General features: G+C 46.1%; 4 protein-coding genes across 7 annotated transcripts; 2 read left to right on the forward strand and 2 right to left on the reverse strand.

The window, feature by feature from the left end:
- Nucleotides 1-4,683: 4,683 nt before the first annotated feature.
- CENPX (centromere protein X) lies at nucleotides 4,684-18,375 on the reverse strand. The gene is made up of 5 exons (XM_066585827.1): nucleotides 18,308-18,375; nucleotides 9,406-9,457; nucleotides 8,022-8,075; nucleotides 5,081-5,169; nucleotides 4,684-5,006 (listed from the first exon to the last, which is right to left on the reverse strand). Exons 1-5 carry the CDS (start codon nucleotides 18,341-18,343, stop codon nucleotides 4,992-4,994), a joined length of 246 nt encoding a protein of 81 aa, XP_066441924.1. The 5' UTR covers nucleotides 18,344-18,375; the 3' UTR covers nucleotides 4,684-4,991.
- Nucleotides 18,376-18,639: 264 nt separating this feature from the next.
- Nucleotides 18,640-43,361, forward strand: LRRC45 (leucine rich repeat containing 45). Its single transcript, XM_066587959.1, has 18 exons — nucleotides 18,640-18,725; nucleotides 20,681-20,985; nucleotides 21,070-21,131; nucleotides 21,490-21,560; nucleotides 22,053-22,231; nucleotides 23,006-23,134; nucleotides 28,478-28,590; nucleotides 28,663-28,721; nucleotides 28,820-28,897; nucleotides 33,135-33,270; nucleotides 33,477-33,554; nucleotides 34,448-34,559; nucleotides 34,647-34,717; nucleotides 34,793-34,885; nucleotides 36,746-36,838; nucleotides 38,238-38,411; nucleotides 39,381-39,528; nucleotides 42,513-43,361. The coding sequence occupies exons 2-18, from the start codon at nucleotides 20,754-20,756 to the stop codon at nucleotides 42,704-42,706; spliced, it is 2,022 nt and encodes a 673-aa protein (XP_066444056.1). The 5' UTR covers nucleotides 18,640-18,725; nucleotides 20,681-20,753; the 3' UTR covers nucleotides 42,707-43,361.
- Nucleotides 43,362-59,276: 15,915 nt separating this feature from the next.
- RAC3 (Rac family small GTPase 3) lies at nucleotides 59,277-111,352 on the forward strand. Of its 4 annotated transcripts, XM_066587962.1 has the most exons (8): nucleotides 59,277-59,394; nucleotides 71,237-71,372; nucleotides 75,416-75,508; nucleotides 103,242-103,313; nucleotides 107,271-107,388; nucleotides 108,823-108,885; nucleotides 109,829-109,988; nucleotides 110,687-111,352. In XM_066587962.1, exons 3-8 carry the CDS (start codon nucleotides 75,447-75,449, stop codon nucleotides 110,815-110,817), a joined length of 606 nt encoding a protein of 201 aa, XP_066444059.1. In that variant the 5' UTR covers nucleotides 59,277-59,394; nucleotides 71,237-71,372; nucleotides 75,416-75,446; the 3' UTR covers nucleotides 110,818-111,352. The 4 variants fall into 4 exon arrangements, with proteins under 4 accessions (XP_066444059.1, XP_066444057.1, XP_066444058.1 ...); XM_066587960.1 differs by lacking the exon at nucleotides 59,277-59,394 and having other exon boundaries at nucleotides 71,358-71,419; XM_066587961.1 differs by lacking the exons at nucleotides 59,277-59,394; nucleotides 71,237-71,372 and adding an exon at nucleotides 73,892-73,952.
- Nucleotides 111,353-119,082: 7,730 nt separating this feature from the next.
- On the reverse strand, nucleotides 119,083-129,694 carry DCXR (dicarbonyl and L-xylulose reductase). The gene is made up of 9 exons (XM_066586540.1): nucleotides 129,638-129,694; nucleotides 127,076-127,193; nucleotides 126,911-127,008; nucleotides 125,927-126,081; nucleotides 125,763-125,805; nucleotides 125,590-125,689; nucleotides 121,542-121,606; nucleotides 120,312-120,429; nucleotides 119,083-119,468 (listed from the first exon to the last, which is right to left on the reverse strand). The coding sequence occupies exons 2-9, from the start codon at nucleotides 127,125-127,127 to the stop codon at nucleotides 119,365-119,367; spliced, it is 735 nt and encodes a 244-aa protein (XP_066442637.1). The 5' UTR covers nucleotides 127,128-127,193; nucleotides 129,638-129,694; the 3' UTR covers nucleotides 119,083-119,364.
- Nucleotides 129,695-136,242: the final 6,548 nt, after the last annotated feature.

Here is a 136,242-nt window from a genome sequence, read left to right on the forward strand (position 1 = left end):
CTTCACATGGACGTATCTGCGGTCACAATACAGACAGAATAGATCCCATTGATTTTAATAGGTTCATTATCATTACTCTTTTTCGTACGCATGAAAAAAAAACACATAGAAGTCTATGTATTATCCGCACTCAATACCCACGCAATACGCTGTGCAATACCAGGGGAAAACACATCTGGAATTCGTTAAGCTAAATAGCCGTTAGAATCTCAGTGGGGGGTCCTGTGCCCATTTTAAATGGCCCTGCAGGTACAAAAAGTACAGTAATATGCATGAAAAACACGAGCAAAGCGTTTTTGCGCGTATGCTCGTGTTAAGGGGCCCTTAGTCTCTGTGAGTCCGATTAAACAGACTACACGAACAACGTATAGACACATGTTATCCTGTATGGCTACATATGCCATATGCACTATTCTGGTCCGTTTTTATGGATGAAGGGAAGCAGAAGGGACTTGTTAGTTGTATAGCGACAACGTATTCCGCAGCACTTTTAGCTAATTTTGTTTATTACCCCCCACCAAGCTGGGCACTCATTTTACCGACCTCGGAAAGATAGAAGACTGAGTCAATCTTGAGCCGGATACCTGAACCAAGCGGGGATTGAACATGCATCCTCCAGGTTCAATCCCCACATGCAAAACACTACATTCTGCTGCCGTAACACTATGTGCCACACGAGGTCCTGGATGAGAATCATCCATTCAAATCAATGGGACTAGGAAAAAAAACTGCCTTCAGGTGCCATCCGTGTGCAGGCCGTTTTTCTTGAGATGCAGAAAAAAAAGTGGGTCTGTTTCAGTTTTCTTAATGTAAGTGTGTGCCTAGCCTTAAAAGTACTTTGAATCGGCCATTGTGAGTCCTATTACTAAAGCTCCATTTACACTGGACGAATGTCAGGCAAACGATGCTGCACGGGAGTTAGTATCGCTGGCTGACAGCGGGGTGGCAGGAGGAGCTTTCACTCATTGCTCTCCCCCACCCCTCTCCATTGACATAATATAACGGCCGTTCAGTACTGAACAGCCGCTATGTTAAGTCAATGGAGAGGGGCGGGGGAGCGAGAGCAGTAAAATCAAGGGGCTGTACAACTGGAATTGAAATCCCGCTGTTAGAATGCACAGCAACATTTAAAAGCTTAACAGCTCCGATGAACGGCACGGCTTATCGGAGCTGTTGCCACCGGCGATCTCTCTTCAAACATAACCAGGGAATACATGATAGGCTGGTCACTATCATGTAAGGGGTTAATTCAGTAGTAGAAAATCACTTAGTCGCTTGCATTAGTAAATAAACTCCAGACTTTGGAAGTGATCTAACTTGGAGCATTGTTACCCATCACTATAGGCTGTAATTACATGTTCCTAGAAAGTGTCACTAGATTTAACACTTGCATCAGGGGATGTAACGACCCTGATCTCACAACACAACCCATACTATATGCATCTTGCAGATTTCTTCCCTGCTATATTAAGGGTGAACACCCACTTGCGTTTTTCTTGCGCGTTTTTTTAAACGCGATTGTCAATGGGACTTTCTAATGCTAGAAACGCATCGCACAAAAATTGCAAAGCACCAACTTGTGATGCGTTTTTAACATTAGAAAGTCCCATTGACAATCGCGTGAAAAAAACGGAGCGATATCACATTAAAAAAAAACGCGCAGGTGGGTGTGAGCCCTAAAAGTGATGAAAATTGATGACAAATCCAAAATAAATTAGAAATTGAATGGGGTTTTTAAAGGGCCACTCCAGTATAAGTTGGCTAATGTTACCTTGGTTAACGAGTGCTTACTAGAGATGAGCGAGCATACTCGCTAAGGACAATTACTCGATTGAGCATTGTCCTTAGCAAGTATCTCCCCAATCGGAAGAAAAGGTTCGGCTGCCGGCGCGGGTGACAGGTGAGTTGCGGCAAAGATTCGGGGGGGGCGGCGTGGTGGAGCGCGGGGTAGCAGTGGGGAACAGGGGGGAGCTCTCTCTCCCCCACTCCCCTCTGCAACCCCCCGCTCACCCCCGGCGCCCCCCGAATCTTTTCGTCCGAGTAGTCAGTTACTCGGAAAAAGCGGTGCTCGAGTGCAAAAACACCCGAACCGAGTACGCTCGCTCATCTCTACTTATCATCCATTTCATGCAAGTACGGAAATCAATGTTTGCTCATTCGCTAATCGTTCCGTTTAAACACTGGTCGTCCAGTTGTTGTCATCCACTGGTACAGCGAACTGAACAATTCTGTTACAAAAAAAGATCTATGTGTTTAAACTGACCGCCCGAACAAACATATTTTGCTCAGGTGAACGATTATCGCTACTTGTAAAAGTGCTGTTAGGCTGGCTTCACACAGACGTCAGAATCGCGTGAGATTTGTGCGTTGCAAGACGCACAATTCTCGCACAAATATGAACCCCACTCTTTTGAATGGGGTCAAACACATGAGCAAAGTTTTACTGCATGGTGATGCGGGAGACAAATCGCGGCATGTTTTATCGTGCTGCATGCTCTCGCATTGCAGTGCCCATTGCTTTCAATGGCGCCAGAACTGCTGCCTCCGCTGGCTCCATTGGAGGCAATGGGAGAAACTTTGTGATCCTCAGGTGCAGCTGTGACAACTGCGCAGGAGGATCTCTGCATCTCCAAAGTGACGCAAAGCTGTTTGGCCATGAAAAGCCTTGCATCCATTGGGAATTCACATGGATGACGGGCACACGATGGGCCCCATATTGCGCTCACCCGTGTGAAGTTAGCCTTAGTTATTCCTTGTGTGATGCTAGTATAGCTGAATCCTACTAGAGAATCTCCTATCACAGTTGCTGACTATGATCACACAGTTATAATAGAGATCATCACAGCTCATCCTCCTGACTTACACTAATTGGTTGTAGCTTATTTATGTTAATATAGAAATTAATGATAATTAAACTGTCCCCCAGCAGACAGAATGGGGGTGGATTTGAAAGTGAAAGTAAAAAAAAAAAAGACTCACCACCAAGATGGTGCCTGAAAAGCATCAGACAGGTGGCTGCACTGCATGGAAGTGGGTGCAATACACAGAGGAGACCTCCAGGGTGTGACAGACAATCAGATGAGGGGGGGGGGGCAGGATAGAAAAATGTGTTTCCTCCAGAGTGGTCATTTAAAAAGAGTTCATGAAAAACAGAAAAAAAATCTGCAATGGATTCTTCACTGTTTCTACAACAGAATCCCCAGCAGTCATATGTGGGTTTTATTGTGGACTTTGGTGTGACAATTTAGTGAGGATTGACCATATAATTTTACAGGGTGCGAGAAAGTAGCCAAAGGCTCCCTTCATGTATGTTTGCCAACCCGATTGTTTCCCTGATCTCATGCCTATCCCGGGGAGCGGTTGTGACATCCAATGCATCAGTAGTGACACCAGACCTCTCTGTACATCTATCAGAAAATTGCTGCATTAAGGCCGGTTTCACACGGCTGAGATTCTCGCACGAGATTTGTGAGTGGCAAGATGCACAGATCTCACACGAATATGAACCCTATTCTTATGAATGGAGTTAAAACATGAGCAATTTTTTGGTTTGTTTTTCCCCGCATCGCACCACGATACAGGGAAAAAAAAGTTGCGGTGTGTCCTATCTTTCGGTGTGCCCTGACATTGCATCGCCCATTGTTTTCAATGGGGCCGGGACAGCAGCACACCACGTGATGGGTGCACACAAGTGCGCTGCGATGTTTACCCATTTATAACAATGGAAGACTGTCTGCGAACCTCTGCCGCGGCTGATCGCTACTTCCCCAAAGTGATGCCCGGCGGTTTTGATACAAGAACGCTTCGCATCCATAGGACAAAAAAAAAATTTAATTGCACGCTATGTGGCTGTCATTTATATTGGTCTCGGCCATGTGAAATTCGCCTTGGTGTGTTTCTGCACAGCTAAGACCATCAGACGACTGAAAAGGGGCATGAAAATGGGTAGAGCTCAGCCATTAAAGGGGTTTTCTGGGACTTATCCTTAGGATAGGTTATCAATATATTTGATCATTGGGGGTGCGCCACTCAGGACCCCCGCCAATCAGCTCTTTGAAGAGTCCACAGTGATCGGGCCAGCATACTGGACACAGCGCCATATATTTTGCAGTAGCAGTGCCTAATAGGGCAGCTCAATCTCCTTCACTTCAATGGGGCTGAGCTGATCTCAGGCGACGTGACGAATGAATGTAGTGTCACTGACCCAAGAGAAGACACCGGGATCCCAGAAACCAACGAACTTGACTCAACTGCCATATGTGAACACAGCCTAAGTGAGCAACAGGTACATCCCATGACATTGGCACATAGTAGGTATCTATACATGCTGTACAGAAAGTCCAGAACAAAGATATAGCAATTAGAAAGAATAAATAACACTTGTTTCATTTTGGGTGGATTTCCACATTTATTGTTAAATGTGCATTAATAATCTGTTTCCTGGCAAGATATTACTATAATAGAATATCGCCATCTAGTGGTGGAAAGATAACAGCACACACAATAGCACGAACCTAGCAAGATAAGATTCTGCGTCCCAGTATATGCGTCCACACAAGTTACCAACCAGCGCACGCTCCGGCAGCCCGGTGCTAATGAGGTAGCCACACGGGTGACAACCACACTTCTCCAGGGATGTTGGTTTTGGCAGCAGCGGAGATGAGCTGACGGAAAAGGCACAGACATAGTAATGGTGTGTTTATTACTAGATCCAGGGTGGTGTTGGTGAGGAGCTGGGAAAACTTATGACAAGTCATTAGCTCTTGGCTGACAGGTTTAATAAATGAATATGAAAAGTTTGCGGTTTCCAGAAAATTGGAACAACTCTTAAAAGAGGGCTTTTTCTTGAAAAGTTACATCAAAACGCACCTCTGTTCATGCAATGGTATTAACGGAATATCCCGACGTCCCGGAGAAGATCAAGCGTGCTTGTATTTTCAGCGGCATGTTGGATTAAGGAGAAAAGTCTGGTGATGGCACAGAGGTCCAAGCTAGAAGTCCAGGAGCTGTAAGGAGGGAGAAAGTACTATGAAGAAGTAGTACCAAACCTGCTGCTATGTACACAAGATGTGGGACTTACCAGCTGAGGCAGGATCTTCTCTACATGCTCGATGTCCACTACCGACACGTCTTCAGTCAGGGCCTGACGGGCCGCCCGAGCCGCTGCCTCTGAAACCAATGCACAACCAGGAAGAAATCATTACACCACATCGCCACTACATTCATACCAATCTGTGCAGAATGGCCAAAAGCGTCTGCTCTTGCCACATTAAAGGGGTGTGTAGTGATGAAAAAGCTAGAACTGGGATGGGGTACAAGCTTCCAATAAGCTCTTGTTCTTTCGGAGCAGAAGGCAGTTTCGGTGGTGGTACATACTCCCTTATGTTCTGTCCAGCTGCGGTTACTCCATAACATGGGACATTTTTGGCTACCTCGATGGGAGGTAAGAGCACTTGGTACACCGCTCCCCGGCAACAACTGCTGTCTGCCTACAGCAGCGTCTCCCAACCAGGATGCCTTGAGCCCCGATCAGGAGTTTCCCAGAACAAGGCAACAACAGGCTGTCACTTTAGCAACAGGGAAGGCAAACTTATAGGAATTTTTTCCCTTAAATTGGCTTCTACCTCAATGGTTGTTTTTTTTTTTTTGCCTTCCTCTGGATCAACATTGGGGGGTAATAGGCTGAACGTATGTCTTTTTTTAATTAAAAAATCTAAATCATAAATTAAAAATATATATTTGGTATTGCCACGTCCGTAAAAGTCCGATCTATCAAAGTAGCGCATTATTTTCCTCGCACGGTGAACGTCGTCCGAAAAAAGAAAAAAAAGAACGCCAGAAATGCACTTTTTCAGTCACCCTGTCTCCCAGAAAAAAACGCAATAAAAAGAGATCAAAAAGTCGCATGTATTCCGAATTAGTACTAACGGAAACTACAGGACATCCCGCAAAAAATCAGCCCTCGCTAAACTACGTCGACGGAAAAATAAAAAAGTTATCGCGTGTAGCAGATGACCGCAGAAAATTATTTGAAAAAAATTAAATGTCTTTGAAAAAAAAAGTAATACAGTAAAAAAAAAAAAAAACACTATACGAGTTTGGTATCGTAGTAATCGTACTGATCTAGAGAATAAACTTATCATGTTGTTGTTGCAGTTTGTGCGCCGTAGAAACAAGACGCACTGCAAGATGGCGAAATGTCGGTTTTTTTTTCATTTTACTCCACTTAGAATTTTTTAAAGTTTTTCAGTACATTATATGGCACTATTAAAAACTACAACTCGTCCTGCAAAAAACAAGCCCTCATACAGCGACGGCGATGGATAAAGGAGTTATGATTTTTTTTAAAGGTGGGAGAAAAAATACGAAAATGGGGAAAAAAAAGGGCCGCGTCATGAAGGGGTTAAAGGGGCTGTAAGAGATTAGCAAAAGGTGTTTGCTTTCCCCAGAAACAGCACCACTCTTCATCAGGGGTTGTGTCTGAGCTCGGCTCTATTCAAGGGAAAAGTCCTATTATAAAAAGGGACTATTCAGTTGGACAGTCACTTTCCATACAATGCAGCCCTGATGTACTTAACCCTTTCCAATCCACTGTCTGACATCTGAAGACATTATGATTTAAGGCTGTACAGCTCCAATGTTGGAAGACGTGCATCGGGGTTCTCTTACTGTGTATTGCCAGCCTCTCTGCTGTCGGAGCCTATCCAACGTGTCACCTCATGCAGTACTGGCTTTAGCCAGCAGATAGCGCCGTTGTATAACGGCAGATAAAGAGTAAATCCCCTAGGAAAACCAGGATACAAATTGGATTGGAAAGGGTTAATAGGGTTGCAAATTTTAGCTATTACACCAATTTCATCTTTAGTTATGTTGCCAGTGACTTCAGAATAGTTGTAGTGCGGTGGCAGCGGTAGTCTGGGACACGCCCTACATGGTGCCGATGCTTGTAATTGGACATAAGTGAAGAAGCAGGCAGATGCCAATGGACCAGCGTCTCCCTGCTGAAGCCAGGAGAGGAGCCGCCATTCATACATCCCAAGGAGGGCAGAAAACGGTGTAGTGGCTTTACTAACATCTGTCAGTGTTCCTGACATTTTCGGACATCTATAAGATGCCTCGTCTTGCATCGGATGAGGTCACACAAGCGCTCTCATTGATTCTTCCTGTCCGATAGGGTTCTCTCCTGGCTGCTCCGACATGTGACCCCTTCAGCCGCTGAGAAGCTCACTTATTAGCATGTGGTATCCCTTTAATACAGAGTGCGGTCAGGGGTCTTTAATTCCTGCTACCAACACATCGACTTAAAGGGGTTGTCCCGCGCCGAAACGGGTTTTTTTTTTTCCAACCCCCCCCCGTTTGGCGCGAGACAACCCCGATGCAGGGGTTAAACAAGAACACCGGACAGCGCTTACCTGAATCCCCGCACTCCGGTGACTTCTTACTTACCGGCTGAAGATGGCCGCCGGGATCTTCTCCCTCGGTGGACCGCAGGGCTTCTGTGCGGTCCATTGCCGATTCCAGCCTCCTGATTGGCTGGAATCGGCACGTGACGGGGCGGAGCTACACCGAGCTACACGGAGCCCCATTGAGAAGACAAGAAGACCCGGACTGCGCAAGCGCGTCTAATTTGGCCATTAGACGCCGAAAATTAGGCGGCTCCATGGAAACGAGGACGCCAGCAACGGAGCAGGTAAGTGAATAACTTTTTATAACTTCTGTATGGCTCATAATTAATGCACAACGTACATTACAAAGTGCATTATTATGGCCATACAGAAGTGTATAGACCCACTTGCTGCCGCGGGACAACCCCTTTAACAGAATAGCTGACCGCCTGCTGCCTGACAGAGGCCATCGTCATAAGACAAGCGATATTACTTCATCTTCAGTCTGGTTAGTGTATATTACTATGTCTGCATGCCAGGTTCTTTAACTGTGACAACATGCTGCCCCCTGCTGGAAGGTGCATGTTATGAGTGACACATTGACGATCATGTGGGAGGAGTGACTACTGTACTTACCGTGAACAAATACTTTCAGCAGCTCTGCTAGAAGTAGTACGGCGGGACCGCTGACTGGAATACAAGACAGACAATCTGAGTGAAGCGTGAGACGGCGCCGCTTGTCTCGTCCACACAGACAATCACAGAGTGAAGCGTGAGACGGCGCCGCTTGTCTCGTCCACACAGACAATCACAGAGTGAAGCGTGAGACGGCGCCGCTTGTCTCGTCCACACAGACAATCACAGAGTGAAGCGTGAGACGGCGCCGCTTGTCTCGTCCACACAGACAATCACAGAGTGAAGCGTGAGACGGCGCCGCTTGTCTCGTCCACACAGACAATCACAGAGTGAAGCGTCAGACGGCGCCGCTTGTCTCGTCCACACAGACAATCACAGAGTGAAGCGTCAGACGGCGCCGCTTGTCTCGTCCACACAGACAATCACAGAGTGAAGCGTCAGACGGCGCCGCTTGTCTCGTCCACACAGACAATCACAGAGTGAAGCGTGAGACGGCGCCGCTTGTCTCGTCCACACAGACAATCACAGAGTGAAGCGTGAGACGGCGCCGCTTGTCTCGTCCACACAGACAATCACAGAGTGAAGCGTGAGACGGCGCCGCTTGTCTCGTCCACACAGACAATCACAGAGTGAAGCGTGAGACGGCGCCGCTTGTCTCGTCCACACAGACAATCACAGAGTGAAGCGTGAGACGGCGCCGCTTGTCTCGTCCACACATACAATCACAGAGTGAAGCGTGAGACGGCGCCGCTTGTCTCGTCCACACAGACAATCACAGAGTGAAGCGTGAGACGGCGCCGCTTGTCTCGTCCACACAGACAATCACAGAGTGAAGCGTGAGACGGCGCCGCTTGTCTCGTCCACACAGACAATCACAGAGTGAAGCGTGAGACGGCGCCGCTTGTCTCGTCCACACAGACAATCACAGAGTGAAGCGTGAGACGGCGCCGCTTGTCTCGTCCACACAGACAATCACAGAGTGAAGCGTGAGACGGCGCCGCTTGTCTCGTCCACACAGACAATCACAGACTGAAGCGCGAGACGGCGCCGCTTGTCTCGTCCACACATACAATCATAGAGTGAAGCGTGAGACGGCGCCGCTTGTCTCGTCCACACAGACAATCACAGACTGAAGCGCGAGACGGCGCCGCTTGTCTCGTCCACACATACAATCATAGAGTGAAGCGTGAGACGGCGCCGCTTGTCTCGTCCACGCAGACAATCATAGAGTGAAGCGTGAGACGGCGCCGCTTGTCTCGTCCACACAGACAATCACAGACTGAAGCGCGAGACGGCGCCGCTTGTCTCGTCCACACATACAATCATAGAGTGAAGCGTGAGACGGCGCCGCTTGTCTCGTCCACGCGGAGTAGCTGCTGCTTACCTTTAGTCTTATCTTCTTCCAGGTGCATCTGCAGCAGTTTGGAGACCAGGATCTGGAAGATAAAGGGTGACAGTTAAAGGGGGTCCCAACATATGTGTTGGGCCGCATTTACATGGCCGATAGGGAGTTATGCCCGAGATTCTCAGGCACAAGACGCCCCGTCGGAGCGATGTGCAGGAGACGACACATCGCAGGTCCTATTCTTGTGCAACTCACATGGAAATAACTCTTGTTGCGACTTTCTCGTCTCTCAGCATCGCTGCAAGACAAGAATCGCCCGTCTAAATAGACCCGCTGCAAATAATGGCTTCTATTTTAGTGTGAGTCTCGCAACACACATCTGTTAAGCGGATACAGTTATGGCCTACGGGTGATAGACGCCATTGTTGGGTATCCCTTTAACAGATCTATCATGAAAAGCTCATGATATATCCACCAAATAGACGCCGCTCAGTGGCATCCACTATCCACAGACTATTATATTATGAGTTTTTTTTTTAACCCTTTCCAATCCACTCTACAGCTCCGATGTCGGAAGACGTCCGGCAGGGTATTCTTCCTGTAGATTACTGGCCGCTCTGTTGTCGGGGGCCTCTCCAGTATGTCACATACCGCAGTACTGGCTCTAGCCAGCAGATGGCGCCATTGTATAATGGCAGAAAGAGAAAGCCCCCTAGGAAATCCTGAATCCAAAATTGGATTGCAAAGGGTTAAAGGTCTCCACAGGATGAAATCACAGTCTATTACACTGATCCATCGAGAATAGGAAAGACGTTAATCCCCAATGGAGAGTGACCAGGCGGAGGCACAAAGGACACACTGATAGGTGCAGGTCTCACCTCTTGAGTTATGGACCCCCGGGCCAGACTGAATGCGGTGGTCCAGTGGATGGAAATAGCCGAGCGGAGCTTCGCTGAGCTGTTTCTGTAACTCCAGTACAAGTTAATGGGAATTAGAGAAACTATGTAGCTCATCCGCTCTCGGCCGTTTCCATCCTCCCAGCTGCCTCGTACAGTGCGGACTTCTCAGTGTGGCCACATTTGGACAAGTTGGGGATGCCCCTTTAAAGGAGTATTCCAGGACTTCTTAGGTTAATGGTTAAAAGCAGGATTAGGATAGAGGATATAAATGCTTAGAACCATTTTTGCCTCCATGCGCCTGACGAGCCGCCATCACTTGACCCTGTGGTGGGCTGGATATAGATGTATTGGGTGAGAGGACAAGATCAGAATCTAAGGGCGATGTGGAACATCCGAAGTCCGCATGCCCCACCGCCACCATGATGGCTGTCAGTCACCGCACCTTACAAGATGCTTTCATTCCAACTACTTAAAAGGCGCTGTTGTATTCCCAGAAAACTGGCTTCATTTACCGGAGCCATTTCATCACATATTCATCAGAATCCCCATAATTGTCAGTTGACGCTCACGTGACCGGTCCTCCCTCCTTAGCATCTGAGTGGTTGATGCTTTAGCAGTTGTCTATACAGTTATTTAAGTAGTTATTACACTTCTGTGCATTTCACAAGCATTGAGCCATTGCTTTTTTTAGATGTAAACTCTTATTATGGCTACTTAGATTGTTGCTAATGCTACGGCAAATGCTCAACTGGCAACTCTGTGGGAAATGCAACTATTATAGTCAATGGGGTCTGCCCGCTGCTGTTCGGTTCCGTCCACAAATGGAACTGTTCGGCCGCAGGGATTCCCCTTTCCTGCTCCCTGAACGGAGCAGACAAGCGGAATCCCGAGGGCAGATGTCACACCAGCCTTTTACGTCAGATAATGCTTTGGGAGGGCTGAGTGGTTTGTCCTAAAATTAAAATATTAACATCCCCCCCCCCCCCAACATTTTCTCAATTCTCGGTTTTAGGCCCAATGTCCACTTACACACACGGATTCCACTGCTGAATTCGGTGCCCGCGGACATTGGGAGAAAAAAAGGTTTTCTTACCTCTCCAGCGCGGATCTCCTCTGTACCGTCTGGATCTTCTTTCTTCAACATGGCGGATGCATCTGGACGTGCTGGCGATGTGCCGAACGCATGCACAGTGACATTTTTTTGTTAAAGTCCCGCTTTCCCGCAGATTCGCAGCACAGCGATAATGACAGCTGTGGCTGTGCCACGGATAGGACGGCTTCCATTGACTTCAATGGAAACCGTGCTGCAGGATCCGCAGACCAAAATAGAGCAGGCTGCGAAAAAAATTCCCACCCGCATGCTTTAAATTGCCCTGCGAATGATCATCCATCCCTATGGGCTTCTAGGGCTGTGGATCTCCTCCCGCACGGGAGACACGCACAGATATTATAATTAAAATCCACATGTGGACATCGGGCCTTAATCTCCATTTTCATGTTTATTTACTAAACAAGCTGAAAGAATTCCAAAAACACATTTTTTGTACATGCATGGCAATTCCTTAATATATTGATTATCTGAGCTGTATGGGATGGGTAAGGAGTACATGCTAAAGGGAACCTGTCACATTTTGGGGCCACTAATCCACCAACCCACCGTTATATAGCGGGGTTTAGCTTTCTACAGATGTCCATGTAATAAGTGGCTTTCTTGGTGTTATCTAGATAGGGGGTAATAACTTACTGGGGATAGTCTAGGACTCTTCTCCCCCGGCATGCACAGTGACGCACCTTCACATGCGCACGCACCCCATGCCAGTGCAGAAGAGTCCTGGACTTATCTCCAGTGAGTTATAACCCCCTCTTCTTGATAACGCTGAGACGGCCACTTATTACATGGACATCTTTACAAAGTTAAACCCTGCTACATAACAGCAGGATGGTGGTTTAGTGGCCCTAAAAATGTGTCAGGTTCTCTTTAAGAAACTGCTGTGCAAGCACATGACTTACTGAATGTGAAAGCATGGGGTTCAAAGTAATTAACACATAAAGGATTGGGTCCCCCTAGTGATCACAGCTGCCCATGTATTACTCCCCCCCAGTGATCACAGCTGCCCATGTATTACCCCCCCATTGATCACAGCTGCCCATGTATTACCCCCCCAGTAATCACAGCTGCCCATGTATTACCACCCCCAGTAATCACAGCTGCCCATGTATTACCACCCCCAGTGATCATAGCTGCCCATGTATTACCACCCCCAGTGATCATAGCTGCCCATGTATTACCCCCCCAGTGATCACAGCTGCCCATGTATTACCCCCCCAGTGATCACAGCTGCCCATGTATTACCCCCCCAGTGATCACAGCTGCCCATGTATTACCCCCCCAGTGATCACAGCTGCCCATGTATTACCCCCCCAGTGATCACAGCTGCCCATGTATTACCCCCCCCATTGATCACAGCTGCCCATGTATTACCCCCCCAGTAATCACAGCTGCCCATGTATTACCACCCCCAGTGATCACAGCTGCCCATGTATTACCCCCCCCCCAGTGATCACAGCTGTGCATGTATTACCCCCCCCCCCCGTGATCACAGCTCCCCATGTAATATCCCCCCCAGTGATCACAGCTGTGCATGTATTACCCCCCCCAGTGATCACAGCTGCCCATGTATTACCCCCCCCCCCAGTGATCACAGCTCCCCATGTAATACCCCCCCCAGTGATCACAGCTGTGCATGCATTACCACCCCCAGTGATCACAGCTGTGCATGTATTACCCCCCCCCCAGTGATCACAGCTCCCCATGTAATTCCCCCCCCCCCAGTGATCACAGCTGTGCATGCATTACCCTCCCAGCGATCACAGCTGCCCATATATTACCCCCCAGTGATCATAGCTGCCCATGTAATACCCCCCCCCACAGTGATCACAGCTCCCCATGTAATACCCCCCCAATGATCACAGCTGTGCATGCATTACCCCCCAGTGATCACAGCTGCCCATGTAATACCACCCCGTGATCACAGCTGCCCATGTATTACTCCCCCCCAGTGATCACAGCTGCCCATGTATTACCCCCCAGTGATCACAGCTGCCCATGTATTACCCCTCCATTGATCACAGCTGCCCATGTATTACCCCTCCATTGATCACAGCTGCCCATGTATTACCCCGCCCAGTAATCACAGCTGCCCATGTATTACCACCCCCAGTAATCACAGCTGCCCATGTATTACCACCCCCAGTAATCACAGCTGCCCATGTATTACCACCCCCAGTGATCACAGCTGCCCATGTATTACCACCCCCAGTAATCACAGCTGCCCATGTATTACCACCCCCAGTAATCACAGCTGCCCATGTATTACCACCCCCAGTGATCACAGCTGCCCATGTATTACCACCCCCAGTAATCACAGCTGCCCATGTATTACCACCCCCAGTGATCACAGCTGCCCATGTATTACCCCCCCCCCAGTGATCACAGCTGTGCATGTATTACCCCCCCCCCAGTGATCACAGCTGCCCATGTATTACCCCCCCCCCCAGTGATCACAGCTCCCCATGTATTACCCCCCCCCCCCAGTGATCACAGCTCCCCATGTATTACCCCCCCCCCAGTGATCACAGCTCCCCATGTATTACCCCCCCCCCAGTGATCACAGCTCCCCATGTAATACCCCCCCCCCCAGTGATCACAGCTGTGCATGCATTACCACCCCCAGTGATCACAGCTGTGCATGTATTACCCCCCCCTAGTGATCACAGCTGCCCATGTATTACCCCCCCCCAGTGATCACAGCTCCCCATGCAATACCCCCCCCCCAGTGATCACAGCTGTGCATGCATTACCCTCCCAGCGATCACAGCTGCCCATATATCACCCCTCCCCTAGTGATCACAGCTGCTCATGTATTACCCCCCAATGATCACAGCTGTGCATGCATTACCCCCCAGTGATCACAGCTGCCCATGTAATACCACCCCCAGTGATCACAGCTGCCCATGTATTACTCCCCCCCAGTTATCACAGCTGCCCATGTATTACCCCCCCAGTGATCACAGCTGCCCATGTATTACCCCCCCAGTGATCACAGCTGCCCATGTATTACCCCCCCCATTGATCACAGCTGCCCATGTATTACCACCCCCAGTGATCACAGCTGCCCATGTATTACCACCCCCAGTGATCACAGCTGCCCATGTATTACCACCCCCAGTGATCACAGCTGCCCATGTATTACCACCCCCAGTGATCACAGCTGCCCATGTATTACCACCCCCAGTGATCACAGCTGCCCATGTATTACCACCCCCAGTGATCACAGCTGCCCATGTATTACCACCCCCAGTGATCACAGCTGTGCATGTATTACCCCCCCCCCAGTGATCACAGCTCCCCATGTATTACCCCCCCCCCCCAGTGATCACAGCTCCCCATGTATTACCCCCCCCCCAGTGATCACAGCTCCCCATGTATTACCCCCCCCCCCAGTGATCACAGCTCCCCATGTATTACCCCCCCCCCAGTGATCACAGCTCCCCATGTATTACCCCCCCCCCCAGTGATCACAGCTCCCCATGTAATACCCCCCCCCCCAGTGATCACAGCTGTGCATGCATTACCACCCCCAGTGATCACAGCTGTGCATGTATTACCCCCCCCCTAGTGATCACAGCTGCCCATGTATTACCCCCCCCCCCCAGTGATCACAGCTCCCCATGCAATACTCCCCCCCCCCCCAGTGATCACAGCTGTGCATGCATTACCCTCCCAGCGATCACAGCTGCCCATATATTACCCCCCAGTGATCACAGCTGCCCATGTAATACCCCCCCCCCACAGTGATCACAGCTCCCCATGTAATACCCCCCCAATGATCACAGCTGTGCATGCATTACCCCCCAGTGATCACAGCTGCCCATGTAATACCACCCCCAGTGATCACAGCTGCCCATGTATTACCCCCCCCCCCAGTGATCACAGCTGCCCATGTATTACCCCCCCCCCCCAGTGATCACAGCTGCCCATGTAATACCCCCCCAGTGATCACAGTTGTGCATGTATTACCCTTCCAGAGATCACAGCTGCCCATATATTACCCCCAGTGATCACAGCTGCCCATGTATTAGCCCCCCACTAACACTCAGGGTTGCCTCTTTTTGGGCTTATGGCCTCCAAATGAACTCGAGCATGTAGTCTTAGAAACCCTTGGACAGATGGGGAGGAGCGCCTGGCATTTTGTCGCACCACTTATGTTTGCTTTCAGCCCTTTTAACCCCTTAGTGACGAAGCCTATTTGCACCTTAATGGCCAACTCATTTTTCGTTTTTTCTCAGTCGTATGAGGGCCCGTTTAGTGCGGCACGCTGCACCTTTAAGGTGTTATTTTGGGGTACATATAATGTATTATATAACTTTTAGTAATTTTTTTTTTATTTTGAAGTTTTGGGGCAAAAATTCCACCACTGTTTTTCTTTTTATTTCATGTTTTCAGCGTTCAGCATGCAGAATAAATAAGGTGGTAACATTGTTCTCGGGGTCAGCGCCATCCCAGCCATACCAAGTTTGGCCCAATGTCCACAGGCGGATCTGAACTGCGGAATCTGTGCCGGTCACCTGCGCAGAAGATCCGCAAATCAAGCCGCCCATAGGGAAGCATGAAGGTCCGCAAATGAAATAAAGCGTGTTGGATTTGTTTTGCAGACCTTTTGCAGCATGCTCCATTTCAATGCAGTTCCATGAGGTCAATGGAAGCCGTCCGATCCGCGGCCCGTCCGCAACTGAACTGCAGACGGGCCGCCGATTCCGTGGGAAAGCAGTTTAAATTTTTTTTTTTTTAAACTCCACTGCATGTGTGCGCCGGCCGGCGTTCCCGCACAGATCCACAGCGAAGAAAAGCTAAGTTCCCCTCCCATTGGAAATAGTGCAGAGGGTTGGAGAGGGGGCAGAAGCTCAGAGCACTGCTCCTGGCTCTTCCAGCCTCCTCCCCCTGCAGAGAGAGACGCCGTATATCGGCCGGCGTGAAAACCCAGCGGATATACGCACGTCGGAATAAGCCCTAAAAGGTAGAATTTGATGATCTGCATGACGTTTTGATCGTTTTCTATTTCATTTTTTTCCAAAGAAATACGCAGTTACCTATTTCTGCCATGTTTTTTATTTTTTTCCCCTACCGTCCGGGTTAAATAATGAACTCGTTAACAATTACAAATTTGTGGTGCTTTTTTGTCTCGTTTTACATGTGAAGGTGGGAAGGGAGGGGTTTGATGTTTTTATTTTTTCTAGGGGACCTGAACATCATTACGTTTGATTGTTCTTATAATACACCGCAATACTTCAGTATATTATGTTGCATATGACACTCAGCTAGAGGCTGAGCCTCATTGGCCACTGTAGCTGGCAGACCCAGGGGCTATCAACAAGCCTCTGAGTGCCACAGGACCCCGTGATCACATTGTGGGGTTCGGATCGATGATAGAGGGAAACCCCCCCCCCCCTCGGTCAGCCTTTTACACACAGGATTAAACAGCAGTGATCGTGGGTCACTGCTGTTTGAGCAGGTACTGGGCAGTCATTAGACAACCAAGCGCCCGCCTCTGCTAGTATGGGAGACCCGTGCCAGGCTTCGAATGCAGCATCATGAAAAGGAGCATGCATCAGACTAAGACCACTTAACCCTTTGCAATCCAATTTTGGATTCAGGGTTTCCTAGGAGGCTTTCTCTTTCTGCCATTATACAATGGCATCATCTGCTGGCTAGAGCCAGTACTGCAGTATGGGACATGCTGGAGAGACCCCCGACAACAAATCGGCCAGTAATATACAGTAAGAATACCCTGCCGGACGTCTTCCGACATTGGAGCTGTACAGCCTTCAATCAGAATGTCTTTAGACGTCAGACAGCGTCAGACAGTGAGTTGGAAAGGGTTAATGAACTTGTTCCCCACTTGTGCAGATCCCCTTTGCGTTGTACCCCTGGGGGTGTGGCTGCTTCCATATTGGATGTGCCCTCCTCCCCAGCTGGCCAAGGCTTATTAATACATGTGTTAGTTCATGTGGAGGCCACAGGCGCTGACAGAGGTGAGTCTGAGCGGCCCAGCATCTGCCGGTACATCGTGCGATAACGGGATGGCGGCATGCAGGAAGCTGAACCCTGTTTTCGGGGCACGGTGGCGGTTCCTGAAGCTTGGCGGTGAGCCCGGTTACACGGGACGATACATTATTCAGATTCCTGCTATCAGCAAGAACCACGATTGCCATTCGGTGTAAAGGCACACCCCGACTGATCAACGAATGATGAGTCATTCCATTCCGTTTCTGCATACGTAAAAGCTGAATGGCGACCAACCCGTATAACCAAGCAGCCACTTATCTATGGATGACTGCCCATTTACGGTGAATGGAGGCGGCGGGTCGGAGCGATCCCCAGCGATGATCCACCTTCTGTAAACACAAAAGAACGATCATCAGTGGAACGACCCATAGGGCACCTGCCCCCGGTGGAACGACCCATAGGGCACCTGCCCCCGGTGGAACGACCCATAGGGCACCTGCCCCCGGTGGAACGACCCATAGGGCACCTGCCCCCGGTGGAACGACCCATAGGGCATCTGCCCCCGGTGGAACGACCCATAGGGCATCTGCCCCCGGTGGATCGCCACAGCTGAAAAAGGGTGCTGCCATGGAGGGCGTAGATGAAGGAGGTAGTAAAGACGTGTCCCGTGTAACCATACTGGTCACGTGGACAGTAAGTGGAGGAGCAGACTCGCCTTGCCTCCCTGTATGAACAGACCGAACAGTGGAGAGGTGAGTGGAACGGCAGCGTCTGGAGTCACTAGATTAATGTAAAAACCAGCATGTGGGCAAGTCACGTGCTGACTCCATGGACTGACCAGTGTAAAGGGGGTTGGGGGAGAACGTGGACGCCATAGGAGTCACTATGGAAGCCAGTCCCAGCTGGCACTGTTCTGGTGGCCTGTTGCTATCACTTCTCTATGGGGGAAGCCGCCTTCATAATGCACACCACTCGCCTTCGAGAACTCCACCGGCTCCTCTTCCCGCTCCATCCTTCCTATCTGCCGCGCCGCTTGGCTCCTCCTCTATAGACCCGCCTCCAACCTGCGCACAGCTGACTGGTGGATGGGACTGTCAATCATGGAATTCTCCGGCTCGCAGACCCTACAGCGCTGTCTAACCAGAGCTGTGAACACTAGAGCGCGAGGTTTGTGGCGGCAGCCTGTCTCCAAGTCCTCCAGTGACATCACCGGGGGCGGCCATGTTTCTGACGACAAAAGGCCAGTCTGTTTTACCATGCGGCGATGCAATCATGGCGTCCATATCGGGACGGTAACTTCCTGGAGCTCTCCTGCGGGTCTGCTGGATATATGGCTGTATATGTCAGTGTCTTCCTGGTTACATGTTGTGTGTACATGGGAGCAGCTGTTGCAGGTGAGTGTGTGGCTGCCGTGTTATGTCTGTCATGTCCTTAGTGCTGTGTGGCCACTTGTATCCTGCATGCTGGAACATGGAGCGAAGAAGTGCAACTTTTAATGGAAGTGAATGGCAGCACTGAGTGCAATTCCCCCGGGTAAAGTCGCGTTGCTTATATCGCCATCGTATGCCCTGTACCCTGTGTTTGGCAACTTGCTGGAATCGTGAGCCTGATATCGCTGCCTGGCGCTGACCGTACGCAGTATGTGCGAGCCGTGCCGCCATGATCCAACACCATAACCCGCGTCATACAGAACACTGAAAAATACCTTATCGCCTCTTAAATGACTGAGTACACCGCTGCGCTATCATAAATACTTGTGTGCCGCCAAATGTCTGAGCTAGCTTCACGCGGACGGATCTGCGTGCGCAAAGAATAGAGCCCATTGATACAATGGGTTCAGTCACATGTCTGTATTCTGCGCATGCACTTTGGTCAAAAAACATAATTTTTCTGCGTATTTGCACATCAAAGGTGCCCATAGAAGTCAAATTGCGCGCAATACACAAGGAGGTGCGGGCAACAGTTATACAAGGGAAAGGAAACCACTTCAGTCGGTGCGTCTTTGCTGCGTGCAAATAAACACGCAGGCGCAAAAAGTACAGTGAAATACACGGATGCGTGTGCGAAAAAACATGGTTTATTCTGCAAAAACTCAGCGCCCAGGTCTGCACAAATACACTGCCCACTGGCTGCCCATCCACTACAGAACCCAATGCAAACTCCTCACCCACAAAGCCCTCCATGGCACCGCGCCACCATACCTCGCTTCCCTCCTGTCCATACACCACTCAGCCTGCACACTCTGCTCCCCTAACACACTCAGACTAAACGCCCCTCTAATACGGACCTCACATGCTCGTGTACAGGATTTCACCAGAGCTGCACCAATCCTCTGGAACGCTCTATCCCAAGACATCCCTCCTCATAGAAGCATACCAAACCTCCTGATCTAGCGCCCCACACTTTCCACTTTGCCTATGGTGTACATTTCCTGCCCTGGTACCTCCTTATCACTCTCACCCCATTTGTTTAAAATAAAATGAATGCCATATGTAACAAGCTCCCCCGTGCCTCATTGTCTGCACCCAGAACCTCCTGTATCGCGCCCCACCCCACCCCCACCCCGTTTTGTTTCCAACTAATTGGATACCGCATGTAATTGTACTGTTTGTGTTCCCTTTGTTTTGTAAGCACTGCGGAATAAGTTGGCGCCATACAAATAAAAATGTTCATTGAGCAAATTTTTCTCCAAAATTGGCATGAGCCCGGTCAAGCTTCCCCGGATGGGCACTATTCGTTCTTTATAAGCGTCTCGCTGCCATATATACTTTCTCCCTGCACCACACAGCATCAGGACTTCGATGACAAAGTATGGGAGCGCTTGTAGTAGGGATATAATGGTAACTACAGGTTGAGGCTAAAGTTCGCTTGGGGGGTCGCTCTTGTCAGGGCAGTAACCCAGCCTTATAGCTGTTTTAGATGGTATCAGATGAACCTATTTTAGGTCCATAAATCTATGTATCTAGTCACATGGCTGTATTTCTCCTGCCTTTTTAAATGCAGCATGACTTTATATTTTATACTGGGCAAAAAAAAAAAATCTACACGAAGGCAAAAACCAGATCAAATACACATGGCTGTAAAGTAATCTGTAATACGGATCCATATTACGGACATGTTACAATACGCTCGTCTGAAGCTGGCCTTGGAGAAGAGTTTGCCAAGTGACTGGTGACTATAGGATGATCGGCACTACTTTATGAATACAGTATATACTGACTTATGTAGGAGGTAATCTGACTGACCCGATACTCCCACCAGAGTCGCTCTTAAGTGAAGCATGTTGGGTAAAGATGTCATAAAGGTAATTTTTGGCGTAGCACCTTTAACCGTATTCCATCTCTTTCAGACTCCACGGACTCGGGGTTCCTGGGGGCGGTAACACGTGAGCACCGAGGAAGCTTTCTATTATCCTGCAAGTGATGGATGAGCTGAAACGGTTGTATATCAAGTTGTGCCAGGAGAAGGGATCCGACCCGCAGGAGGCCGTGCTAAAGGAACTGCAGAGGGGGAAGGAGTCTTCAGGAAAAGGGAGACTGGATTTATCCACCCACAATCTGTCTGTAGAGTCCTGCCAGGTCCTGGGGCTCCTCCTGCAGAATGACATCACTTCCTCACATGTGGCCCTCAGTGACTGCATGCTCAGTGAGGCAGGTACGTGCTGTGGGGCCACTGTTGTACACAGTTGTACTTTGAGTCATAATTTGGAGATCATGAATAGTCCTTTTGTGTTCACAGGTTTGAAACACATCTTGCAAGGCCTCCGCAATAATGCTGTAGTCAAGTACCTGGACCTGAAGGTCAGTGTGGAGCTCTGTGAATGGAACTCCCTAACTGTACGTCATGGAGGTATGGGGTTCGGGAGCCAAACACGCTCCATACAATGTGGGTGCCGGCTGTTTTTCTGCTGACACCCGCCGACAACAGCTGCGATCAGCAATTCCGCTGATCATGGCTATTAACCCTTTAAGTGTGGTAGTCAATTCTAACAGCATTTAAATGCCCCGATCGGAGTTCAAGGGCCTTTAACTTTGCCCCCACAGTGAGATCCTGGGGTGTTGTTTGGTTGCCATATCACTCTAGGGCGTTCTTTGTTTTTGTTTTTTGTTTTTTTTTTCTTTGTGCACTCTTTGAATAAGACGGTCTATATTGTTACAGGGTAATAATCTGCGTGGCGACGGTGCAGAAGCATTGGGGAAGCTCTTGAGACACAACACCTCTATAATCAGGTCTGTGATGTAATGTAGTCCTGATATTATTACTAGAGCATAGATTTACATGAGGATGTAATATACATGACCTTACAAGTAGATGGTTTCTAACTTTTTTTGGGGGGGGGTCTTTTTCCTTTCCTCTGCTGGTTTCAGTAAACGCTCCTTTTCTTTCACCACTTCTGATATAAGAACCGGCAGCTGCATCCCCATCTGCCCCTCCTCTCTGTCCTCTCTTTACTGTATTGCTGTAAAGCTATTTTTTTTTCGGGACTGGTATGGATTTTGAATATTTACAGACAACCTTCAGGCGGGTAACAGGAAACTATAAGCTGCCATAATAAGACAGTTTATACGGAGTCATCCTAGGTTTGCTCTACAAGATTGGTCTACCCCGTAGTGTATAGGAACCAGTAGGAGCAAATTCTCAGCACAACGTTACAGACTATATCATTGTATAGAGAAGGCAGATGTACTGCAGGAAGGGCTCACGTGTGCAATCTGTTGCAGTCTGACTTTGGAGTGGAACAATCTTGGCATGTGGGAAGATGGATTCTCCCTTCTGTGCGACGGACTTGGCTGTAACCAAACGCTTCAAAGACTGGATCTCCGCAACAACCAGATCAACCATAAAGGGGCAGAAGAATTGTCCACAGCGCTAAAACAGAACCTCGCTCTACGAGAATTGGGTATGGATCTAACGTGCCAGTGCTGATCTAAGGGCTCCTGCACACCGGTGAGAGTGATATCTGGCTGTGATTCATGTCCCAATATCGCTCTCACAAAACTCTGAAACTCCCTGGATGTGAGGCATTTTCATCTGCGGGGGTTCCCTTCATTTTCGCACGGCTGTCACAGCTGTGGCAGGAGATTGTGTGTTCTCCCATTGATTTCAATGGCGATCCCCTGCTGCAGATGTGATAGCAGTGGCAGGGGATTCCTTTCTTTTCCGAGGGGGGGAGTCCCCTCATCATTTAACACTGTGACAGCACTGTCACCGTGATCATTGATGAGGGGACTCCCTGCGGTAAGCATCAGCCAATCACAGCCAGCGCTTCTAAGAGGCGGGGAATTTTCAATCCCTGGCCAGAAGATGATGAAGAGAAACTGTGCCGGAGACTGAGAAGAAGATGCAGTGGCACCCCGGACAGCGCAGAAGAGGTGATGTATGCTTATTTATCTTTTTTTCTTCAGCTATGGCTCATTTTCAGGGTAGGGCTTATATTTCAAGTAATCACACACTCTGCACTGCCACCACCGGCCCGGAGCTGCAGGCTGCACGACTGGCGGGCCTTACAAAATGAGGCGGTGGGCTGTATTTTGTCCGCGAGCTTTGTGTTTGACACAAGTGATGTAGATCAACATTGGTGGTATGTTCACATGACTGATACATAAGAATCATCTTGGTACTCTTATATACTCTGCATTGTACAGCCCGGCACTAACGGACCATCTATTCACAGACCTGCGATGGAATAACATCGGTCTGCTCGGAGGGCGAGCCCTTCTTGATTGTCTTCAGAGCAATAAGGCCATAATGAAGATGGAGCTTTCCGGAAACAACATCCCCAGTGACATCTTAAAGGCCATTGGTAAGATGGATGCATCGTGTGGTTGACATAAGCTGTGATCCCGTGTTTTTAGCTTTTTTTTTTCTTCTTTTTTTTTATTAAATGTTTTTATTAAACATTTGCAATTTAAATTTGACATCCAAAAACATACTACACATATAACCCCCCCCCCCATAGTCTCTCTCATATTAATCCTCTCGAGATTTGCATAGTGTGATTCCATGTTTGATCCTGCACCGTTGGCCCCCTGCTGGTGACTCCATGCATGCTATTGCCTATAAATGAGCACTAGCTACATAGAGATAAGCGTGGCCCAGTGATAAAGGGTTAGACTGGAAGCTTTTATGTAATGCATAGTCTATAAGGAGAAGTATGAATAAAACCTAATAGTGCGCACATTGCTTAATCTGGCCTTTTTAGATATCCTTTAATATCCCAACTACTGAGCTGCAGCGACTATCAGCAGAATGAGACACCATAATAGCCTGAGCTTTGTTATAGGGGAACGGGCAGTCTCAGTATACAAGCCGGGACCTATATAATTAGGAAGATCTGTGAAGTCAGCGGCAATGAAGTATTGACGCTCCTGAATCGTTCCTACTTGTGGATGCAGCTCTGGTCTTTGAGGCGGACTGTAAGACTTGTTACACGTGAAGATAAACGCCATAGAAGCGAGCACCGATCACCAGTATACAGTAGTGCGTTTGAATGTTCACGTTCGTTATTAGGCAGCAATAATCGTATGGTTTTTATTTTTTAACCCTTCCCAATCCAATTTCCCTGCCACCCGCATCCTCCGCAGCGCTTATTTATTTTAGAATCGCTCAACTGAAACCCATAAGAATGACCCGTCATGATGATTTTATTAGCAATTTTTTTGAAAATTTTAAACGGGAGTTAATGCCATGTTTCCATGAAAATAAGACAGGGTCTTATATTAATATTTGTCCCAAAGAGGTGGTAGGGCTTATTTTCAGGCAATGTCTTATTTACTTACCTAGCAGGCTTGGTCTAGTTCCTTCCCGCTGCTTCCCGCAGAGCCCCAAATCTGTTCCCGCAGTCATCGGTCGCCCGCACAGGATCACTTCCTGGTCACGGGATTCATAAATCCTACCTTCACTGGATTTTTTTTTTTTGAGGTGGGTCTTATTTTCGGGGAAATACGGTATATTACATATATATGACAGACCGGGTGTCTGACCTCTCTCCTGCATCAAACTACTAACGTGTGTGTGTGTGTGTGTGTGTGTGTGTGTGTGTGTGTGTGTGTGTTTCTCATGCTCCACCCCTGGTGACATCATTGCTCCGCCCTCAGGTGATGTCATCCTAGGTCCTACAACCTATATAAAACAGAGCCTGACTGACAACAAAGTGCTCTTGAAAGGGGAGGACAAAAATAACAAAATGAGAATACAACTAGCCGTTATCTCAGAAGCAACTCTAGCAGTCCTGACAGAAGACACCCACCTACCGCCACCACAGAGATCCGGTGGGCTAAAGAACCTGCAGTGACATCACTGCCACGGGACGATCCATTATGCAGTTTGGTAGAAAGTACTGGATAAGCGGACAGCAGCCACCAAGACCTGTGATGTCACCGTCATGTCATCACCTGTGTGCGTGGAGTCGGGGATCACTTGACCAGGGGCTGATCACTGTATTCAGTAGCTTGCTGAGCTGGTGATGTCTGGAAATCAGTGTGTGTGTGTCTGTGTGTATGTGTCAGGATGCATGTAGTAGAGCTGTGTGTGTGATATGTGGGGATCATAATGGATGTACCATGTAGCACAGCTGTGTAACGCATTGTGCCACCAGAAACACTAATACTATAATTTCCTAATAATTACTAGTATTGTAATACATATGCAGAGGAGCCTTCTGACAACAGATCTCTTTTCTGCATATATCCGACGTGGGAACTATGCAGGGAGATCTCAAACTGATTGGAAAGGGTTAAGATCGCTTGTCTTTTTCCCTGTCTCCTCTGCTAATGACTTGCAGATGACGGTCTACATGAGAGGATAAAACAGCGACAAGATGATTTTTACATCCTCAAAAAAGATTCATTTAACGACAAACGACCAAATCCTCGCTGATCACGTGATCCTCGCACGTTGTTGTTGCTCTCAGTAGGAGGAGCAAAGTCTTGTAAAAGAAATGATGTAACAAGCTGAAGCTTCCCGGTCTACTCGGGCCTCTTCATCAGACTGTATAACAAAGTAGATGAAGGTGTGTGTGTGTGTGTGTGTGTGTGTGTGTGTGTGTGTGTGTGTGTGTGTGTGTGTGTGTGTGTGTGTGTTAGTGTGTGTGTGTTATATATTATTGCACATTCGCAATAGATGATGCCTTGGAACATTGGCTTTATATAATGATATTTTACATACTTACCCCGTGTAAAAGGGCCTTAATTCGGGATCTCCAAGGACCCTTTTACACAGAATGGCCTGTCAGGCACACACACCTTACAGGTTGTCTCGGTGATTAATTGTTCCTGTGCTTTTACACGGGAATGATCATTGCTCAGTGAATAGAGGCGGGTTGGGTTGGGGATCGCTCCGGCCCACCTGCCACTATCCACAACAAATGGCAGTCGTTAAGTTTTCTGCATGCATAAATGGAATGATAACCGTTCAGATTCCCAATGGATGCAGGAAGCCATTATTTATCAGCCCGTGTAGAAAGACCCCAAGTAATACTATTTACAGAGTGTCTCCTGCTGAGACCCTGGAAAATCCGCTGCTATTAAGGAAGTTGTCAGTGCCTACAAACCTACTTTTGTAGCATTGAAAGGGTTAGTCATTGGTAGACCATGTGGTGGGTTGGGATGGGTATCCTCTCTCCTTAAGGAGACACCTAGAAGGTGAGGGAGGAGATTTATAAGGCCATGTTGCTCCTCTGGGAAATATGCAAATGAGAAAGATGGAACAATACCTCTGTAGCGCCACCTATTGGATGGCAGAATTCCGGCAAATCAAGGTCAGTCTTTATACAAGTCTTTTAAACAATGATTGGGAATTAAAAACCAAAAGTCAGAAAACCATGTACAGACAGCTATTTCGCCCCGAAGGTGAGTGAAAGGGAATATTATTGAAACCTTTTATATATGTTAAAGGTATAAATAAGGTTCATAAGGGAAGTGTACCAGTGGTTATGAGGAAGCTAAAGACTAGAACATGGGGGCGTAATCTGAGATTAGATGGGAGGGGGGGGGGGGGGGGGCACTAAAAGCGACATCAGGAAATATTACATTACTGGAACAAACTTCCAGCAAATGGGCTGGAAAATCCGCAATGAATGAACTGGCACATGCCTGGGATGATGTGGAGGGGCGGGGACGCGTATTCACGTGAAACTTCCGCTGTGCTACAGTGGAAGTATAGCATGACGACCAGCTTCCATTGACCACAATGGAAGCCGGCCGCTCGTATTCCCGCAGCAAATAGAGCATGCCGCGGTTTCTTTCATCCTGCGGAATTCTGACGTGGAATAGAACCTAATAGCTGTGCGACAAGGCTGCAAATCTCTGCCACGTAAAACATGGTAGAAATCCGGCCGTGGGCATTAGCCCTAAGAGGGGAATAATATAAGGGCAGACTAGATGGACCTGGACTATGAAGTCCATTCTTTTTAATGGATCCACTTGCACCCAGCATGTTCTGTCTTTTAAGGCTTTCCTTGGAACGCCTCTCCCATTGTTTTCAATGGGACTTTTAAAAGCCATTACATGACACTCGCATTCCGTGTAATGTGGATGCGGGTGCGATGTTTCCCATTGAAGTGAATGGGAACCACTTGCAATCCTAATATGCATTTGAAAATCGCAATTTTAAAGATGCGATTTTGAGATTTTTAAAATCAAAAACATTTTGCATCGCTGTGAAAATCCCATGTTGGTAAGTGCGATAGAAAGTCGGCCATATGGCACTCGCCCATGTGAATGTAGCCTAAAGATAGTAGCCTCATGTAGAATTACAGAAATCTATATCTTTAACATAACATATCAGGGAGATGTAATTTGGGCCTTTCCTTCGTATTTTGTGCATTGTAGCTATAGAAGTGGCGCCAGGGCCAGTTTGCACGGTGTGACTCGAGTGATGACACGCTGAGGATGCCTTACGTAGTGTTTGTCCCCAGAGTCTCTGTGGCTTATCACTTGGTACTGCAGTGTGCCCAATTGTCTACTAATATGTAGAAGATCCCTGGAGCCTACAGGCAAAGAGATCCCACAGGTGACCCTTGTCTATGGGGGATGAGAGGAAAAAACATTGCAATTAGGACTTTAGTATTTGCATGTCTATTTTATTGTCATTAAAGAGGTTGTCCAGCGTTACAAAAACATGGTTGCTTTTTTTTCCCCAAACACAGCGCCTCCCCTGTCCATAAGGTTGTGTGTGCTATTGCAGCTTGGTTCCATTGAGGTGAGTGGGGTTGGGCTGCAATACCAGACACAACCAATGCACAAGAGTGGCGCTGTGTTTGGAAGGCAGCAGCCCTGTTTTTCTAACCCTGGACAGCCCCTTTAACACTGTTACTTGGTATTTTCAATCCTTTAAACCTTCCAGCTGTATAATATCACATGTACGGAAGACCTGACCATACTGATATTAGCTGTGGTGGATCTCGGTTGGGTATTGCATGTCCTCTCGTAGGATCTTGCTGTACATAAGCCGGTAAATGGTGGAAGGCATCAGATGCTCACACTTCTGGGGTTTATGCTGAACGAATTGAACAACTGATGACGTTGCATTGCGCGGTACTCATTTGTTCTTGTTTCTCTATATCATTGGGGTGGAGACTTGGTGATGACCATGCAGGCAGCTGTTGTTGCCGAAATTCTCCAGAACTTCCTCTACTTTCCTCGTTCCCCCAGCCTAATCCTTCTGATAAAGCAGTGCTTCCATGATGTCCTATTCAGACCAGCTGTCCTGTATACACCTACATGTGAGGAGGATCTGGAGCGGTCAGGACTCTCAGAACACTTGGAGATGTCTTCTAATCTCTCACTCTTATTAACAACTTAAGGATGAAGAAATAGGGATGTCTGAATTGCTCCTTTGACTATCTAATGCCGGCTGTGCATTAGTATACATTGGTAGTCTAAGACCCTACATGCTGCTCTTACAGACCAGCAATCCTTATGGACAGCACTGGTTCATCAAACAGGTGTAGCGCCTTAGACTAATGATACATACTAATACACAGTGTGCGTCAGGCAGTCAGAAGCTGGTGTAGCCATCTTTGTTTTTCCAGCCCGGACAGTCACTTTTACAGACCCTCTGGCTTCTTATAACCCACCAGACTGGAGATCTCTGAACCTCGGCTCTCAGACGTTACATGGATATAAATACAATCTCTTTGTTACAGAACAGGCCATAGATCATAACCTGGACAGACAAACGGTAAAGATGGAGACCGCAAGTCGGAGGCAAATCCTGACCAAGGAAGTCCAGAATTTGAAGCAGGAGAAGAATAAGCAGGTAGGTGAGCTTCAGAGGCTTTTGCTGGTTTTCCTTTTCAGGTTCTTGATAACTTTGTGGTTTCTCCGATAGTTCTTGGACTTGATGGGAACCATTGATAAGCAGAGGGAGGAGATGAGCCGCACCACAAGGTTGGTCTGCCTGCAGGGGATCTTCAACTAGAACATTTTTTTTGTTTTGTTTTTTTGTCTAGCTTTTTTTTTAATTCTTCTTTTTCCATCAATACCAGAACTACAAGTTTGCAAGTCAACAAACTTCAAGAGGCGTTGGAGGACAGGAAATCTGTTGTAAACTCCCTGACAGCCAAGTAAGGACTTCTGTGAGTCACTTTATTCTAGGGAAAATCCTCAGATTAAAGTGAAGCTCCAGCTAAGATTTAATTTTGGTTCCTTTTATTCTGCGCAAAATGCTGCTGCTGTACGGACCAAGTCAGCAGGCTGCTGGACCTGTCACTCCTAGTATGTCAGTCAGTCAGTCATGTGGTTCACATTCCAATATATAATGGGACCTGGGTATGATGTTGACTGGCTAACTAGTTAGAATCCGAACCTACAGATGTCCAAGTGGGTGGGAAGTAGACCTTCGCTCGGTATGCGTATATTGGGTTGTGTTGGTCCCATAAATTATCTTTGTGCAGATCGGGGGCTAGCATGGACAAAGCTTAACAGGACAATACTATTGAAGGGAGGAGAGAAAAGGAAAAAGAAACAAGAAGTAATACGGACCCTAACAATGGCCTACTCGGCCATGGTTTTTAGGCAGGAAATTAACATGAGTACCCTGAGAAAAGAAGCCACTTTGCCAAGTAGTTTTCACATTTTCCCAATTGGCCTAATCTGTTTACAATCAGTTGGTCCATTACACATGATTGCAAATAGATGTTGGATGTTGGACTTCTAGAAAGATCTCAGTCAATGTTGGGACCTCAGGGGTTTTCCATTTTTAAGCTATGGAAGATCTAGTCGATGTCAGCACATGTGATATAGTAGAGACAGGTCAGAGGGGGTGCAATTTTCTATACCCAACCATAAAAGGGCCACACCTGGGTTCCAATTAAGGTTAAAGTTCAACATTGAACACAATGCTAAGTGTACTTGATCCCATAGTGGTTTAAGACGTTCACATGACCACCATATATGTAACAGTGAACCAACTTGTTTCTAACATCCTCCAGCAAATATTGGAATTTTGGCCATACGATGGGCAGTCAGGTACCATCTGTACAGCAGCTTACTGTTGGTTTCCAGATGGTTTATACAGGGGGACGTTTTGAGGTTAAGTTGAAATGCCATTGCCCATTGGTCTGCACTGGAAGATTCTTGGAGGTCTTTTACCCAATTTAATTTGGAACTGGAATGTGGATGGGGAGGTTTGTGATATACTAATGCTGTATCTGCTTTGGAAATACCTTAAAGGGGTTGTCCCGCGCCGAAACGGTGAAATTCACAGCGCTTACCTGAATCCCCGCGCTCCGGTGACTTCTATACTTACCGGTTGAAGATGGCCGCTGGTATCCTCTCCCTCCGTGGACCGCAGCTCTTCTGTGCGGTCCATTGCCGATTCCAGCCTCCTGATTGGCTGGAATCGGCACGTGACGGGGCGGAGCTACACGGAGCCCCATTGAGAAGACAAGAAGACCCGGACTGCGCAAGCGCGTCTAATTTGGCCATTTGACCATTTTAGACGGCGAAAATTAGACGGCAACCATGGAGACGAGGACGCCAGCAGCGGAGCAGGTAAGTGAAAAACTTTTTATAACTTCTGTATGGCTCATAATTAATGCACAATGTATATTACAAAGTGCATTATTATGGCCATACAGAAGTGTATAGACCCACTTGCGGCCGCGGGACAACCCCTTTAAGCCTGATTTCCGTGGTTATATAAAAAAATCATATTTTGTGAGCAAGGCTGTAGTTGAGGGAGCTAATGAGAGAAAATGTTGTATCTAGAAAATTCTTTGTGCGGTAATTCTCATGTAGTTGTGTGAAGGATTTCATGATTGGTCCTTCATATAAATCCTCAACCTTGGTGATTCCTTTGGCTCGCCATACATCTAGATGTATATCTGGTATTAACTCTTTCCAATCCAATTTTTGGATTCAGGGTTTCCTAAAAGGCTTTCTTTTCTTTTTGCTGTTATACAACGGTGCCATCTGCTGGCTAAAGCCAGTGTGTGTGCGTCAGAGAGACTCTGACAGCGGAGTGGCTGGCAATAGACGGTAAGAATACCCTGTCGGACGTCTTCTGACATTGGAGCTGTACAAGCTTCAATCAGAATGTAGGAAGACGTCAGACAGTGGATTGGAAGGTGTTAAGAGTTAGATCACCTTTTATGGGTATTTTGAATTTTCGATGGGGGAGACAGCCAGTGAGGTAGGATACTTTTTCCCAGATATACATTGTGGGGGAGATGGATGTGAGGAATTTCTTTGTTAATCTGGAAACCCATAACCGGTTTGAGAGTTTAGAATATTCAGTGATGTTTGGAGGAGTCCTCTATCCACCAGTTTTTCGTGTTTTTTTTTTTTTTTTTTTTTTTTTTTTTTTTAAGGTGGTCGAGCAATACTGAGAGGATGGAAGAGCCAGGAGCAGGAACTGAGCTCCCACCCCCTCTCTGCCTCCTCTCCGCCCCTCTGCACTATTTGCAATGAGAGAAGGCAGGACGGGGGCGGGGCTAAGTGGTGAGAATTAGCCCTGCCCCGCCTCTCTCCATTGCAAATAGTGCAGAGGGGCAGAGAGGGGGCGGGAGCTCTATTCCTGCTCCTGGCTCTTCCATCCTCCCCCCCCCCCCCCCTCCCCCCTCCCCCCTCTGCAGATGAGGACAACATATATCCACTCGGCGTGAAAACCGAGCCGATATACGTTCGTGTGAATCCAGCCTTAGAGAGATTACCAGAGACAAATACTTGTGCTGAGGGGGAGGAGTACAAGGCCATTATCGAGGAAAGTAGCTGGCCCCCAAATCCAAATCTTATGAGTACCTCCCTGAGATAACCCCAGTGTACATGATCGAATGCCTTTTCTGCATCCAGAGTAAGGAGCAGGGAGGGCATTCGTTGGGTTGATGCTGCAGAAGGATGTTAATATATCGACATGCGCTCTCCAAAGTCAGACGACCCCCTAATAAAGCCAACCTGGTCTATTCCAATTAAGCTTTTCATGATTTGAGATAATCTGTTTAATGTCCACATTTAAGAGGGAGATGAGGTCTAAAGTTAGAGGGGGGGTTTGGGCAGGGCAATACGTGCTTTTAGCATCTCTTATGGTGTGCCTTTATTTATGGGAGTTGGACTTGCCTATAGTTACACTGCAACAAACTGTTAGGAGTAACCATTAAGTGATAACATTCTGTCCACCTGCAGCCACCACTAGGTGGAGCTTGCTTCCTTTTGCATCCTGAGGAGCAGATTCTGCAACAACCTGCAGCCATATATAGCAATGCATCACAGAAGGGGAAATATAAAAAAATATTAAAAACAATCTCAAAAAACGGCCATTACTTCCTGAGTAAGGAGTGCATATAGATGAATCCTCTCACCATGCAGGTGACTGACTACCAAATGGGGGAGCGAATTACACCTGTGTTGGGCATATATAGCAATGAGATTATTATTTTCCTGCATTAGCTAATCATGCCGCTTACTGACATTTAGCCCCACACTTGGATATTGTTTGTTTGCATGGAAATAAATCTTTGCCTGAATAATTTACAACACTGGGGCGCATGAAGTGGTTTCTCTGATTTATTGCAGCCTTTAGATCTCCGTGGCGTTCTGCGATGCATTCACAGATTATGGCTGAGTGTAAGATGCCAGCAGAGACGATGAAGATCAATGCTTATATTCCTGTAAATTGTTTACCATGTCATAAACAAAATCATTAGACTTATGACTAATGTTCAGTAATCATGTAATTCATTTTACTCCTGGTGAGCGATGGCAGAGCTTTATTGATTTGCTTTTGGAACGTCTGTTGACTTCATTTATAAAAATTATCTTTACAGAAGCCAGAGCTCCATCTTTATGATACAGAATTTTACATCCCCTGCATAAACCGATGCATAATAACATTCAGTCCACCTGCAGCTGCCACTAGAGGGAGCTCACTGCATACTGTTACTACTGAGCTCATGGAACAACACAGTATGCAGTAAGCTCCCTCTAGTGGTAGCTGCAGGTGGACAATTTGTTTTGCTGCCTTTCCTTCAATCCACTAATTCATCCAGTAAAGGAAACCTGGCACTTGCAGACATGCTTGACCTGTGTCCGTTATAGAAATCCTCAAGCAATACTGAGGTGGTTGCGTTGGGCTGCCGCTATTTATCTAATAGAGTGGAGGACCCTAGTTGCAGACCATCAGCTATGACCTCCATATGCTGTAGCAGGAAATATGGACAGAGCTTTGCCCTAACGGAGCAAACTTCTTGACACGGGTGACTTGCTACAAAGCTGTGTACTACACAGGCATCCCTTGGTAATCCATACCTATACATGCCTATATGTTGTGCAGTCAGTCCTGTTAAACTTGTCATCTCTCTGCAGGTTACACATGACTGACGCGGCCCTGGCTTTATCACAGCAGAAAGTGCAAGACCTGGGGGCGATCCTGACGCAAACAAAGAGGGATGGTTCCAACATGAGAGAACTGCATGTGAAGGAGATCATGAAGGAGAAGGAGGTGAGGATAAGTGTGAGGAGAGGGGTGCACTTCAGGCACAATTGTGCATGAAACGAGGGTGTGCTTTGGATGGGGTAAAATTTTATAAGGGGTGTATTTAAAGGGGTTGTCCAGCTTTAAAAAAAAATAAAAAAAATTAGGTATGTGGCAGCAAAGAGATAGATTGTCTTTAATGATACACATGTATGTACTGTCTTTTTCTTTAGGAATCTGGAATGCGGGAAGCAAAACTCCGACAAGAACTGGGAGCTGCTAATGAGAAAGTTCTGCTTTATCGCAGTAAGGTATTACCAAGGCTGAGAGGAGACTTGATAGCTGCCGACAAATAATCTGAAGGGCTGTCACAGTGCAGAGGGATCAGCCCTATTGTCATTTGCACAAGGAAAGACTAGAAGCAATGGGATGAAGCTGAAAGGAAGGAGACTCAAATCCAATATTGGACAGTGAGGGTAATCAATGAGTGGAACATGTTACCATGGGAGGTGGGGAGTTCTCCTTCAATGGAAGTGTCCAAACAAAGGCTGGACAAATATCTGTCTGGGATGATTTAGTGATCATGCATTGAGCAGGGGGTTAGACCCGATGACCCTTAAGATGGTGCCTGACAAGCATCAGACAGGGGGCTATGCTGCATGGAAATGACTGGGGGTCTCCTCTGTGTATTCCAGAGTGTGACAGGCAATCGGGTGAGAGGAGCAGGCATGGAAAATTGTTTAACTACCACAGCAAGTAATGGTAAACCATGTGTTGAAACAAAATTTGAATTTATCATGTGTTCTGTGCTAACTAGAGGCCAAGCTTCCGGCAGGTGGTCGAGTGTCCTAAGCGCTCAGCTAAAAACCCCGACCTTAGTTCTGGAGTTGTCAAAGTGGAGAAAACTGTGAATAAGTCACAAACTAAAAATTGTGATGCCTTTATAACTACACAGTAAACCGAAAACCCTGTAATAGAACAAGTTGCATTTTATGAAAAGTTGTATAAATGAGGGAGATGAAGCAATACCTCTGCAGCGCCACCTATTGGAAGGCAGCATTCCTGCAAGTCAATGTTAGACTCTCTTTTTAAAACAATGATGTGTAATGCATTGAGCTCTTATCTACTGAAGAACTAATTGCTTGTAAGAACTTGTTAGTACAGATCTTTTTAACTTTATCTTTCCCCATGTTATACCCTGCAGGTAGATGAGCTGGAGAAAAGGTGTAAGATGCAGCAGGAACAACTGTTTGACTTAAAGCAGGAGCTCACAAATACGAGCGCCGATCTGAAGCTGCGGGCTGTACAGGCAGAAGGTAAGGACCGGCCGATATCCTGGCTCGGACTGGATGAGATGCGGATATTCATTTCTTGCATTTGTCCTCATGGTGAATTGTTCTCAGAACGCTTGGAATCCGAGAAGAGGAGATTCCGACAGTCCCAGGATGAAGCCAGCGTGCTGCGTCAGAAAGAAGTAAGGCGATAGACTGATTCCGTTACTACTGTTGGCTCTTGTCACCACCAGCCTTACCTTCTTCTGTAATCGCAGGTAGAGCACATGACGCGTCACATGGAGGACAATGAGAAGGTGATGCAGGAAAGGATGCAACGGCTTGAAGCTACAAAACTGGGACTTGAGGAGGTGAGATGACAACTTTTTGGAACATCTACTCCTTACTGGTTGACTGGCCTGTTAATGTGCACACATGGAGGTTGACCTTGTTCAAGTCCAATACCGTGTGTGAGCATATGTAGTAGCGTTCTACACCAAGTAGTACCACGTTGCAGATCACTAATCAGTGCACAGTTCTTGGACTGTATGTGTTTATGCAGAATGTGCCACCGTCTTTGTATCTTCGCTGTGACTGATGCTCTAGAAACAAATAGATTCCCTATGACAGCGGGGACTTTGAAAGAGGGTGGTCTAGCCAAAACCTTTCACCCTCCTCACACGCTATGATACAAATGTACATGGCTTGGAGTAAGCCTCTAGCTTGTATAAAAGATGTGATGGGAGCGGGCATGAAGGCTCTAGTACCCTGTTGGGGTACCTGGTCCTTTTGATGCTGTTTTCTGTTACAGCAATGACATCCTGACAGAGGGACACATTTACTAGCAGCCACGGCTCTACAGTGGAGTGCCCCCCTTTCATATGAACCTCACTATCTGCTGTTATTGGGGAACCAGGCAACCTCTACCTAGGGTTTATTGGGGTCCTGATTAAATATTGTTGGCTTATGAAGTGAATCAGGAGATTTGGTCTCCAATACCAACTCTATGCTGACGACACCCAGCTATGCACCTCTTCCCGTGACATCTCTGCACCTTTCCTCCAAAACCTCACCGACTGTCTGCTGTCTATAACACTATGTCCTCCCTCTACCTAAAAGTAAACCTCTCTAAAACTGGCCTACTGGTGTTTCCGCCCTCTACTAACCAACCTCCTCCTGACATCTCCATCTCAGTGTGTGGTGCCACCATAACTCCCAGACAGGCTCATCTTCCTGTCCAGCCGCTACTCGGACGCCTCTGCCCTGTGCCAGTCACTGCACTGGCTGCCTGTTAAATACAGAATTCAATTTAAACTCACTACCTTCATCCACAAAGCCCTCCACAGTGCAGCGCCACTCTATATTGCCTCCCTCATCTCAGTCCATAACCCAACCCGGGCTCTCCGCTCTGCTAATGAAACCAGACTGAGTGCTCCTTTAATTCGAACCTCTCATTCCCGCCTCCAACACTTCTCCAGAGCAGCCCCTGTCCTCTGGAACGCGCTACCCAAAACTATCTGCACATTCCCTGATTCACAAAACTTCAGACATGCTCTAAAAATACACCTCTTTAGGGAGGCATACCATATACCCTAAACCAAACCCCTCTATACTCCACCTGGTAACATGCTCCCTGACCTACTGACTGCAATCCTTGCCAGCCACCATCAACTGCTGTCATACCGATTCTGCGGTCACACGGCTAAATGTCTGACCATTGTCTATGTGTATAGCATCCCTCACACTTCGCCATACCGGGCACATCTCCAGCCCCTTTACCCTCTGTATCACCCCATTACTTGTAGTATGTAAGCTCGTTGGAGCAGGACCCGCACCCCTATTGTTTCCATCAACTAATTACTATGTAACCGTGGTTCTGTAATTTTTGTACTTCTGTCTTTCTGTATTCCTCCTGTCTATGTAAGCGCTGCGGAATATGTAGGTGTTATACAAATAAAGATTATTAATATGCTGTAAATGACGTTCATGGAAAACCCTGTTAATAAACTATGCAATAGAATATCCTACTTGCGTGGGGTACAGAATTGGCCTGTAATAGGATGTGTACTTCATATACTCTTTACTGTCTCACATCACCAATCTTCACCAAAATATACTTGGTTGGGTTCTAACAGTAGGAAGCCCTCTACCATAAGACCCACTTAGTCTAATACTGCCCGGGTCAGCTGCTCTCCACTTTCCTCAATGGTGATATTGATCTTTCTGTACAGGAACTGAGCAGGATGAAGGTAACATTGGCCAATGAACGAGCGCATGCAGAAGAGGAGATTCAGAAAGCGAGGAGCGCAGCCCAGCAGGAAGAGGTGAGGATTATCTATATCTCTACCTTCCAGTCCATCGTAACCACATGATCGGCTCACCTTTTGGCTTTCAAGATCTGTCGGGGCTTCAGAAAAAAAAAGCTTGAGATTAATTCAAAGGACAAGTGCACCGTCTGCCTTCTGACGGGACTAATGCAGCAATGGTGATGGGAATAAAAGCGCAGAAATAAGGGCAGAAAGGCCTGATATCACCAAGGAGCGTTAGGAGTCTGTCAGCTCTTCTGCCTCCTAACAATGGCCTCAGGGTTTCCCTTAGGGGAGTGACTGTCAGGCCAGCAATACTATATATCCCACAACATTATGGAAGTCATCAAGAGATGTTAAATGACAGAGAAAAAAAATCTTCTATTGTTGTTTTTTTTATGGAGTAACCCTTTCATTGCCATGACAGTTTTGACACCTTTAACATACTTTACCCCCATATATTTTCGATAGTAAATAGGTAGCGCTCCAAAGGCAGATCTAATTAGATGTCGAGAGAAAATATGTATAGAAATTGGAAACTCGCCCGACGTAACTGGATAAATCCCCAATTAAGGGGTACCATTACGTCAAAATCCAGGAAGGCTTGTAATACTGGTGTCTGTGTTGGTACTAGATAATACACCGGTCGGATGCGACATCCCCTTGGGAGAGCATCATGGTATGGTTCCAGACATGCAGGCATACCGGAAGATGTAAATAAACAGTAGTAGAAAAGGCAACTTTACCTGCGCTCCGGTGTGTAATTGAGGTCAGAATAAGAAAGTACAAGTCAGAAAGTCAGACTTGCTTTGCAGGGGTGCCTTGGTCCTCGGCACCCCTAATCCCAGACTGTGTATAGTATCGCAGAATAGAAGGTCCAACAAGTGGAGATGGCAAATGTATTGATCCAATACTGCGACACGTTTCGGCTTGTAGTACAAAATCTACAGAGAACTGTTTATATAATATATACACACACTAGGAAAAACTTCCTGATTACCTGTCATGATGCCTGATGTCACTTGCAACTTTTCCCTTCCATCCCCTCTCTACACACACTCTTAAGTAAAACTGCTCCCTGATCTCCAACGAGCAACGTGTCCCAAATATTGCAATTACCATTAGGCAGGCATTGCACAAGGCTTTTCCTTTTTTTTGAAAGTCAAGATTCTGGGCTTCATTCCTATCCGGCCTTTAAATGCCTTCTGTGGCTAGAACATAAGGGCTAGAGTTTAGATCTTGGGATCCTTGAAGTGGGCGTCTGGTGTGTTTTGACAGTTTCCAGATCTATAACCTCTAGTGAGCTGTAAGCATTTGCTATTCAGAGTGTGAGTGGAATTATTACTTTCCTAATATATAATCTTATGTGGCTTCAAGGACTTGATGAAATGTGAATGTTCTTTCTCTCTCTGAGCAGCAGCAACATGCCGCCATTCTGCAGGACAAGATACGAACTTTAACCCAGTCCCGGGATCAGGGTCAGACTCAGGTTTTGCAGCAGAAGCAACTAGCTGGAGAGCTGCAAGCTCAAAACAACCAACTATGCCTGGAAATAGAAGGCCTTAAAAGGCGAGTTGATGGCCTACAGCAGGTAGGTATAGCTGGAAAAGCTATATAGAATTAGACAACTGTAAGTGAGTGAAGGAGCTTGTGCTGTAGTTCACTGTTGGCACATGGCAGCAGAGTATCCCTAAAGTGTCTCAAACCCTTAAAGAGGTTGTTCCACCAAAAGAAGATGGCTAGCTGATTGGGTTGGTGCCCAATCACTGGGACCTCTACCGATCCTGAGAACCGTGATCCCGAAGGTCCTTAAATGAGTGAAGCAGCAGTTGAACATGCATGCTGCCGCTCCATTCATTTCAATGCAAATGCAGTAGATGGCTAGTTCAAGTGCTTGGCTATCTTGCTAGTCCTTTTTAATTGATTTGGAGTGAAGATGCACACCATTCATTCAGGGACCTTGATTGGGTATAGAGGTTTGCTTAATAGAAGCTCCAACCATTCTAAAGTGGTGACATTCACTTTAAGGTACAAAGAAGACCATGTTGCCATGTAGCATGGTCCTAGTCTAAAGTAGTTGACCTTTCTTAGCACTTCCTGGCTGAGATGGAAAACCTGCGACTGGTTTCCCAATGATCTCGCCGGGTGTTATGGAAATGGCTGCGAATGGCAGCCTTACCCTGTTTCCGTAACTCCCATCAAAGTAAATGGGTGTTATGGAAATGGCGCGGCACAACACGCTATACTGTTTCTGTAGCATGGGTGTTACATTGTTTGTGTATTGGGCTATGCTGGTTTGGTAACCCCATTGACGTGAGTTGGAGTTGTGTAAACGGGGCCAGGCTGTCGTGTTCACCCGGTGACGTGGTCGGGAGACCAGCCGCAGATTCCTCATCTCGGTTAGGAAGTACTCGGATAGCACCGCTCCTTATAATGTTACAATAGAGTTCATGTATAGCAAGTAAGAAGCACTGGAGACATGGGGAAACGTGTTTTACCATCAAGGGCTGAATGCTTTCACCTTGTAGCTCTGCAATGATGCTCTGTGGTATATCTGCAGGAGTTATCAAAGAAGGACCAAGAGAAGGTGTCTGAAGTAACAAGGGTGCGAGTCGAGCTGCAAGAGCAGATGGGGCACCTTGCAGCTGAGTTGACTGCGCAGGAAGGACTGAAGGAGAAGATTTCTGCATTAGAAAGACAGCAAAAAGGTACTAGAGAACGTACAGGTCTATACATGCTACATATGGTCAGTGCAACTGTAGCCAACTAATACTTCATTAACCCCTTCCCGCTATAGGACGTACAGTTACATCCTGTGGGTCTGGGGATATATTAAAAAAGCTTGCCAGGAGACCTCCCTTCATACAGTGGGGTGCCAGCTGTTCATGACAGCCGACACCTGGCAGCAACAGCTCCACGTAGCTGATCGGAACTGTTAACCAATGTCTTTAAATCCCCCAAATGATGTTCAGGGGTCCCGTACAGCCCCCTGAGGGGATAACGCAGGGAGCCATGCAGGTGTTATGGCAGCTGGGTGCCCTTGGAAAGTCCCCAGGACTTGTCTTGGCGGAATGCCCTGGGATGGCTTGATAGAATGCCTGCCTGTTTGCAGTATTGCATCACATCATACTGCAGGAGCGATCAAAGCATTGCTAGTTGTAAAAGTTCAACCCACCCACACCCCCACCCCCTTTTGTCATATTTATAATAAAATAATCTAATCTAAATTCTAAAACAAGTACATATTTGGTATCGCCGCGTCCGTCAAAGTCCGATCTAGCAAAGTAATGCATTATTTACCCTGCATGGTGAATGTCGTCAGAGGAAAAAAAAAAAAGGGAATGCCATTTATTTATTTATTTAGTTTGGTCACCCTGGCTCCAGGAAAAACATGCAATAAAAAGCAATCAAAGTCGTATGAATTCCAAAATGGAACCAACATAAACTACAGAACGTCTCGCAAAAAATGAGCCCTCGCACAACTATGTCGACAGAAAAATAAAAAAAAGCTATTGCTCACAGAAGATTAAGTCAGAAAATAATTTTAAAAATAAGTCTTTGAAAAAAATAATAGTAGTACAGCAGAAAAAATATATACATGTTTGGTATCGTAGTGAGACATAGAATAACGTTATTTTTGGTGCGCTGTGGAAACAAGACAAAGCAAAAGATGTCAATGTTTTGTCTTTTGGTTGTTTGGGGGGTTTTGTCTTTTTTTTTTTTATTTATTTTTTTTCATTTTACTCCACTTAATTTTTTTTTTTTAAGTTTTTCAGTACATTATATGGTAACTTTAATAGTACCACTGAAAAATACAACTTGGCCCGCAATAAACAAGCCCTCATACAGCGACGTCTATAGATAAATAAAAGTTATGGGAAAAGGAAAAAAACAAAAAGTAAGGGGAGAGGTGAGGGCCACTTCATTAAGGGGTTAAAAGTAGATGCTAAAATTATAAAATGTTAGTTATAAAACTCTGATCAGTGAGCTCCCGCCTGCCACCAGTTTTTATAATGCCCATCTATTTCAGTGGAAAGTTACGTGTATGCGCACGGCCGGCTCTCCACCAGAGCCAGGACTAGAACCAGCACATACTTGGGTTCTACTCAACATTCCATCAGATTATCCCTTGTAGTTGTGACCTGTCATGCTCCTTATTTAAGAAAAAAAAAAATAATAATATATACACACTGTATTTTTTGCTCTCGGAGACGCCCTTTCCCCACTCCACACCCCCAAAAAGTGGAAGCAAAAAGTCACTGTAACTTTTATAAAGTGAAGGTGCCGAAATTCCGACCCGGCTGGCAGCTGTGTGATAAAGATGGCACGTCCTTATTATACAGCTGCCGGCCGGGTCCGCTCCAAAACAGAGGAGGAGAGCAGTTCTTTTCCTCTGCACTGCCGCCCGTACGTACCGCTGAGTGGATGCGGCAGGGGAGCAGCAGCACTTCCCACTGGCGCTCACTGCCAATCAGCTTCCTCCCTCCCGCCTTGCTACTAGCGCCACTGTTTCTAATCTAGAAGACTGGTAACTACAGTATGTGCCTAGACATTTTGCTATCTGTCTAACTTTTCAAGCTGTTTTTCAATCACACTATATTAGATAAATCTCCCCAAATGTCCGTCCCCAGGCACCCCTCAGGTTGCACATAACCTACAATGTTCTTGTTCCTGCACATTCTTCTCTTGTGTTGACTGTTTTGTATTCTGAAGCATCTTGATTTCTTGTATATCCGTATTCTTCTGGTGTCTCTGTATTGGGGGTGGGAGGTTTATAGCACAGTAATATATGCTTGTCTGCCATAGAATTACAATGAAAGGTCCGTCTGACCTTCTGTAGATCTCCACTAGATCCATGTACTCAGGTGCTGCTCACCTAAAAGAGAAAGGGTGACTGAACATTCCCATTCCCAGTCTGTCGGAGTACACTGCGGGAGTAGAATTAACCATACTGTAGAGTTTGCAAATGTATCTGCCATTTTTATAAAAGGAAACAGTTTTGGTTTTTTTCCCTCCTCTAAAACCTAGATGAGTCTTATCAAATGTGTCTTATAGGGCGAAAAATATGGTGTGTATATATTTCTTGGGGTATTTCTGTTTACGGATATATGCATAATTAAACCCTTTCCAATCCACTGCCTGCCGTGTAAAGACATTCTGATTGACGGCTGTACAGCTCCGATATCGGAAGACGTCCGACAGGGTATTCTTCCTGTAGATTACTGGCTGCTCTGTCGGGGGCCTCTCAGCATGTCCCATACTGCATCTAGCCAGCAGATGGCGCCATTGTATAATGGCAGAAAGAGAGAGCCCCCTAGGAAAACCCTGAATCCAAAATTGGATTGCACAGGGTTAAAGCGTGGCGGTGCTTTCTAAAAACTCTTGACCTGTCTTAGGGACATATCAAATGTTGTGATCATTGTGGGTCTGGCTGCTGATCCTCCTGAGGCGCCTTAGCAAGCAGTGACATTGCTCAGGCCAGTGCTTCAGCTGGCTGGTTCTACCAATCGATGGAGGGTTGAGCAGCTGGACCGCCCCCAGTGAGCAAGACTTTTGATGTGCCCCCCCCCCGAAATATCAGACGTTTTTATAAAGTGCAGTTATGCTTTAATAATTGATGTGAGAAGACCTTCCATCACTGTAGGTTGTAATATGCGACTAGTGGTTTGTCATTTTTTTCCTGTTCCTATAGTGCAGGCCAATACCCACCGTGAGATGCTGCTGGATAAAGAAGGTGAAATCTCTTCGCTTTTGGAGAAGCTGAGGCTGAAGGATGCTGAGATTGTAAGGATGCGAGAGGAGGAAACCCAAAGAGCCAGCCTACTACAGAGCGCCATCCTAAACTATATTGGCACCCCCCTCGGCTTCCCTGGTGGAAGGAAATAAGCCGAACTGTCCCTCTTGTTCTGTTCAATAAGCCATAAGTGATGCACAAGTGCCTTACGGTGCGACTAGACTGAATGATAGTTGTTCAGTCTAAACGCCATCCAACAACTGAACGATGAAAGGGAATCGCACAGTTCTCGTTCATCATCCAGTTTCAGTCGGCATAAAACATCCACGCCGGCTCATTCACTTCTCACAAAGGAATGTAAAACGCTCAATAAGTGCACAATTTTCAATGAGACTCATGTAGCCTAAACAGGCCGCCTGAGCACAAATAGCAGGTAATGACGTCACCGGCTTGTTCCGGCGGAGAAACCAGAATCGTTGTGTCTAAAAGGGCCATTATTACATTATTAACTGTGAGTCATCGATGAACCTCAGATGCTGTGTGCACTCCCTGATCAGGAGAGGAATTTATTTTGTATCTTTTGTAATTACACTTCTAGAAAGATGTTTATATATTTTACACTTTTGTAGATTTTTTATTTTTTTTTATATTATGGCTTTTAACTTGTGCTTGTCAAAATTAAAAATATTGGTCGCTTTTATTCTTTCAGTTGCCTTCTGAACCCTGTTTACCATTACAATAAACCCGAACGGGGTCCATTATGTACTTAAAACACATTTTAAATTAAAACAAATTCTTTTTACTCGCTATTTTTGTATTCTTCCACAAGGAAGAGCAGATGAGATTTGGTGGAGGAAGGACCGTGCATGCAGCGTTGTTATACTGCCCAATGTGATTGCTCCCAGCAAGAAAAAAACAAGTCCTCTTGTAGATCTGATACATACATGAGGTTATAGCGAGTTGTCAAACCTACTTGGGGTTCTTTCTCTGGCTGATTTGACTGGGCAGTATTATGCCTTACCGTGGTACTTGAAAGTTTGTGAAACCTTCAGAATGTTCCATATTTCTGGTTATATTCAACCTTTTTTTTTCATCTTCTTTAACCCCTTCCTGCAACAAGGCGTAAACTTACGTCCTGGGGATAGCGCAAGATCACTTATGTTCTCGCGCTATCCCGCAGCGGGAACCGGCTGTCAGTGATAGCCGGCCTCACACTGCAACAGCGGGGGTGCATCGGAGATGCGCTCCCCGCTGTTAAGCCCTTCCCTGCCGCTATCTATGTAGATTGCGGCATGGGAGGTTCACAGAGGGAGCGCGCTCCCTCTGTGACGTCGACGGGCTCTCGCGATATAACTGCAGAGAGCCCGGCTGGTTGCCATGGCAACAGGACGCCAGACACGGGTGTCCTGTATTGCCATAGCCTGTGATTTGCATAAGAGATAAGTCATGGCAGGGCAGTAACCCTGCCATGCCTTATCGCAGCGATCATCAGTGCTGTGCTGTAAGTCCCCCAGAGGGACACAATTTGTGTTTTGTTTTTTTTTGTTTTTGTTTTTAAACTTTTTTTTTTTTAAATGCTTTTTCTCATATTAGCATAAAACATTGTCGCGTCCCTAATGACACGTGCAATAAGTTGCACATGTTTTTGACTGTGCACGGAAAAAAGCGTTAAAAAAACTGTAAAAACTAACACTAAAAACACTTAACACCTAAAAACGCAATAAGTGATCAAAAAAGCCATATCTACCCCAAAAATGGTAACACAAAGTACAGCTCGTCTGACAAAAAATAAGTCCTTTATAGAGCTCCGTACATAAAAATGTAAAAGTTACAGGACTTTGAATGCAGCGATTTAGAAAAAATTCCAAAAAAGGGTTTTTATTGCAGAAAAGTGGAAAAACCTGAAAAAAATATCATTGTAATCGTACCGGCCTGGAGAAAAAATGCATTGTCTCATTTATGCTGCATGATTAACGCTGTAAAAAAAATTCTCTATAGCAGAATTGATGCGGTTTCTCTCTCTGCTGTCATAAAAAAATAAGTTTTACAATATAGTCAATGTACCCAAAAGTGGCACCGATAAAAACTTCAGTTCGCCACGCAAAAACAAGCCCTTAAACCACCGCATCGACGGAAAAATAAAGTTATGACCTTTTGAAAAATGGAGAAGAAAATCGTTGCGTTCTTAAGCCCAAAATAGGGTGTGTCCTTAAGGGGTTAAAATGTGTGAAAATCTAATGTAGTTTAAGAAAACCAAATGAAACAAAACTTAGACTTGGTCATGTTGGTTATTGAGGAAAATTGAATCACACACCCGTCTGAGCAGCAAAAGTATGTGAACCTTTAGGGTACCTTCTCACAGGGTGGAAGAGTTGCAGGCATTCTGTAAGGGAATACCCGCAGCAAATCCACACCTAAAATAGTGCAGGTTTGGCGGTGGTTTTAATTGCGGAACAGCTTCAGAATTTAATGCTTGTATTCTCCATGCGGCTTGTACTGTTAAGGCTGGATTCCCACGAACGTAGATCGGCTGGGTTTTCACACCGAGCCGATATACATCGTCTCTCTCTGCAGGGGGGAGCCTGGAAGAGCCAGGAGCAGTGCTCTGAGCTCCCGCCCCCTCTCTGCCTCCTCTCCGCCCCTCTGCACTATTTGCAATGGGGAGACGTGGGATGGGGGTGGGGCTAATTCTCTGAACTTAGCCCCGCTCCAGCTCTGTTTTTACGCCGAGCCGATATATGTTGCCCTCGTGTGCAGGGGGGGGGGGGGGGGGAGAAGGAAGAGCCAGAAGCAGGAACTGAGCTCCCCCCCCCTCTCTGCCTCCTCTCCACCGCTCTGCACTGTTTGCAATGAAAGGAGGTGGGGTGGGGCTAAGTTCTGAGAATTAGCCCCGCCTCTCCCCATTGCAAATAGTGCAGAGGGGCGGAGAGGAGGCAAGGAGGGGGCGGGAACTCAGTTCTTGCTTCTGGCTCTTCCAGGCTCTCCTCCCTGCACACGAGGACAACGTATATCGGCTCGGCGGGAAAACAGAGCCGATATACGTTCGGGTGAATGTAGCCTTAGGATTTCCAGATAATTGGAAGGTGAAATTAGAATCAGGTGTCTTCAATCAATGACAATCAGGTATGAGTAGGAGAGCAGTTTTATGTAAAGAAGAGGGATCCATCCAAGTCTGATCTTTACAACACACTTGTGGAAGTGCCTAATGGCGGGAACAAAGGAGATTTCTGAGGCCCTCAGTGGAAGAGTTGCTGATGGCCATCAGGCTGGAAAAGGCTACAAGACCATCTCTAAAGCGCTTGGACTCCAACGATCCAAAATCAGACAGATTGTGTACAAATGGGGGAAATTCATGACCTTTGTTGCCCTCCCCAGGAGTGGTTGTCCAACATAATAGAGCTATTGGACTTCAATCAGAAGCATTTTATGTTGGGTAAGATAAAAACCTCATACCCCCTGTGAAACCTGGTTGTGGTAGTATAATGGTTTGGGTCTGTTGGTGTTGCTGCTGGGACAGGACAACTACTGCTCATTGATAGAGAATGAATTCTGAATTATACCAGCAAATTCTAAAGGAAACTGTCAGGATATCAGTCTGAAAGCTGAATCTTAGGCCTCTTTCACACAAGCATGTATTGGCCCGCCGTTTTCATAGTTGGCTGATATACGCTGTGATCTGATGCATTGGCTTCTAATGCATCAGATCACATGGCCGTATTCCTGCAACATAAAAGCGCTCGGCCGGCCCCTATAGCTCCGGGCGTTTTTACGTCAGGCCTAAAAGATAGTCCTGGAACTATCTTTCTTTTGGGCCGGAATACGTTGGACGCTGCATGGGCTCCTGGTCTGGAGCGCTCGGCTGTTTCTGACAAGTGTTCGGAAACGGAGGGCTAGGTTTTCCTCATCCCAGCCATGAAAAACCAAGATAGGAATACCCCTTTAACTCTCCTTCTTATATTGCATCCCCATCAGAGTCCACCGACTCTCCAGCATACATACGCACCCCGTGTTTCCCAAAAAAACTTTAAAGCAAATCTGATGTTTTTAGTAGAACAACATTTTAAAATACAATTTTTCGATATACCTTACAAACTGTACAATGAGACGATGCATGCGTACGTCAGTAACACGTGCTTTTTCTTTACTGATTAATTGGAAAATGTCTAAGAACAGTTTAAAAAGCAGTGAGTTCACACCTGTATCCCGAGTAGTTGGGGCGCTTTGCTTCTACACTACATTTCAGAGGAAGACTGACTTCTAAATGGATCCCGGTGTCTTCAATGGAATCTTTACCAAATCTGATCAAAATAATCTTTTACGCTATAGAAAGCCTTCTTGTGTGTTTTGCCCAACAGTGGACGGCAGCTATTGATTTCTGTAGAGGAAATTGTCTGGGTATGTCGTCAACTGGACAGGCCTGATTACAGCCTGAAAGGTGTGAACTGATCCCGGGAGAGCTCGGATTCAGCCAAATATGTCCCCAAACTACTAAAATAATATGACGTGTTTTAAATCTAAAAAGTGACAAAACCTGTATCATAAAGTTGCTGCTGGTGAGGATGCTCTGATCGGTGTGGAACCGAACAGTGATTAGCCTCTACCATTGTGATAAAGCAGTAGCATGGATGCGGTTGCATTGCTCACAAGGACCTGTGGAACAACTTTTATATTCGGGGACTAGTTTTTCCTCAGGTAGTTGGTGTGTGAAAGTAAAAGTAATCAGTTGTGATGCAGCAACCCAGACGGGTTAGCTGGTGCCGGAGTCGCTGGCAGATCATACACACTTGCTACCAGCACCTTCCCCGCCCGAAGATCGTTGGACAGAGCAACTCGGTATTTGTGTTCAGAGTATCTGCGGCAATGTAGTGCTGAGGATGGCTTGGGCAGTGGGCTATGACAGGGAGTCATCAGCAACAGCCAGGGACTAATCAATTGAGACTACCCAGAGCTACAGACTGAGCATGGGGACATGTCCTCCTTGGCTCTGGGGACCACTATCCCTCTCGGGCTTACTGCATAACTCTTGTACTTGTCACACGGTTCCTCACTGTCATCTGACCAATGTTTGGTGGGAAGCCACCCCCTTTTATACCATACTAGTGCTAACATTAATGTGCGTGGCATGGTTATGCCCTTGTGCTCGCATGTAGCTTATATCACAGTCAAGTTCCCAACTAATATGCCAGCTGAAGCTGTAACTTCCCGATGCCATATTGGTTAGAGCATGACTCAGCCCTGAGAGCCATGGCATTCACATGGCTGAGAAGTTGTGGTTTGTTGAAGCGGTTTTCAAGATGTTGGCTCAATAACTCACCTCCTCCTCAATACTTTCCTCCTATCAGTTGGTTGCTTCCTTCATCCCCACTGTCTCAGAGCCGCAGACTGAAGCTTGGTCACAGTTCCAATGCTCTTCAGCCTCTCCCATTTTCTCAGACCTACTAATGGTCATGTTGGTTCAACGCTCACTCTGACACCAGTTGGACATTTTATCCCATTGCCTGATGACTTTTCAATGGAGAGTTGAACAAGAGGTTAATGCCTGGTAAAAAAAAAAAAAAAAGTTCATGTTAATATTGGCTCTGGCAATCACTTACCCACTCCGACATACTGTGTCGCTTCTGTACTCATCACTTGGCATCTCTCAGTAGAGATTACTATCATCTCTTCATTGTTTCACTGAAGCCACTCGCTTTAATAGCATACCCAAGTTCGTGTGAGTGCATGCAGTGTGGTTATTGCCTTGCGCCCTTACACAGCTAACGGCATGCCATTGAGTTCCGAATCAATATGGGCGCTGAAGATGGCATAACGGCGAAAGTAGTGGTTTGTAGGGATGGAACTAGTGCTGGACAGAATCTAATATGACACATTACGATTGTACAGTTTGGCCGGCACAATAATTGAAGGTAGATGAAGATGGAAGAAAAGAGGGTCGTGAAATCCCAGAAGGTGTCAAAAGCCCAAGTCCTGGGCGTGAGCACAGGGCCCAAAAGCTTAAAGGAAAGTAATTGAAAACCAGTGATGGAGGTGATGCCAACCAGGTGCACCCACCAAATGGTGAGCAGACTAGATATGTGAGAACTGATATATCGCACAACTCTTCATTGAAAAGTCCCCAGGCCCTGGGATAAAATATCCAACTTCTCTTTTTATTTAGTGAATTAAACCCAGCAATAGATGTTTCCGGGTGAACCCCTCCATCGGTCGTGCTGGGGGTAATAACATACAAAGAGGTGAGGTGGTATAACAAACAGTATGTAGCGAAAAAGGGGGAGAAAATAAAACAAAAATACAACAATAAAAATTATACAGGTTACACAGCGGAAACAAAGTGGGAATAAAATCAGATTATTAGGTGAAACAAATAGGCGGCGGTACGGAACGTGCAACGGAGAATGACCCTGCATTGAAGTGAATGGCATATAATCCGGCAAGTCAACAAGTTACATGCGTGGGCAGACAAAATGCATCAGTTAAAATGAACCATAAATTAATAAATAAATAAAATAACCAGAAACCCAATAACTTCAGAGGGGGAGACCAATAAAAAATGAGAGTAAAATCAAGGAACATAAATACAGAATATTCGAGCAGTATATGGTGAGCTAGAAAGTATTTAATACTCTAATAAACTGCTCCAATATTTCGCTGTATTTATGTTCCTTCACATTACACATCACACGGATTTCTATGCTGTGTGTATATATATAGACTAGCTGATATACCCGGCTTCGTCCGAGTTAATTTGGTACTGGTGTTTATCTGGTGTTCACACGGAAAATCTTATGAAGTCGTGGTTACTTTAGAGATACCGGAAAAACATATGTTCACCATTTTGCATAGTTCTCTGCGTTACCCAGGAAACACAGCGGGGAGGTAACCATGCGACGTTTCCTTTATATAAAATGACATCAGGAAGTGAGAGAATTAGATTAGATACGTAAAATTTGGGCGCTAATTCTTTTGCATTTAGAATTGAATAATCGAGTTGGGACCCATTAACTTTTCCTATTTATGACATAATGAATGCTTGTGCCAAATTTCAAGTTTCTTTGACATCGGGAAGTGAGAGAATTAGATTTTGTACGTAAAATGTGGACTCTAATTCTTTTGCACATAGAATTGAATAATCGAGTTGGGACCCATTAGCTTTTCCTATTTATGACATAATCAATGCTTGTGCCAAATTTCACGTTTCTATGACACCGGGAAGTGAGAAAAATACATTCCGTACGTAAAATTTGGACGCTAATTCTTTTGCGCATAGAATTGAACAATCGAGTTGGGACCCATTAGCTTTTCCTATTTATGACATAATCAATGCTCGTGCCAAATTTCACATTTCTATGATATTGGAAAGTGAGAAAATTAGATTATGTACGTTAAATTTCGATGCTAATTCTTTTGCGCTAGAATTGAATAATCAAGTTGGGACCTTTTGGCGAGTCAGTCAGTCAGTCAGTGAGTCAGTGAGGGCTTTCGTCTTTATATATATAGATATATATATATGTGTGTGTAGATCAATACTACCCCATTACAATGTGTGGAATTTAAAAGGATTGTCTGGGACTTTTACTATTGATGACCTATCCTCATGATCAGCTGAGCGCCTGCTGGCAGGCTCTGGTAGCAGATAGCGCCTCTAGAGACAAACCAGGCCACTATAATGCTGATAGTGCTGTCTGTATCCAAGCACTGACAGCCGACCCAGCGATCAGCTGATCAGCAGGCATCTCAAGCGGCAGGCTCCTGCCAATCAACTTTTTCTGACCTACCATAAAGATAGCTCATCAATAGTAAAAGTCCCGGAGTGCCCCTTTAAGTGATTTGTGACCAGGTAAGAATACAATACCTTGGTGACAAGTTCTATGCGTCCTGTTATAAGTGTAGCCTGTTAGACTATATATGGGATAATTATTGATCATACTCTGGATCTGAAACCTGTGACTCCACAGTCCGCGGTTGTCAGGGAACCCAAGTATGGGAAGCCACAGACCTCTGACCTACACTGTCCTTTTAAAAGTAATTGGACACCCAAGTAAGAATCAGAAGTAGTATTGATTTCCATATGTTATTAATTAGCGGGGCTCTTTTGGCCCTAATGACATTGGATGCTCTCTATCACATACTTTCTATTAACATCTGATACACTTCAGCTGGTATTTTCCTCAATTCATCCTGCAAATGTCTGCTGAGTTCTCTCAAAAAAGATGTATCGGCTCGCCTACAATGGTGCAAGGAGCATTGTCATTGGACAGTTGAGCAATGGAAGAATGTTCTATGGAGTGACGAATCCCACTATGCTACTCCATCTTCAAGTCAGATGGACGTACCTGGGTGTGGAGGATACCTGGGGAATGCCTTTTGCCTGAGTGTGTTTAGCCAACTGTTAAGTGCAGTAGAGGTTCTGTTATGGTCCGGGGATGTTTTACGTGGCATGGTCTCAGTCCGTTGGTTGTAGCTGAACCATGAACACAGAGGTATACCATGACATTCTAGAGCAGTGTTTACGAACCTTTTACCGAGGGGCACCCCTACCAAAAAGGGGGGTTTGGTCAGGGGGGCATAGCTCATAATAGCATTATTTCTACCTCTGATATTCCGGGCACCCGGCAGCCTCCAGTGAATGCAGTGCTGCTGGCCACTTCTGCATCACCTGACCAGCGGCGCTGCGTTCCCTAGACACTGACAGTTGCCCGGTGAAGAAGGCGCTGAGCGCACAAAGACTGTGGAGGTCAGAGAGAGCGCGGTATCTTCTGCAATCAGCTGCGTATTTTGACTTTGTGTTGTTTGCAGAAATGCTGGGGATTCTACAGCAGAAATTCCGCAGTATTTCCGCTTCGTGTAAACATAGCCGGCTTCACACAGGCGGATTCCAATTGCAAGCATTGTAAGGCTGGGTTCACACAGGGCGGATTTGCTGCGGCAATTCCGCGTGGAATTTTGCCACAGCAAATCCGCCCGCGGCCGCTACTCTCGGGATTAGCCAGCCATGTGGACGAGATTTCTCAGAAATCTCGTCCGCACGGGACAGCCAATCCGCTGCAGTAAGCCGCGGTTTCAGAATATGCAGCATGTCCATTCTTTTTTTCTTTCCGCCGCGGCCGCGCTCTCCTCTATGGGAGCGCCGGCCACGGCGGAAAAGCGAGCGGCTGGGCCGCTTCAAAGCCGCTGGGGGGTTTTCCGCGGCGGTTCTCCCGTCGGAAATCTCGCGGTTTCGGCTGCGGCCAAACTGCGGGATTTCCGACGGGAATCCAACTACTGGGAACCCAGCCTAAAGCATGTAAAATCGCTTTTTCACTCGCTTTTTCAATCGCTTTTTCATACTTGTGGAAACGAATTGCGTATTCTGCGAGTGGAGGAAAAATCGCAGCATGCTTTTTTTTGCTGCAGACTCCATACAGACGGCCTCCATTGAAGTCAATCGAAGCTGTCCGACCCATAGCTCATATGCAATTAACATTGCGGTTAGCCATGCCTTCGCTAAGTGATGGCGCGGGAATTGTAAACAGTCCAAAAGAAAAAACTGTACTGCGCTTGACCGAAATACTGAAAATTCAGGTACGCAGAGTCGCCGGCCAGGCTCACACCCAGAATCTGCTGCGCGCCTCTGCTATTATTAATTCGGTCCGCCTGTGTAAAGCCGGTCTAAGGCTGGGTCCAAATAGGGCTACTTTATGGAATGTCTGCCTCAAAACCTGCGCCATTTGTTGTGGGTTTTATCGCATATTTTTGTGCAGAATTCACCCCCTTATTGACAAGATGTGAATTCTGTAGCAGAAATGGCGATAAAATTGATATGATGCAGAAATAAATTCTGTACCGCATGTCAACGAGCTTTGTGCAGAGTTTTCCCACGGCGTCTGGATGAGATTTCCAAAATCACATCCACTTTGCTGCTACTGGAAATGCCGTGTAATTTCCATGCAGGGGCTCTACGTGGAAATTCCTCAAGAAATCCACCCCGTGTGGACCCAGCCTAAAAGGGTTTTTCAGCCATTGCCTGCTGGGATATTTGGGGGCTGGGCAGAAGGGGCTGCTCCGATGCCTGGGTAGTAGAAAGCTCTCGGAATTTCAGGCGCAGCTCCCATTGATTTTCTTTCTTATTGAGAGCTGCGCCTGCAACTATAAGCGCTGGTTGCTAAATGGGTCGGAACAGCGCTTCCACTCTGACCCCGGAGTATCCCAGCGGGCACTGCCTGGAAAACCCATTTTACGTCAGCTGAGTAAGCCCCACTTTGGTCATCCATACTTCCAACAAGACAAGGCGCCGTGTCACACATCCAACATGCTTTACATGGGTTTGAGGATAGGGATGTCCCACGATTGGACGTATCTGAAATTTAATGAACGTCTTTGAGACAAACTGGAATGTCGGGTCAGGAAATATGAACAGTGTCCATCTTTGAGAGAACTCGCCAGATGTTTGCAGGATGAATGGAGGGAAATAGCAGCTGAAGTGTATCAGACTTTTGTAGAAAGTATCCTACGGAGAGTATCCGATGTCATTAGGGCCCAAGGAGCCCCACCAGGTATTAACATATGTAAGTAAATACTTTATTCTTGCTCAGGTGTCCAATTCTTTATGATAGGATAGTGTTTGTCCTTCCATACGACAGTGTTACACATTCACGTTCCATTCATGCACATACATAGTCTGAGTAGTTGTTACGTCTATCCCCAGAGAGTAGTGAACCATACGGCCACATTCACACATGATGTAGATGTTAGGTATACTCGATGCTGAGAATCCCGCAGATTTCTGGGTTTCTGCAGACTTCACCCATTACACTGCAGGGGTGGCATCTGTGGTAACATGCATATATGTGCAGAAGAACGTCTCTGCCACGTATGAACGTTACCTAAGGGCTTTATCCTGAGCTGATGGTCTGCTCACATTGTTGGGGAGGTTTGCTGTTAGCACCTGTCGCAAAGCATTATGGTTCCAATTTTTGAGATTATGCCTCTTATTACCATTTTACAGGTAAGATATAGCATTAACCTGCATAAAACGTTGCATTAGGCTGGATGCAGACGGGCTTATACCCCTTTACATGTGCATTTGTGCCACATACTTGCACGTCAGGCGTTGAGTTTATCACTGTACTTTTTGCATGCACAAAGCGTACACATTTGCGCCCGCAGAAAGATACACCCCCACGGCCCCAGCCATTGAAATGGCCCAATACAGTAATTAGTTCCATATGTTCTGTTTCCCTGCGCAAATGCACAGGCAAATAGAACATGCTGCATATCTTTTGTGCAACAGAATTATGCACGCAAAATACGCACTTGTCAACAAACGCCTTGAAATCAATGGAATCAATTCACCGCGTATTGAGATTATTGGGGCTGTGCCCACTCTGGTTTTTTTTTGGTTCCCCGCGTATTGCACGCGCGGATTTTGAGTGTACACACACATTTGTGTGAATCCGGCCTAACTTTGTAAGCATGTTGTATTACTTATCTTCTTATGCTGATCCTGAGATACTGCCAGTATTACACTCCAGAGCTGCATTCATGAACCGGACTGCTTTGCTGACTTCCTAGAAGGCCATTTTCAGGCGAAGGTGTTTTTCATGAGTATTCCATCTATAGACGTATACAGTGGCCTCCGTCACCCTATAGGTCTATATGTTAGAAAATATCAATGCTACGAGGATAAGTCGCTCATATAAATGAATCCATTCAAAAGAGTGGATTTCATATTCATGTGAGACTTGTGCGCATCGCACAAAACGCGCGCAAGAATATAGTTCGTGGGAATGCGCCCATAAAGGGAACCTGTCAGTAGGTACACAGTGCTCAAACCGCAGGCAGACTGAATTTAGGACCGGCTCATAAATTGCAGGCATGTGTGCTTTGTTCCGTAGCACTGTGGCATCTCAGAAAACACATACATTGAAAAATCCGCTTGTAGTAACGGGCGTGGGGCCTCACCGGCTTCTCTGCGCCCAGACCTGGAGACTTACAGGTCTCCCTGTTTGTGTACATGGAGATACTTGTCAGTCTAGGCGATCTGGTCAGGAAGAATCCGTAAAGGCCCCCTGTGACTCCAAGCCCCATTCCGCAGTGTTTCCGAATAAAACATACATGCCTGCAATATATGTGCCTGCCCAACTTCATGCGGCCTGTGGTTCGGTGCTATTTCCATTTACAGTTATCCATAGAATTCTTAAAACACTGGGGATGGGACTGTCCATCCATAGCATGCTATGTAAAAGCGATTCTTCCATGTACATGAGCGAAAAATTACTTGTAATTTCCGATTGCAGAGAAAAAATCGAAGCATGCTCCATTTTGGTGCATTTTCTGCACGGATAGCTCCCATTGAAGTCAATAGAAGCTGTCTGACCTGCAACCTTTCTGGAATATTAATTCCGGAAAGGTCGCCGGACCCGCATCGTTGCCTAGCGGCAGTGCGGGAGAATCTGTACTACACATGTGCACTGCCCGGCCCATCTGCATTGCAGAGAATGAAGAAAAATGCAGGTACGCAGGGGTCACTGGCCACGGTCATGGTCAAATTCCGTGCGGGATTCTACATGCGGAATCCGTGCGTGCCGTGTGCATGAGGCCTTAAACCAGTGTTTCCCAACTCCAGTCCTCATTACTACCCAACAGGTCCGGTTTTCAGGATTTCCCCTGCATAGACAGTGCCACAGGTGTTCTCTCTAAAGGATATCCTTAAATTATGACCTGTTGGCAAGCCGGTCGAGGATTGGAGTTTAGGAAACTGTGTTTTATGGCTCCTTCACACGGGCGATGTGATTTTTGGCTGCCAGCAATGTGGCCGAAAATCGCATGGACGAGATGCAGCTGTGGCTGTATAACCCTTTTTTAGCCCATTCAGACGGCCAGGCTGCTGCGTATGTACGCCGCAGCCCGGAATACCGTCATCCAGGGGGAAAGAGTTCAGCTCTACTAAACTCCATCCCCCCTCTCTGCCTAGTCATGCTATACTTCCTCCCCAACTATGGGATCTGCTGGCAAGGAGAGGAGAAGAGACTTTAGCAACGTGAGCCGCTGCTAAACTCCCTCCCACCTCCCTTTTCTGGCAGCTCCCATAGGAGTCTATGGGAACGACTGGCATATTCCCGCAAAAGATAGGACAAGTCAAGTCCTTTGTTTTCCGACGTCGCATAAGAACGGCCGGCTGGAATCTTTTCTGGCCAGCTGATTTAACACCCTGGAAAATCGCCCATCTAAACTAATGCATATATCAGATGGTCGCGATTTTCGAACGACGTTTTATTGCGGCAAAATAGCCACGATAAAATGCTCATGTGAAAGAAGCCTTAGGGTGGGCACAGATGCACACACTTCAGCTCAACACATTTGCGCCATTAGCGAGGCACTTTTTCACACGCATTGTGGCATTCTACTGTACCTATTTGCGCACAAAGGGCCTGTTTACATGGGCGCGGGACACAACCGCACCCTGATTTAAAAGGCTATTTAGCTTAATGAGGTCCAATTGTGTTCTTTTCCATGCAGTTACGCACAGTATTTTGCGCACCCCATTGTGTATTGTGTGCACATAGACTTCTGTGGGGCTCTTTGGTGCACAAATGCACACAAAATAGAGCATGTCCTATTTTTTTTGCTCATGCAAAAAGGAAATTAAAACAAACCCATTAAAATCAGTAGTTTCTGTTCTCTGCTTTCTGCGTGCCCAAAAACATGTACACGTCCGTCCGTGTGAAGGAGCCCTTAGACCAAGACGGATGAGACAAATATTAGGCTGTACTGTTAAAATCTGATTGATTGCTACTGGCATATATACTCCGGTGATTATATCTGACCATAGATGTAGTGATGTGATGATATTTTGTTAGGAATTGTCATTTCTGCTAAATATACCACTGGACAACCCCTTTAATTAAACTATTAATTATTATCAGGACAAGTCATCAAAAAATAGATCGTCGGGGGTCTGTCATTTAGGACCCCAATTGATCACCTGTTCACCAAACCAGTGCGCTCTTGCACTGAGCCGATATGTGAGTATTCTGATGTGTGCCGGAGGGTTTGATGGACTTGAGGACCAGAACCTAGAATAAGCACCATAGATGTCGTTGGTCGAATGGGTAGGGCTGTGCTCGGGTAATAGGTGTAATGATCTAAAGCCTAATTCTACTCAAATCCCCAAGAATCGGATGCCACTCTAAATAGTGACCCTTATTACACTCATGGGGTCCGGGAAGCTGAGATCTGAGGAGCTACCTACACTGACCCCATAGAGCTTCCCAAACTGACCCTGCCTGTAATATGGAAATGACGCAGCCTTCATATTGTAGACTTCATTTAATTCAACGGTAACAGGATCTGATAATTGGGCTTATTGAAAGGTCACAGTGAAGTATAACAGTAAGGGCAGAGACCCTCCAGGAAGACGCCTCGGGATAAAATGCCAACATGAAGTAGACTTAACCCATTAGATCAGTAGCGAAAAAAAAATCAAAATCTGGCTGTTTAACCCCTTACATGCCGCATTCAATAACAACTGCAGCATGTAAGCAGATGACGTGGGGAGGAGGATCCTTCTGTCACCCATCGGCAGCCCTCATTGCGATCACAAAGTACCAATGGGTTCCCATGGCAGCATATTAGGCCCCGCCTCCTGCAGTCTAATAGGCCGCTGTCATAGGCTTAGAAGAATGCCCTACATAAGTAATATAGTGTACTATTCTAACTATCGAATGATCACATCTTCAATTCACCTTCAGGGCTAAAAAATAGTGTGAAAAATTCAATAAAGTTTACTTTAAAGGGAAAAATCCAGTTTTAAGCAGATATGCCACTTTCCCCACAAAAAAAGTTTTAAATGGATAAAATACCCAAAAAGTTTTATAAAAAGCTGCACATACTGGGTATTACCGGGTTCGAAATGACACACACAATGAAAACATTTTACTATTTATGTCACATGGTGAATGTCATAGAAATAGTTTAAAATAAGGAATGCCACAATCGTTGTTTTTCTTTTGTTTGCCTTCCAAAAAATGCTACAAAAAGCAACCCAAAAGTCACGTGTACCTTATAATGGTAGCAATGAAGACTACAATTCTTCCAGCAAACAATAAGCCCTCACAAAGCTCCATTACCATAAAAATAAAAATGCCGTGGGTCTTAGAATGCAGAGATGCAGATTCTATTGTTTTTATTTAAAAATGCACACAAAATAGAGCATGTCCTATTTTTTTTGCTCATGCAAAAAGGAAATTAAAACAAACCCATTAAAATCAGTAGTTTCTGTTCTCTGCTTTCTGCGTGCCCAAAAACATGTACACGTCCGTCCGTGTGAAGGAGCCCTTAGACCAAAATGGATGAGACAAATATTAGGCTGTACTGTTAAAATCTGATTGATTGCTACTGGCATATATACTCCGGTGATTATATCTGACCATAGATGTAGTGATGTGATGATATTTTGTTAGGAATTGTCATTTCTGCTAAATATACCACTGGACAACCCCTTTAATTAAACTATTAATGCCTTATTATCAGGACAAGTCATCAAAAAATAGATCGTCGGGGGTCTGTCATTTAGGACCCCAATTGATCACCTGTTCACCAAACCAGTGCGCTCTTGCACTAAGCCGATATGTGAGTATTCTGATGTGTGCCGGAGGGTTTGATGGACTTGAGGACCAGAACCTAGAATAAGCACCATAGATGTCGTTGGTCGAATGGGTAGGGCTGTGCTCGGGTAATATAGTGCAAAAGTAGTAAAAAAAATAAAAAAATCCATATAAACTGGGTGCCGCAGAAATCGTGCTGATCCACATAAGCAAATGATCATGTTATTTTTACTGAATGGGGAACATCGTAAAAATAAAACCCAAAACATGTCAACGAGTTCTGGCTCTTGCAATGGGATGATGAAAATCACTTGGTCACAAAACAGGTTGGTTTCTTAGGGGTTAAAATGGCCATACACGTTTCTTCCTCTTCTGATCCAAGCAGCATTGTGCTGCTCTTTTCAGGATCTTGGCTCTGGTACCGTAAAAAGGTACAAATTGCATATTCAAGGTGATTTCCAACCTTTTAGCCATATGAGAATGGGGATCAGGTCCGTAGTTTGACCTCTCTTTCATGATTTAGGGGTCTTTTTAAATTGATTACTAATTGTTCAGATTCTCCCTGGATCGATGGAATCTGAGCGATAATCGTTCAGTGTAAATGCCGGCAGTGACTGAACGGCGAATGGATTATTTTTCAATGTTGAACCACTGCACATGTTTATACTGGACCAGAGGCGTAACTTGAAGCTCATGGGCCCCATGGCAAAAACTGTAACGGGGTCCCCAACTATAATGCTTTATTCATAGTACTGGGCTCTCTATATGGAGAAGAGAGGACTTATGGGCCCCCTGAGGCTCCTGGGCCCGGGTGCAACTGCATCCCCTGCACCCTCTATAGTTACGCCAGTGTACTGGACGACGATTGGGAATGATCCTTCAAACAAGTCATCATTCAGGCAATTATCTCCCCATGTAAAAGGCCTTGAGAGCTGGTGAGTTAATATTTGGGTTGAAAGGTTTGGACATTGCTCAGAGATGTTCTCTTTTTCGAAACCTCCTGCATAGTGTACATAATTATTGCTGTAACCCATAATCTGGCCGCCATCATAATATTTCTTCTATTTTCAAAGCTGGAAACGTTCCTCTTTTTTGACTATAAGTAACAATGGAATGTCTGTCATCTGTTCTCGCACAGATTTGATAACTATTCTGCCAATGTGATGGTAGATGGAAAACCAGTCAATCTTGGTCTTTGGGACACGGCTGGTCAAGAAGATTATGACAGACTCCGGCCTTTGTCCTACCCTCAAACGGTAAGTGAGGCGTCCGATCAAAGACTTACTGCCCGCAAGAATTGTTCGAAGGTTGCCAAAGTGCCGTGTACTGACTGAGCGCACACCCATACCTTCAGTGATGAGTGCCTTCTTCCTGAAGGCCCCTGAGCTGTCGTCTGCTGGAAATCCCTCAGTAGGGTTCAGTGTACCCTTCTTTACAACCCTACTACAGTATCTCCTGTGGTATATGGACTGATTGGCCGACAGGTTGGTGTTTACCTTCGCCAACCAATCAGCCATAATGGAAGTGTGTTTGCTCTGGCCCCGCCTCTACATGGGTGCCGGTTATTATCTTGTCTGATGTGTCCTATGTGACGGTCTTCTGCACCTAAGTACCACTGGTGATACTTTTACTGTGGGGCTGTTATATGTATATAGATTACATTTTTATTCTTCCCTACTCTCCATCTAGGGACAGGCTAGGTCCTCTAGGTTTGACACGTGGGGCCACCACTATTGGGGCAATAGCCCTGCTTTTAGGCAGGGGTCACCATCTCTAAAGTTGGTTAAAGTTAGCATTTCTACACCTTTATTTTAATTGTTTTTTTACCCTTTTGTGTTGCTGCTTAAATATACGTCCATATTTGTCCCTTGTGGATAAAAGTAACATCTTGGTGGGACATGTCCTTGTTGGCCATGAGGGGCAACTTCTCTATGCCCTTCACAAACGGAACAGCCAAAGTGTATATTATGATAACGAGCAATGCTGGATTGGGTTTAACTCAGTTTTGTCTTCAAAGGGTATCTCATAAAGACAACCCATTTTTCAAGAGAGACCAATGCAGAGATCTGCGGATCCCCATGAATCCGGTTTCTGTCATTGTGGGGTATATTTATGATTTTTGAAATGCCATTTCCTGGACTTAGAGGAGTCGCAAATTTTTTTGCAAATGTGTATTTGCACAAAAATTTGCAACTTTTTTCCTTTCTGTGCTGGCCCTGCCTCTTTTTTAAGTGGCCATGACAACACTACATAAACATCCAATGGAAATAAAGACACAGACACAAAGATATAAGGGGGAAAGAACATTTAATTTATAGTTGTAGGAAATGGTAGATTTTACGATGGAGAATTCTGCGGCTGAGTTGATCCAGAGGAAGGCGAAAACCCTTTAAAGGGATTCAGTCAGCAGGTTCATGAAGTTTGATTTAGTGCTGAGTTTCGAGGGATAGAGCTGGGCCACGCCGGCCTCTCCCCGCCCACATCATGTAGACTTGCAGCTCTCTGTCCTTTTCTGTATAGGGAGCTGTCACTCTGCATGCTGCTGGTGGGGAGGGGCCAGCATGGCCCGCCTCCGGGACTCATAGCTAAGCTATAAGTCAAACTTCATGAACCTGGTGACAAAATCCCTTCATGAAGAAGGAGCCAATTATCCTCATGTAAAGGGGGAAAATTCCTTCCTGACCCCAAATATGGCGATCAGAACAAGTCCCAGAATCAAAGCCGACATTTGACCTATTTGATCTGACTTTCCAAAATGTAGTATTATTATTTTCATACATCTAAATATATGAATGTATTATTACTATTTACTGTATGTTTGTGTAAACTATAAAGCATATCAAACTAAACCTATTTATAAACTGTGTTGATCCAGAGGAAGGCGAAAACCCCCTTGAGGAAAGAGCCAATTATCCTGTTTTAAGGGGGAAAAATTCCTTCCCGATCCCAAATATGGCGATCAGAATAAATCCCAGTATCAAACGCCAGCAGCTCACCTCCCTAGTGTATGTGATGTCAGCTGAAGTGTTTGTTTCCCTTTTTAGGTTTATATTATAATATTTATGTGGCTGTTTTTTTTTTCTTATAAATAAAACCTAACCCTATTTAAGGCTGTGAGTTGATCCAGAGGAAGGCAAAAACTTCCTTGAGGTACGAGCCAATTGTCCTCAAGTTGGAAAAATTCCTTCCTGACCCCAAATATGGCGGTCGGAACAAGTCCCAGGATCAAAGCCAACATCTACACCTATCTGTGTGTATACTTGTGTCTATGTATGTGTTAGTGTCTACACTTGTATCTAATGGTCGAAGTCTTATTAGAAACCAGGAGTTCAGGGATAAAAGTCACTCAGGCTATTCTTCCTGAACTCACCAGTTACCAATCAAGCACAGGCCGCTCCTGGGGTGAAGAGTGTCTTCAGGAGAGGATGATGTCTGATGTCAGCCGGAAGAGGTCAAGGTTCAGGAGAAGCTTGGTGGTAATATGCAGCATACAGATGGTGGAGAGAGGATGTTGTTGGTAAGCCGATCTCTTCTGCAGGAGAGTCGTGGGTTCTGGAGGCAGTTGGCACGGGCTAAGCCTACAAGACATTAGAGAGAATTGTCAGTTTTACTAGTTGTGTATATAAACAAGTGAACTAAGTTCCCCAAAGATTTTTGCTATTTTAGAGGAAATGTTTTATATATTAAGCTTTCTACGGTATGTGAAGTTTTGTTACAATATATGGATATAATTGTAGGTGTCCTGTGTGTATATGTACGTATAGGTGTACAGATATGTATGTATAGGTGTGTAAAGAGGGTACTTAGCAGATGGTTGCGGCTTCCTTCACAATCAGATTCTTCTCATCATCCTAAGAGGAAGCAGAGACATAGTAATTACAGGAGCAATAATAATGAAGCTGAGGAGGGAGAAGTCTGCGGATCGGTTATGGTGACATGAAGCAGGGTTATTATATGACCTCCGTTGCTGTCTGACACCAGAGGAACAATGATCATGAACACAGAGGTCAGACTGAAGAACATCATCCCTAGAGGAAGAAGATCTTACCGCGTCCAGCTTGGTGAAGTGAAGGAGAATCCATCCACGGGGTGAAGGGGTGGTCCATCCTCTGACCACTGCAGGTCTCGATTTTCCAGAACTCTGCCGAATGGTTTGAATGGCGGTTCTGCCCTCTTCAGTTCCAGGTCCTCCCAATCAATGGTGGTAAAGAAACGGTGACCTCTGATATTCTTGTACACACCCAGCCTCTTCTCAGGAGTCTTACGCAGCAGTCTCTTCAGAAGATGCTTTACGTCAGGATCCAGCCAAGATGGAAATTTTGGCTTCTTTCTGGTGATGGATTTGATGATCTTTCTCCTGGAGGAGCTGTAGTAGAAGTTCAGTGATACAGCAGGATGTACCGCAGCAAAACCAGTCCTGATTCAGGACTCTGAGAAGTCTGGGTACATTATCTCCACCATCGCAAGGAAGCAGGGAGATGTGGGAAAGTTCTGCTTACCGGTTGACGATGTAGCGATGATGCAGGAACTGAAGGCCGCATGCAATCTCCGCTGTGTAGAATCTGACGGAGAGAACAGTGTAGTATCAATGACATGAAATCAGTTCTCTGACATCATGTCACCATTAAAGTGTCTGTCACCACCAGAAAAGAAGAGGCGCTGTTTATTGCAGCCTTTACGCCCTCCACTCTTCTACATCTGACCTGTCATGTCACCCTCCGTATTTCCCACTTGTCTCCTGAGTAGTCATTTACTTACCTCACATTGTTGATGTCCAAGCTGCTGCACATTCTGATCATTGCCCCCAGGCTTCCGCCAGACAGATACTCTGTGACAAAATAGACTCGGTTGGCAGACTGCTGTGCGGCGTACAAATGGCATATGAAGGGGCACTCTTGGGCTTTCAGGAGTATCCGCCGCTCTCTCCTTAGGGTCTCTGCCTTGCTCCTTCCTTTGTCAATCACCTTGATGGCCATGAAGATGTTTCTTCCGGGGAATGATGCCAGGACCACCTCAAGAAAACAAATAGGAAATAATCACTGACTGCGGCCAGAGGGAAAAATCATTTACATTTATTACATGGGGGATTTATCAGTAAGGATTTCTGGCTATTCTGCTGCCTGAGGTTAAGTCCACATATAGCTAGTCTCATCAAGACCCGCATGCAACGCACAGATTTAACCCCCTCATTTAAGAGGTGAAATTCATGGTGAAAATCCACTACACAAACTGAAATGCTGCAGATTAATTTTATCCCACAGCGTGTGGATGAGATTCCTTGGGCTTCCACTTCAACCCTAGTGTATCCCGACACTGACAGAGGGTGCTGCCTGAAAAGTCCCTTTAACACCCTAGTGACTAAGCCTGTTTGCGTCTTAATGACCAGGCCAAATTTTGGAAATCTGACATGTGTCACTTTAACATAGAATAACTCTGTAAAGGTTTTGCATATCCAAGTGATTCTGACATAGTTTTTTCGCCACATGTTGTACTTCATTTAGGTGGTACAAATAGTCCGATAGAATTTGTGTATATTGATTAAAAGCATCAAAATTGGGAACATTTTGAAAACGTTTTTTCCCCATTTTAACTGCAAGATCTCAAATATGCGCAAACATACCATAGAAATTTTTGATGAGGTATATATTTCCATCTGTTTACTCTATTCTGAATGCACATTTGAAAAACTTTAGGTCTTTTTTAACCATTTAGGAGACGTACAAATTTAACATTAATTATCAACATTTCAAGGAACATTTTGTTTTCCTGCACCAAGCCAAGATTGCGAAGGCTGATAGGTGTCAGAATGATAGATACCCTCACAAATGACCCCATTTAAAAAACTACACCCCTTAATATATTCACCTAGGGGTGTAATGAATATTTTGACCCCACAGTTTCTTTTCAGGAGTTAATGCAATTTAGAGGAGAAAAAAAAAAAATTTCATATTTTTGGAAATATGTCATTTTAAAGACAGTTTTTTTTCTATAGTGTACATGAAAATGAGGATTTGCACCCCAAAATGGATACCCTTGTTTGTCCTCCGTTCAGAAACAAACACGTTGTGGCCCTGATCTTATGTCTGTATGCACAACAGGGCCAAACCTAAAGGAGCAGCCGGTGGCTTTCAGAGCAGACATTTTGCCTGATGGTGTTTTAGGCCCCATTGCACATTTGTAGAGCCCTTGAGCGGCCAAAACGATGGAGAACCCCCCACAAATTACCCCATTTTGAAAACTAGACCCCTTAACAAATTCATCTAGGGGTGTACTGTGTATTTTGACCCCACAGTTTTTGAATGAATCTAAAATTACGCTTTTCATTGCAGCCTACATGGAACGGGAAGGTAAAAATACACCTTTCCTAAAGTTTTCATTCCCCGAGATCAGCACTTCTACACTGGAATACCCTTTCTAGTAGACTAGGCCTAATGTGGAGGCTTCATACAGCAGTGTTGTAGAAGGAGCTGCTGATACTCATTACACATGTGGAAATAAATGATAGTGGAGGCTCTGACATTTATAGGAGGGATCATGGGAATCGGGTATTTTCTGGACTTCTTGTCATTCACCCAACTGCACAGTAAATGGAAATATTTATGGTCACTGTGCTTTTACCAGAAAATAAGTTATAAAACTTACCTTGCTGAAGCTTCCTCTACCCAAGATCTGAAGGGCGGTGAAGCGACTGATGTTAAATCCGCAGTCTGGTGGTACGAGGTCCTGGCCGGTGCCCCGTCTTGGCTCCTCCTCCTCTCCGTTCCTTTTCTTCTTTATCTCCGTGAGTCAGCTCACGCTTTCTTCTTCTCTCTTCCGCTTTTCGCCTTCTCCTCTGTCTCCATTGGATGCCATTTTTCACAATACTATAGTCTTCAATCCAACCGCTGCCGTCGTCAGTTGAAAGGGAATGGCAGTTGGCCGAGTGAAGGTCAAAGGTCATAGAAGTTGATGTTGGCATGTGCTGTCAGTGCCCTACTCTGCCATATACATAGTGATGTGGGCATCATGAGTGATGGTCTAGTGCCCAGAGAAATGTAGAGATTCATGGCTGGTTCTTCTAGTGCCACATTATTAGTAGATGGGGCAGGGATAGTACTTCATGTCTGGGTTGGCAGTGGTGCCAATAGTTCATCACAAACTTGCAGTTGTGTGGAAATTGAAATGAACCCGATGGAGCGAGAACCATAAATTGTACTGATGACAGGAATAATAAAGCCTTGTGAGGGGTCATTTTCTGCTCCATTCAGTAAGTGTTCAACATCCAGATACTTGGCGTGTATTTCCAGAGGTTACAATGGGCAGTGCCCTCGCCAGTGCCAATCTGGGTGTATCGGGCATAGATGCTGCTAAGGAGGTTACAGAGGGATTCATTCATCCACATTGATGGATTATTCTGAGGTGTGAAATGTTAGAAATGTTAGGAGGGTCTTATAAATAAGTCATGGTGTGAGTTATTGTTGGGTCTGTACGTTGTCCCAGTTATGTGTATACAGCAATATAAGACATTTTATTTAGATTGAGCCCCATAAAGACTTTTTTATCATACAAGTTTGCTGGTGTGCAATCTGAACTTTGGGGGGGGGGGGGGGGGTGAGAGGTTGTGTACAATTTAAAACCAAGGAAATAAAGTTTTGGGATGCATTAAAAGAGGTATAGGGGCGAGGGGCGCGAACATTATCCTCCCACTATATAAGGCACTTGTCAGGCCCCACATGGAATACTGTGTACAGTTCTGGACACCGGGGCTCAGGAAAGATGTTACAGTGCTGGAGGGGGTTCAAAGAAGGGCAACTAAACTAATAAACGGAATGGGAGGACTGGAATACCCAGAGAGGCTAACAAAACTGGGATTATTCACCCGATAAAAGAGACAGTTAAGGGGCGACCAAATAACTATGTATAAACACATAAGGGGACAATACAAGGATCTCCCCCAGGATCTGTTTATACCCAGGACTGCAACGGTAACAAGAGGGCATTCTCTAAGTCTAGAAGAAATCAGGTTTCATCACCAACAGAGAAAGGGGTTCTTTACTGTAAGAGCAGTGAGACTGTGGAACTCTCTGCCCGAGGATGTGGTGATGGCAAAATCCATAGAGGAGTTTAAGGGGGGACTAGATGTCTTTCTAGAGCGCTATGATATTACAGGATATAGACACCAATGGGTCTCCAATGGGGTTGTTGATCTCAAATGTTGATAAATGAATTACTCTTGCTGCCATTATGGAGTCAGGAAGGAATTTTTTTCCTCCAAATGAGCAAATTGACTGTTTTTTTTTTTGCCTTCCTCTAGACCAACAGGCGGGGAAGGGGGGGGAGGGACTGGCTGAACTAGGGCTCACTCACATGGGCTTATGGCGGCTATGTATTATGGGCTTATTTCTCACAGTTGTGTTTTTCAGAGCTGTTTTAACCATATGGCAAACTATGCCACTGCAGCGGGCTCAATGGTATCCATCATTCAGAGGAGCAACTCGTAGCTGCTGGACCCAAAAATGAAACCTGTCACATGGTTTCTTAATTATAATTCTTCTTCATGTATTGGACTCCTCCTATTGAAAAGAGAGACCTTATGGCTCTCTAAGATGTCAGGGCCCAAGTGTCCCTCCAAAGTTGGTGTGCACCAGCCGTTTGATCTTTTCTATGCATACATTTCATACTCATGGTATAGGCAGCATGGTGGCTCAGTTGTAGCACTGTTGCCTTGCAACTCTGAGGTTCTGGATTCAAATCCCATTGAGTTTTTGTGGGTTTCCTTTAACACTCCAAATATATACTAATAGGTGAACTTAGCTTGTGAGCCACAATGGGGATATAAATAAGTAGGTGCTGTATAAAATAAATGGGGAGTTTTAAATGTTACATCCATATGTGTCCCTTATGTGACAGTCTGTTCTCTAGTGTGCATCAACGGAATACGGGCTGCTATAATATAGCTGATGGTATTCAGTGGCAACAGAATCCAATATATGACAGTAACTAGAGATGAGCGAGCACGCTCAGTAAGGTCAGTTACTCGAGCGAGCATCGCTTTTCTCGAGTAACTGCCTTCTCCTCCAAGCATGCTTGGGGGAGCGGAGGGGAGAATGAGAGAGATCTCTCTCTCTCCCCCCGCTCACCCCCAATGCCCCACCCCCCGAGCACGCTGGGAGGAGAAGGCAGTTACTCGAGAAGAGCTCATCTCTAATAATAACATAATCCAATGTATAGCTATTCCAACACTACATATTTAGGCCTCACTGGAGAGGCCTAAATAGAGACTGGATAGGCATCACTGGGATTTAGTGAATTCTCCATTGGGTAGGGGGTTGGACCTGATGACCCTCGAGGTCCACTCCAACTCCAGTATTCAATGGTAGATGCACATGTATAAGGAGTCAACCTGCTGGTGAGGCCTGGCAGCATGCACCCAACTATTGCAATCTGGCGCATGCACACAGTCATGCAGCGAATACTTAGCACAATGTCGCCATAGATGTAATCCAACAGATATCTAAGTACCATTCTAAAAAATACAAAGTAACCCCAAGGTGCGAAAACCTCCAAAATGATGGATAATTTGTAATACAACTATTAATAATAGTATAATAGTTAAAGAAATTAGAAATGAAAAAATACATCATAATGTGAATGTAAGTTCATATGACACCAATATAGTAATAAACAAGTATAATATAAATACAAAAGAATAAATTCATATCACATAAATTCTGCAAAAAAAATTATAGATGTGCGACGAAAAAAAAAAAGTGAAAAACACAAAAAATATGTAATAAAATCATAATTAGTGTTAATGTAAATAGAAATTCATGTGACACCAATATGAAAAATAAATAGGATATGAAGACAAAAATATAAACACACTAGCCCGGGTATCCGATGCAGAATGCGGGCAATACAAAACATGTCATTTTTAAGTAAGAAAAGATGATATTAGAACGTACGCATAAATACGTTGAAGGACACCTATGCTGATTAATGCTATTTTAATTCAGCCAATGGAAAGCTGGGGATGACACTTGTAGTTATTGTCTGCATTGTATCTGAAAGCTTCCCCCTCTGCAAGAATTTCCAAGCTGTTCCTCTCAAAATTGATTGTCTCTCTTGGTCTGAAGAATATCAGGCATGCTTTGCTTCATTAGTTTCTACAATTCGGGCGGCCGCTTGTTGCTTGCATTGATTCTCAAGACGGCCGTTAGTTTGCTCCAGTACTGCAGCTGTTCGAGCAGAAGCTACTTCAAGTGCGGCGGTTGTCCTTCTGCCCAAACAGGTCCTTCACTTGCTTGGCATCTTATATCTAAAACACAAAATCTGTTTGTTTGTGTCGTATACAAATCCCCAGTTCAGGGCCGCTTTGAGTAAAATTTGGCATTTGTTGTTGCCAATAGTAACCAATCATAGCTCAGCTTTCATTTGTTATTCTGCTGAGGTCAATTGAAAGCTACGCCGTCATTGGTTGCTATATATTATACTGCTGAGGTAAAATAAAAGCTGTGCTGTGATTGGTCGCTATGGGCAACAGCTTTTAATCCTCTTAGTGCTGAGGTAAAAAGAAAGCTGCTCTTTGATTGGTTGCTATGGGCAACAGTTTTCAATCCTCAGTGCTGAGATAAAACGAAAGCTGCTCTGTGATTGGTCGCTATGGGCAATAGTATTTAATCCTCTTAGTGCTAAGGTAAAACAAAAGCTGCTCTGTGATTGGTTACTATGGGCACTAAAAACAGTTTTTTACTGTTTGCTGATTTACTGTTAGACAGTTTTAATAAATGAGGGCCGGTGTTCATAAATTTGCTTAATGTATTCCTGTCTGGGGACAGATAATTTCTGCAAACTGTTATCCACACGGACATCCAAGGCAGAATTAGGAAGGACAAAATGGGCAGAAGATTGGTGGCTCCACCAGGGTTAAACTGGGGCTAGAAAGCAGTCCTGAAACACAAATGTTCAGCGCTCAGTCTGACTCTTCTGGTGGGAAGTACTTGTTGGAAATAACCAGGAATACTAAATAGAGTCCGTAGGATCCATTGGTGAAAGTAAATTTGGGGGTTGCTGCATTAAAAATTCAAGCAAAGGCATAAAAATGTAAATAAGGTTGCCAAGACAACAACATTTCTGAATTTTTTTAGCCTATAACCTTCTCCGGGTCGAGATTATACTGTGTGCAAAATGTCATGTCAATCGGTCGTACAGTTTGTGCGTGACGCTCCAACAAACAGACATTGAGAAATATTTAGAAGATTTGTAGTCTAAGACCCTACATGCTGCTCTGACCAGCCAGCAATCCTTATGGACAGCACTGGTTCATCAAAGCAGGTTATGCCCATGTGAACCGGCCCCAACACAGACAGAAAGAGGAAAGCGCCATAAAACTACAAATACTTGACTGAAAACAAATAAAATCCACATGATAAAAATACACAAGGAGGCTGCAATAAAATCACAGATTCAATGGATCTCAAGTTAAGGCCTAATGCCCACGGCCGTGACGGACTCTACCAGCGGAATACTGCAGTGGAGTCCATCACAGCGCCCCCCCAAAGACCCCATACTCACCTCCCGGATCCGCTGTGCGAGTCCCACATGACGCACCGGCGCGCATGCGCAGTACAGTTCATGACGTGCCAGCAGTGTCATATGACGCACCGCCAGTGTCATATGACGCCGCCGGCGGTGGGTGGGGCGTGTATTCACGCTATACTTCCGCTTTCAAATCCACTGTCTGACATCTTCCTACATTCTGATTGAAGCTTGTACAGCTCCAATGTCAGAAGACATCCGACAGGGTATTCTTACCATCTGTTGCCAGCCACTCCACTTTCGGAGCCTGTCTGGCGCACACACACTGGTTTTAGCCAGCAGATGGCACCATTGTATAACAGCAAAAAAAGAAAGCCTTTTAGGAAACCCTGAATCCAAAATTGGATTGGAAATGGTTAAAGGGGTACTCTGGGGCTTTTACTGTTGAGACTTGTTCTCAATTGTTGATCAGCGCAGTTCCGCTGCTTGGTGTTCCCAGGCCCTATTCTGATAGGTTATCAATAGTAAAAGTCCAAGAGTAACCTTTAAACAATACAATTCTGTCCGCCTGCAGCCACCACTAGGTGGAGCTTGCTTCTTTTTGCATTCTGAGGAGCAGATTCTGCAATAACCTGCAGCCATATATAGCAATGAGCTTATTATTTTCCTGCATTAGCTAATCATGCCGGTTACTGACATTTAGCCCCACACTTTGATATTGTTTGTTTGCATGGAAATAAATCTTTGCCTGAATAATTTACATCACTGGGGCGCATGAAGTGGTTTCTCTGATTTATTGCAGCCTTTAGAGCTCCGTGGCGTTCTGTGAGGCATTCACAGATTATGGCTGAATGTAAGATGCCAGCAGAGACGATGAAGATCAATGCTTATATTCCTGTAAATTGTTTACCATGTCAAAAACAAAATCATTAGACTTATGACTAATGTTCAGTAATCATGTAATTCATTTTACTCCTGGTGAGCGATGGCAGAGCTTTATTGATTTGCTTTTGGAAAGTCTGTTGACTTCATTTATAAAAATTATCTTTACAGAAGCCAGAGCTCCATTTTTATGATACAGAATTTTACATCCCCTGCATAAACCGATGTATAATAACATTCGGTCCACCTGCAGCTGCCACTAGAGGGAGCTCACTGCATACTGTTTCTACTGAGCTCATGGAACAACACAGTATGCAGTAAGCTCCCTCTAGTGGTAGCTGCAGGTGGACAGTTTGTTTTGCTGCCTTTCCTTTAATCCACCAATTCATCCGGTAAAGGAAACCTGGCACTTGCTGACATGCTTGACCTGTGTCCGTTATAGAGCAATACTGATGTGGTTGCGTTGGGCTGCCGCTATTTATCTAATAGAGTGGAGGACCCTAGTTGCAGACCATCAGCTATGACCTCCATATGCTGTAGCAGGAAATATGGACAGAGCTTTGCCCTGACGGAGCAACCTTTTGACACGGGTGACTTGCTACAAAGCTGTGTACTACACAGGCGTCCCTTGGTAATCCATACCTATACATGCCTGTATGTTGTGTAGTCAGTCCTGTTAAACTTGTCATCTCTCTGCAGGTTACACATGACTGACGCGGCCCTGGCTTTATCACAGCAGAAAGTGGAAGACCTGGGGGCGATCCTGACGCAAACAAAGAGGGATGGTTCCAACATGAGAGAACTGCATGTCAAGGAGCTCATGAAGGAGAAGGAGGTGAGGATAAGTGTGAGGAGAGGGGTGCACTTCAGGCACAATTGTAGGTGAGACTATGGTGTGCTTTGGATGGGGTACAATTTTATAAGAGGTGTATTTAAAGGGTTGTCCAGGTTTAAAAAAAAACAACAAAATTATATATATATATATATATATATATATATATATATATATATATATATATATATAATGAATAATACTAGTGGCAGGAAAGGGATAGATTGTCTTTAATGACATACATGTATGTACTGTCTTTGTCTTCATGAATCTGGAATGCAGGAAGGAAAGACGAGAACTGGGAGCTGCTAATGAGAAAGTTCTGCTTTACCGCAGTAAGGTATTACCAAGGCTGAGAGGAGACTTGATAGTTGCCTACAAATATCTGAAGGGCTGTCACAGTGCAGAAGGATCAGCCCTATTCTCAATTGTACAAGGGAAGACTAGAAGCAATGGGATGAAACACCAAGGAAGGAGACACAGATTAGATATTAGAAAGAAAACTTTCTGACAGTGAGGGTGATCAATGAATGGAACAGGTTACCACGAGAGGTGGTGAGTTCTCCTTCAATTGAAGTCTTCAAACAGGGGCTGGACAGATATGTGTCTGGGATGATTTAGTGATCCTGCATTGAGCAGGGGGTTGGACCTGATGACCCTTAAGATGGTACCTGACAAGCATCAGACATGGGGCTATGCTGCACGGAAATTAATAGGGGGGGGGGGTCTCCTCTTTGTATTCCAGAGTGTGTAGGCAATTAGGTGAGAGGAGCAGGCCTGGAAAAATGTGTTTACCCAGGAGTGGCCCTTTAACTACCACAACAAGTAATGGTAAACCATGTGCTGGAACAAAATTTTAATCCATCATATGATCTGTGCTAATTAGAGGCCAAGCGTCTAGCAGGCGGTCAAGTATCCTAAGCGCTCAGCTGAAAACCCCGACCTTAGTTCTGGAGTTGTCAAAGTGGAAAAAGCTATGAATAAGTTGCGACCTGATATTTGTGAAGAACGCACAGTACGCCCCAGTAGTAGCTCAACTTCTCTGTTTCTATTAGGCTCTCCTGGCTTCCCTTTTGTAAAAGTCAGGCTCCCTCAATTTCACCAACCTTTGTCCCCAGCAAAACTGAGGAAGAGGCTTCATTGCCTTGAAACGTCTTCTATGCTCCTACTATCAATAAACAGAGAAGTGGATCTAATACTTCTGCATACTTGTCTTCATCGGGCTGGGCGGTACTCAGTATTTTTTCCCACTGTGACAATTTCATCATTGACACTTCTATCACTGCGAGTGTGATGTCACCTGCGTTGGCTGCATCTGTCACTCCAAGTATAAACTGGTAAAATTCGCCAAAAAGAGTTCTTCGCACTGAGAATTTTAATATTGTAACTTACTTTTATCTATCGCTACCTGTCCTTAGTTCTGGAGTGGTGAATCTAGGGGTCTCATGCACCCCAATCATCCTGTGATGGAGGGAGCTACTAGAACTCTCACTTAAGAGCAAAGTGAAGAAGTAGGGAGGGGTCTACAACAAGAGCATACAGCACAGCATCTATCAAACCCTCATTCGCTCAGCTCTGCTGCTGCTTAGATTGGGAAAATGGGAATAGTTAATCTGCTTACTCCATCTCCTATATAGTGTTTTTAGCAGTTGTTGTTTTTTCTTAGGGGTGGGCTGGGGTCAAAAGTGATGCCTAATTACTACACCGTGAACTGAAAAGCCTCTAATAGAACAAGTTGCATTTTATGAAAAGTTGTTCCACCTATTGGATAGCAGCATTCCTTCCAATCAATGTCAACCCCTTTTAAACAAGTATTTAAAACAATGATGTGTAATGCATTGAGCTCTTATCTGCTGAAGAACTAATTGTTTGTAAGAACTTCTTAGTACAGATCTTTTTAACTTTATCTTTCCCCCATGCGTTATACCCTGCAGGCGGATGAGCTGGAGAAAAGGTGTAAGATGCAGCAGGAACAACTGTTTGACTTAAAGGGGTTGTCCCGCGGCAGCAAGTGGGTCTATACACTTCTGTATGGCCATATTAATGCACTTTGTAATATACATTGTGCATTAATTATGAGCCATACAGAAGTTATAAAAAGTTTTTTACTTACCTGCTCCGTTGCTAGCGTCCTCGTTCCCATGGAGCCGACTAATTTTCACCCTCCGATGGCCAAATTAGCCGCGCTTGCGCAGTCCGGGTCTTCTGCTCTCTTCAATGGAGCCGCTCGTGCAGAATGCCGGCTCCGTGTAGCTCCGCCCCGTCACGTGCCGATTCCAGCCAATCAGGAGGCTGGAATCGGCAATGGACCGCACAGAAGAGCTGCGGTCCACGGAGGGAGCAGACCCCGGCGGCCATCTTCAGCAGGTAAGTATGAAGACGCCGGACCGCCGGGATTCAGGTAAGCGCTGAGCGGTTTGTTTTTTTAACCCCTGCATCGGGGTTGTCTCGCGCCGAACGGGGGGGGGGGGGGGGGGTTTAAAAAAAAAAAAAAAAAAACGTTTCGGCGCGGGACAACCCCTTTAAAGCAGGAACTCACAAATACGAGCGCCGATCTGAAGCTGCGGGCTGTACAGGCAGAAGGTAAGGACCAATAGGTGGTGCAGAGGTATTGTTCTATCTCTCTTATTTGCATATTACCCAGAGGAGCATGAATGGCCTTATAAGTCTCCTCATTCCCCTTCTAGGCGCTCACCCTAAGGAAAACATATAGCGTTCCTGACCTACATTGAGGATGACATTGGTGTCCAAGTCCAATACCGTGTGTTAACATATGTAGTAGCGTTCTACACCAAGTAGTGTCACATTGCAGATCTTGGACTTTAATTGCGTATGCAGAATGTGTCGCCATCCCATTTAATAATGTAGTCTCTAGCTCTGAACCCTTCAACTCTTTTCTATCCTGTTTTAGAATGTGGAACTCAAACTGAATACCATACCTGAGATGCAGTCGCATATGGAATTTATAGAGGGATAATGTTAGTAAATGTAGTCTGCCTCGTCTGCAGTGAAGAGGCCCAGTGCTCACCTGAGTGAACTTGGTGCACGCTGTAGAAAAGGAATAAAGGGTGGTGGAAGCACCTGAATGACATCTAAATAATGTGCAATTTGCTTCACAAAAAAACCAAGGCCTCATACAGCCATGACGATATAATAAAAATTGTGTGTATATATGTAATAGAATTTTTTTTTAATAGTTACTGGAATGCAGAGGCAAAACTGAAAATCTTAATTTCTCCTGTCCGAAACCTGCATTTTTGGCTTCAATTCAAAATTTGCTATTTTTCACATTTTTGCATTGACATCGAAGCAGTTGTAAAATCAGCTGCAGTGTCTGGCATGAGAAAATAAGCTCTGTCCCTCGGCCCATACTGCTTTGTAACCCCGTACAGTTTGGTGGGACATCCTTCTATGTAGAAGTTTTATATTTATTCTTCTTAAAACTACTCCATTAAAGGTTTGTGGGCAAAAACAAAAGTTTTAAAAAGTGCTCACCTATGTAGAAACATAAAAAAGGTATCTCCTCCTCACCCAATGTCCTGCTGCTCCCATTCCAGTGGTGCCTGGTCCCTTGATGCTCTTTCCTGTTACAACAATGACATCCTGAGAGGGGGACATGTTTACTAGCACCCTCAGATCTACAATAGAGTGATCACCCCCACCCCTTCATATGAGCCTCACTGTCTGCTCTTGTTGGGGAACCAAGCACCCCTGACCTTGGGCTTATTGGGGTCCTAGTGAGTAGACCCTTACTGATCAAATATAGGTGGCTTACAAAGTGAATATGCTCTAAATGGCGTTCATGGAAAACCCTGTTATAAATCATGCAACAGAATATTATATTTGGGTGTGCTACAGAATTGGTCTGTATTAGGATGTATATTTCATGCTGCTACAAAGGGTTACAAAATTTCTCGCATCAGCAAAAATATACGTGGTTGGGTTCTAACAGTAGGAAGCCCTCTACCATAAGACCCACTTAGTCTAATACTGCCCGGGTCAGCTGCTCTCCACTTTCCTCAATGGGGATATTGATCTTTCTACAGGAACTGAGCAGGATGAAGGTAACATTGGCCAATGAACGAGCGCATGCAGAAGAGGAGATTCAGAAAGCGAGGAGCGCAGCCCAGCAGGAAGAGGTGAGGATTATCTATATCTCTACCTTCCAGTCCATTGTAACCACATGATCGGGTCACCTTTTGGCTTTCAATATTTGAATTCATCTCAAGCTCTTTTTCTGAAGCCGCAGACAAAGGACAAGTGAACCATCTACCTTCTGACGGGAACTAATGCAGTAATGATGATGAGAATAAAAGGGCAGAAAGGCCTGATATCACCAAGGAGCATTAAGAGTCTGTCAGCTCTTCTGCCTCCTAACAATGGCCTCAGGGTTTCCCTTAGGGGAGTGACTGTCAGGCCAGCAATACTATATATTCCACCACATTATGGAAGTCATCAAGAGATGTAAATGACAGAGAAAAAAATCCCCTATTGTAACTTGACAGTTTTGACACGCTATGCCCCTATACATTTTCTCATATAATTGGATACCTGGAACATTGTAAAAATGGCGCCTTGCACTTTTTGCATCAAGATGTAACATTGTGTACAAAATGCATTAAAGTTCATGTTCATAGCTTAACATATATGATCCAAGTAATGTCTGAGCTGCACAACATCTTCTAAATATAAGAGTTTAAAGTTAAAAATGTGAAATTAACCCTACTACCCCATTTCCTCAAAAATAAGACAGCATCTTATATTAATTTTTGCTAGGGTATTTTTGGGTAGGTCTTATTTTACGGGAAACAGGGTAACTGCGTAATTGCAGAAGGGAGCTATCAATCATTCAGCAAGAGAAGAATAAAAAAAATTATCTGTGACGGAAGCTCTGTGATTGGCACATAGGGGTTTCACAGTTGCAGGAAGAACACCTAGATGAAGGGTAAATTTGTCACAGTAGGGTTCTGTAATATCTCTAAAACATAACTTTTAATCAAAACTGAAATTAAAAAGGAATTTGTACCACAAAGTCCTAAATTCTAGACACACAATTACATAAAATGACTGCACCCCTATATTTTATGAGGGAAAAGCAGTGTATGAAACGCCTAGGAAACCAGTAATTTTGTACCAACGGTATCCGATTTTTATCTATGTATTCGTTGGTATCCGTCCTAGACCTAGAAAAATTAGAAATGGGTCGGCTCCCTAAGAATGGTGTTCCCGGCTTATTAAGACAACTGCAGCTATTCAGTAGCTGGGGGACTTCTAACCGCTTTATAGAACGCATGCGTTAATCCTCCCATGAAGAAAAAAGCTGCCTTTGCTGTCAAACAATGCCGTAGGTGTGATAACCATCACACTACCTTAGCTAGTTCAAAAAGAATCAGGCATAAAGCTGACATAGAGGCAATATAGCTCACTGAAAAAATTTTTTTGTGAGCTATAGCCTAACAAAAAACCATGCAGTACACCAAACTGCCAAATCAAATATTTCGTGGGTTCAATAAATGGTTGGTTCAACGCGTTTCGGCTAAAAATGGCGTAGCCTCATCAGGAACCGTCAAAGAGTTTTTAACCAAAAAATCAGCTTCTGACTAATAGGTTAATCCCAAGGTCGGGATAAAATAACCTCTAAAAAAAGGGAGGTAGTCAATCCTAACACTAGGTAGATCAAAAATATAAAGTAAACCCAGTTTCCCCCCTAGTAAGAATGCAGGAACAAAATAACAAAGTAGCAGCACCAGCCTCAGTGGTAGGCTGGCGGCTATGAATGAGCTCTGTGTCTGCTGGAGTTTATATAGTCATGCAGATCCTCCCATACTGGGGGTGTGTAACATTTGAACCAATCAGATATGCTTGTTGTTAGTGCCCCGCCCAATTATAGGTGGAGCCATTCCAAAGGGGAAGAATGTGAGAGTAAACTTCAAAGAGTCACTCACTGTCTTATTACGCAGTGGAACGTTGCTGATGTCTTAAATATAGTCATATCAATCTTCTCCTACAAACATGATCACTTGCAACAATAAAAGCACTAGAGAACGTAGGGTTATAGTGCCGGTCATATAATCCCGATAGGTCATGTGACCTGGCCGGGACGTTATAGAAAGCTGGTAAATGCTAAACTATAAAGGGGGTTGCATTGGGAGATAAAGCGCAGACTATCCACAATACCTGGAGCGAACGCGTCCTCTAAAATCGCTTATGATGGTGTTCATATGCGATCAAAACATCTATTACTGTTAGGAGGCGTGTCCTACTGGGTGACGTATCCAGTCACCTGGGTAACTCCCGGTCATGTGATAACGTCATGACGTCAGTCCGTCTGACGTACAGTTGTAGTTCGTAGCGCTATTGAGGCTTCCTATTGTGATGAAGAGGCGTGCCTTCTTAGCTGGGTAACTCCCGGTCATGTGATAACGTCATGACGTCAGTCCGTCTGACGTACAGTTGTAGGTCGTAACGCTATTGAGGCTTCCTATTGTGATGGGGAGGCGTGCCTTCTTAGCTGATAAGCCCAGTCACCTGGACATCTCATAGTCATGTGTCAACGTCATGGCGTCATTCCGTCTGACGTACTGTTGTAGTTTTTTGAAGATGCTGGCGTAAAGAATAACTCGATAGAATGTATGCTCGGCCAGTTGAAGAATGCCTTCCACATGACGTAAGACCAATCAGGCGGAGCTATGCTAACGAGGATTGAGCCTTAGCTCCGTTTGGTAAAAGAGTATCAATTAGAAGAATAAAGGCACTAAATAACGTTTTAATCATGATGGTGAGAGGGGCATCATAGCTACATGAACTTAATCATAAATATATGCTGCCCTCAGTATAACGATGCTCCTAATTTATGAACTTAGTTAACAAGCCGCCTTAAAGCCGTATCATAAATGGGGCCCATCAATAGTCAATGCTGGCATTCATTGCATAAGTACCAATTGCCTAGCAGTCAATTTTTTATAGGGCCGATGATGAATAAAGCGTCAAGTAGGTACATGTCTCTTGGAGTAGAATTACAGCAACGTTCCTCCTGTGGTTAAACGCAAAGTATCTGAAAGGGTTACAGAAATGAGAGGGGGAGGGGGAGACTTGCGGGAGGCCGAGGACTTAGGGGATGTATAATATTGAGTGTTTGGGGAAAGAGAAACGGGTCCACCAAAGGGTCAGTTCCTTGAGAGATATAGAAATCCCACATATTAGAGGGGGTTCAGTAAAGGTCAGTGTCCTTCTGCTAGATAAAACTAGAGAAAGATAGCGTTTCGTTCAGGCCTTTAGGTTGCACACAGTCTATCCGAAATGTCCATTGCGCTTCTTTTTGGAGCAACCTTTTATCAAGGTTACCGCGTCTTCCAAAGCTCTTTATTGATTCAACTCCCTGGAATGTTAATAGGTCTGGGTTCCCTTGGTGGAAATCTCTCATGTGGTTGGCGACGGGGGTTTTTTCCCCCCGTCTGATGTTTCCCACATGGCCCAGTATCCGGCGCCTAAATTCCTGTTTAGTCTTGCCGATATAATTCTTTTTACATGGGCACGTTGCCATGTAAACCAGGTAGGAAGTTCGGCAATTGAAGAATTCCCTCAGGTCATATGATTTCTGTGTACTAGCACTGATGATTTTGTTGCCTCTCTGAATATTCAGAGAGGCAACAAAATCATCAGTGCTAGTACACAGAAATCATATGACCTGAGGGAATTCTTCAATTGCCGAACTTCCTACCTGGTTTACATGGCAACGTGCCCATGTAAAAAGAATTATATCGGCAAGACTAAACAGGAATTTAGGCGCCGGATACTGGGCCATGTGGGAAACATCAGACGGGGGGAAAAAACCCCCGTCGCCAACCACATGAGAGATTTCCACCAAGGGAACCCAGACCTATTAACATTCCAGGGAGTTGAATCAATAAAGAGCTTTGGAAGACGCGGTAACCTTGATAAAAGGTTGCTCCAAAAAGAAGCGCAATGGACATTTCGGATAGACTGTGTGCAACCTAAAGGCCTGAACGAAACGCTATCTTTCTCTAGTTTTATCTAGCAGAAGGACACTGACCTTTACTGAACCCCCTCTAATATGTGGGATTTCTATATCTCTCAAGGAACTGACCCTTTGGTGGACCCGTTTCTCTTTCCCCAAACACTCAATATTATACATCCCCTAAGTCCTCGGCCTCCCGCAAGTCTCCCCCTCCCCCTCTCATTTCTGTAACCCTTTCAGATACTTTGCGTTTAACCACAGGAGGAACGTTGCTGTAATTCTACTCCAAGAGACATGTACCTACTTGACGCTTTATTCATCATCGGCCCTATAAAAAATTGACTGCTAGGCAATTGGTACTTATGCAATGAATGCCAGCATTGACTATTGATGGGCCCCATTTATGATACGGCTTTAAGGCGGCTTGTTAACTAAGTTCATAAATTAGGAGCATCGTTATACTGAGGGCAGCATATATTTATGATTAAGTTCATGTAGCTATGATGCCCCTCTCACCATCATGATTAAAACGTTATTTAGTGCCTTTATTCTTCTAATTGATACTCTTTTACCAAACGGAGCTAAGGCTCAATCCTCGTTAGCATAGCTCCGCCTGATTGGTCTTACGTCATGTGGAAGGCATTCTTCAACTGGCCGAGCATACATTCTATCGAGTTATTCTTTACGCCAGCATCTTCAAAAAACTACAACAGTACGTCAGACGGAATGACGCCATGACGTTGACACATGACTATGAGATGTCCAGGTGACTGGGCTTATCAGCTAAGAAGGCACGCCTCCCCATCACAATAGGAAGCCTCAATAGCGTTACGACCTACAACTGTACGTCAGACGGACTGACGTCATGACGTTATCACATGACCGGGAGTTACCCAGCTAAGAAGGCACGCCTCTTCATCACAATAGGAAGCCTCAATAGCGCTACGAACTACAACTGTACGTCAGACGGACTGACGTCATGACGTTATCACATGACCGGGAGTTACCCAGGTGACTGGATACGTCACCCAGTAGGACACGCCTCCTAACAGTAATAGATGTTTTGATCGCATATGAACACCATCATAAGCGATTTTAGAGGACGCGTTCGCTCCAGGTATTGTGGATAGTCTGCGCTTTATCTCCCAATGCAACCCCCTTTATAGTTTAGCATTTACCAGCTTTCTATAACGTCCCGGCCAGGTCACATGACCTATCGGGATTATATGACCGGCACTATAACCCTACGTTCTCTAGTGCTTTTATTGTTGCAAGTGATCATGTTTGTAGGAGAAGATTGATATGACTATATTTAAGACATCAGCAACGTTCCACTGCGTAATAAGACAGTGAGTGACTCTTTGAAGTTTACTCTCACATTCTTCCCCTTTGGAATGGCTCCACCTATAATTGGGCGGGGCACTAACAACAAGCATATCTGATTGGTTCAAATGTTACACACCCCCAGTATGGGAGGATCTGCATGACTATATAAACTCCAGCAGACACAGAGCTCATTCATAGCCGCCAGCCTACCACTGAGGCTGGTGCTGCTACTTTGTTATTTTGTTCCTGCATTCTTACTAGGGGGGAAACTGGGTTTACTTTATATTTTTGATCTACCTAGTGTTAGGATTGACTACCTCCCTTTTTTTAGAGGTTATTTTATCCCGACCTTGGGATTAACCTATTAGTCAGAAGCTGATTTTTTGGTTAAAAACTCTTTGACGGTTCCTGATGAGGCTACGCCATTTTTAGCCGAAACGCGTTGAACCAACCATTTATTGAACCCACGAAATATTTGATTTGGCAGTTTGGTGTACTGCATGGTTTTTTGTTAGGCTATAGCTCACAAAAAAATTTTTTCAGTGAGCTATATTGCCTCTATGTCAGCTTTATGCCTGATTCTTTTTGAACTAGCTAAGGTAGTGTGATGGTTATCACACCTACGGCATTGTTTGACAGCAAAGGCAGCTTTTTTCTTCATGGGAGGATTAACGCATGCGTTCTATAAAGCGGTTAGAAGTCCCCCAGCTACTGAATAGCTGCAGTTGTCTTAATAAGCCGGGAACACCATTCTTAGGGAGCCGACCCATTTCTAATTTTTCTAGGTCTAGGACGGATACCAACGAATACATAGATAAAAATCGGATACCGTTGGTACAAAATTACTGGTTTCCTAGGCGTTTCATACACTGCTTTTCCCTCATAAAATATAGGGGTGCAGTCATTTTATGTAATTGTGTGTCTAGAATTTAGGACTTTGTGGTACAAATTCCTTTTTAATTTCAGTTTTGATTAAAAGTTATGTTTTAGAGATATTACAGAACCCTACTGTGACAAAAGTGATTGGCACATAGCAGCAGAGTATCCCCAAAGTGTCTTGAACCTTGAAGAGTTTGTTCCACCAAAAGAAGTTATTCCCTCACCAGATGATAGGAGATGGCTAGCTGATTGGGCTGGTGCCCAATCACTGGGACCTCTACCGATCCTGAGAACTATGGTCCTAAAGGTCCTCAAATGAGTGAAGCAGCAGTTCAACATGCATGCTGCCGCTCCATTCATTTCAATGCGAATGCAGTAGATAGCTAAGTGCTTGAACTAGCTATCGTGGTAGTCCTATTTAAATGAATGGCATGGAGATGCACGCCATTCATTCAGGGACCTTCAGAACCCCTGTTCTCGTTACCAGCAGGGGTCTCAGCGGTCGGAAACGTTTTGCATTAAACTCCATTCTATGCAGGGGATTTAGAGGTTTGCATAATAGAAGCCCCAACCATTATAAAGTGCAGACATTCACTTTAAGGTACAAAGAAGAACATGTTGCCATATAGAATGATCCTAATTTAAAGTGGTTGTCCCATCTTAGCACCTTCTGGCTGAGATGCAAAGGCTGCATCTGGTTTCCTGATCATCTTGTAGGACTAGAACCAGCAGGTTGTCCCTTGTAGTTGTGACCTGTCATAAAATACTGTTGTACAATCTAGAACTCTTTTTCACTCTGACATTCATGTTCCTTATTTAACCCCCAAAATATATATATATATGTGTATATTTTTCGCTCTATAAGATGCACTGAATCCATGCATCTTATAAAGTGAACGTACTGAAATTTGGACCCGGGCGGCAGCTGTGTGATAAAGATTGCATATCCTTGGATCTACCCTTGGATCGTGCATCATTGGCCTAAGTATGCCTCTTTAATATTTGTGGTCGTACTGCTGTCTATTCATCGTATAAAGATTGCATATCCTTGTCACACAGCTGCCAGCCAGATCTGCTCCATAACATGGGGGGAGAGCAGTTCCTCTCCACTGATAGGTAATTAGCACCGGCGGGAACTGTTGCTGTTCCCCTTCCTCCACCAATAAGCTTCCTCCCGCTGTACCACAAGCGCCGCTACTTCTAATCTACTGTATGTGCCTAGACATTTGATATCAATGTCTAATGGAAAAACAGCTTGAAAAGTTACACTAAATTGGTTAAACCTACACAAATATCTCTACAAAGCCCCTCCCCCCACACCTCAGGTTGCACATGTTGCACTATTTGATATGATATGCTTCTGGGGTCCAAATTCTTAGTTAGAGTTTAAGCCGAACTTGGGAGATTAACGTCAAACCACATAGCTAGGGATGTGATCCAAAGTTATCTGTTTATTGATTGACATGCAGCAGTTTTTATAGGGTCACATGCTTCAATTACAATAATTCAAATCTATTATATTTCATTTATTAACATTGGTTGATGAAACATAAACATAATATGAATATGCAAGATAAGGAATTTGACATCTAAGATGCTAGGCAAACGCATGCAGGCGCATAAGCAATCATATATGATAAACTTCTTGAAACAGCAAATCTAAACAATAAGTTGTTTAGAGGGAATGTTTAGGAACATATGTGAACATCTAGTAACATGTCAGTTTGACCCACTGACCAGTCTAAAGGCCACATCTACTGCAGCTATGGCCTTAGTGATTCACTCAAGGCTTTTTGAATAACCATTTAATATTCTTAAAACCTCAAGAAAGAGGACAAATGAAAAAAGTGAAAAGAAGCACAGAAGATGGCTACTGGTTCACAAAGTGGCTACGCGTAGGATAGAACATAGAGTCATATTCATTTCACTAACACACATAACCTACAATGTTCTTGTTCCTGCACATTCTTCTCTTGTTGACTGTTTTGTATTCTGAAGCATCTTGATTTCTTGTATATCTGTATTCTTCTGGTGTCTCTGTATTGGGGGTGGGAAGTTTATAGCACAGTAATATATGCTTGTCTGCCATAGAATTACAATGAAAGGTCCGTCTGACCTCTTCTGTAGATCTACACTAGATCCATGCAGTCAAACGGTGTTCACCTAGAAAGAAAAGGGTGACTGAACATTCCCAGTCTGTCGAGTACAGAATTAAGCATACTGTGAAACACTGAATGATTAGTATATGAGAATCGTCTAAACAGGCCGCCTGAGCACTAACTAGCAGGTAATGACGTCACCGGCTTGTTCCGTCGGACAAACAAGAATCTTTGTGTCTAAAAGGGCCATTACATTATTAACTGTGAGTCATCGATGAAGCTCAGACTTGAAGTGCTCTCCTGGATGCTGTGTGCACTCCCTGATCAGGAGAGGAATTTATTTTGTATCTTTTGTAATTACACTTATAGAAAGATGTTTCTGTATTTTACATTTTTGTAGATTTTTAAATTTTTTTATTCTGGTTTTTAAATTGCCGAAAAATTGGGATTTTATTCTTTCAATTGCCTTCTGAACCCTGATTATCATTACAATAAACCCCAAAGGGGTCCATTATTTTCTCAAAACACACATATATTAAATGAAAAAAAAAACCATTCTATTCACTCAGTATTTTGTATCCTTCCACAATGAAGAGCAGATGAGATTTGGTGGCTTCTTAAGCCGGAGGAAGGACCGTGCATGCAGCGTTGTTCCAGTCAAATCAGCCATACAGTACTTTGAAAGTTTGTGAACCCTTCAGAATTTTAACCCTTGGATTCTCCTCCAAGCGGCTTGTACTGTTAACTCTGTGGAAATTCTGCAGCGTTTACTGCCTGTGTGAAGGCAACCGTAGGCTTTATTCACACAGGCGCTGCTATTTTTGGCCGCGATGTGGCTGAAAATTGCGTTAACGAGAGGCAGCCGCGACCAAGTCGTGGCTGCATCTCTCGTTTTAATGCACATTCAGGCAGCCGGCAAGGGAGGGGGAAGTCATTTTAGCCGAGCCGCTGATAAATTCCCTCCCAACTCCCTTTTCCGGCAGCTGTCATAGGTTCCCATAGGAGTCTATGGGACCAGTCAAAGTATACCGGCAAAAGATAGGTCCAGACCTATCTTTTCTGGACGTTCGATTTTACGCACCAAAAAAATCGCCCATCTAAACAAGTGCATTGGAATCCAATGTTTGAGATAATCGCGATTTTCAGACAGCGTTTTATGGCGGCAAAATAGCCACCCCAAAACACTCGGACGAAGGAGCCCTTAAGCTGCCTTTACATGAGCGTATATACACAGCTATTTACGCGTGTAAATAGGCCGGGCCAGCTGAATGCATTGAATCCAATGCAAAATGTTCGGGTGTTCGTTATTCGTAACGAACTTCCCGTGATGCTCGAGGGTTCGTTTCGAACAACGAACCCCATTGAAGTCAATGGGCGACCAGAACATTTTTGTATTTCGCCGATGCTCGCTAAGGTTTTCATGTGTGAAAATCTGGGCAATTCAGGAAAGTGATGGGAATGACACAGTGACGGATAGGGCAGGCGAGGGGCTACATGTTGGGCTGCATCTCAAGTTCCCAGGTCCCACTATTAAGCCACAATACCGGCAAGAGTGGGCCCCCCCCCCATCCCAACAACTTTTACTTCTGAAAAGCCCTCATTAGCATGGCATACCTTTGCTAAGCACCACACTACCTCCAACAAAGCACAATCACTGCCTGCATGACACTCCACTGACACTTCTCCTGGGTTACATGCTGCCCAACCGCCCCCCCCTCCCCCCCACAGCGCACACCAAAGTGTCCCTGCGCAGCCTTCAGCTGCCCTCATGCCACACCACGCTCATGTCTATTTTGAATTGCGTCTGCCATGACGAGGGACCGCAGGCACACACTGCAGAGGTTGGCACGGCTAGGCAGCGACCCTCTTTAAAAGTGGCGGAGCGATAGCCCACAATGCTGTACAGAAGCAATGAGAAATAGAATCCTGTGCCACCGCCATCAGGAGCTGCACACGTGGGCATAGCAATGGGGAACCTATGTGCCACACACTATTCATTCTGTCAAGGTGTCTGCATGCCCCAGTCAGACCGGGCTTTTTAATTCATAGACACAGGCAGGTACAACTCCCTATTGTGAAGTCCCTGTCGACCCACAGCATGGGTGGCTCCCTGGAACCCACCGGCGGTACACAGAAATATCCCATTGCATTGCCCAACACAGCTGAGGTAGTAATGTCGTGCTTAATGCAGGTGGGCTTCGGCCCACACTGCATGCCCCAGTCTGACTGGGGTTCTTTATAAGTGTACAGATGTAGTAAAAACTCCGTGTGCACCTACAGCATGGGTGGGTGCCAGGAAGCCACCGGCGGTACATAGAAATATCCCATTGCATTGCCCAACACAGCTGAGGTAGTAATGTTGTGCTTAACCCTTTCCAATCCAATTTGTATATGGTTTTCCTAGGGGGCTTACTCTTTTTCTGCTGTTATACAACGGCGCTATATGCTGGCTAAAGCCAGTACTGCATGAGCTGACACGTAGGATAGGCTCCGACAGCAGAGAGGCTGGCAATATACAGTAAGAGAACCCCGACGGACGTCTACCAACAACGGAGCTGTACAGCCTTAAACCCTAATGTCTTCACAGGTCACACAGTGGACTGGAAAGGGTTAATGCAGGTGGGTTTCGGCCCACACTGCATGCCCCAGTCAGACTGGGGTTCTTTACAAGTGGACACATGTAGGTTTAACTCCCTGTGGACCCACTGCCTGGGTGGGTGCCAGGAAGCCACCGGCGGTACATAGAAATATCCCATTGCATTGCCCAACACAGCTGAGGTAGTAATGTCGTGCGTAATACAGGTGGGCTTCGGCCCACACTGCATGCCCCAGTCAGACGGGTTCTTTAGAAGTGTACAGATGTATTAAAAACTCAGTGTGCACCTACAGCATGGGTGGCTCCCTGGAACCCACCGGCGGTACATAAAAATATCCCATTGCATTGCCCAACACAGCTGAGGTAACGTCAGCTGTAATGCAGGTGGGCTAAAAATTAATTTGATTACACTGTAGGCGAGGGCCCACAAAAATTGCTGTATCAACAGTACTAATGTACATCCCAAAAATTGGCCATGGCCAGCCAAGAGGGCAGGTGAAACCCATTAATCGCTTTGGTTAATGTGGCTTAAGTGGTAACTAGGCCTGGAGGCAGCCCAGTGTAACGAAAAATTGGTTCAAGTTAAAGTTCCAATGCTTTTAAGCGCATTGAAACTTATAAAAATTGTTCTGAAAAATTATTTGAGTGAGCCTTGTGGCCCTAAGAAAAATTGCCCGTTCAGCGTGATTACGTGAGGTTTCAGGAGGAGGAGCAGGAGGAGGAGGAGGAGGAATATTAGACACAGATTGATGAAGCAGAAATGTCCCCGTTTTGGATGGTGAGAGAGAACGTAGCTTCCATCCGCGGGTGCAGCCTACGTATTGCTTACGTATCGCTGCTGTCCGCTGGTGGAGAACAGAAGTCTGGGGAAATCCAGCCTTTGTTCATCTTGATGAGTGTTAGCCTGTCGGCACTGTCGGTTGACAAGCGGCTACGCTTATCTGTGATGATTCCCCCAGCCGCACTAAACACCCTCTCCGACAACACGCTAGCCGCAGGACAAGCAAGCACCTCAAGGGCATACAGGGCTAGTTCAGGCCACGTGTCCAGCTTCGACACCCAGTAGTTGTAGGGGGCAGAGGCGTCACCAAGGATGGTCGTGCGATCCGCTACGTACTCCCTCACCATCCTTTTGCAGTGCTCCCGCCGACTCAGCCGTGACTGGGGAGCGGTGACACAGTCTTGGTGGGGAGCCATAAAGCTGGCCAGGCCCTTAAAGACTGTTGCACTGCCTGGGATGTACATGCTGCTCGATCTACGCACATCCCCTGCAACATGGCCCTCGGAACTGCGCCTTCTGCCACTAGCGCTGTCGGCTGGGAATTTTACCATCAGCTTGTCCGCAAGGGTCCTGTGGTATAGCAACACTCTCGAACCCCTTTCCTCTTCGGGAATCAGAGTGGGCAGGTTCTCCTTATACCGTGGATCGAGCAGTGTGTACACCCAGTAATCCGTAGTGGCCAGAATGCGTGCAACGCGAGGGTCACGAGAAAGGCATCCTAACATGAAGTCAGCCATGTGTGCCAGGGTACCTGTACGCAACACATGGCTGTCTTCACTAGGAAGATCACTTTCAGGATCCTCCTCCTCCTCCTCCTCCTCCTCCTCCTCAGGCCATACACGCTGAAAGGATGACAGGCAATCAGCCGGTGTACCATCAGCAGCGGCCCAAGCTGTCTCTTCCCCCTCCTCCTCATCCTCCTCATGCTCCTCCTCCTCCTCCTGTACGCGCTGAGAAATAGACAGGAGGGTGCCCTGACTATCCAGCGGCATACTGTCTTCCCCCGCCCCCGTTTCCGAGCGCAAAGCAGCTGCCTTTATGGTTTGCAGGGAATTTCTCAAGATGCATAGCAGAGGAATGGTGACGCTAATGATTGTAGCATCGCCGCTCACCACCTGGGTAGACTCCTCAAAATTACCAAGGACATGGCAGATGTCTGCCAACCAGGCCCACTCTTCTGAAAGGAATTGAGGAGGCTGACTCCCACTGCGCCGCCCATGTTGGAGTTGGTATTCGACTATAGCTCTACGCTGTTCAACATGTGGAGCGTAGAGTTCCACCGTGTGGGCACGTCGCACAGCAGTCGGTGCACTGGCAGCTTAAAGTGATGTTGCAGGGTGCGCAGGGTGGCAGCGTCCGTGTGGGACTTGCGGAAATGTGCGCAGAGCCGGCGCGCCTTTACGAGCAGGTCTGACAAGCGTGGGTAGCTTTTCAGAAAGCGCTGAACCACCAAATTAAAGACGTGGGCCAGGCATGGCACGTGCGTGAGGCTGCCGAGCTGCAGAGCCGCCACCAGGTTACGGCCGTTGTCACACACGACCATGCCCGGTTGGAGGCTCAGCGGCGCAAGCCAGCGGTCGGTCTGCTGTGTCAGACCCTGCAGCAGTTCGTGGGCCGTGTGCCTCTTATCGCCTAAGCTGAGTAGTTTCAGCACGGCCTGCTGACGCTTGCCCACCGCTGTGCTGCCACACCGCGCGACACCGACTGCTGGCGACATGCTGCTGCTAACACATCTTGATTGTGAGACAGAGGAGGAGGAGGAGGAGGAGGGTGCTTTAGTGGAGGAAGCATACACCTCCGCAGATACCAGCACCGAGCTGGGGCCCGCAATTCTGGGGGTGGGTAGGACGTGAGCGGTCCCAGGCTCTGACTCTGTCCCAGCCTCCACTAAATTCACCCAATGTGCCGTCAGGGAGATGTAGTGGCCCTGCCCGCCTGTGCTTGTCCACGTGTCCGTAGTTAAGTGGACCGTGGCAGTAACCGCGTTGGTGAGGGCGCGCACAATGTTGCGGGAGACGTGGTCGTGCAGGGCTGGGACGGCACATCGGGAAAAGTAGTGGCGACTGGGAACTGAGTAGCGCGGGGCCGCCGCCTCCATGATACTTTTGAAGGACTCCGTTTCCACAACCCTATACGGCAGCATCTCAAGGCTGATGAATTTTGCGATGCGGACGGTTAACGTTTGAGCGTGCGGGTGCGTGGCGGCGTACTTGCGCTTGCGCTCGAACACTTGCGCAAGCGACGGCTGAACGGTGCGCTGAACTACACTGCTGGATGGGGCCGAGGATAGCGGAGATGAGGGTGTGGGTGCAGGCCATGAGGCGGTAGTGCCTGTGTCCTGAGAGGGGGGTTGCATCTCAGTGGCAGGTTGGGGCACAGGGGGAGAGGCAGGGGTGCAAACCGGAGGCGGTGAACGGCCTTTGTCCCACCTTGCGGGGTGCTTGGCCATCATATGTCTGCGCATGGTGGTGGTGGTGAGGCTGTTGGTGTTGGCTCCCCGGCTGAGCTTTGCGCGACAAAGGTTGCACACCACTGTTCGTCGGTCGTCAGGCGTCTCTGTGAAAAACTGCCAGACCTTAGAGCACCTCGGCCTCCGCAGGGTGGCATGGCGCGAGGGGGCGCTTTGGGAAACACTTGGTGGATTATTCGGTCTGGCCCTGCCTCTACCCCTGGCCCTGGACACCGCACTGCCTCTTGCAACCTGCCCTGCTGATGCCCTTGACTCCCCCTCTGAAGACCTGTCCTCCTGAGTAAGCGTTGCACACCAGGTGGGGTCAGTCACCTCATCGTCCTGCTGCTCTTCCTCCGAATCCTCTGTGCGCTGCTCCCTGGGACTTACTGCCCTTACTACTACCTCACTGCAAGACAACTGTGTCTGATCGTCATCGTCCTCCTGACCCACAGAAAGTTGTTGAGACAGTTGGCGGAAGTCCCCAGCCTCTTCCCCCGGACCCCGGGAACTTTCGAATGGTTGGGCATCAGTGACGATAAACTCCTCTGGTGGGAGAGGAACCGCTGCTGCCCAATCTAAGCAGGGGCCCGAGAACAGTTCCTGGGAGTGCTCCCGCTCCTGAGCAGGTGTTATTGTAGTGGAGTGAGGAGGCTGGGAGGAAGGAGGAGCAGCAGACAGAGGATTCGGATTGGCAGCAGTGGACGGCGCAGAACTGCGGGTAGACGATAGGTTGCTCGAAGCACTTTCTGCCATCCAGGACAGGACCTGCTCACACTGCTCATTTTCTAATAACCGTCTCCCGCGTGGACCCATTAATTGGGCGATGAATGTGGGGACGCCAGAAACGTGCCTCTCTCCTAATCGCGCAGTAGTCGGCTGCGACACACCTGGATCAGGAGCTTGGCCTGTGCCCACACCCTGACTTGGCCCTCCGCGTCCTCGGCCGCGTCCACGTCCTCTAGGCCTACCCCTACCCCTCAGCATGCTGTATTACCAGTGATTTGATTTCACAGGCAGGAAATAAATTGGCGCAAGACTGCAGGCCAAATATAATTTTTGCCCTTTTTGGAAAACGAAAGGCCCCACTGCCTCTAGTGAATGAATTATCTAAGTTTAATAACTGTGCTGTGTCCCTGCTTATGTGTCACAGAACGTGAGGGTAGCAGAGTTATTATAACTCTTGGAGAGCAGGTATTTTTTTCCCAATTAAGGAAAGCAAATGGCGAAGCCAGCAGTAAAGCGTAGCTGGGTGCGTATGATTTAGCACTGTTCTTCACGCAGCTCACACGTCTCCACCGCCCGTAAGGACGGACAGAGGCTGGACAAATAGATTTGTTTTCAGTTTTTTCCCACCAACAGGCAGCACTGCGTATATTCAATGAACATGAGAAGTTTAATAACTGTGCTGTGTCCCTGCTTATGTGTCACAGAACGTGAGGGTAGCAGAGTTATTATAACTCTGGCAGAGCAGGTATTTTTTTTCCCAATTAAGGAAAGCAAATGGCGAAGCCAGCAGTAAAGCGTAGCTGGGTGCGTATGATTTAGCAATGTTTTTCACGCAGCTCACACGTCTCCACAGGCGTAAGGACGGACAGAGGCTGGACAAATAGATTTGTTTTCAGTTTTTTCCCACCAACAGGCAGCACTGCGTATATTCAATGAACATGAGAAGTTTAATAACTGTGCTGTGTCCCTGCTTATGTGTCACAGAACGTGAGGGTAGCAGAGTTATTATAACTCTGGCAGAGCAGGTATTTTTTTCCCAATTAAGGAAAGCAAATGGCGAAGCCAGCAGTAAAGCGTAGCTGGGTGCGTATGATTTAGCAATGTTTTTCACGCAGCTCACACGTCTCCACAGGCGTAAGGACGGACAGAGGCTGGACAAATAGATTTGTTTTCAGTTTTTTCCCACCAACAGGCAGCACTGCGTATATTCAATGAACATGAGAAGTTTAATAACTGTGCTGTGTCCCTGCTTATGTGTCACAGAACGTGAGGGTAGCAGAGTTATTATAACTCTGGCAGAGCAGGTATTTTTTTCCCAATTAAGGAAAGCAAATGGCGAAGCCAGCAGTAAAGCGTAGCTGGGTGCGTATGATTTAGCAATGTTTTTCACGCAGCTCACACGTCTCCACAGGCGTTAGGACGGACAGAGGCTGGACAAATAGATTTGTTTTCAGTTTTTTCCCACCAACAGGCAGCACTGCATATATTCAATGAACATGAGAAGTTTAATAACTGTGCTGTGTCCCTGCTTATGTGTCACAGAACGTGAGGGTAGCAGAGTTATTATAACTCTGGCAGAGCAGGTATTTTTTTCCCAATTAAGGAAAGCAAATGGCGAAGCCAGCAGTAAAGCGTAGCTGGGTGCATATGATTTAGCAATGTTTTTCACGCAGCTCACACGTCTCCACCGCCCGTAAGGACGGACAGAGGCTGGACAAATAGATTTGTTTTCAGTTTTTTCCCACCAACAGGCAGCACTGCGTATATTCTATGAATAATAACTGTGTTGTGGCCCTGCCTATACAATTCTTTCCCTGCAGTATCAATGGAGGGTGGAATGCTCTGCAGAGGCGATTTTGAGAAGCCCAAAAAAAATGCAGCACAGCTAACAGCAGCCTGGACAGTACTGCACACGGATAAATATGGCCCTAGAAAGGACCGTTGAGGTTCTTGAAGGCTACACTCACTCCTAACACTCTCCCTGCCTATGCAGCACTTCTGTCCCTAATGCCAGGTGCAACGGTCTGCAGAGGCGATTTTGAGAAAAAAAAAAATCCCACTGCTAACAGCAGCCAACACACAGCTATCAGTGGCCCTAATAAGGACCTTTGGGGGGTCTTGAAGCCTACACTAACTACCAATTCTTTCCCTACAGCAGCTCCGGTATAAACAGCACTGTCCCTCATCTAACTCACACCGCATCTGAGGCGAGCCGCGGGAGGGGCCGACTTTTATATTAGGCGAACACCTGATCTCGCCAGCCACTCACAGCAGGGGGGTGGTATAGGGCTTAAACGTTGCAGGGGGAAGTTGTAATGCCTTCCCTGTCTTTCAATTGGCCAGAAAAGCGCGCTAACGTCTCAGGGAAGGAAGTGAAAGTAACCAGAACACCGCATGGTGTTCGTTACGAATAACGAACATCCCGAACACCCTAATATTCGCACGAATATCAAGCTCGGACGAACGCGTTCGCTCATCTCTACAATGCATTGTTTCTGATGGCTGGCAATTTATGCAGGTAAGTAGCTGTGTATATACGCCTGTGTGAATGCAGCCTAAGGATTTCCAGTTAATTGGAAGGTGAAATTAGAATCAGGTGTCTTCAATGAATGACAATCGGGTATGAGTGGGAGAGCGGTTTTATGTAAAGAACAGGAGTCCATCAAAGTCTGATCTTTATTCATTGGTGGAAGTGCTTAATGGCAGGAACAAAGGAGATTTCTGAGGACAGTGGAAGAGTTGCTGATGGTCACTAGGCTGGAGCGCTTAGACTCCAACGATCCACAATCAGACAGATTGTGTACAAGTGGAGGAAATTTGAGACCTTTGTTGCCCTTCCCAGGAGTGGTTGTCCAACAAATATCACACCAGGAGAAAAAACGTATAATAGTCCACCAGGTCAAAAAAGAACCCAAGGTAACGTCTAAGGAGCTAAAGGGCTTTTTCACATTAGCTAATGTTTATGAGTCCACCATCCGGAGGACACTGAACAACAATGGTGTGGATGGCAGGATTGTAAGGTGAAAGCCGCTGCTCTCCAAAAAACATTGCTGCCAATCTGCAGTTTGCTAAAGATCACCGGGACAAGCCAGAAGGCTATTGGAGCAAAGTTTTGTGGATGGATGAGACCAAAATAAAGCTATTGGGCTTAAATGAATAGTGTTTTATGTTTGATAAAATAAAACAACGCTGCATTACAGCATAAAAACCTCCTACCCCCTGTGAAACCTGGTTGTGGTAGTACCCTGTTTCCCTGAAAATAAGACATACCCTGAAAATAAGACATAGCATGATTTTCCTGAATTCTTGAGGATGCAAAATGATTTTTCAGGCTTTTTGAGGATGCTTGAAATATAAGCCCTACTCCAAAATTAAGCCCTGCTAACAGTTAATTAAAAAGGTCAATTTAAATAGTGTCCAGGCAGCTATACATGTAAAAAAGTTAAACCTTTTTGAACAAAAATTAATATAAGACACTGTCTTATTTTCGGGGAAACATGGTATCATGGTTTGGGTCTGTTTTTGATGCTTCTGGGTCAGGACAGCTACTGCTCATTGATTGAGAATGAATTCTACTAGCAAATTCTAAAGGAAAATGTCAGGATAGCTGTCCGTGAGCTGAATCTTAACCCTTTCCAATCCACTGTCTGATGTCTTCAGACATTCTGATTGAAGGCTGTACAGCTCCGATGTTGGAAGACTGTATATTACTGGACATTCTGTTGTTGGGGGCCTCTTCAGCATGTCCCATTACTGCAGTACTCAAACTAGCCAGCAGATAGCGCCATTGAATAAATGCAGAAAGATTAAACCCCCTAGGAAACCCTGAATCCAAAACTGGATTGCAAAGGGTTAAGAGAATGGGGGTGATGCAGCAAGACTCAAAGCACAACAAGAGCTATGTACACAGCACTGGCTCGGCTGTTTCTGACAAGTGTTCGGAAACGGAGGGCTAGGTTTTTCCATCCTGGCCATGAAAGACCAAGATGGGAATACCTCTTGTACTCTCCTTCTTATATTGCATCCCCATCAGAGAGTCCACACATTCTCCGGTATACATACGCACCCCGTGTTTCCCCCCAAAATTGAAAGTAAATCTGATGTTTGAGCACAACATTTTAAAATACAATTTTTCGATATACCTTACAAACTGTACAATGAGAAGATGCATGCGTCCGTCAGTAACACGTGCTTTTCTTTACTGGTTAATTGGAAAATGTCTAAGAACAGTTTAAAAAGCAGTGAGTTCCCACCTGTATCCCGAGTAGTTGGGGCGCTTTGCTTCTACACTACATTTCAGAGGAAAATTGACTTCTAAATGGATCCCGGTGTCTTCAATGGAATCTTTTTGGAACCAAAAGTGATCAAAATAATCTTTTACGCTATAGAAAAACTTTTGTGTGTTTTGCCCAACAGTGGACGGCAGCTATTGATTTCTGTAGAGGAAATTGTCTGGGTATGATGTCAACTGGACAGGCCTGATTACAGCCTGAAAGGGGTGAAGTGATCCCAGGAGAGCTCGGATTCAGCCAAATATGTCCCCAAACTACTAAAATAATATGACGTGTTTTAACCCTTTTCAATCCACTGTTGGACGTCTTCCTACATTCTGATTGAAGCTTGTACAGCTCCAATGTCAGAAGACGTCCAACAGGGTATTCTTACCGTTTATTGCCAGCCACTCTGCTGTCGGAGCCTCTCTGGCGCGCACACACTGGCTTTAGCCAGCAGATGGTACCGTTGTAAAACAACAAAAAGAGAAAGCCTTTTAGGAAACCCTGAATCCAAAATTGGATTGGAAAGGGTTAAATCTAAAAAGGGACAAAAGCCGTATCATAAACTTGCTGCTAGTGAGGATGCTCTGATCGGTGTGGAACCGAACAGTGATTAGCCTCTACCATTGTGATAAAGCAGTAGCATGGATGCGGTTGCATTGCTCACAAGGACCTGTGGCGCAACTTTTATATTTGGGGACTAGTTTTTCCCCCAAGTAAAAGTACTGTGAAAGTAGAAGTAATCAGTTGTGATGCAGCAACCCAGACGGGTTAGCTGGTGCCGGAGTCGCTGGCAGGTCATACACCCTTGCTACCAGCACCTTCCCCGTAGGAAGATCATTGGACAGAGCAACTCAGTATTTGTGTTCAGAGTAACTGTGGCAATGTAGTGCTGAAGATGGCTTGGGCAGTGGGCTACGACCGTGAGTCATCGGCAACAGCCAGGGACTAATCAATTGAGACTACCCAGAGCTACAGGGTGAGCATGGGGACATGTCCTCCTTGCCTCTGGCGACCACTATCCCTCTCGGGCTTACTGCATAACTCTTGTAGTCGTCACACGGTTCCTCTCTCATTAGTCCTCACTGTCGTCTGACCAATGTTTGGTGGGAAGCCACCCCCTTTTATACCATGCCAGTGCTAACATTAATGTGCGTGGCATGGTTATGCCCTTGTGCTTGCATGAAGCTTATGTCACAGTCAAGTTCCTAACTAATATGCCAGCTGAAGCTGTAACTCCCCAATGCCATATTGGTTAGAGCATGACACAGCACTGGGAGCCATCGCATTCACATGGCTGACGACACCCAACTATACACCTCCTCTTGTGAGATCTCTGGACCATTCCTCCAAAATATCACCGACTGTCTGTCCGCTGTCTCTAATACTATATCCTCCCTTTTTCTCAAACTAAACCTCTCTAAAACTGACCTCCTTGACTTTCCACCTTCCAACCGACCTCCCCTCAACATCTCCATTCCAGTGTCTGGCACCATCATAACCCCCAGACAGCATGCCCGCTGCCTTGGGGTCTCACTGGACTCTGACCTCTCCTTTACCCCCCATATCCAATCTCTGGCCCAAACATGCCGCATGCACCTCAGAAATATTGCTAAAATACGGCCGTTCCTCACCACGGACACGCTAAAGACGCTCGTGGTAGCCCTCATCCACTCCCGACTTGACTACTGCAACTCGCTACTCATCGGCCTCCCCCGCACTAGACTCGCTCCACTCCAATCCATACTAAATGCAGCAGCTAGACTCATTTTTCTATCCAGTCGTTATTCAGACGCCTCTGCATTATGCCAGTCGCTGCATTGGCTGCCCATCCACTGCAGAACGAAATGTAAACTCCTCTACCTCACTCACAAAGCTCTGCATGGCGCTGCGCCATCATACATCGCCTCCCTACTGTCAGTACACCACTCAGCCCGCTCACTCCGATCGGCTAACACCCTCAGACTAAACACCCCTGTAATACGAACCTCACATGCTCGCCTACAGGACTTCACTAGAGCAGCACCCATCCTCTGGAACGCTCTACTCCAAGGCATCCGGACAATTCCCGATGCACGAAATTTCAGACATGCCGTAAAAACTCACCTCTTCAGGGAAGCATACCAAATCTCCTGACCTAGTCCCCCACTCCTGCTCATGGCGCCCCACCCCGTTTGCCTTCTAATAATTGATCTCCACATGAAATCCCCTATTGCCTGTGTTCCCCATGCCTTGCTCCCCCCCCCCGCCCCTTGCACCTCCTGTACTACCCCCACCCCATTTGTGTCAAACCCAATGTACCCCATATTGTGATTGGTGCATTGTTTTGCATTTATCCATGCCTGAAGCGCTGCGGAATAAGTTGGCGCTATACAAATAATTATTATTACCTCCCCTGTTTGTATGGGCGGCTTCACCCAAGCGCAGTTCTCTGTGTCCTGCCTGCATCAGACATTCACCCAGCATGCCATGGCATTGTGTTCTTGCTGCGTGCCGCTAATCGCCATGCACTATGCTGAAGTGTATGTAATATGTGCCAGGATAGAACATGCTGCCATCTTTATTGAGCACGTATTTTGCGCAATATATGTGAGCGGCAACATTGGAGCCTATGGCAGATTGGTACAGCGACTTACGCACACAAAACCCGCGCGGGTAATACGCTGCAGCAATACACTCGTGTGAAGTAGCCCTATGTTAGGAGGGGTTCAGCCCGAAGCACGTATCTATCGCTGGCTTTATTTCACATTTTATCCCGTTTCGTGACTTTTCACTGGAAAGTTGCGCCGCTATGCCAGGTGTTTGTATTCGCATACGGTACTTGCAGGGGCTGCACTGCACCAATGGTATCACAGGCAGCCCAATGCCCTTACATGTGGCCATATACCATAATCTGCCACTGAGGAATGGGGACACTTTAATAAGTGAGTAGATAATAAACCATGTATTCTACTCTTCACATTGGCCAGTATTGTCCTCGGGCTGCACCGGAAGCGCCGGCTCCAGTCCCCTCAGCGCTGGTACTGTGTCTGCTCACGGAACCCGCGCTCGGCTATTCTCGTCTCCCCATTGATTCCTATGGTCCACGCCTCGTCTATTTCCGGAACCATTCGGGCGACACTCGGTTATTCTCGTCTCTCCACTGATTCCAATAGGCCACGTCTCGTCTGTTTCCGGCACCATTCGGGCTGTCACTCGGCTATTTCCGTCTACGTTCGGATGTGTCAGTTCTCATCCCTCCGGCTCCTCCAGGCTTCCCAGCTCCTGGTATCTCCGGTGTTTTACCTTCAGCCGGTTCGCAGTCGCCCGTGAGATGCAGGCCATCAAATGCGTGGTGGTGGGAGACGGGTGAGTGCTTGCAGAGCAGCTGTGCGGGGAGCCGTCGGGTGTCCGGTGATGCAGAGGCGGAGCCCGGGTGTAAGGATCCTGTAGCATCGTGGCTGCACCCAGTAATGTCCATGCTATGTGCTGCAGGTGTATGGCTGCACATGTACAGCACACCCTGCATGTCTGCAGACATGTACCTGCTGGCAGCATGCTACACCATCTGCATGCACTACACATCTGCACACACAGGGGATGAATACATATGCAACATGGAGTGCAGTGGGGAGCTCTCCACCAGCTGTATGTGTGACCATGATGCCAGGGTACATCACAATTCTAGGTGATTTTACATAGAAGCCAAAGGGGCGTCCTCTATACAAATTAATCCCCCTATATAGTATATGTAATATATATATACAATATGTGTGTGTGTATCCTATATAAAGCCGCTCTCATCTGCCCTACACAACAGATCATTCAGATCAATGTTATCCCATTACAATGTGTGGAATTTAAAGGGGTTGTCTGGGACTTTTACTATTGCTGACCCATCCTTATGATCAGCTGATCGCCCGCTGGCAGGCTCTGGTAGCAGGTAGCGCTGTCCGTATAGCAGTTACCCGGTTTGATTCTGCAGGCACGGCTCCCACGGAATTCAATAGGAACTCCGCCTGTAGAGACACACCAGGCCGCTATAATGCTGATAGTGCTGGCTGTTTCCAGGCCCAGCGATCAGCTGATCGGCAGGGATCTCAAGCAGCGGACCACCACCGATCAGCTATTTCTGACCTACCCTAAAGATAGGTCATCAATAGTAGAAGTCCCAGAGTGCCCCTTTAAGTGATTTGTGACCAGGTAAGAATACAATACCTTGGTGACAAGTTCTATCAGTCCTGTTCTAAGTGTAGCCTGTTAGACTATATAGGGGATAATTATTGACCATACTCTGGATCTGAAACTTGTGACTCCACAGTCCGCGGTTGTCAGGGAACCCAAGTATAGGAAGCCACAGACCTCTGACCTACACTGTCCTATCAAAAGTAATTGGATACCCGAGTAAGAATCAGAAGTAGTATTTATTTCCATATGTTATTACTTAGTGGGGCTCTTTTGGCCCTAATGACATCAGATACTCTCTATCACATACTTTCTATTAACATCTGATACACTTTAGCTGGTATTTCCCTCAATTCGTCCTGCAAATGTCTGCCGAGTTCTCTCAAAAAAGATCTATCGGCTCGTCTACAATGGTACAAGGAGCGTCGTCATTGAATGGCTGAGGTATGGAAGAACATTCTATGGAGTGACAAAAGCACTTGTAATTGATTTGTATTGAGAGCTGCGCCTGCTACTATGATGCCAGCCGCTAAACAGAGGTTGGAACAGCGCTTCCACTCCGACCCCAGAGTATCCCAACGGGCACTGCCTGGAAAACCTGTTTAAGGTCAGCTGAGTGACTCCCACGTTGGGAATCATCTTCTTTCCCTGGTTGGGAATCACAGTTCTAGACAGTAATGTGCTGCCAACAATGTGGTAATACTCTGGGAATGGTCAGCCATACTTCCAACACGCGCCGTGTCGCACATCCAACATGTTTTTCATGGGTTTGAGGATATGGATGTTCCACAATTGGACGTATCTGAACTTTAATGAACATCTTTGAGACAAACTGGAATGTCGGGTCAGGAAATATGGACAGCGTCCATCTTTGAGAGAACTCGCCAGATGTTTGCAGGATGAATGGAGGGAAATAGCAGCTGAAGTGTATCAGACTTTTGTAGAAAGTATCCTACGGAGAGTATCCGATGTCATTAGGGCCCAAGGAGCCCCACCAGATATTAACATATGTAAGTAAATACTTTATTCTTGCTCAGGTGTCCAATTCTTTATGGTAGGATAGTGTTTGTCCTTCCATACGACAGTGTTACACATTCACGTTCCATTCATGCACATACTTAGTCTGAGTAGTTGTTATGTCTCTCCCCAGAGAGTAGTGAATCATACGGCCACATTCACACATGAGGTAGATGTTAGGGATACTCGATGCTGAGAATCCCGCAGATTTCTGGGTTTTCTGCTTATTCCACCCATTACACTGCAGCGGGTGGCATCTGTGGTAACATGCATATATGTGCTGCAGGAAGTTTCTGCCACGTATGAATGTGACCTAAGGGTTTTATCCCGACATGATGCTCTGCTCACATTGTATGGGGGGGATTGCCGTTAGCACCTGTCGCAAAGCATTATGGTTCCAAATTTTGAGACTATGCCTCTTATTACCATTTTACAGGTAAAATATGTGCTGCATATTTGCGCATCTGAGGGTGGGTTCACACGAGCGTGTTTTTGTGCGTGCATATGCATGCACAAAAACACGCTTGTATTTACAACACTGCATTCCCTATGCTGTGTGCACATGTCCGTGCTTTACAGGTGCGTGCCTGCAAAGATAGGACACGTGTGCACCATAGGGAATGCACGCATTGTTTTCAATGGAACCGCGACTGCTGCTGGCGGCTCCATGGAAAACAATGGTCTGCCAGCACCCCTGCATTCTTTTTCAGGGAAGGGCTTTACATATAAGCCCTTCCCTGAGAAAGAAAGATTTTAGTGTAAAAAAAAAATGCAGCCATTCTAATCTTCAATGGAGCCGTTGCTGTGCCGGCGGCTCTATTGAAGACAACGGTCTGCTGGCACCACTGAATTGTTTTTCAGGGAAGAGCTTTGTATATAAGCTCTTCCCTGAAAAACAAAAATTTTAGTGTTAAAAAAAAAAAAAAATTACTTACCTGTCAGCCGCTGCTGTGTCCCCCGCTGGGATGAAGAACACATCTGCCGCATGCGGCAGATGTTTTCTTCATCCCCACTAGTTAAAAGAATTCACTTCAGCCAACCACAATCAGAGCTACCAGCAGGCGGTAATTTTAAATCCCTGGCTGCTGATAGCTCCGAACTACAGAGCCGGGGACAGCGCCAGAAGTCGCGGCTGAGCCCCGGCAGCTGAAGGGAGGTGAGTATTTTTTTTAATACCCTTTTTTAAATGGCTTTTCAGGGAAGGGCTTATGAAGCCCTTCCCTGAAAAGCCATTGACAGGATGCCGGCAGCAGGATTCTGTACCGCAGGTGTCACGTGTGACCGCTGCGGTTGAGAATTGAAGAATTCCCTTTGCTGCATCTGCCACAGATGTGGCAGATGTAGCAGCAGGGAATTCTTTTAACTAGCGGGGGTGAAGGAAACATCTGCCACATGCGGCAGATGTGTTCTTCATGCCCACGGGGGTCATGGCAGCGGCGGACAGGTACGTTTTTTTTTTTGCACTAAAATCTTTCTTTTTAAGGGAAGGGCTTATATGTAAAGCTCTTCCCTGAAAAAGAATGCAGGCGTGCTGGCAGAGCATTGTTTTCAATGGAGCCGCCGGCAGCAGCTGCAGCTCCATTGACAATAAGCACGCAGCTGTGTTCACGCGTGTTTTTGCTTGTACCTAGGTGCGGACGTATGCACCTAAGTACGCACAAAAACGCGCTCGTGTGAACGCACCCTAAGTATGCACAAAAACGCGCTCGTGTGAACGCACCCTAAGTATGCACAAAAACGCGCTCGTGTGAACGCACCCTAAGTACGCACAAAAACACGCTCGTGTGAACGCACCCTGACGTTGCGTTTTTGTGCGCACCTCTCTGTTTACTGTACTTTTTGCATGCAAAAATCGTGCACCCCCATAGACTTCTGTAGGGCTCTTTGGTGCACAAAGTAGAGCATGTTCTATTTTTTGGCGCATGCAAGAAATGTGTATGCAAAAATAGGAAATCAAAACAAACTCATTGAAATCAGTAGTTTCTGTTCTCTGCTTTATGCGTGCGCAAAAACAAGTGCAAATCCGTCCGTGTGAAGGAGCCCTTAGACCAAGACGGATGAGACAATATTAGGCTGTACTGTTACAATCTGATTGATTGCTACTGGCATATATACTCCGGTGATTATATCTGACCATAGGTGTAGTGATGTGATGAGGTTACGCTCTTCTGTTTGGGATATTTATAAATGTTAAATATAATTAAAGGGGTTGTCCGGTTGTAAACTATTGATGCCCTATCATAAGGTGACCAGACATCCCGATGTAGGTGGGACAGTCCTGCTTTGGGACCCTGTGTCTCGCTTCCCCCAGAGTCACAGGTGGGACAGCTATTAGTCCCGATTTTGGGACATCTATCCCGCTTTTGTCCCACTTTCGGGATGCGGGGGCACCATTACTAGGATTACCAGCCAGGGTGCCGCACCTCCCTGGACGGTAATCTCTCTGCAATGCTTCGGCTGGAAGCCCACACTGATGACAGTGTGTGCATCCAGGATCTTCCTCCCCTCACCTCTCCTCTTTGGTTCCGCAAGAGGAGAGGAGCTGGGAGGAGGCTTTGCTACAGGTGCACACACTTCCAGACACAGCATCGCTGAGAGGAGGAGTGACTTTGTGAAGACCAGAAGGAGGGTAAGTATATGGGTTTTAGTCTGTATCATTGGTGCAGATATTGAATGGAAATCCGCCTCGTACCCGTAGCTGACTTAATACTATGCAGCGCTCCCCCTCATCTCCTCCGTAGGCTTCCCACTGTCAGCGCTCCCTGGCTTACAGTTCTCAGCGGCCTTTAGTGGCCTCACCTGAGCAGCATCACCTGACCAGCGGGGCCCCACCTGATCAGACCGCTGGTAACCGGAAGCTGGGGAGTGTTGACAGAGGGAAGCCTTTGGAGGAGGTGAGGGGTAGTGCCGCATAGTATGAAATTAGCCGCAGGTACGCAACTGATTTCCAGTCAAATTCGCACCAATGGTATGAGTTTTGACAGTTTTTGGATGCAGAAATGTTGCGGAATTTGCTCTCTGAATTTTTTGAAACAGCCCTGTACAATGACGGAGATAAAATCATACATCGTGATAAGCTCCACCCCTGACCAAGCACCTTTGTCTCGCTTTGAACCTGGGAAAATCTGTTTACTTTACCTATCATCAGGACAGATCATCAATAGTAAATCGGCAGGGGTATGTCATTTAAGATCCCCATTCATCAGCTGTTCACCAAGCCAGTGCGCTCTTGCACTGAGCTAACGTGTATATGAAGAAGACAGCTCCGTTCCCACTCCTGTGTCCATTGTTGGTATTATAGGCCTTTTATTTCAATGAGAACTTGACCTGCAATTCCAAGTCTGGCCACTGCAGTGGAAACGGAGCTGTCTGCTCCCTGCACAAATCAGCTCAGTGCATGATCTTACTGGCTCAGCCAACAGCTGATTGATGAGGGTCCTAAATAATGGACAACCACTGATCTACTACTATTGATAGCCTATCCTGAGGATAGGCCATCAACAGTTTAAACTGGACAAGCCCTTCAGTATAATACATCATTTGTGTGTATTCCAATGCTTGTGTTTATGTCTCTCATCAGAGCCGTGGGGAAAACCTGCCTTCTGATTAGCTATACAACTAATGCCTTCCCTGGGGAATACATCCCAACTGTGTAAGTATTCTGACATGTACCAGAGGGTTTGATGTACTTGAGGACCAGAACCTAGAATAGGCACCATACATGTCGTTGGCGGGATGGGTGGGGCTGTGCTCGGGTAATGGGTGTAATCTAAAGCTTAATTCTACTTAAATCCCCAAGAATCGGATGCCACTCTAAGTAGTGACCCTTATTACACTCACGGGGTCCGGGAAGCTGAGATCTGAGGAGCTACCTACACTGACCCCATAGAGCTTCCCAAACTGACCCTGCCTGTAATATGGAAATGACGCAGCCTTCATATTGTAAACTTCATTTAATTCAACGGTAACAGGATCTGATAATTGGGCTTATTGAAAGGTCACAGTGAAGTATAACAGTAAGGGTAGAGACCCTCCAGGAAGACGCCTCGGGATAAAATGCCAACATGAAGTAGACTTATCTATCACCTTGATATAATTAGACCGCTCATGCAGCTGGTTATCTCAGTCTTCTGCTCCTGATCATCCGGCATTCCAGATTGTCTTGAGGTTCTATGCGTACTTTCTGGACCGTCAGAATGTTTTTCTGTATAATATTGGATTCCACTTTGCTGTTATAGGAATACCCATCCCAAAAATTCTAATATTTCTACCAGCCTGGTGGGTCATTTCTTAACCCGTTAGAGATTGCAATACGCCTTTTTACTCACCTCACTGATGGACTTTAAACCTGCACATCTTTTTAAGGCGGTGGCTTGGCTGACTACTGACAGCCAGGCTCCTGCTCTAATAGGCAGTAGCGGAAAAAATCGCATTCAATAACAAGTTCAGCATGTAAGCAGATGACGGAGGGGGTGGGGGTGGCGGGATCCTTCTGTCACCCATCGGCAGCCCTCATTGCGATCACAGAGTACCGATGGGTTCCCATGGCAGCCGGAAACCTGACAGTGGCTTTCATGTCAGCCTATTAGGCCCCGCCTCCTGCAGTCTAATAGGCCACTGTCATAGGCTTAGTAGAATGCACTACATAAGTAATGCAGTGTACTATTCTAGCAATCGAACGATGACATCTTGAAGTCACCATCAGGGGTTAAAAAATAGCGTGAAAAAATCTATGAAGTTTAAATTAAACGAAAAAAGATCCAGTTTAACCCCTTCCCGCTATATGACGTACATTTATGTCATGCAGCATCGGGATATGTATGAAGAGCGATTGCGGGGCAACCTCTCTTCATACAGCGCGAGCGTCAGCTGTTTGTTACAGCTGACACCCGTGGGCATTAGCTGCAATCGGCTGTGTGGCTGATCGTGGATATTAACCCTTTAAATGCCGCTGTCAATTCTGATGAGATCGCAGGGAGACGTGCGGGTGTCATGGCAGCCGGGGGCCGTGGGATAGCTTGATAGACTGCCTGTGAGATTGCAGAATGACTATAGCATTACATCACACTGCAGAAGTGATCAAAGGGGTAAAAAAAAAAAAAAGGTCAAATATGATCAATAAAGTTTTACTAGTTGTGAAAAGAAAGTAATAAAATTTTAAATCGCGTCTGTTTTGCCATATCTCTAATAAAACAAAAATACATAGTTGGTATCATCCTGTCCGTAAAAGTCCAATCTATCACAGTAGCGCATGTTTACCCTGCCCGGTGAACGTAAAAAAAAAGACGCTTGAAATGAACTTTTTTTAGTCACCTTGTCTCCCAGAAAAAATGCAATAAAAAGTTGTATGTATTCCGAAATGGTACCAATGTAAACTACACGATGTGTCGCAAAAAAAGAGCCCTCGCACAACTACGTCGATGGAAAAATAAAAAAGTTTTTTGCGCGCAGAAGATGGCGGCAGAAAATAATTTAAAAAAATTAAATGTCTTTGAAAAAAAATAAAAGTAGTACAGGGAAAAAAAACCTATACAAGTTTGATACTGTAATAATCGTACTGACCCATAGAATAAAGTTATCAGGTCATTTTTGTTGCAGTTTGTGCGCCGTAGAAACAAGACGCACTGAAAGATGGCGGAATGTCGTTTTCTTTTTTTATTTTACTCCACTTAGAATTTTTTGTACGTTTTTTAGTACATTATATGGTACATTAAATAGCACCATTGAAAAATGCAACTCGTACCGCAAAAAACAAGCCCTCATACAGTGACGTCAGTGGATAAATAAAGGAGTTAACATTTTTTAAAAGGGGAGGAAAAAATGAAAATGGGGGGGGGGGGGGGAAGGGCCATGTCATTAACCCTTTGCAATCCAATTTTAGATTCAGGGTTTCCTAGTGGGCTTTCTCTTTCTGCCATTATACAATGGCGCCATCTGCTGGCTAGATCCAGTACTGCGGTATGTGACATGCTGGAGAGGCCCCAGACAACAGAGCGGCCAGTAATATACAGTAAGAATACCCTGCTGGATGTCTTCCGACATCGGAGCTGCACAGCCTTCAATCAGAATGTCTTCAGACGTCAGACAGTGAATTGGAAGGGGTTAAGGGGTTAGTTAAAAGAGATATGCATTTTTTTCCCACAAAAAAATGTTTTAGGGCGCATTTAAACGACCGTATATCGGCTGGGTTTTCACGCGCAACCGATATACAGCGTCCCTCTCTACAGGGGGAGGAGGCCGGAAGAGCCTGGAGCAGTTCACTGAGCTCCCGCCCCTCGGCACTAGTTGCAATGGGAGGGGGCGGGGCTACGCCGGGAAACTTAGCGCCGCCCCGTTCCGCCCCCTCCCATTGCAAATAGTGCCGAGGGGCGGAGAGGAGGCGGGAGTTCAGTGAACTGCTCCCGGCTCTTCCAGCCTCTTCCCCCTGCGGAGAGGGACGCGTGAAAACCCAGCCGATATACGGTCGTCTAAATGCGCCCTAAAATTGATAAAATACCCCAAATTGTTTTTTAAAAGCTGCAAATATAATAGATATTACAGTGTTTGAAACGTAAATGAAAATATTTTCTTAATCATATCACATGGTGAACGTCATAGAAATGGAGTAAAAAAGTAATGTTACTTTTCTCTTGTCTCCCTCCCCAAAAATTCAGTGGAAAGAAATCCAAAGGTCCCGTGTGCCTCAAAGTGGTAGCAACAAAAAGTACAATTCTTCCCGCAAAAAACAAGACCTTCCGTTACTAGAGGAATAGAAATATTTTAGAATGCAGCAATGCAGATTCTACAGATTTTTTTTTTCCCTTTAAAAATGTGTTTTTATTGCGCAAAGATTAACAAAAATCTATACAAACTTGGTATGGCAGTAATCGTGTTCAGCCACCTAAGAAAATGATCATGTTGTTTGTACTGAATAGTGAACATTGTAAAAACAAAACCTAAGAACGAGGACGGAATTACTGAACGTTTTTTCCATCTCCCCACACCCATACTCCTCAAAAAAAAAAAAACATAATAAAAGTCATACAATACATTATATGTACCCCAGAGGGGTGTCATAAAAAAATACAACCCGTCCCACTCAAAACAAACCCTCATACGGCTGTCAATAACTTATGGCTTATGCAATGTGATAATGAAAATCGCTTGGTCCTTAAAGGGGTTTTCAGTGGAAATACTATTGATGACCTATCCCCAGAATAGGTCATCAACAGTTGATTTGGCTGGGGTATATCGCTTGGGACCCCGGCCGATCCGCTGAGCGGGCACATGCTGTCAGCACCGCAAATACACAGAGGTCGGAGTGGAAGCATCAGCACCAACCTCCGTGTAGTGGCCGGTGCTTGTAAGTGCAGGCACGGCTCTCATTGAAATCAATTATCTCCCCAGGTAAAAGGCCTTGAGAGCTGGTGAGTTAATATTTGGGTGGGAAGGTTTGGACATTGCTCAGAGATGTTCTCTTTTTGGAAACCTCCTGCATAGTGTACATAATTATTGCCGTAACCCATAATCTGGCCGCCTTTATAATATTTCTTCTATTTTCAAAGCTGCAAATGTTGCTCTTTTCTGACTATAAGTAACAATGGAATGTCTGTCATCTGTTCTCGCACAGGTTTGATAACTACTCTGCCAATGTGATGGTGGATGGAAAACCAGTCAATCTTGGTCTTTGGGACACGGCTGGTCAAGAAGATTATGACAGACTCCGGCCTTTGTCCTACCCTCAAACGGTAAGTGAGGCGTCCGATCAAAGACTTACTGCCTGCAAGAATTGTCCGGGGGTTACCAAAGTGCCGTGTACTGACTGAGCGCACACCCATACCTTCAGCGATGAGTGCCTTCTTCCTGAAGGCCCCTGAGTAGTCGTCTGTTGGAAATCCCTCAGTAGGGTTCGGTGTGCCCTTCTTCACAACCCTACTACAGTATCTCCTGTGGTATATGGACTGATTGGCCAACGGAGTGGTGTTTACCCAAGCCAACCAATCAGCCATAATGGAAGTGTGTTTGCTCCGGCCCCGCCTCTACATGGGTGCCGGTTATTGTCTTGCCTGATGTATCCTGTGTGGCGGTCTCCTGCACCTAAGTACCACTGGTGATATTTTCACTGTGGGGCTGTTATATGTATATAGATTGTTTGTTTTTTTATTCTTCCCTACCCTCCATCTAGGGACAGGCTAGTTCTCCTAGGTTTGACACGTGGGGCCACCACTATTGGGGCAATAACCCTGCTTTTAGGCATGGGCCACCATGCTAAAGTTGGTTAGCGATAGCGTTTCCACACCTGTATTTTTATTGTTTTTTGACCCCCTCTGTGTTACCCACATTTTGCTGCTTAAATATACGTCCATATTTGTCCCTCGTGGATAAGAGTAACATCTTGGTGAGACATGTCCTTGACGTCCATGAGGGGCAACTTCTCTATGCCCTTCACAAACGGAACAGCCAAAGTGTATATTATGATAACCAGCAATGCTGGATTGGGTTTAACTCAGTTTTCTGTTCAAATGGTGTCTCACAAAGACAACCCATTTTTCCAGAGAGACCAATGCAGAGATCTACGGATCCCCATGAATCCGGTTTCTGTCATGGTGGGTCACATTTATGATGCTTTTTATCCTACTTCTTGGCGTAAAAAAAGGCGCTAATTTTTACGCAAATGTGTATTCGCACAAAAATGTGCAACTTTTTGCCTTTCTGTGCTGGCCCTGCCACTTTTTTAAAAGTGGGTGGTGTTTGTCAGGAGGGGGCGTGGCCACTAAGACCAAAAAATTTATGTGTAACTTATGCCAGAAACTGGCGTAAATTGTACCAGAAATAAATGCCATGTCAGACCTGGTGCACATTTTTATATGTATTTCGTGCGCTCAGGGAAATTGTACTAAGCCCGACGTAGGAAGTGTTAGGCTTGGTAAGCATCCCCCTGTGTTTCCTCAGCTGTATTTGCCATGTGAAGCCACATCTACATTTTCCGCTGCTGAGGAAATGTAGCATTGCATGCATGCTAGTTGTTCCATATGTAACTGGGCATATGGACAGGGGTCACGTCATGTTATCGCAGTGTAGAAGAAGCAAGGACCCTGGAAGTTCAGCTATAATGCTGGTCTACTAAGCCATAAGGATCCCTACCAGTATGTGTCTCATATTATCCCTCTTGTCTCCTCCAGGATGTCTTCCTGATTTGCTTCTCTCTCGTCAGTCCTGCTTCTTTTGAGAACGTCAGAGCAAAGGTAACAAGCCGTATATATATATATTTCCGAAAATGCCAGTCTGCTCAGCTCCTCCCGCTCTGTAATATGCTGCCTGCAGAATGGACTACATTTTAATTGTGACAAGTTCCCTTTAAAGAGCCACTCTGGCAAAAACACAATTTACCATCCCAGCCCCCCTCACCTGATTGTCACAATCTGGAGGTCTCCTATGTGGAAGGAGCTTGTAATATCAACACACAGGAATTAGGGCTCCCACACACTTGCGGTTTTTTACGCGAATGTCAATGGGACTTTCTAATGTTCCGCTGCTGATAGGAAATGAGAAGCAGCGATGACAGCCAATGGAGCACGGCGCTCAGGTGAGAGCTGCACCCCCTTTGCTTCAGCTATCAACGACGGATTCAGCATCCAGACCCGCACTGATCAAAACTTTGGACGTGTTGCTGTAACATGTCAAAAGTTTCTTTTTTAAGTGCAGTTACTCTATAAGAGTTTGGCCGCCTTTCAGATATATTTACCAAATTCATTTTACACGTACCTGTATGAGGTTTTTCCTTTTGATAAAGTGAAGAAAATAGTTAAATTGATTCATCCATTGTATTTTATAGACTTTTGGATAGGATGATTTAGAGATTCGGGCGGAGGCTCATCTCAGTACTTTTACACGAGCCGATAGTCGCCCGAAAAGAGTGATTACGGGCAATTGTCGTCCCGTGTCCCATTAGGCCAAGTGCATGTGAATCGCTCACTTGTTGGAGTCGATGGCTTTTAACTCGCCTAAAAACCTGGCGACTATTGGCCCATATGAACAGGCAGATGTTCATCTATGAACAACTGCCTGTTTACTGTGAAAGGAGGCGGGCGGCTGGAAGAGATTATTTCTTTTTTACATGACTTTATGTGATCTGTTCAAACAACATACATGATGTCATGTTCTAAGAATGCATTTATTTCTTTGCAGTGGTATCCAGAAGTACGACACCACTGTCCTAACACTCCGATCATTTTGGTGGGTACCAAACTGGATCTGAGGGATGACAAAGACACCATTGAGCGGCTGAGGGACAAAAGACTATCTCCGATCACATATCCCCAGGGTCTAGCCATGGCTCGAGAAATAGGTAAGATGAAAGAAACTGAATGTACTCCAGAGAGAGAAGGATAGAGCTGGATTAAAAAGCATTGATCAGTTTATCTTAAAGGAGTTTTATTGGAATTTTTCAAAATGGCCGCCATTCATGCAACTTGTGAGAAACCCGTCATAGAGTGGGTTAAATGCATCTCTAAACCGGCGGGGAAGGGAGTGGAACGTAGCCTAATGCTACACTGTTCTTTTAGGCTGAATAGTAAGCCTCATAGAAACGCACACTCTGGCGTTGCATCCCGCTCACAGCCCCATCTAGAGATGCATTCAATCCGTCCTAGGACAGTTTTCCCGTAGGTTACACGGACAGCGGTCATTTTGGTGAAATTCTGGACTTATTTGATATATTACTGTTATATTTATCTATCTCCAACACTCCCATTGAACGTGAATGGAGTGGCACAGCGCATGTGCGACCACCACTCGGTTCATTCTCCTCCTCACTGCAGGGTATGCACTGAACCCGCAATGAGGAGAAGAGGGGGGCACGGAACCTCCGTTCTCGAGATCGATGGGAATCTCAGCCTTGAGACCCCCACCTATCAGGTTTTTTTCACCTATCCTACTAAAATCAAGTCTTGGGAATACTACTTTAATCAATGCTGTGTCCTAAAATCTCTAGGTTTAGGTTTCATAACTAGGAACCACTTGGTAACTGTGACTGTTCTCTGTAAGGTTCTGTCAAGTACTTGGAGTGTTCGGCCCTCACCCAGCGTGGTCTGAAGACTGTGTTCGACGAAGCTATCCGTGCCGTCCTCTGTCCTCCCCCCGTGAAGAGACCTGGCAAGAAATGTACCGTTTTCTGAGCAACTAAAGACTGGAAACTGGACCAAACCCATACCATCTCTTTCCAAAGACGTGAAACCCCACCAGAGTGGAACGTGGGGTGGACGGAGACCTACAGATGTTTTCCGTGGTTTAGTGTTTTGTGAATGTACGGAGCATGGGGTGGGAGGGGGATGGGTGACACGGCGTACCACTCAGAGAAGGGTGACTTCTACTATACTTCCAATGCGAAGTGGTGGGTCTAGACTAGAGTGACCCCCTCCGCATGAATATGCGATACCTGACACTGTGTATATGGCACAGCAGTAGGATTCAGCAGAGATGCTATACGGACCGGTTCACCACCTGCAATTGAACTTTACTATGAAAGGAAGAGGGTGGTCTGCCTGTGTCATGGTGCATTTAATAATCACTGACCATCTAATATTTCTATTGCATGGGGATAATGTCTGGTTTTCTTGTTCTGTGTCCTGGTTACAAGAAATCTGTGAATCATGTAGTTAATGTTATCAATTTGGTATTAACTTGTGAGTATATAAACACCTTGTCGAGTCATGATGCTTTATGAACAAGCCGTGAGAATTCTGTAAGGCAGCCAATATACTGAAGGATCAAAACAGTATTGCGAATGTACAAGCTGTTTCTATAAGACGGCAGTTTAATATCCATGGGTGTTCTTCAAATAACATTTTGTTTTAAAAAAAAAAAAGTTGTGTGTTAAGTTTTAATGACTAATTGTCAATCAGATGGGATCGGTGGAAGAGAATGCCGAGAGTTGTGTTGGGTGGCTTTTCTGCACGGTCTGTCGTCCCAGCATGTTGAGTCCACTAGAGTCAATGTGATCACCACAGCGCAAGCCGATAGCTGCCACTTAATTCGATCACTGGAATGACCCAAACATCGTCGGGTACATTTGACTTCTGCAACAACCATTGCGTTGGACCAAAGGTTTGTATGTTCCTTATCAGCAATCCCATAATTTTAAAGAGGTTTTATTATGTAGGTATACCATAAAGGTATGGTTAGCAATGGTTTAACCGCAGGGATCTTCATAATTCTAAATGATTGAATATGTGGTCACAATTCTTAAAGTCTGTGGAAGATCCAAAATCAGCCAATCGCACTCAGTCTACTCTCTCTGTAGCTCCCCTTGACATTGATAGAGGGTAGCTCTGCATGTATGGCCATCTCTCAGGTAAGACTTAGAACTGAGCCCCAATGTTCTTGTCATTGGTGTTAGTTCAAGAAGTTGGACTCTCATTAGTCAGACTGTTCAATTAATAAGCTGTAGAGGTGGTAAAAATCCAACGCCAGCCCACCTATTTGACAGTGTTGTTTCTTACCTTATATTAACAAAAGACATCATTAATGATGAAATGTAATTAGGGAGACTAAACTCCCTTGCCAGTATATCTTGGTGGCCTCCAGAAAGCCATTATTTATGGCTCAGCCTGATCTAGTCCCGAGTCCTTGGCCACCATCTTTCTCTATTATTTAACAGTACTGCTGGTGTGTTTGAATACATCTCAGCAGCTCTGATGGTTAATGAATCTGAAGCTCTACAAGGCCATTGAGATGGGGTGGTATAACTTGTCAGCTTTGTCCCATGTTCTGATGAATTCGAGAAGTTGACACGCAAAGTTCTTTTAGCCTTACTGAATGTCATAGTGTGGAGAGAGCACCAGTTATACAAATTGTGTTTGCGGCTTGTAAAGTGAATTCTAAACAGGGGACCCTCGACTTCTTCAGGTGGAAGATTGGGGGGAACAAACTTCTCCCCTCTAGCTGGGAGACAAGTGGCACTCGTTCTCTACAGCTGAGGGATTGGGGGGCTGGACAAACTTGTCTCCCCCAGCTCTTAGATGGGGACACTCGTCCACTCCACCTGTAGGTTGGGGAACACTCATCCTCTTCAGCCAGAGCTGTAAAAGGGGGAACATTGGTCTGTTCAAACAAGTCCACAAAGGGAAGGCAGCAGCCTACAAAACGGAAACTTGTCACTCAGGTGCATTGGTGATACTTTCCAACATATGCTAAATTTGTCCAGGTGTCTATGCAACATCCACATTGCTTGTTTACAGGTGAGCTTCATGATGGGTGTTGCCACAAAATGCAGAGACGGTAGGCCCAGACCACGACACTAGCCCATAGGTAGAAGCTTCAACCTGAGCTGCTGTTCATTTCTAACTGTAACTCTGCTCAGGTGCATTATTAGGGGTCTTTTCAGGCACCACTCTAAGTAATTCTGGAGCACAGGTTGTTTGAAATTGCTTTGCATTACACAATACCCTAAGACCTCCTTCACACGGATGACAAAGTTGGGCGATTTTCTTGCGTTGCGACAATGCTACAAATTGCATGTATGTGAAGCCCATGCTTTCCTATGCGTCCTTTCACATTAGCGATGTTTTGTAGCATGTGACATTGCGAGAAAAAAAACCTCGTGGGTTTTGCGATATACACGTGACCTGCAAGGTTTTGTAGCCCATTTTCTCTATGGAGCCTTCCTCTCTGTTGCACGAAAACGCGTTGTGATGAGATGTAACTTTGACAGTAGGAAATCCTAGCTGCAGGAAAAAAAAATACACATCACCTAGAAGTGCTGCATCTTCTTCCCGCTCCCCCAATACTGGTATTTAGCATCTCATCTGGATGGAAATTGGAAAATATTTTCAGCCTGGTCCACGATGTAGCTATATACCAAAATATATGCCTTTTAATGAAAGTAGCAATTAAAGTAGATATACTGTATACGGTATGATGCACCCCGCTTGGACATTAGGCCGAATGTAGATGGCCGGGTTGGATTCTGACTGCGAGATTCTCGCGGCGGGATGCGACCCTGTGCCCCTGCAGTGATCTCCGGCTTACCTGTCCGATGTCTTCACTCAGCGCCATGGATGTGCCGGCTGGCACACTGCCGCACATGCGCAGTGCAGAGCTAGCGCGTCAGTGATGAGGCTGGCACTGAAATAGGACATGCTGCTATTTCCACCCTGCGAGTGGAATATTGCAGTTGATTTCCGCTCGTGGGCATGGAAATACATTTTTCAATGCATGTCCTATAGGCCGTATTTGCTGCGGGATCCGGAGCTCCGGCTCCCACAGTGCAAATGCGGGTGTGTGCATTAGGCCTTACACTTAAACGTGAAAGCACTTTAAAATAACCAGTTTTACATTTCTAGACCGGCATAAGCTGCCAGAAATAATTACCAGTTCAGCATAGCTTGGGCCAAAGTTTATGACCACGTTAGAGTAACCATTCTCCAAAACGCTGTATGGACAGTCATCAGAAAAGGCCATGTGTGCACAATGAGTGCAAGAAGAGTATGCAGAGCTGTGAAACATTTGTCCCCATTCAGACATGCCATTTTTTGGTCTACTTGTTCCATGTACATTTTCTGGTTTATTGCGGAACTTTTTTAAACTTATTAAAGGTTCTGAGTTTCGGTCTCAGAATGACCATACCACACAGAGTACTTTTATTAAATTTTTAGTGCATGTTACATGTGTGCTCAAGTACCTTCCCCTTAAAGGGAACCTGTCGACAGGCTCATACTGCCCGATCCAGACGCAGCATGAACCTGGGACAGGTATGACTATAGCCTCCTAGATGTTTTATTCTGCAACGCCGCAGCATGTCAGAATAAGACATACACAGCGGCAATAGTCATACCTGGCCCAGGCTCATGCTGCATCTGGTTCGGGCAGTGTGAATCTGGTGAAAGGGTCCTTTTAAAGGGGTTTTTCCACCATAGACATTTGTGGCATTTTCACATGACATACCTTGGCTTGTCTGTAAAAATAGGAAAACTATAAAATAACTGTTTATTAGGCCATTAAAGCATAACCTTATTCATACATTAAAACAGAAGGAGCTTTTACAAACCATAGTAGACCTTATAAATTATACCAAGAGAACTTAAAGAGCACCCGCCCCAAAAGGAGCGACCCGGTTTAGGAACCTACCTCTACCTAGCCGTATTACACTCTATATAAGGGGGGAAGAGGGAGACAATCACATATCACAAAGGATTTGGTCAACAAACGTTGATAATAATACCCATGGAAGAGCAGTACATCAAGTACTTCCACTTAAAGTCCAAAAATGGTAAGACCAATGACACAATTGTATATAGATTGTTCCAGCATATGTGTTTCACCCTTAACCTCTTAGTGACTACTAATGCGCCTTTTTATGGTGGTCACTAATGGGCTTTAAACCTGCATCTTTTTAAGGCGGTGGCCTAGCTGACAACTGCTAGCCAGGCTCCCTCTAATAGCCAGGAATGGAGAAACCTTAGATCCTGGCAGTTTAACTTCAGCATGTGCACCGATGACAAGAAGCTCTTTCTATCACCCATAGGCACCTAGTCATGCTACCACAATGTACCAATGGGTACCCATGGCAGCTAGAAGCCTAATAAAGGTCTCCATGTCTGCCATGTAACTCAGCCTATTGGGCCCCACGTCCTGATCTAATAGGTTATCATTCTCGCCCCCCCGCGAAAACAAAAGTTATACAACACATTACATGTAAAAAAGCCAGCCCTCATCTGGCTATGTCAGCAAGTTATGGCTCTTGCAATGCACGATAAAAATCGCTTGGTCCTTAAGTCACAAAATTTAAAGCCAAGATGGGAATACTCCTTTAGGTGGAAGGATTTGATGTACTTCTCTTCCCTAATTATTATCAACTATTGCTGGCCAAATCCTTTTGTGGTCTACTCCCGCCACACACGCTTTCTCTCTGAAAACTCGCTTCTCGACCTCCTACAGTCCGGCTTCTGCCCGTACACTCGATAGAAACCACCCTTACAAAAGTATCAAACAACCTCATGACGGCCAAGTTGAGAAGTGACTACTCCCTACTAGAGATGAGCGAGTATATTCGCTAAAGGCAATTGCTCGAGCGAGCATTGCCTTTAGCGAGTATCTCCCCGCTCGAGACGGAAGGTTCGGGTGCCGTCAGCGGGCAGGGAGCTGCGGGGGAGGGTGGGGCGGACCAGAGGGGAGAGATCTCTCTCCCTCTCTCCCCCCCGCTCCCTCCTGCTGACTGCCGCTACTCACCGCTCCCCCGCGCCGGCACCTGAACCTTCAGTCTCGAGCAGGGAGATACTCGCTAAAGGCAATGCTCGCTCGAGCAATTGCCTTTAGCGAGTATACTCGCTCATCTCTACTCCCTACTAATCCTCCTTGACTTCTCTGCTGCGTTTGACACTGTTGACCATGACCTCCTTGCTATGCTTCGCTCTATCGACACTGCTCTTTCCCTGTTCACCTTCTACCTGGCCGCTCTTTCAGCGTCTCTTCTCTCGCTCTCCCCACTTCCCCTCGGTGTTGGGGTTCCCCAGGACTCGATCCTCTCCTCTATCTACACAGCCCCAATTGGACAAACCATCTGCAGATTCGGCCTCCAAAATCACGTCTACACTGATAACACCCAGCTATACACCTCCCCCTGTGATATCTCAGCACCTTTCCTCCAAGACATTGCTGACTGTCTGTCCGCTGTCTCTAAAATTCTTTCCTTCCTTTTTCTCCAACTTACCCTCTAAAATACTGACCTTCTCGTCTTTTCACCATCTGCCAGACACCCCCCCTCTCCATATCAGTATCTGGCACCATCATAACCCCCAGACAGAACGCCCGCTGTCTTGAAGTTACACTGGACTCTGACCTCTCCTTTACTCCCCACATCCAATCTTTGGCCCGAACATGCCACCTGCACCTCAGGAACATTGCAAAAATGCGTCCGTTTCTCACCACGGACACGCTAAAGACACTTGTTGTTATCCTTATCCATTCCCCGCTTGACTACTGCAACCCACTGCTCATCGGCCTTCCCCACACCAGACTCTTCCATCTCCAATGCATATCAAATGCGGCAGCTAGACTCATCTTCCTATCCAGCCGCCACTCAGATGCCTGTGCACTATGCCAGTCACTGCACTGGCTACCCATCCACTACAGAACTAAATTCAAACTCATCACCCTCACCCACAAAGCTCTCTGCGGCACTGCACCACCATACATCACGTCCCTCCTGTTCATATGCCAACCAGTCCGTACACCACCCAGCCCGCACACTCCGTTCAGCTAAGACATTTAGATTAAACGTCCCTCTAGTTTGATCCTCAGATGCTCGCCTCTAGGACCTCTCTAAAGCAGCACCGGTCCTCTGGAACGCTCTACCCCAAAACATCCGGACAATACTCAACGCACGGAACTTCAGACTGCTTTAAAAACGCAACTCTTTAAGCATATCAAATCTCCTTATCTAATCCCCCATAACATGCCCCCTGCCCCTCCCCATGTCTCCTCACACTTTCCAGTTAACCTACTATGTACATCTCCTGCCCTGGTGCCTCCTGTATCACCCCCACCCAGTTTGTTCCCTATAAAAAAAATTTCAATATCACATGTAATTGTTGTATTATTTGTGTTCCCCATGTGCTTTGAAAGCGCTGCACAATAAGTTGGCGCTATAGAAATAAAGATTATTGTCTTTCCATCCTCAAATATGGTGTAATAGGGCTAGTTAGGGGTGGCTTCCTGAACAGGGTCACCCCTTTCGGGGCAGCTGCTCTGTAATTCATCTCAGTGTAGTTTATACGGTCTGTTAGGGTTTGATAGTACTCCTTGTGGTTTAGTGTATGAATAAAAGTTATGTTTTAATGTTCTGATATATTCACATGATATGCCATAATTGCTTGAGAGGAGGGGATTCCACCTCTGGGACCCCCACTTATAGGGAGAATGGGGGTGAGGTGGCGGGTTCTCTGAACTCTGTCCTGCAAGATGTGCTAGCCACTGATGGACGCATTCAGGTGGAGAGTGAATGATGGGATATTCACACATGTGCACAACTTGCTTGGCTGTTTCCTTATGTCTGATGGACTTCAATAAAGAGATATACACTCTGAAACTGGAGATTTTCACGCATTGAACTGCTCATTTCAGGTCCTACCACAGTATCTACAGCGCAAAAAAGTCATTGGATGTTACTCTTGGACAGCAGCGAGTTCCACTTTGCTGCTTTCTTATAAATTCTATTTTTGCGCAGTGGAGTTGTAGACATTGATCTTCGCTAGAGAGGCTCGTAACTCTTTTTGGACACACAAATCTTTTCTTTGTACATCTTTGCTGTTTAAGATCCACTCTTGGTTTTGGCTTTCAAGTAAAGAAACACGATACGCCTGAATGAAAGAAACCTGAACTCTCCATATTGATATTCTTTACTTTTTTTCTCTTCTGGCCCAGATTCTAGAATAGTCTTGTTGTAGAAAGTTTTTGTTGACTGCTTCCGTCTGACACAACAGGGATGTAAAATGTTGAAATACTGAAAAGTAGAATTACAGCTGGTACAACCAAAATATAGAAAAGGCATAAAGGTGCTGAATGTGTACTGAGATATTCTTATCTGAAGAGGTTATGATGTGGTATTGGGGACATAGTATGGCAAGTTATAGTGCCGAGAACTTTGGGCTACTATTTTTTAACAAGTGCCCTCATCAAAATACTAACAACCCCCTGTCCGTCCGTGAGTGAGTGAGTGAGTGAGTTAGTTACATGCTTCGCCCCTGATCACATGATGGTGATGTCATCACAGGTCCTTCATCCCGAGTTACATGCACTGTCCCTGATCACATGACTAGGACATCATCACAAGTCCTGTAAGCGCGCGGCTTCTGTCCGGCTAGGTGTTTGTTAGTATTCCATAGCAACTGAGGCCGCAAGGGGTTTGTAAGGGATGTAGTCTGCCCGTAATCTGCGCAGGGATGAAGGGCCTGTGATGACGTCACAGTCATGTGATCAGGAGCGGAGCATGACTGTGACACGCTCACAGGTCCTTCATCCCGAGTGCTGTGCTACTTGTGATTCCTGTTGTATCAGATGAAGAATGTATGTAGCAGAGCTGTATGTAACGTACATGTAGCAGAGCTGTGCATGTGTGACGTGCATTGCGCCACCAAAAACACTGGTAGTATAATTTCCTATAACTAATATTATACCTAACAAGCATCTATCTCCTCTCCATCATCCTCCCAGAAGGGCAAAACATGGCTGGTCCATGGAACCATATTGGCCGTTCATCTTATTCTTCCTCCAATCTCTGTACAGTAAATGTTATTACGTGACTCCATACACCTTCAATGATGATATATTCTGGAGCAGATTGGCTATACATAACATGTTGCATCCAACCACACATTTTCTGGTGTTCTCCACCTGCTCCTGGATCCTACCTGAGCCTGTGGAAATACAATTATCCAGGCCCCGGAGTGTTTCCAGTAATGGTTTATTGATTAGCTTGTAAGACAGGCAGAGCACTGATCCGCTCACTGATGCTATAGATATATGTTTTCATTACACAAGCTTGTCCTGGCTATAATCACATTTCCTCTCGCCAGAAAAGCTTAAAGGACAGACAAATATATCCAATAATGAGAGCTTCACTACCACGGAAGATCTAGGTGTAAGCTTCCAGGGTTGTTCTAGCGTAAGGGGCAGACAGCTGGCACATCAGGGTTATCCGCCAACCTGAGGAATCGGTTGTCCAGTGATCAGGTTACCAGGAACCCTCCATCCACAGGGAGGCAGGACCCGGTGATCATGGCACTTTTATCGCTGAGCAGGAAGAGGATGCTGTGAACCACCTCGTCCACCTCTGAAAGACAGCAAGGAACATGAGATTAGCCGCCCATACACATGTCAGCACCGAGGACCAAGATATAGTAGTAATGGAAAATGTCAAAAGATGGCGCTGCAGATTAAAGCCCCTTATCGGCTGCTGTCAAGACGTATGGGCGGTCGTTAAGGGGTAAAATAAGGAGAAAACATCACCAACACCTGATTGCAAAGCCACTGTCTACCTGCTCTTGTGCTGATGTCCTCTGAGTAATCTTACAGAAGACCTGGAGCTTTTCACTTCATCTACAGTATAAAATCCATGTACCTTAATAGTACATATGGACAGACCCCTTTAACACACTGCTTCATGTAATATCTAAAAACACTGTACTTGATTTTTTTATGGAGTGTTCAAGCACTTTGATGGCCAATCCTAAGAATGGGTCAATTAAATTTATGATTGGGGACCTCTACCTATTAGAAAGATGAAGAGTACTCAGCACCATTCAAGTGAAGAACGCCAAGCTGCAGTACCGGGGACAGCCACCACTCTTATGTACAGTGCTGTGCCTGGATAAAACAACACATACTTGCACTTACACGCGCAGTAAAATAGCCTGTATGAATGAGGTCTTACAGTGCCGCTTAGTTCTGCTCATTGTTTGGGATCACTTGGGTCAGGCTCTCATCAATCATACACTGATGGCTTGTGCTAAGGATAAGCCATCAATGGAAAGGCCTGGAAGACTTAGAAGAGAATGGGTCATCAGATGCGCTGCCAGATATCCTGGTGACAGTAAAGTAGGATGTGCCCTCCTCTAGGCAATGCAAGAGTGCAGAATTTTTAGAACTTGTGATGATTTGATCAGAAACTACTCACCAGCGAAGCGACCTAGTGGGATCCGATTCAGCATCGGAGCAGCTTTTTGAGCATCACTCCAGTTCGCACGTCCCATGTCAGTCATTACCACGGTGGGGTTCACACAATTTACCCGAATCTGCAAACAAACATTGAATAAAACAGTGGAAAGTTTTACTATATTCCTCCCTACATAGATACCTGAAGTGATCACTTTCCTAGGGTTGGTTGGGCAATTTAAAAGGGGTTGTCTAGGGCTTTTACTATTGATGACCTATCCTCGGGATAGTTCATCAGTAGTGATAGGTGGGGGCCCACCATTGGGATCCTCACCAATCAGCTGTTCACTGCGCCTTCTGTCTGTGCAGAAAGTGCCTGAAGCAGATAGCATTGCAGTGATTTCAATGGCAGCTGTGCCTGTAGTACCAATCAGGGCCACTGCAATACAGACAGTGCTATCTGCTTGTTGTGCTGTCTGTATTGATGGTGGTCTGGCAAACAAAGGATTGGTGGGGGATCATGGATGGTGGACGTACGACGATCAACTAATAATGACCTATCCTGAGCATAGGTCATCCATAGTAAAAGTCCCAGACAACCCCTTTAAACTACAAATATGTTACATGTTAAATGCTAGATACCCCCTAATTGAGGCTGTATATACGTTCTGATCTATACAGTTTATTATTAAAGAGGAAACGCATCCATATTAAAGGGGCGGTCTGGTAAAACCTGAAGTTTTTTATTGTTCTCATTCATTGGAGAGTTTCTTAGGCTCCACAATGAATACATTTTACAACTACTGTCTGCGTCTATTAGGCAATGGTGGAAGAAGTTCAGATGGGTGCTAACAATCATGGAAGATAACCCTGCTGGATCTCATGTCGAACTTTGGAGTCATCTTCATGCCGAAGGTCTATTAATTAGGGATGAGCGAGTATACTCGCTAAGGCACATTACTCGAGCGAGTAGTGCCTTAGCCGAGTATCTCCCCGCTCGTCTCTAAAGATTCGTGGGGCCGGTGCGGGTGACAGGTGAGTTGCGGCGGGGGGGGGGGGGGGGGGGGGAGGGAGAGAGAGATCTCCCCTTCGTTCCTCCCTGCCCCCCGAATCTTTAGAGATGAGCTGGGAGATACTCGGCTAAGGCACTACTCGCTCGAGTAATGTGCCTTAGTGAGTATACTCGCTCATCTCTACTATTAATATGTACCGGCCATGTCACATTACTTCAGTACTAAGAACAGATATTCACCTTTTTGGGTCCCAGTTCCAGAGCCATCACCTTAGTTAACGTGTCCAAAGCTCCTTTGGTGGAACCTGCGGACTCACAGTATGAAATGTTATTTCTAAAGACTTAGGAAAGAATGTATTATGATCGTTCTTCAAAAGCCAGTTGTGCTGCGGCCATGTTACCACTATCTGCGCCAAATATATCACCGTGTCACACGCCGATGATAAATTAGTTGCATCTTCATATACTGAGATGTGGGGTCACCTTTTACACCTCCCACCTACTGGAGGGAGATTGCAACTCTTTAAAAAGTCACAATTCTTGAATCAGTCTAAAAAGTTCCCTCCACCCAAATCCCGACCCCTTTCTTTCCACGATGGAAAAGTAGAGTGCGAAGCATAAAACAGCAAAAAGTCAAAAGTTTATGGGCAAACCCCGTACTGCTGGCGTGAGCTTTGTATGAATCCCCATCATTTGTATTTGAAAGTCTTGAGATTACGCTTCGTTCCACGCTAGTGCAAAAGAAACGGTGAATCGCTGCGGCCTCTTTATTCTGAGATTCCGGCAGATAGACCCTTCCCAAGTAGGAAAGTCCTAACCAGATGCCATCACACTCCATGGTAAGAGAACGCCATTAATATCAAGGGATGTTCATCAGTAGGACAGTCGGTGTTCAGTAAGGACATCTACAAGACCCCTCAGTGGAACGAGCCACTAAATGCCCCCCCACCTCCCCACCCCACTTCTGTTGCCCATTGCCTCCAATGTTAAAAATCACGGCTTTTCCATACAGCAGAAAATATATATACAAGCCTGCCGGAGGCCCAATGGACACTCTAGACTTCCTTTGTGTGAATAGGGGCCTATGGATACATTTGACATATGGACCGGATGCTTCCCAGACCCTATAGCTGTGGAATATTGAGAATTACATCATAAATTCGTGCGATGCAAGGTCACGAACAGAACGCTGACCCACAAGGTGGCTACAACCGCCCATGGCACGGTGAGACAATGTCTGTACAGAGAACCTGGCACTGAAGCCTACTGAGTGTATAGGACTGGCAGAGAGGCTGAGAAGAGTTACAGCACAAAGGCCCGATGTCCACGGGCGGGGTGCCCTGCGTGAAAGCTCTGCAAATCAAGCCGCCCGTAGGGAAACATGGGCGTCCGCAAATTAAATTCAACGGAAGCCATTAATCCGTGGCCCGTCTGCAATTGAATTGTGGACGGGCCATGGATTCCGTGGGAAAGCTGGAGTTCAAAGGACCCGGAAATAGAAGACCCGAACGGAACGCAGAAGACTTGAACACGTAAAGCAGTGTCCTCGGTCACGGATAGGGTCAGATTACCGGATTCCGCGGGCACCGGAACCGCCCGTGGACATGAGGCCTAAGGCTGGGATCACATTGATTTCCAATGGAGTGTCCGCAGAAGATCAGCAGCGGAACGTCTGCCTCCAAAGCTGCACCATTCGTTGGGGGTTCTCCCCCTCATTGAGCAGAGGTGAATTCCGTAGCGGAAATGGCGATAAAATTAACATGCTGTGGAAGTGATTTCCGCATCTCTTGTCGATTTCTGCACGGGTTTTGCGCGGTTATTTCCGCAGCTTGTGGATGAGATTTTTAGACTCCTTTGCTGCTACTGTAGATGCCGCAGAATGTCGGTGCGGTGCGTCTGCATGGAAATCCCGTGGCAAATCCGCCCCGTGTGAACTCCACCTAAAGGCTCGTATCGGCAGCGGAGGTTCCCTTCAGAGCCTCCATCCACGATTTTTGTTAAAACGCAGGACAAACTAGTGCTGGAGGGCTCAACATCAGCCAACAGACCCCATCAACATTAATGTAGGGTCCGCTCAGTGCCTTCGCTTCTGCTGTAGCTTGAATCTCTTTTGCCTAGGCATTCTGTTTTTCTGCTCCTATGATTACATATATATAGGGGGTGGACAGAAATATGGAAACACTGTATGAAATGCATGCCTTAAAAGCGGTCTCTACAGGTCTTAAAGGGGTTGTCCGGCCATAAACATTAGGTCTCATTACTTCTGTTTGCCCAATACAATGCACTTTGTAATATACATTGTGCATTGTAAATTAGGCAAACAGAAGTTATTCACTTACCTCTTGGCTGCCCCCCCCTGTGTTGCTCCTCGGTTGCCATGGTTCCTGGTTCCGACAAGTCTCTAGTCCTCTTCTTGTCGGGACGACCGGGGACGCGCCTCTCCAGCACAGCTCTGCGCATGTGCAGAAGAACTTCAGCCTGGGAAGCTCAGTTCTGCCTGCAGGGGAGTCGTGTCTGCTGGCTCTTCAACTCCAAGGTAAGAATGAGAGGAGGGGCGGGCTCTCGTGGGGGGGTGGGGGGGGTGGATGGATGTGTGCAAGTGGCTGTCAGAAGTCCCGGGGGGGGCAGTGATGTGTGTGTGTGTGCGCGCGCGTGCGTGCGTGCGTGCGTGCATGTGTGCAATGTCAGGAGACCTGGCTGTCAGAAGTCCCGGGGGGAGGGGGGGGGGTGCAGTGATGTGATGTGTGTGTGTGTGTGCAATGTCAGAAGACCCGGCTGTCAGAAGTCCCGGGGGGAGGGGGGGGGGTGCAGTGATGTGATGTGTGTGTGTGCAATGTCAGGAGACCCGGCTGTCAGAAGTCCCGGGGGGAGGGGGGAGGGGGGGGTGCTGTTAGTGTACTTGTGTGTGGGCACTGTAAAGGGGGACTCTGTGGGGGAGGTCACAGGGGGGGCACTGTATAGGGGCGCTGTGGATGGGGGGCATGTGGAGGGGGGCTACTTTGGAGTGCAGTGGGGGGGACTCTGGGGGGGTGGCATGTGTAGGGGGGGTACTGCGGAGGGCACTGTGGGGGGGGAATACTGGGGGGGCACTGTTGAGGGGGGACTGTGGAGAATGCTGTGGTTGGGGTGAATGAGGGGGGCTACTTTGGAGGGCACTGTAGGGGTGACACTGGGGGGCATGTGTAGGGGGTACTGTAGAGGGCACTGTTTGTGGCACTGTGGGGGATCATTAGGAGGGCACTGTGGGAGAGTGCACTGTGGGGGGGGGGTCATTGTGAGGGGGGGTCGCTGTGGGAGGGGCACTATGAGGGCATGTGAGGGGGGGGAAATGTTTTGTTTCACTTTAGCAGGGTGGGGGGGCAGTAGGTAGCCTTGCAGTGGGGGGCTGCAGGAGAGTTCTCTCTGGGCTCTCCCCAGCCCGTCTCCATTCACTATGCACAGTAATGCTGTTTACACTCATGCCAGGATTTTATCCTGAACCATGAGTGTATAACGCAGTCTCCCCTGGCCACACCCCCTCTGATTATAGTATGCAGCAGGGGGCGGGGCCTGGGCGGGGAGAGACTGTAGAGCAGTTCAATAGAGGTGGGCGTGTCGTGGGCGGGGCTAGGACGTGAGCTGAGGGAAATTCTGCCTTTTCATGTCTCTTACTGCCATCGGGAGCGCGCACACAGAAGAGGGAGAGCGCAGAGCATTGTGGGAAGGCAGCACAGAGGCGCCATCTTTGAAAGCTGCAGTGAAGATCAGATTCTAAGGTAAGAAACTGACATTACAGCTGATCTGCCTGCCGGTTTGAGCCCCTGTATGCTGTCTGTTACTATCCTTACTGAAAGGAAAGCAGCAGCATTATAAAAATTTTTACCCTGTGTGGCCGGACAACCCCTTTAAGTTACATGGGATTATAAATCATATTTCAATAAGTGGAGGTAATATGACACAGATGCTGCCGGGCAGAAGTGAACATCTGCCGGAGCAACAAGGTTCCATTGGTCAGGGGTTTGAGCCACTCAGCTGCAGTTACCAGCTGGCTCCCAAAACCACCCAGAGCAGGGCAAGAGGTGAAGTTAACACAAATTTAGTGGGAAAGCACTTGACAAAGCAGAGGTCAACAGGGCAACTCACTGCTAATGATTAAAACCCCATGCATTTCATAGGTGTTTCCATATTTTTGTCCACCCCCTGTATAATAGTGTAATATACGTAATATACGTAAATCTATTTCTTATGGTTTACAGGAGGGTTTAAACCCCCTTTATTCCTATATACCTAATGCACGGGCTGTACTTACAATAGACGGCGTGATCCTGCAGTGCCACTTGTGATGCTTGGCTGGATACATTCACAATAGCGCCGCCCACTCCGCGCTTCATCATCTGACGGGCGACAATCTGGTGGGATATATAGGGGGCATTTAGAAAGGAGAGAGCAAATCCCCTCTACTAGATGCTAGCGGGGACTCACTTGTGACACCAAGACGGCGGCTCTCACGTTCACATCAAAGCTCCTAGAAAGGAATAGTGCGGAGATAACTATCACGTGGGGTGATAACGGGCGCAGGAGGTGACAGCGGCACGAACAGCCATTGTATCATGCAGGGAAATACACTGAAGATACGGGATATGTACCGATCAAACGCTTCCTGCGTAACGTCAAGAAAGGGCTGCAGCAGAGCGACGCCTGCGTTGTTCACCAGAAGGTCCACCGGCCCCATGTTACTCAGCGCCGCCTCGGTCGCCGACCAGTCCCCCAGATCCACGCACACGGTCTCCACTCCTGGGCACTGCGGGGAGAACAAAATCTCATATACTGTATATAGGAATTATGGTACTAAAATGAATTACCTCAAAGTACCTCCTGAGCCGCCTAGGGGGCAGTATAACAGTGTAATCATTGCCTAAGCTCTCTAGAAAGAGGCATAACTACCTATGCCCTCTAGATGGCGGTATGTGTTATCATCTTACAGGCTGTCTAGTGGGTGCTATTACAGTGCAATTACCACCTAGTCCCTCTAGAGGGCAGTAAAACACATGATTACAAGTGTGTTCAGTTCAACAAATCACCAGGAAATGCCTAGAGCCCGGGCAATACATAGCCGAGAAACGAGCCTGCAGCCCCAGACATGATGTGGGGGTCAGACATGTCCTGTATTAGATGCAGTCAGTGAGGGCGCCATCACACTTGTCAGGCGATAGCGCTGCTATTCTTTTAACGCAAATGCCAACTGGATTTTCTAATATTAAAAACGCATCGCACAAAAAACGCAAGTATGTGCGGTATAACAGTGTAATTGCTTCCCTGGCCCGCTAGGTGGCAGTATAACAGTGTAATTGCTTCCCTGGCCCGCTAGGTGGCGGTATAACAGTGTAATTACTTCCCTGGCCCGCTAGGTGGTGGTATAACAGTGTAATTGCTTCCCTGGCCCGCTAGGTGGCGGTATAACAGTGTAATTACTTCCCTGGCCCGCTAGGTGGCGGTATAACAGTGTAATTACTTCCCTGGCCCGCTAGGTGGGGGTATAACAGTGTAATTACTTCCCTGGCCCGCTAGGTGGGGGTATAACAGTGTAATTACCTCCCTGGCCCGCTGGGTGGTGGTATAACAGTGATTACCTCCCTCGCCAGGCTCTGCAGGTCATCGGCGCTCCGGCTCAGGGCGATGACTTCTGCTCCGGCTGCCCGCAGCGCCCTCACCGTCGCCCGCCCGATCCCTACAGGAAGAAGCCTCCATTAGTCACTGCGGCGGCGGGGTCCGTCCCCCCCGGTCCCGGCACTCACCCTTCCCGGCGCCGGTGACCAGACCTCGCTGTCCGCTGAAGCTGATGTCCATCCTGGCGGGAGCGAGCAGGCAACTGTGGGGGGCGGCGGGAGGAACCGCGGCTGTTTATTAACCAAGCTGGAAGACAAAGTGTCAACGCTGCAGAAAGTACGGAGAGCAGGACCCGGCCCTTCCGCCGCCTGTCCACAAGGGGGCGCTGCTGATTACATGCTGAGCAGGAAGAAGCACCGGCCCTCCCGCCGCGTGTCCACAGAGGGGCGCTGCTGATTTCATGCCGTGGGGAGTAGGAAGGAGCACCTGGTCCTCCCGCTGGCTGTCCACAGGGGGGCGCTGGTGATTATATGCGGAGCAAGAAGGAGCACCCGGCCCTCCTGTGGCCTGTCCACAGGGGGGCGCTGCTGATTACATTCGGTGGGGAGTAGGAGGGAGCACCCGGCCGTCCCGCTGCCTGTCCACAGGGGGGTGCTGGTGGTACATGTAGTGGGGAGCAGGAAGCAGCACCCAGCCATCCCACCACCTGTCCACAGGGGGGGGGGCTCGTGATTATATGTGGCGGGGTGCAGGAAGAAGCACCTGGTCCTCCCAACACCTGTCCACAGGGGGGCGCCAGTGATTACTAGCAGAGCAGGAAGGAGCACCCGGACCTCCCGCCAACTGTCCACAGGGGGGGCGCTGCTGATTACATGCGGAGCAGGAAGGAGCACACTGCCCTCCCGCTGCCTGACCACAGGGGGGCGCTGGTGATACATGTGGCTTCCGTGCTGAAATGGGATTCCTGGCTCTTATTTTACACCCAGCGGGGACCCCATAATACCCAGCGATGCTGGCGGGGCCACATGCACTGCACTTCTGTCACTGCGCCCTCTGGAGGTGACCCGTGGTAGTGCCGGCTCTGGTCAGCTGCCACCTCTGTGTTAGAAGCTCTGGCCGGAGGTCTGTCACAGATGCAGCTGGAAATACTGGCGCCGTCCCACCAGGAGGTTCCCCTCGCCTGTCCCCCCGAACGTCAGGGGATGTATGCAGAAAGGTCGCGGGGCGACCTCTCTGCATACAGCGCGGGCATCAGCGGCTATTAACCCTTTAAATGCTGCTCTCAATTCTGCGGTGCGAGCGGGGGAGCCGTGCAGGTGTCATGGCAGCCAGGGGCCTTTTGAAAGGCCCCAGGGCTGCCTTAGCAGACTGCCTATCAAGCCGTCCCCGTGGGTTGGCTTGATAGACTGCCTGTCAAATGGCCGTATGATGTAATGCTATGGCATTACATCATACTGCAGGAGTGATCAAAGCATCGCTGGTTTTGGTCCCCCAGGGGGGCTTTACAGTTAAAAAAAAATCAATAAAGTTTTATTAATTGTAAAAAAAGAAAAGTTTAAATCACCCCCCTCTTGCCATATCTATTAAAAAATCTAAATCCTAAAATAAAAATACATATTGGGTATCGCCGCGTCCGTAAAAGTCCGATCTATCAAAGTAGCACATTATTTTTCCTGCACGGTATACATCGTCCAAAAAAAAAAAATAATGCCAGAAATGCACTTTTTCAGTTACCCTGTCTCCCAGAAAAAAACGCAATAAAAAGCGATCAAAAAGTCATATGTACTCCAAATTGATACTATCAGAAACTACAGAACATCCCGCAAAAAATGAGCCCTTGCTGAACTATGTTGATGGAAAAATAAAAAGTTATTGCGCGCACAAAATGACCGCAGAAAATAATGGAAAAAAATTAAATGTCTTTGAAAAAAAAAAAGAGTAGTACAGTAAAAAAAAAACTCTACAAGTTTGGTATCGTAGTAATCGCACCGACCGGTAGAATAAAGTTATCATGTCGCTTTTGTTGCAGTTTGTGCGCCTCAAAAACAAGACGCACTAAAAGATGGCAGAATGTCGGGGTTTTTTTCATTTTACTCCACTTATAATTTTGTAAAAGTTTTTCAGTACAGTATATGATACTTTAAATAGCACCATTGAAAAATACAACTCGTCCTGCAAAAGACAAGCCCTCATACAGCAATGGCGATGGATAAATAAAGGAGTTATGATTTTTTTAAAGGTGGGAGTAAAAAATGAAAATTAAAAAACAAAAAAAAATGGCTGCGTCATTAAGGGGTTAAAAAAACCTACTTAGTACTATTTAGTATTGTCCATAAAAATCCGCTCTATCAACGTAACGTGTGGCGTATAGCAAAAATAAACTATATACATTTTGTATTGCGGAATCATACTGACCCACAGAATGAAGTTAGGTCACTTTTGCTGCAGTTTGCACACCATTGAACCCCACCGGCCCACAAACTTGGCAGCATTTTGTTTTTTCTTTCATTTCACTCCACTTAGAATTTTTAAAAGTTCTCCAGTACATTAAAAGTACCATTAGAAAAAAACCAGTCCCCCAGAAAGCTTCATTGATGGATAATAGGAGTTATCATTTTTTAAAAGTGGGGAGGAAAAATGGAAGAAGAAAATGACCGTGCCCCTAAGGGGTTAAAATCTGCAGTAAAAGTGTCATGTTCTGAGAGGTCTTTTCCAATATTCATGTGACTGTTGGATTAAAGGATACTTACAATTTCTTGGAAGAAATGAGGGTTCAGATTCTGAAGACGTTACTTCTCTTTGCGCCTTAGATGTAAAGTCTTATTCCCCGGGGGGGGGGGGGGGGGTTCGTTGTGTAAGAGACGGGTTATGCAATGATGTTTCATTGAGCAATGATTATTCTTGATTACACATTTGGAATCTTCGCTCAGTAAAACTATTTTAGATTTTGGCTATTTTTTGCGTCTGCAGGGGACCTTCAGGGCTCAGTCACACGGGTGTTTGCAATGGGCGTTTTTCTGCACATCAAAAAATTTGCACTAGATAGAACTAATGCTTTTCAATAGCAGCGGTCACATGTGCGAATTTTACATGTGGAAAAACGCCTGCAGCGAAAATTATAGGACACTGGTTTGTAGAACGCATGTAACTGCGTTCTGTGGCAAACCGGTGTTTTGTGTATGAGAAACCATGAATGGGTGAGTGCTGCCCCTGATTGGCTGAGCACAGGGACCAATCAGAGGCAGCTCTCAGCTGTCATTCAATAGCTGAGAGCTGCCACTGATTGGTCAAAGTGCTCAGCCAATCAGAGGCAGTATTTTCAGCAGGCGGGGATTTTAAATCCCTGTCTGCTGAAAAATCCTCAGAGCAGTGCAAGAGAAGAGTCGGCTGGACGCGGCTGCAGAGGGGTAAGTATACATTTTTTAAAAATTTTTTACACAGTTTTGGATTGATTTTCAGGGACGGGCTTATATTTGAAGCCCTTCCCTGAAAATCACAGCAGCGCTTGCCGGCAGCCCATTGCTTTCAGTGGAGCCGGCTGTATTGTAGTCCCATTTTCACTAGACACGGTGACAATGCTGTCACAGTGTTCAGTGACAAGGGGACTCCCCGAAGAGATGGAGAAATTCTCTGCCACAGCTATGCCAGGGGATCACGATCTTCTCTGTATGTCAGGGGGGACGCCGCTGCTGCCGCCGGCCCCATTGACCACAGGTAAAACCCCTGGATGTGACAGCATCCAGGGGTTTCACATCCAAGGAATCTCCTGCTGCAGCTGACACAGCCGCAGCAGGGGATAGCGGGCAGCGCTCTTTTTGAGCAGATAAACGCTGCTAGCACGCGTCGGTCACGCAATTTTTTGAACGCATGACTGATGCGTTCAAAAATTTGTGCGTCAAAACGCCCGTGTGACTGAGGCCTGATAGGGTTCTCAGTGGCTCCAGATCTAGCTAACATCGTTAGGGATACTTTGAAAAATAATTTCATCACTTCTGAACGACACAGTAGTAAGATGTCAATGGTGGATGATGGATGGCTATGAGAAGGTGATGATGGACAGCTGCATGAGCTTGTTGGGCACTTAAGTCACTTCCATGATGCAACCCAAATCCCATTTGAGGATAGTGATATAATCCACTTTTTAAAATGTGAAATTAACAAAAAAAATGATAGTTTTAGGAGTTCATTATACTCAGCATCCAGGGACAAGAACGACTCGCTATGTTTTAATACCTTTCCTGTTTTTGGGAGACTGCCACCGGGGTAGTTCGTGCCAGCACATATATTTGTAGCTCTATTGGCATTTATGAAGAAAGCATGTAGATAATTACTAACAAATGTATTAAACTGAACAAATATTAAAGTAGCAAACAGTGAATTAAAGAAAGAGATAATCTGTTGCCCTATCGAAAAAAGGGAAATTGATTAGTTTTGTTTTTTAATTAGTTTCTGTTATAAACCTGTTCCATTTATCAAAAGAACCATTTGTGAACTCTGTGAAATCCTAAAACCCGATTGGACATTGGGACCCTTGTTTAGGGATATTGCGCTGTGTTCATATAAAAAGGATCATTTTCTGTATAATACCTTAAAAAAAGGATAATGAGAAAAAAAGTGAAAGTGGATAAACAGACCTTCGTGACAGTGACGATGAAAGGTATATTTGCCTGTCTAATGCCCCATTTACACGGGACGGCTGTAAGCTGAACGATGGGTAAGTTAAAAAAAAGTTAGTTTCATCTCTCCCATTCGATCCTGAGGGCTCCGGCTATGTCCCCCTACCTGGTCTTTAGTCCCAGGCCCCTCTGCTGATCTGCACATGCACCTCTGTCTATTCCATATTCTGGAGCCCCACAAGCATCCAAGAAATAAAACTTTTTGGGGGAATTGTATTATTAATGGGTTTACTTAAAAAATCCTCCATCTGCTCATACCGGTCTACCAGTGCTGTACACACAACCCCTATATTTGCATCCGTTATGCCCTGTTACCACTTTGGAAAGATAATGCATATCCTCCATTTCTCTGATAATTCCCAAGTTCCCCCAAGGGATGACCCTGCCTACGATAGATTGAATAAACTGAGGCCCCCTAATCTCCCTGCTAAATCAATTGAGAAAAACCTGTCAGATAATGAGTCCCTGATGAGCTTCCAGGGTCGACTTTCTTTCCGACAGATCATCCCATCAAAATGCGCCAGTACAGTGTCAAATTATATAAGCGGTGCGAGAGCACTACAGGATATACCTGCGATGTCTTCATATGTGAAGGCAGGAAACCTGCCTATTGTGTCCCAGTATACAAATCTCCATACCACAAATGCCGTGGCCGGCGGGACCCTAAGGAAAAACAGAGGAGTCCCCACAACCCCTGGTGTCCAGGCACATGGAAAGGGTGGGGGGCGTCATACGTGCTTCCAAGGGACCCATTGCTTGCAGTGGCATGACAAAAGGGACGTCTACCTGCTCTCGACTTCACACAGACACCTCAGTGGTAGTAAGGGAGAGGTGGGCTACCATGGGCAAGAGAAAGCCTGTCTGCGTCACAGACTATAATGGTGAAGAAAAAGACCAGGGCCTGGCATAAAAGGGTAGTGATCTACCTTATTCAGATCGCTACTTATAATGCCTACATAATTTAGAAGAAGTCCCCTGGAACTGTCACTTTAACCCTCTCCAATCCACTGTCTGACGTCTAAAGACATTATGATTTAAGGCTGTACAGCTCCGATATTGGAAGACGTCCGTCGGGGTTCTCTTACTGTATATTGCCAGCCTCTCTGCTGTCGGAGCCTATCCAATGTGTCACCTCATGCAATACTGGCTTTAGCCAGCAGATAGCGCCGTTGTATAACGGCAGAAATAGAGTAAGCCCACAAGGAAAACCAGGATACAAATTAGATTGGAAAGGATTAAAGCAGTTCCAGGAGCAGCTTGTTGAGTGCCCTCTATCTGAGACCACCACAACTCAACAGGCTTACGAAGCCTCACAGTGGTCCACTTTTTACACTCTATCCCTGCCACTGAGGTCAAGAAATACCCCCCAAAAGTATGGTTTACCGCAAGCACTGGAGGAGGAGGGATACCCGGCTTTATTGCCCCCTATGCCCATCCCAACCAGGCCTCTGTAATTACCCCTGTTTTGAGACATATCACACAGCTTTACATTATTAATTTTATCTAAGATTTAGGGGAATGTAAAGGGGGGGGGGGGGGAGATTCTTTTTAGGGAGTCAATTTCTTTTCTACACAAGTGTGCAATGGGGCTTGGAATATATTCAGCTGTGTTCTGAAAGCAAATGGGTGTTCCCTCCATTATAGGCCTTGCCATGGGTCCTGTAAGTAGATTGGGGCCACAATGGGTATGTTTCTGAACACGGGACAAACAGGGGGATCCATTTTGGGGTGAAAGTCTTCATCGATGTGCTGTGCAAAAATGACACAATTGCCAAAAAAAAAAAAAATCGTAATTTTTTCCTTCTGCTTTGAATAGATTCATTCAAAACCGGTGGGGTCAAAATATGCAGTACACCCCTAGATGATTTTGTTAAAATGTCTCGTTTTCAAAATGGGGTCATTTGTGGGGAGCTTCTATCATTTGGCAGCTCAAGGGCTCTACAAGTGTGCTATGGGGCCTGAAGCATCTTCAAGTAAACTTTCTGTTCTGAAAGCCACCGGCTGCTCCTTTCATTTGGCCCCATTGTGCATACAGCCATAATATTAGGGCCACAATAGGCATGTTTCTGAAGACAGGACAGACCCTTTGTATCCATTTTGGGGTGCAAACCCTTTTTAATGCGCACTAGAAGGGTGCATTCACACGAACGTTCCGCCTCCTCTCATTGCAAATAGTGCAGAGGGGCGGAGAGGAGGCAGAGAGGGGGCGGGAGCTCAGTTCCTGCTCCTGGGCTCTCCCAGCCTCCCCCCCCCCCCCCTGCACATGAGGACAACGTATATCGGCTCGGCGTGACAACCGAGCCGATATACGTTCGTGTGAATGCACCCTAAAACAAATGTTGAACTATACGGTTATAATTTTCAGCCCTAAAGTTGCCAGGGAAATCTGTAACCAGGTCAGAAAAAGCAGACCAAGCATTCTTTTCTATGATTTTCATGGTATTAAGGAATTCTCTGTCTTTGATTATAAGTAGAGATGAGCGAACGTACTCGGTAAGGGCGATTTCGCAATTGAGCACCGCGATTTTCGAGTACTTCACTACTCGGGTGAAAAGTACTCAGGTGCGTGGGGGGTTGCAGCGGGGAGTGGGAGGGAGAGGGAGAGAGAGAGAGGGCTCCCCCCTGTTCCCCGCTGCTACCCCCCACTCCCCTCTGCAACCCCCCGCCCCACAGCGCACCCGAGTACTTTTCACCCGAGTAGTGAAGTACTCGAAAATCGCGGTGCTTAATTGCGAAATTGCCCTTACAAAGTACGTTCGCTCATCTCTAATTATAAGCCTTATTTACAGGCTATCAAATATGCCAGCTTTTAACGTCTCATGTAAAAGAGCAGGGAATTTGGTACAGATGTACTTGAAGCACTCACCATCACGATCCAAAGCCCTAACGAACTGTTTCACAAGTCCCAATTTTATATGCAGTGGGGGAGCAACACTTTGAGGATCAACAAGTGGTTCATTCTTGATATTCTTTTCACCCACCGTAAAATTCTCCCTAGCTGGCCATTCTGTCCTTGGATAATGTTCTGTCTTTGCTCGGCTATCTCAAAGGCGCAAGAAGCAAGGAAATTTTGTGTATGCACTTTGCTGTCCTAGGAGAATCGATATAACATTCAGTTCGCCACACAACGTTCCAGCAACGATCATTATATTTGATTTTTTGGAGAATGGTTCTCATGGATTCATACGGTTCTCTCATATTTACCGAGTGAGTAATAGGGATGGGAGCAAATATATTGCCATTGTGAAGCAACACACTTTATACATCTCTTTGAACCGTCAATAAAAAGCCTCCATTCTGCAGGTAGATAATCATCACATCCCACTGACTCAATAAGTCCTTTGACGTCAATGCAGTATACAAGCTCCTCGTCCATATGGAAATGTCAGAAGAGCTTTCTCTCTGTTACAATACACATTTTAGTCCCCGTGTACTAAAACAGTGGTCCCCAACCTTTTTTGCACCAGGGACCAGCTTCAAGCATGACCATTTTTTCATGGCCTGGGAGGGGCGGGGCTTTGGTCATATGGGGGCAGGGTTTCAGTGGCTTCAATAGTAATGCTAGTACTACTGGGGCCGATATAGGGGACACTATTATTAATAGTATCCCCTATATCAGCCCCAGTAGTAATAGCCCCTCCGAGACCCATATACATACCCCTTCCTCCTTGTGCAAGCGCTGCCATTCCTCTGCTCAGCACTGCTAGTGGCACTGATCCCGCTGCACACTGTGATGTCAGTGTGCTGCTGGACGCCTCCTCCCCCTGCTCTCACGGAACCAAATAGGAGACATCAGGAGAGGGGGGAGGAGGATCCCAGCGGCACACTGACGTCACAGTGTGTGCCGGGATCAGCGCCGCTAGTAGCGCTGCTTAGTGCATATCGACAGGGGAGCTGCAGCCCCTGCCGGTAATGACTACTAACGTGGTGAGCGGCCAACGGCGGCGCTGCGTACTGGCAGAAAAAAGCCAACAACCTGGTCTCCATTTGCAGACCGGTGGTTGAGGACCCCAGTACTAAAGAACATCCTATATACATTCCAGAGACCACATGTATAACAATAAAATATAATTTCGCTCATATTACTTATTTATTAGTAAACAGCGTTTTGTGGAAAAAACAGACGTGACTGGAGGAAATTGATGGGATTTTTGGATTCAGCACACCAAAATACATATAAGGATCACATGTTATCTTGTAGTCAGCAAAATTGATGTAGACCCGTGTTATCCAGTAAACAACGGCACAGATGGCATTTACAGACAGTTTAGATACAAAGATTAATTGTTCATTTTTAACAGGGCTGTTGAGTTGGCTGTACCAGTGAATGAGAAGGACTGAACGATTGGTGTTTAAATGGAAGGATTAGTGAACGAGCCAACGACGATTTTATGAATGATAGGTGAACGAATTATCAATCGTTTACAGTGGATGATTATCATTCATTTGCACTCATAGAAACGATTTTTTGAACAATAATCGTTTTGTGTAAAAGGGCCTGTTCATATAGGCAGCACTGGTCAATCAAAGCAGCATGGAGTATCTTAGACCATCAATAAGGAAGTCTGGAGAAATCAAAATATGATATGCACCCCTGGACACAGAACGTCTCTTAGACCTGAAATGCCAAGGACATATTGGGAATTGGCACTTGCTGGCAGCACAGTTCAAGAGCTTTT

This window comes from Eleutherodactylus coqui, chromosome 13 (assembly GCF_035609145.1).
Source record: "Eleutherodactylus coqui strain aEleCoq1 chromosome 13, aEleCoq1.hap1, whole genome shotgun sequence".
Taxonomy (NCBI): Eukaryota; Metazoa; Chordata; class Amphibia; order Anura; family Eleutherodactylidae; genus Eleutherodactylus; species Eleutherodactylus coqui.

What these genes read in the sequence shown, in the direction of transcription:
- CENPX (XM_066585827.1), bottom strand. Translation starts at nt 18,343, where the DNA reads ATGGAGCGGGAAGAGGAGCCGGTGGAGTTCTCGAAG. An exon ending in AGCCGGTGGAGTTCTCGAAG is followed by an intron (nt 9,458 to 18,307) that starts GCGAGTGGTGTG and finishes TTTATCTTCCAG; the next exon opens with ATCCTGGTCTCCAAACTGCT. An exon ending in GCTGAAAGTATTTGTTCACG is followed by an intron (nt 5,170 to 8,021) that starts GTAAGTACAGTA and finishes CATTGGTTTCAG; the next exon opens with AGGCAGCGGCTCGGGCGGCC.
- LRRC45 (XM_066587959.1), top strand. Translation starts at nt 20,754, where the DNA reads ATGGATGAGCTGAAACGGTTGTATATCAAGTTGTGCCAGGAGAAGGGA. An exon ending in GAGTTGATGGCCTACAGCAG is followed by an intron (nt 38,412 to 39,380) that starts GTAGGTATAGCT and finishes GTATATCTGCAG; the next exon opens with GAGTTATCAAAGAAGGACCA. An exon ending in ATTAGAAAGACAGCAAAAAG is followed by an intron (nt 39,529 to 42,512) that starts GTACTAGAGAAC and finishes CTGTTCCTATAG; the next exon opens with TGCAGGCCAATACCCACCGT.
- RAC3 (XM_066587962.1), top strand. Translation starts at nt 75,447, where the DNA reads ATGAACGAGCGCATGCAGAAGAGGAGATTCAGAAAGCGAGGAGCGCAG. An exon ending in GCGCAGCCCAGCAGGAAGAG is followed by an intron (nt 75,509 to 103,241) that starts GTGAGGATTATC and finishes GTCTCTCATCAG; the next exon opens with AGCCGTGGGGAAAACCTGCC. An exon ending in GGGGAATACATCCCAACTGT is followed by an intron (nt 103,314 to 107,270) that starts GTAAGTATTCTG and finishes GTTCTCGCACAG; the next exon opens with GTTTGATAACTACTCTGCCA.
- DCXR (XM_066586540.1), bottom strand. Translation starts at nt 127,127, where the DNA reads ATGGACATCAGCTTCAGCGGACAGCGAGGTCTGGTCACCGGCGCCGGG. An exon ending in ACGCAGGAAGCGTTTGATCG is followed by an intron (nt 125,806 to 125,926) that starts GTACATATCCCG and finishes ATTCCTTTCTAG; the next exon opens with GAGCTTTGATGTGAACGTGA. An exon ending in TGGAACTGGGACCCAAAAAG is followed by an intron (nt 120,430 to 121,541) that starts GTGAATATCTGT and finishes GTTTGTTTGCAG; the next exon opens with ATTCGGGTAAATTGTGTGAA.